Here is a 144,179-nt window from a genome sequence, read left to right on the forward strand (position 1 = left end):
AAATTTCTTCGTCGGTGTAGGCTAGACCCACCGCTGGGGACTAGTTCGAGTAGATCGGGAAGTAGCTCCAGCAAATGGTCGTCGGGGTGCCTGTGAACTGGAACTCATCCTCCCCCCAGCATCGCAGAACCGACCTCGGCACCTGTCTTCGTCGGAGTAGGAAAGATCTTCCGTCGGGGACTATTTCGAGTAGTTCATAGCGAATCGCCGGCTTGCATCGTAGGGTCACCAGTGAACAGGAGCAATCCTCCACCCGGAATCGGACAGACCTCGGCATTCTGCTGGACTGTATCGAAGCAAGAATAACGCGTCCGTCAACGGTTGCGGGAGGCATGCCTTCGTCAGGGAACTCTCCGCTGAGGTAGACTAGCTCCACCGTCGGGGACTACGCCGAGTAGTACCGAACGCGACAACCCACCAGTATAGGGTCGTCGGGGCACCAGTGAACAGGAAGCCACTTTCCAACCGAAATCGCTGGATCGACCAGCGAACTAGCACGACCAACTAGACCTGGAATCAAGCGAAGTGCATGAGCATACCTCCCCCCGAAGTAGTCATATCAAATGGAATCCGGGGAATCAGGCGAATCTCGGATACCTTGGTGGAGTTTAGAGGATTAGGGTTCAGAGTTATCTTCTCTGTTAAGAAAACCTCACTCTGGCACACGATGGACGAAATCGGTTGCATAGTCTAACAACTAAACGTGTGCTGGGTCGGCATAAAAGCTATACCACCAGGTAAAAAAAATCACACATACAGACTTTTTCCGATCTCGACGACTGGTATAAGAGACTCGGCCCAGCCGGCCACGGTTTAAAAGTCGAAATTGCGACCGATTGCATAGCCTTTTCACATGGGAAAGGCGAAAATAACGTGAAATCTTGAAATACAAGAAGGTGTGAAATAAAAATCTCTATGTTCACGGACCTGCCCCGATCTACCATACTATACAGCTCCTCACTGTGTTTCCCACAATCGAATCAAGTTACGAGAGAATATTTTCAAACTGGTATGACTTCGAACAATACCACTGTGTATGAAGGCATGCAACCATCGATATCGGAAACGCGAAAGCTGCGGGAGTTTTCCCCAATGACATTTGCGCATGAGACACGTTCGTTGCCGGCCCGCGATCTATCCGTTTTCCCATCGGATCGTGAGAAAAAGCTCGCCCGCTTCTCTTTCCGTAAGGATGTTTTATGTTATGTTGTGTGGATCTGGCCTGGCGCTGTATGTGCCATTCGGGGAGCGGCCAATAGGAGAAAAACAAAAAAAAAAATAAGCGTGATGAGACAGACGAGGTGGCCTCGACCGAAGCAAATTTGCACCCCGTCGTCAGTCTGTCGTTGTGATTCCTGCCCGATACTCGTAAAATCGTTCCGAGGCGTTGAACGCTACGGTATAGTGTTATCCGCACATCACATAGGGTATCCGTCGGTCAGCTTGCTCACGGAATCGGTTGGAGTAAGACATATTTGTTTGTGAAGCATACCAGAACTATATGTTTATCTGTGAACTTAAAATACTAAAGAATGTTTAATCGGTGTTGTGTTAATGGTATTGTTATCAGGAAAATGAATCCTGACAAAGGAGACCAAAAACCAAGGATTAGCTTTCACTGCTCGTTGTATACTGTTCAGTGTTAGGAAAGCCAAGCGGAATAATTGACAAAGGTTAGCAACTTCTTTTTGAAATGGCAGACATACTCGACACGTGCATCTGTGCCCTGTACGCTTATTTAGCTTAGCTTTAGTTAAGTATAAATTGGTCAATAGTAAATTCTTGCATCACTGTTTAGGAAGAACAGTACCCCGGTTAGGTTACGCTGAGGATGGCATTATCGAATTTATATTAGTTATATTGAAGGCAGTGCAAAAATGACTAATTGACAAGTTTTCAGAAGACATTTATAGGCGGCATGGCTACATGCTAACGAGTGTATGTTAATGGGATTCCGTAATTTGCATTTGCTACATTGACAATGACTTTATGAAACATGTGAAATTTCATGAATAAGAGCTACCAAGCCGAATAAGAAGTATCGGCAACGTTTTCAAAAGGAGAAAATTATATTGATGGATGGAAGGAGAGGCACCAAATCCTCATGGATTTGTTCGATGTTTTGTGATGGGATTCATGGCCGGATGAATGAATGGGTGGGTGAGTAGGATGGTAATTTCAAGAGAGAAAGAGAAAGAGAGAGAAAATCATGCTAGAAGTGGTGAAAGGCTCGCCTTCCACAATTTTCTCCAGACAAACGAGGAGGACTGTTTTATGTTACACAATCATTTTCTGTTTTGACTCTGGTTGAATTTTCTACTGCTTCAGAATGTATAAAATCCAAAATTTTCAATAACCTTGAAGTATTTTGTACTGTCGAATCTAGAGGCTATTAGTATTGGTTTAGATTGCAATTTCACGTTCAAATGACCTGTTATTCATCATAAAAGGATGGAAAGCTTGTGGAATCACTATCGCTGACAATAGCACGGTAGACATGAAACATGAAACGTCAGGATTGATTGAAATTTTCCAATAGTTCAAAACAGAAACCGACGAAAATTTGTCGACACAAGTGTACCGCTTAGCTTGTGGTGAAATTCGTTTGTTGTATATCGGAGGCTCCCGGTTGCAAATTGTCGGTCCATGGTCGATTTTAGGAAAAACCGTTGTGGTAGCATGGTGTGATTCATGATCTGCTGCCAAAAATTACCCCTGACCTCATGCAAAATTCAGGTTGGTCATAGGTTTGCTCTACTTTCTGCTGGCAGTCCATGCAGATAGGCTGTAGCGCTGGTGCTGTGTGGGTTGCATGTCAGTTTTACTCTTTTTCCTGCTCTTTGATACGTGGGAACCTTCGATTTTTTTCACACCGTTCCGATGTACAATGATTTGTTATTTTCTATAAAGTTAAAATATGGAAAACAACTATTATTATGTGTGTTATCTGATTCCCGATTTATTTACTCTTACTAGCCAAACATTGAATATAGAAAAAAGGAGGCTACGTATTGAAGGCGCTAGTTGATTTTATCTGTTCAGTTTAGATCGGTAAAAAATTTGTTACCGCAATTATAATCTATTTTAGAATCATAAAAAGTGGTTGGGTTCGAATGTGGTGTGAAGCAAATAATGAAATCCCGGAATGATTACAGGTGAAAGAGAGAGAAATTGGGAAGCCTAGTTTCGCTAATGTAAAATTGATTAGGGCTATATACCGTTACGTGTCACAAATCTGGTTTAGGAGAGGGCTTGTTACAATTCGTAGGAACACTCGAATATATTGCATATTTGATACAAGCTTAAAAGTTCAGAAGTGAATCTAGTTGGAACAATTATTATCTGAGTTTAAAAAATCTATAGATCAGAAGCTTTAATATTTTTATTTGTTAGGGGAAGCTTTGCCACTGCGACCACTATTCCGGTTATCTTTTGTGGCTGCCCTTGTTTGCTCTACATACTACAAATTACCCGAATCCAATGTACTTGGAAGCGAGTTGTTCGTTTGTCCACATGTGTCGTCGCAACCGGGTAGTACATTATTAATGTAGCTGAGGATCCGTTTTGGACAGGTATGCCATGCCTCGCGAGGCGTCACATAATGATCACTTTCCTTACAAAACCTCAGAATTGCATATATATTGCACTTACGGTGGTTAAAAAATTCAACATTCACGTACATAAAGTGCACTATATCTGAAAATTCATTTTCAAAAAGTATAATATAATCCTGAGACATTTATAAATTACTAACGAATCCTGGATAATCAACGACTACCATGCGTCTCCTTCAGATATATCATGAAACATACCATTTTTTCAAGGGGGAAAAGGGGGCAAAATAAGACATTCATTTCCAGAAAGTACACTAATTTTCAAGTATCATGCACTAAAAGCGATCTTTCCGAATCGTTTAAAAAACAACCCTTCTGACATAACGACTTTTATTTAATGCACGATTTATGATTTATTCTTCATGAACTAGATGAAAGGCTTGTATTAGAGATGGTCGAGTTGTAAAACCTGAAGCCGACCCGAATCCGAGAATGAAACTTTTGGAAAATCCAAAACCCATCCCGAACCCGATAACTTCAAAATTTGAAAACTCGAGCCAGAAAATTTATGATTTGAGAAATACGATCGAATTCGAGCAAAGATACCGAAGGTTTTTAATTTTAGGCACCCGAGCTGGATCCTAGACTCATCTAAGAATTATAGAATCACTCGAACCTGAAGTAGCACCATACGCGTCCAGTTATATCTGCCTACGGCAAAACGAAATACTGGCGAATGGAGCTCGCATTTATATTTACTATTATTGAACGTCGAATTTGTAATGTTCTGAGAAACTTGTAAATCGTCGACATCTTACCCGGGAAGTAGGATCGGCAGCTCACGGGAAAACAAAAAGTACTAAAAAAAGTAAATATTTATTTTTCTATCGAAAATCATTCCTGAAATATTAGTTTCATTGTATATTACATGTATATTAAACTAAAATAAAATTCGTATTCGACAGTTTACATGACGTCACCCGCGTTCCTAGTTGGTACGGTCAAACTTCGAAGAGTGCTAATCTAGATCCCCTGACGCGTTCTTGATGTCATATCATTAGCGTTAGGACGATCGTCTATGATGGGGTATATATTTTCTTTTATGCTTCAGATAGTAAGGGAGATTGGGGCTAGTTGGTGGTGTTTTCAGTTTTACTTTTTTACCGCTTTGATTTAGGTAGATTTTGCAAAATAGAACACGTTGAATAAAAGGAAAGAAGAAAGAACATCTCTGAATTTTATCAGTGTTTCTTGCATGCTCTTTGCTTTTATAGACAAAAATGTATGTCGCGTAAAACTCATCAAGTTAACCCCGGCCCCGGCGTTATGTATGGGTTGTTAGCTACACACCAGAAAATAAGCAATCAAATGAGAATTCGACGAGAACATTTCAAATGGGTCGATAAAGAAAACGTAAACAATTCCGGTTAATACATCAAATGGACACTAACAAAGCTTTATACATACCTTGAATAAGCCGATTCTGAAGCCTGGCTGTTGGCGAAATAATGGATTTGCTTATGTTCTCTTTCACTTCCCCTCAAAAATTAACAGTTCATATACACCAAACAACAAAACGGAAAAATTTGTTTATGGGCTCTTTTCTTAATGAAAAAGACTATACTTGAAAAGGGAACAAAAACGTCTCAATACCAAGAAAGGGATCAAAATAAACGTCACATAATCATTTACTGTAAACAAAAGGGCTCACCCGCACGCACTATAAGCTAACGTCTCGCCGAAAAGGGATTATGGGGGAGGGCACAAAACCAATGCGATGTTTCAAAAGGGACCAAAATATTTATCTGCATAAATCGTTCAAAATACAAATTTTTTTACTAAATCTGGCACATTATTCGGAAGAAATGGTTAATTTAACACGGCATTGAGTTGTTTGGTCCTTAAATCAAGCTCCTGTTCATAAATGGGAATATAAAGTACGAGGTAATTTTTCAGACGCCATTTTCTCAACATGAGCATATTGTAAGCCTTATGAAATGTTGACGTCGAATTCAATTTCTTCAGGGGTCCTGATGGAACGTGCTGAATGTCTTTTCAATAAAACTGTTTATTAACCGACATTTGCTATTATATTTCAGTCTGATTTTGACTTCAACGCTTACTCTATATTCAAAGCAAATTTTCAAAATTCTCCAGGTCATTAGTCGAAATAAATGCCCCCGTATTGACGAGATACACAAGAAAAAGATTCTCTTACTTTGGAGTGAATTCCAGAAATAAAATTTTGCTCAGAACAAAAGTGGGTTGAAATATTCTGTTAGTTTAGAAATGGTATACCTCATACAAAAGTGGGTCAAATAAAATTAGCGCAAAAATAGTTCGACAAAATTTTCAGGGCAAGATTGGTATAGAATATTAACCCATTTTTGCGCTAAGAAAATAATACATAGGATCATAACAAGCGATCAGAATATTTCTTATTCGTACTTGTGGATAATGAAATTTTAGTAAATTTTTCGATGCCTTAGAAATCGTGAGGTGTAGGATCCGTATATGTCGGAGACATCGGCACGTGACGATTACCGACTTTCGGTTACCACGAAATAGTGATATCCACCATCAATATGGATGTCTTTTAAAAAGAGGTGGTCAACAGATATCGGAAAGTGATGATTAACGCCATTTTGAAATCCAAGATAGCGACTTCCGGTTACCACAAAATTGTGAGAACCACCATCAATATGGATGTAAATTGAAAGGAGGTGGTGAAAATTGATGATTACCGCCATTTTGAAACCCAATATGGCGAGCTTCGGTTACCACAAAATAGTGAGAAAGACCATCAACATGGATGTCAATTGAAAGGGAGTGGTCAGCAGATACTGAAAATTTACGATTAGCGCCATTTTGAAATCCAAGGTGGCGACTTCCGGTTATCACAAAACATTGAGAAACATAATCAATATGGATGTCATTTGAAAGGGGTAGTCAGTAGACATCGAAAATTGATGATGATGATGTATCATACTCGTTACAACTATAAAACCTCATTTATGATAATAATTTTAATTAACACAGGTTAAACTCAATTTTAACAATAAAACTGACGACATTCTAAACAATAGATGTTGCGATCTGCTATACAATAGAAGTTGCCGCTTGCTAAATGATAGATACCGCAGGGTGCTGAACACAAGTTTGAACATGCCCGTTGGTCCAGTTCGCGTGGGCTGTGGCTAGTGCGTTATCGTGGGCATCATCGAAATGCGCCGCATGTTGGAAGAGCGCAGCGCTTTTCAAAAAAAATCATATCTCTGGACAGAAACTAAAAGGACAGAAACGTCTTTACAGATTATTGAAGGTTAACGTTTTCCGCGTCATTTGATGTATTTTGAGTTTTTTTGTAGCGCCGAGAACACAAACATATTTTAAATTGTTTATTAGAAATGTATGTAAAATACTGCCATTAAAACAAATAGTCCATAAATATATATTTATATGACAATGTAAACATCATCCTAAAAGTGTGCAAAATTTCATGCAATTATCTAGAGTAGTTTATGAGAAATAAGAAATTGCAAAAAAATCATTTCGATCGTTTTTTTTAATTTTAAAAGCTTAAAAGTGCCAATTTTGTTTTGTTTTATATTTTAAATTATTAAAACTAGGGGATTACATATTGATTTTTTTAATGAAACTAAGGATAATTTATAGCTATCTTATACATATACACAAGGGGGTAATTTTGTAAAGATTCGGAGAGATTAATTAGAGTTATTTTTGGTGGTAGTAGAGTTGGACATTTTCAATGAGATTATATAATATAATATTTAGAACTAGAAGAGACAGAAAGAGCTGAATGCTTCGGTAAGATATTTGGAGGAGGGGGGGGGGGCAAGAGGGTGACCCTTCTGGTTATAGGAGTCAGGGGAGGGAGGGTGGACAAAGATGGCAGGAAAGAAAGTTATTAACTTTCAGTTTCAGTTTCAGGCATCGGGAGATCAACGGCATAGGTTGCAGACTCGGGTGGCCTTCATCAAGAAGAATTATGTACTGGGACGCCGGGTGTTCCTCCTCGAGTCGGCAGGGGTTCCTCCAGACGATTTCGTAGTACGGCTCAGATGCGGATCGGAAAGAGTTCGAGTTGCGCGTATGGTTTATACGTAAGTCCCGTGTTTGTTGGCTCATTCGACAGAGATGTTTGGTGTCGCCTTGGAGTCGCATCAAACCTTCGTGGGTGTATGGAACAGGCGGAAGAGAGCACTTCTGAGAATGGTAGAAAAAAGGGGCAGTTAAATTTGTATATTGATGGTTTTTAGGAAAGTGTAGAGGAGATCACGGTTTACCAGAACGTCTCGAACCGGGACGTTGGGTGGTCTTCCTCGGGCCCGGAGGGTGTCCATGAGTCGAGACCTGGCGGAACTGTACTCGGTGCATGCCCAGACAATGTGCTCGATATCGTGATAGCCGTTTCCACAAGCGCAGAAACCACTATCCACGAGTCCAATACGCCGGAGATGTGCATCCAGCGTGTAATGATTTGCCATGAGTCGGGACATCACACGAATGAAGCCACGACCCACATCCATCCCCTTGAACCAAGGTTCGTCGATACCTTGGGCCCTTGGGGACTATCGAATGTAGCCACCTTCCTAGCTCCCCATTGCTCCAGGAGTTTTGCAAATTTTCGAGGGTTCTCTGATGCGTAATACTGAAAAATTCGCTGAAGAAAATTGGTCTTCCATAAACGTCACCTTCTAGGGTACCCACCTTAGCTAAGGAGTCCGCCTTCTCATTGCCCGGGACGGAGCAATGAGAAGGGACCCACACCGAGGTATTCTGGAAAGATTTGTCAGATAAAGCACTCAGTAGCACCCGCAATTTCCCCAAAAGATACGAGGAGTGCTTTTCATGTTTCATCGAGCGAGTAGCGTCAATAGAACTCAGACTATCCGAGTCGATGAAGTAATGGTCTGCGGGTAATGTCTCCATGATTCCAAGGGTATACTGAATAGCAGCTAGTTTTGCGGCGTAAACTGAAGCGGGGTCACTGGGTTTGTAGGAGGCGGTAAACTTTTGATTGAAAATACCGAAGTCAGTGGACCCTTCGCGGTTTGATCCGTCAGTATAAAACATCTTAGAATAGTCGACTTCTCGGAATTTATTATAAAAAATGTTTGGAACCTTTTTATAACAAGTTATCAAGTATTATAAGCTTTTATCTTCCCCTTGATTTTATCAGCTTTTGGACCCGATTTTATCAGCTTCATATGAAAATTGATAGTTGGTAGTTTGACGGGCTCCAGCAGACGAACCAAGTTGAATTCGAGTAAATCCTTCCTTGGGCATATATTTCTTATCTTAGAGATCCGAAAAATGCAAAAATAAAAATAACACTTTTTTTTAATTTTACGCTCTCACACCCTTTTAAGTGAACTTAAAGTAATTAATCAGAAAAGGCTGCGAGGCTACATCAAAGGACTAAAAAAGAATATTTTCAGAGATTAGGTTTATTAAAAAAAAACAGAAAAATATATGTCCCGATTTTATCAACGTCCCTATGTCCCAATGTTTTATCAGCTTAAAATTCGCCAAGGGGCTGAAAAAACGGGTCTTCACTGTAATACTAAGAACGGTTTCAACTTCAATGCCCACAATCCCGATCACCTTGGCTTCAAAAGAGGTTAAAACGTGATGTTTAATTCTGCGGTTGAAACATTCTGTGGGTCTTTCACCGGACAAGCATCCGTTGTGTGCGTATTATCATTACAAATCATACATTTTGAATCTAAATGACAATTTCAGTGCTGTGCCCGAAGCCTTGACATCCAAGACATTGCGCGTCAGATTTTGAATTCTGGTCTCATGTCGTCTATAATGTTTTCACTTTACTCGCACGTGGAACACAAAACATGCTTTTTTCTAATACTTTCAACTTATTAACCCCATTACTCTGAAGTCGGAGATCGTCACTGTTATCGGCAGAGAAGATGGTTGCTTCTATTCATGGGACATTACGCACAATGCGAGGAAATTTTTCGGATAAAACATCGAATGAACTGCTACAATCAATTGGATTCTTGAGTGGAGAAGTTACTCTTTTCGTTTTATTATTATTTGGCACATGGCCTTTCTGGGATGACACAGACATGTGGAAAGCAATAAATATGTTTTAGGCCGCGCATTATTCCTGAAAAACGTTTTAATCGAAAAAAGTCAGATTAAAGCTGTTCACTCACGAGACAACAGGACATACACCACAAAAAATATTCACTATGGATTTCGTTCTAGCTATTACTGTTACCACGTTGGAATAGGTAGAACAAAATCCATAGAGAATATTTTTTGTGGCGTGTGTCCTGTCGCCTCGTGTGCGTACAGCTTAAGTAGAAAATGTAGGTAGTCTTGGGAAAGATTGATTGTCAAAAAATATATGCAACCTGGTTTTTTTTCCTAAAAGAAAAAATGGTTTAACCAATTTGCGCATAAGGGCACAAGACCTAACTTTGAAAAGTTGGATTTTATTATTTCGTGTTCCACTCCAACTTTCTGCCAGTTAGACGATATATACAAACTATCACCGAATTGGGGCCAGTTAGACACGTGTGTAAACGCCCAAAGCAACTGGCTGGTACCGAGTGACGCCTCGGTTAGCCAAGCACAGAAGCTCTGGGCTGCGGACGAGTATAGGGAAACGAACTGTTTTTTGGCATGATGAGAGCCAAACGCCTGAGAGTATGTAACCTTTATTTTTTTGAAGAAAAAAAAAACGGATTAAACAATTCGCGCATAAGAGCACAAGACATAACCTGGAAATTGGATTTTAATGTTTCGTGTTCTACTCGTAAATAACTAACACCAACTTGTTCTATTCTTTTGGAAAAATATAGGTAGTCTTGAAAAAGTGGGACTCTAGGGAAATCAGGAACTATTAAGTTTAGTAGCTGGATCGAACGAAAGTTCAAGCCGTATTCTAATTTCGGTTTCTTTTTGATCCTGGTTTGCTTACAGGCGTCAGTCATTTCCCGAACACTTGAATAACGTTTGTCACGGATTTGGCAACAGTTTACGCCTTATTCTTTAAATTTACTCAATGCTGGGTCTTTGTATCAAAAACAAGTAAAATCGACCTAAATGTATTTTTTCCTAGTCCTTAATTGTTGAAGTCAGTAATTTGTAAATTGTATGACTATTTGTTGTTTTGAGTTACCTTAATTTAAATGTAAAATGTCATTGTGTATCGTAATACCCCCCCCCCATGAGCGTTTTGAATTACTTTTAAAAATGTATTATTTTCCTGTCCAGGAAAAAAATATACTGCAAACCGTTTGGACACATAAAATGTCATTTGAGTTCGGTCACTCTAGAAACAAGTCAATGAAGAAACCAAGGACGAAACTTTGCGAGGGTGGCTGGAAAGGGATGTATGTCAAGTTGGACGGCTTGTCTGAAAGATCGGTTAACGTTTCGACAAGCTTCGATATTAGCAAAAGTAGTGAGTAGACAGCAAATGTCGGTCAGCGGGCTAGCAACGGCAGTTAGGGAGGAAAAACACGAAGTTGGAGAAAATCGGGATATCGTTGTCTAGAGAAATTTTACCGTCGATTATTATTCCGTTAGAGTGGCAGCGAAATGGATCGCGAAAATTGGCATCGCTATAGGGTGAAATACTGCCGCCAAGAAGTTCTCAGCACCAGCTAGCAGATAAATAGGAACGACTAGCACCAAGAACGATAAGAAACCCGGCGAAGGTTTGTAAACAGATGTAAATCCTTATGGTTGACACCCCCGGATCGGTTCATGTACCAACAGGGTACGATATTTGCAGCAGACCTGAGCAGGTGAGATATATCGCGAAGGTTTGACAGCAAGTAAAGAAATGTAGCTATGGATAAAAACATGACGATTAACACAAAACAAAATAAGCGAGAACACAATCCTTACTAAATCAGTACTTAACGGTTGCCCCGGATGGATGAGGATTGCGGGATACAAGAGGTTTAAGTTTAGTCTGTTGGCTTAACAACTACTACAAACCAATCTGAATCCACCACGAGCCAGCAGAAAACGCACAGTGGTCGGAAATGCCAAAAACGTCATTAGAGGCCAAACCATTGAATACATTCATAGGGTATCTTTGGAGGAATTGTACGTAAGAATATTCCCCACAATCTGTTACAAATTAAACTGAGGCATGGCTTACTGTAATTGAACTAGAAAAATTAACTTTTTATACTGACGAGGTAGAAAGTTGGTGTCTTCGACAAAGTTTTAGGAATGCTCATAATGAAGAATTTTGTTCAACAACTTGAGCTTGTAGGACTTAATGTTATCGATTTATAAAGAGTTTTCTAAGGCAAACCCTCTCAAATTTAGCTTTTTAATATAGCTTTTTTCGCTGTGACTTTTCGTGCAAACGATGATCCTGACAAATGTTGAGGTATTAAAACCATATAATATTGTTGAAGACTGCATGTAAAAATATTGTTGAACACTGTATATCAAATTTTTACCTGAAATCGACGGCGCGGCGCACACCTCTTGTAAAAATATTCATTCGTTTTAGAGTTAATGAAGAATTTAAAAAAAATTTACACTAAGTTCAACTGCGTATACGAGAGAAAGGTGCAAACCAAAATGGACGAGCAGGCACTATTTTCAATGTCCGGACTGCGCATAATAAAGGTAAGAAGGTTTTAAGCTTATTTTGTAATGTTTTTTTGATTGGGTATTTTTACTTACAATCTTCAACAATATTATGTGGTTTTAATGCCTCCACATTTGTCTGGAGCACGGTTTTCACGAAAAGTCACAATGGAAAAAGTTATATTAAAAAAAAAAACTAAATTTGAGGGTGTTGCCATAGAAAACGCTTTACAAATCGATAACATTAAATCCTACAAGTTCAACTAGTTCAACAAAATTCTTTATTACGAGCATTTCTAAAACTTTGTCGAAGACACCGACTTTCTACTTCGTCAGCATAAAAAGTTAATTTTTTGAATTTGATCGTAGTAAGCCATGCCTAATTTTAATTTTTGTCAGGTTGTGGGGAATATTCTTACGAACAATTCGTCCAAAGATATCCTGTGAATATATGGTTTGAACTCTAGTGAATTAAGTTCACGTTTTTGGGGTTTCCGACCACTATGCAGCGCGCTGTCTTTTTATTTATTTTATCTTCTATAACAAACATGTACCCAATTTGTTGAGCAGAGTCGTTTGGTTCACAAGACTAGGTCCAGGCCTCTGAAAAAATCTTCAAAGTTTGAGGGTTTCTGTACGTTTCTTTCAAAATAAACTTCAAAGTTTGAGGGTTTCTGTACGTTTCTTTTAAAATAAACGTTAAAAAAATCAAAGCCCAACAACCCCCCCCCCCCCCCGCCTAGAGAATTTTCTGCGCACGGGCCTGAATAGAAGCAAAATCAGTAGCAATATAGAATTCAACGGGAAGCAAGCAGAAGGCAACAACTGCGAAACCGAAGGCCCTTGATCCCACTATCAATTTCTCGATCCATGTAACTTACAAAGCGGTGAGGGTGTTGTAAGATCCGCGAAAGTGTCGACAGCTGTGTAAATACTGTGTTGCCCAAGTTAATCATAGCTCTGATTCGCCGCAAGCTATAGGCTTTAAGAAAAACCTTCGGTAAACCGGCAATATTAAGATCCAGCGCGATCAGCAACCATCAGCGATTTTGCCAAATTTACGAGGAAGTATTTTGGATTTTCTTATGCTTCGACGCCATTTTGACAACTGAATGGCAAGAACAAAGTAGAGTTACACACATTTACGAAATGAGTAGTGCATAAGTTTTTTAAATGCACGACATAAAAACGCCAAATAGACCAAGTTTTTGTCGTTCCTCCCTTGAAATATCGCCAAAAACTCACATACGGCAATTGTGCATTGAACGGATGTATAATGATACATAGTTTCTCAAAATTTGTTCTGTCTTAAGAAAAGCGTCGAATGCTTTTGGAAGATTTGTTAACTAATTTATTCAATTTAGGATCGTTCTTATGAACGCAAATCGGAGAGATATCTTGTGACGCTCAAAGGAAAGTATGCTTCACATTAAATAAAATTGCCGAGTAATCTTTCTATAGCAATAAACATGGGCAAGGAATTTGACTCTAGAATATACTTTACAACGTCAGTGAAAATAACCCACATTCTTCAAGTCCGAAAGCAATTATTTAGCAAATGCTTCCGTACATAAATTTTCTCCTCATCCGGGCCTCCCACTGCCATTACTTCAACTTTCGGAATCGAGTGAGGTACGGCTATATAGTGACCGTCGGTTTTCACTGCATCATCGATTTTAATGTCGATGTTGGCTGTATGCTGTAAATTGCTGGCCACCACCTTCGCCAGTTAGTGTTGCAGCATACAGCTTTTTTGTTTACTGCACAGCTGAAGTAATAAAAAGCTAGAATTTACCATACGATAACCTACTTTAACGATGATTCTTTTGTCAAAGTGCTGATTTAAAAGCGTGACTAGTTGAAATTAAATAGGGATATGCATTCATTCCATCGACTTTTTGTTTTTATTTTGTTTCAAGGGGATGAATTGAAGACGAAGGATTTAATTGGTAGAACTATTTACGCAGTGTTGAATCGGTTATTCTGAGTTGGAGAAGCATTTCGAAAGTAAAATGGCACGTTGAGCACGGAGATGCGTGATATATCCTTTGAAATGGTTCGTACATTAATATGTTCTATTTGAATCTGTATCTCCATCATTCAGTCAAAACTTCTCCGTACTGAACGAAATTCGCTGAATTGCGGTGGAAATCAAATCAAATAAAAAGTACTCAAACGATACGCTATAAAAATCAATACGCTTGCATGCTGATAGTTTCAATCAACTCAATGCCACGTCCAAGCAACAAGTTTTCCGTTCGATATTTCACCGCACTGATGCAAAAGCGTTTTTTTTTCTGCATAAGTATCAATTCCCATTAGCCAGCCTTGAGCGAGAGACGAAAAATGCAACATAACTGCATACCGCATTGAATGGAATCCGACAACGCCCACGCCCATTCTGGGATATGTGCGCTGCTGTCGGCAACGTTGCAGCTCTTTATAGTCCTAGAGCTTCGTATCAGTTATTCGTTTCTGACGATTCCTTGGCGGTATGTAGCAGGCAGGCACCTTTACTCTTATTCGCTGGGTACACAATGTCACACCGATGTAATGCAGCGAAGCAAGGATCGGGCCGAGAAAGAAGATAAAAAGTACCCGCAAGGATCACTCAAAACGCTATACATATAACAGGATAGTTTAAACTATTATGAATGGAAAACCTTCAATGTACCAGGTAGACAGTTTTCCGTGGAAATCGAAGTTTAATTCTTCTTTCTATGATAATCCGATAGGCGATTCATACGGTTCTTGAAATTAGGTCACTATAGTCTTTCTCTCCAAGCGAACCAAGTACGGATTGTTCAGGATGCGGTAGATTTACTAAAATGGTTTGCTTATATTAAAAATTCAGTAAATAAATGCGACAATCTGTGCTGAAGTAGTTGTGCAGGTTGATGTACTACCAAATTGCTCGTCACTGCCATTTAGCACTTTTAATGAAAAACGATTTTTTTTAAGTTTGTCTTGGAAATTATAAATGATTGAAACATTTAGTGGAATACAGGCGATATCTCTATTTATTCTGTATTAATCTTGAAATTTGGCCTTGGGAAAATAATTGAATTAAACCAAATTGTGAATAAGCCCCAAACCAAGAGTTTGTTTCCATTCGTAACGGAGTTTTGTACCGAGTATCAAGTGCGATTTGTTATCTCCGGCACAGTTTATTTTTCTCGGCAATGCAAAGATGCTTACTTTAGCAAAGGTCATCGAATAATACTGAAAATAAATAGTCACGTGAGTGTTGTTTTACCTGCGAGGCATTTTGGCACAATTTGCTATTTCACAAAACAAAGGCGATTAGACATCATTTTGGCTGGTTGTCTCGTCGAATCGATAACAGCCAAAGCTCGTGAAGGTCACGCAGCATACACAGAGTGGACGGAGAGGAGTAATCCACCTACTTGCTCGCTTAGGATTAGGCTCATTCGACAGAGGTGATTTGTGTCGGCTTGGAGTCGCATCAAACCATCGTGGGTGTATGGTACAGGTGGAATAGGGCGCTTCTAAGAATAATAAGAAAAATAAGAAGGGGCAGTTAAATTTGTATACTGATGGTTTTTACGAAAGTGTAAACGAGGGACATATAGAGGAGATCGCGGCTTCCCAGCACATCTCAAACCGGGACGTTGGTTGGTCTTCCTCGGGCCCGCCGAGACCTGGCGGAACTGTACTCGGTGCACGCCCAGACAATGTGCTCGATGTCATGATAGCCAGCCCAATACGCCTGAGATGTGCATCCAGCGTGTAATGGTTCGCCATGAGTCGGGACATCACGCGAATGAATTCACGATCCACATCCATCCCCTTGAAGCTTGAACCAAGGTTTCGTCGATACCTTCGGGACTATCGAATGTAGCCACCTTCCTAGCTCCCCATTGCTCCACGAGTTTTGCCAACTTTTGAGAGTTCTCTGATGAGTAATATTGAAAAATTCGCTGAAGCAAATTGGTCTTTCATAAACGTCACCCGGAATGGAGCAATGAGAAGGGACCCACACCAAGGTAATCTGGAAAAATTTGTCAGATAAGGCACTCGGCAGCTCCCGTATTTTCCCCAAAAAATACGAGGAGTGCTTTCCATGTTTCACCGAGCGAATAGCATCAATGGAACTGAGGCTATCCGAAACGATGAAGTAATGGTCTGCGAGTAATGTATCAATGATTCCAAGGGTATACTGAATAGCAGCTAGTTCAGCCGCGTAAACTGAATCAGGTATAAGTAGCGTCTGGCTCAAATGGCACGTTTCCCATGTTGATCGGAGATTTGCGCCTTGCCAAGAATCGTCTTTTTATCATTTTCCTGATGGGAAGGATTGGGGAAGTGGTAAGGTTAGGGGTAAGGAAAACAACGACACAGAACAATTAAAACAGAGCATTCTACACCCCCGCAGTGATGCTGAACGATCTGCAGGTGCTACAACAGCAGGAATAAAACTTCCAACCCCCGGAGGGATTTGGAACCTCTACTCAAACAGTGAGCGGATATATCAACACCCCCGAGGGGATATTGAGATAACAGGACGAAAACACCCCCGAAGAGATATTGTCATTCAAATACAGCTAAAAAAGAATAGCTCTTTGCCACACTGGGTTAGGAACAAAAGCATATCCTTAAATTTCAGCTCTCTGTAGATAGGTTCATCTATGTATGGAGAACCAAAAAATCCGGATGCGCAATTGCATTAATACAGGGTAATTGCATATCAAATGACATGATGTTCCGTAATCGGATTCACAAAGATCACATGAATAATACTCAGCGCGCTGAATAGTAGCCTTGTGATAATTGAGTTTGCAATGTCCAGTCAGTGCCCTGACCAGAATACTGCAGTTGTGCTTGGAAAAATGCAACAAATTTCTTGACATTTTTGGATTCACATCCGGCAGAAAAGCCTTTGTTTAAACGCAAGTTTGCAAGCTACGCCAATGGTTGGCATGTTTGAATGCAGCCCAAGAGCGAATCTTGTGCTTTATCCAACTAATTGACAGTGGTAGAACTGGTTCTGGACCAACGAAATCAGTCGCAGCGCCAGCTCTAGCCAATTCGTCCGCCCATTTATTTCCAGTAATACCGGAATGACCGGATACCCATAGAAGGTAGATAGCATTTGAAATGCTAAGTTCTTCGATTTGAGTTCGACATGCGATTACTAATTTCGATCTCGAATCTGCCGAACTAAGTGCTTTCAGGGCAGCCTGACTGTCAGAGCAAAACTAGATACTTTTACCGCAAATTCCCTGTTGAAGTGCGGATTGTACGCCACACAGAATCGCAAAGATTTCTGCTTGGAATACGGTACAGTATCTACCAAGCGAATGAAATTGGTTTAATCTCATCTCATGACAATAGACACCAGCACCGGCTCGGCCCTCCAACAAAGAACCGTCCGTATAACAAACTACGTATTCTTCAAGTTGTCGCTCCATCCAGCCAGAAAGCCATTCCTCACGAAGAGGAATTCTCACATTGAAAGTTTTAGAAGGAAAACTACATGTGAGTGTAAGGTCACTGGGAGCAAGTGTATATTCATCCCAAGTAACCATTTGGGGCCACAGTCTTGTGTGGCTAGTTACACGATCTATTGGGTTACTGTTCCAGAGCCCAGTAACCTTAAGACGGTATGCACAAGCAATTGCTTCTTGTTTCAGAAACACATGTAGTGGTTTTATGTTCAAGAGTGCCTCGAGAGCAGCAGTAGGTGTTGTCGAGAACGCACCAGTCATCGCCATCAAGACCATCCTCTGAAGATGGTTTAACTTTGATTGGATTGTCATGACTTCTCCCTTCTGCCACCAAACAAGGCACCCGTATGCCAGTATTGGTCTAACAATTGTTGTGTAGATCTACTGATTGTACTTGGGTTTGAGTCCCCAAGATTTGCCGAAAGCCCGTCTACATTGGCCAAAGGCCATGCAAGCTTTCTTGATCCTGAAATCGATGTGAGCTGTCCAATTAAGTTTTGAGTCGAGAATTACCCCAACGTACTTAACTTGATCTTCGACAATAATTTCAGAGTCAAAAAACTGCAATGGACGAGCTCCGGTTGTAATCCTTCGTTGCGTGAAAAGCACCATTGATGTTTTATTTGGATTAACTGATAGTCCAACATGAAGACACCACCGCTCAACAACACATAAGGCTTGTTGCATCAAATCTAAATGTGTGTTAATGCAAATACCAGTGATCATTATATGATAATCATCGGCGAAACCATACGTCGGAAACCCAAGCTCATTTAGTTTTCTCAATAAGCTATCGGCGACAAGGTTCCATAGAAGTGGTGACAGCGCACCACCTTGAGGACATCCGCAGACACTCAATTTCCTCATCTCTACTTGTCTTAACGATGAGCACAGATGTCGGTTGCTAAGCATTGCGTGTATCCAGTTCGTGATATATGAAGGTACTCCATGATCTCGTGCTGCTTCCAAAATGGATTCGAAAGACACGTTGTCAAAAGCACCTTCAATATCGAGAAAAACTCCTAAACTTGATTGCTTTTGTGAAAAAGCTTTTTCAATGTTGTAGACAACATTGTGTAACAGGGTGGTAGTAGACTTCCCCCGCTGATATGCATGTTGCATTGCATGCAGCGGGTGCTCGCCCAAGCTACCATCCCGAATGTAATGGTCGATTAAACTTTCCACTGGTTTGAGAAGGAAGGAGGTCAGACTGATCGGTCTAAAGCTCTTTGCCTCCTCCTAAGTGACGCGGCCACCTTTGGGAATGAATTTGACAGTTATTTCCCGCCACGCTAATGGAATGTATCCTGTTGCAAGACTGCAAGTAAGAACCTTTTTCAAAATATGCTTGAAGTGTTCATATCCTTTTTGTAGTAGAACTGGAATAATTCCGTCCTTTCCCGGATACTTATACGGAGCAAAACTTTCAATCGCCCATTTGATCGATTCGGTTGTCACAATTCTACGAGCAAATGCCCAAGAATCAGAACTGCCTGAAAAGAACTCAGGGGTAGTCGTCAGTGATGGCTCCGTACAACCTGGAAAGTGTGTGTCAAAAAGACAGTTGAGTACTACATCTTCGTCAGACGAGTATTCACCATTAGCAGTTCTAATGGAACTGACATGAAAGTCTTTCGATTTCGAAAGTAACTTATTTAATCTTCTAGTCTCGTTGAGACTTGAGACATTTGTGCAGAGGCTTTTCCAACCACTTCGCTCAGAGGATCGAAGGGCATTTCTGTATGCTTTGCGAGCCAATTTAAATGCCTCCGACCCGTCCCTGCGTCTGCGATTCCAAGCTCTCCTACATAACTTTTTGAGTCGAACAGGTTCGGTATTCCACCAAGGTGTTCCTCTAGAAGCACGCATAACTCGAAGCGGACAAGCCTCTTGGTATGCTGCTACTATGAGTGAGCTTGTTTTATCCACGACCTCATCCAAATCACTTGGAGATTCAATCGTCGGAAGATACCCATGAAACCTAGTCGCCAAGCCCTCTTCGTAGAGGTCCCAGTTCGTAGATTTGGGATTACGATAGGTGACGATATCTAGCGAGACGTTTAAATGATCAAAGACGATGTACTTATGATCAGATAACGACGGTTCGAGCTCGTTTGGTACGAGCCAGTTTGTCAACTCATGCGTAATACTGTCAGAGCAGAGAGTTACATCTAACACCTCTTCTCTGCCAGCTCGTGCAAAAGTTGGGCGGTTTCCTGCATTAAGAATGTGCAGATTTGTACTACTTAAGTATTCCATCAATTCGGTGCCTCTCAAATTGATATCAGAGCTGCTGAATTCACGATCCACATCCATCCCCTTGAAGCTTGAACCAAGGTTTCGTCGATACCTTCGGGACTATCGAATGTAGCCACCTTCCTAGCTCCCCATTGCTCTACGAGTTTTGCTAACTTTTGAGGGTTCTCTGATGAGTAATATTGAAAAATTCGCTGACGCAAATTGGTCTTTCATAAACGTCACCCGGATTGGAGCAATGAGAAGGGACCCACACCAAGGTAATCTGGAAAGATTTGTCAGATAAGGCACTCAGCAGCTCCCGTATTTTCCCCAAAAAATACGAGGAGTGCTTTCCATGTTTAATCGAGCGAATAGCATCAATGGAACTGAGGCTATCCGAAACGATGAAGTAATGATCTGCGAGTAATGTGTCAATGACCCCAAAGATATACTGAATAGCAGCTAGTTCAGCGGCGTAAACTGAAGCAGGGTCACTGAGTTTGTAGGAATCGGTGAACTTTTGATTGAAAATACCGAAGACAGTGGACCCTTCGAGGTTTGATTCGTCAGTATAAAGCATCTTAGAGCAGTCGACTTCTCGAAATATTTTATAAAAAATGTTTGGAACCCCTTGTGAGCGTATGTGGTCCGGATTTTCACAAATCTCGTCTTCCATGGATGTGTCGAAGAAAACAGATTCAGAAGTATTTATGAAATGTACACGGCTGGGATTGTAAGAAGAATGATTAATATTCTGCGCCATGTAGTCAAAGTACAGGGACATGAAATGGGTCTGAGCTCAACAAGCCTTTCGAAATTTTCAATCAACACCGGGTTCAAGATATCGCATCGAATGAGCAATCGATATGAGAGTTCCCAAAATCGATTTTTTCGCGGGAGAGCGCCCGACAGGACTTCGAGACTCATCGTATGCGTCGACTGCATGCACCCTAAAGCGATGCGCAAACAACGATACTGAATTCTTTCGAGTTTGATGAAATGTATGTTCGCGGCGGAGCGAAAGCAGAAGCATCCGTACAGGCATTGTAATTCTCTCTCACTCACGCGAGAAGAAGCTTATCCGATGTCCAACTTTTCCGAGATAAGATGAGTTGCAAAATTCTCCGTCTCCACAAATAGCGTGAGAATGATTTTCCGCATAAAATTTATTTGACTTTTTCCTTCTCACCGGAGAAGGTGATAAAATTTTAATTTCGTGGAAATAAATAAAAACTTCAAAAATACACTTAATTACAAATAAAAGCGGCAAAGAAGTAAGATAGACTCGTTTTTTCGTGTTTTGGAATAACGACAGGAAAGCAGCGAGCGAAAAAACGATACCGTGATAAACTCATTCTCCGGCTGTTTTAATTATCCGGAGAAATAACACGTTGTATTTATCCGGAGAAGTTGTGTGAGTGCCAATAACTTTTCGTGTGAAAATGTGAGCTTTTATTGTCGCAGTAGCAAACTATCAAGGCGTAGTTACTCATATGAGCGATAAATGCAATGCCTGCATCCGTATTAGGGTGTCCCAAAATGACATCATGTTAAAAAAGTCATCGGACTCACTTCTTAAATGAAAGGTTAGGGTATCAGGACCACTTTCTTCTTCGGAGTGAATTTGCTAAAATGCTCCCTACTGGTGGCGAATTTCGATTTTTTGAAAAAATGGGCCGATTTTGGGTAAAATTTAATATTCATGCTTGTGAAAGTGTTTCTGAATTGTCTTAGATTTTTTTCAGCATTTTTTATTTTTTTCTGGAGATCAAAATGGAGAAGTTTAGTTAGTTAGTTTGTGCAAATTTTGAAGTATAAGGACGGCAGAGCCATTAAAACTTAGTAAAAAGTGCAATTTTTGGTACTTTTCATTAGTTTTTCTTCAAAACTGGGTATCTACAAATTTTTAAAAGTATAGAGAACACTTTAAATAGTTGAGCCGAATAAAGGGGCATAATTTTGTTGAAGAAAGTGTATAGCCACTGTAAAAGGGGTATGAGTTATATAAGTTTCTGTTATATAACCTTCGACATTTTTAGCAATTCATCAAAAATAATAATGTTCCAAAAAATAAAACAATTCAAATGTGCTTAGACCACATATTTTTTTTGGAAAATAGAAGGAAAATGATTTAAATCGGCGTTTTCTGTTTGTCTTTAGTGCGTCAGGTTTGATAGGAATTTGATGATTTTTTGTACCGTCAATTATAAAAATGATGAGAACTTTACTAATGATGCCAAGTCTCAAATTATTTTTAGAAAAGTTAATTCACCATAATTACTTTTTGGAGGCTTTTTTACCAAAATTATTGTACTAGAAGATACGCTGTATTCTGTAACTTTTTTCGAAAATACAAAGCCTTCAAAATTGACTATTTCGGAATTGTGTGATCTAAAACGTAAAGATAAGTTTTTCAACATTCACCCCACCCTTCTGCATTTTTCCTCCCTATAATGTACCTAACATGGGAATGAGGCTTCATATACAAAATCTGAATACGTTAATCGATTTGGCATACAAATATACGCCATAACTTGCCACTAACTCGACATATTTGTTTAATTTTCATGATTTTCAACCCCGCTAGGTGGTTATTAATATACTAAATAATTAAAAAAAGTTGTCAAATGCTCATAAAAACCGATTCCGATGTAGTAGAGACAAGAAGAAAACGCCATTTTTCATCATTTTCCTCCTATTTTACGAAAAACAAAATGCGGACTAAGCACACTGAAATTGTTTTATTTTGTAGAACAGTGTTATTTTTTATGAATAGCATAAAATGTCAACAGGTTGTCTAGCAAAAACTTGAATAACTCATACCCCACTAGCCGTAGCTATACACTTTCTTCAGCAAAGATACGCCACTATATTTGGCTCAACTACTTGAAGTGTTTCCAATACTTTTCAAATTTTGTAGATACCCAGTTTTGAAGAAAAACTAATGAAAAACACCAAAAATTTCACTTTTTACTAAGTTTTCAAGGCTCTGTCGCTCTTATAATTCGCAATTTGTACATACTAACTAACCAAATTTCTCCATTTGGATCTCCAGAAAAAAAAACCGGTAAAAAAACTAAGACAGTTCAGGAGCACTTAAACAAACATAAATTTGAAATTACACCCAAAATCGGCCCATTTTTCGAAAAATCAAAATTCGCCACCAGTAGGGAGCGTTTTAACAAATTCACTCCGAAGAAGAAAGTGGTCCTGATACCCTAACCTTTCATTTAAGAAGTGAGCCCGATGACTTTTTTAACATGATGTCATTTTAGGACACCCTAATCCGTATTCCATTACCGACAGTATCGTTGTTTGATACAACCTAATTAGGTCTCCTAGGTGAGCACTAGAGTGGGACATGGTTATATGAAAAAAATAAAAGTTGGCTCCGAGTAACTTTTTGGGTCCCATTTAGCTCCCAGAACAACTCTGTAAATTTTTAGCTTGATCGGTGAAACTATATTTTTGCGCCCACGGTTTAAAGTTTACATGGGATTTCGTATGGGAAAATTGTCTTTTGCAAATTAATTCTTCCAAGAGTCGCCAGTTATCTCCTAAAAATAAGTAGATATCTGATTTTTATAGGAAATTTATCAAGGAAACAAAGTCTAGAAGACTGCAAAACGATCTAATGCTTATGGAAAAAGTTATTAAGCAAAAACCGATTGATGCCCTGAAGATTGATGAAAATTTCACTTTTCATAGCATCACTGCTTCTGACAGTCTATTTGCATACAAAGTTTTTAACTTTCTCTTATTATATACAAAAAAGCCTCGATTTGTCCCTTAAACTCTTGCGAAGTGGCCAAATAGTACAGATAAACGATTTAGACACATTAAGAGAGGATTAAAACAAAATTGCGTATAATTGGACAACCAACAGCAGTGGTGCTAGAAAAAATGAATATTTTATCAATCGTCAGAGCATCAATCGGTTTCTGCTTAATAACTTTTTTCTCAAGCGCCAGACCGTTTCGTGGTTTTCGAGTCGTTGTTTCTTTATAAAATTTTCTATAAAAGCCACATAACGATTTATTTTTAGGAAGTAATGGGTGACTCCTGGACGAATTATTTTGTAAAAGTTAATTTTCCCATACAAAATCCCATGTAAACTTTAAACAGTGGGCGCAAAAATATAGTATCACCGATCGAGCTAAGAATTTGCACAGTTGTTCTAGGACCCAAATGGTAACTAAAAAGTTGCTCGGAGCTGAAATCTAATTTTTGTCCCACCCTAGTGAGCACCCCACCATGTTCTGGTTATTGTACAGAGAAACTTGATCCTTTAGTAGCATTTCTGTTTTAGATACCTAATGTGGCATCCCCAAGTACCTTTCGTGTTGAACCAGACCCCTGGATATTTAACTGTGAAAACCTGAGCTATAGTTTGACCCATTAATAGAATATCCTTCAGATTATGTTCATTCCGAGAGAAAGATCGTCATTTTAACTTGTCGCTTTTTCCAGCTTTTTGTCAATAAAGTAGCTTACATGTATACCCTCCGCGACTCATCTCAACCAACAGCGCTTATGATCAAAAATTTGTGAAATTTGTAAAAATTCTTAAATTCCTGTTACAAATATTAAAAAAATTTTGAGAGTGTCATTTATTGGGTCTGAAATTATCTAGTCACTTCATATCATTCCTACTTGTCTTGGTCGATATTGAACGAGAATTTGCAATCAGCACATTTGGTAACCCTACTGTAACACATAAACAGACAAAAACACACCAGTTAAAAACCAAACGTAGGAAAACAAGAGTTGTTAAACTTGGAACCGTTGTGATTTGATCGTATGTGTAGATATATTTTTTTTGCCAAATATGATCCTCAATCGCTTCTCAAGAGTATTTTAATCGTGAACCAACCACCTTGTATATAATCAAATTGAACACGATAGTTTAAAAAATAACACAAATTTCGCCACTCTTCAGGAACCTCGTATTATAACAGATATCGTCTGTCTGCTCAAACCCCCAAACCATCCCGACAGTTGACTTCCGCAATCCAACACTTTAATTAGGTACGTATTTCAATAACGACAGCTAACTGGAAACAAACAACAGAACGCAGTCGTTCATTTGGCAAACTTATTTCCCTATGTGGCTATTCATTTTTTTTTGCTCTAATGTGTGTATGTATAATGAAAGACATGCACGAAAGCCAGCCATTTCCGGAATTCTCGGGTACCGTCTGGAAATGTGTGAGTACATGGAATGAAGTACATCACGCGCCATTCTACGTACGTATGACTCGTACAGCTAGTCTACTTGTGGGCAACCCTCGAAACGTGGTTCCCCTCAGCTCTGGTCATGCAGTATTAGAGCTATACCATAGTTAATGAAAAACAATTATATGGAGTAATGAATAAAATATTAGTTGGCGCTGAAAACATCGCTCTCAACGGCAGTTATTATACAGTTTGATCCAAAAAACTGGCAACGAATAGTAATAAGCTGTATTGATCTAGGTGGTGTTTTCCTGTTGGCCGTTTGTAGAAAACGATGTAGGAGAATAAACTGTCACTGCTCGCAGTAGCAATGTAAATTAAGGATAACGCAATACCATGATGAGCCAGCAATTATTTGTGAATGTGAAATCGATGACCTATCTACGTGGTAAGCTGGATCTACATATGTACCTAATGAACAAGAAGTAACACAAAATAGTTTCTACTGTTTTCAATTCCAATTATTAAATACCGAAGTTTAAATGAATATTTTTGTGAGAAAAATTTTCCCATGACATTAGAAAGATTTCTAGACCAGCATGCTCTCGGTTGTAGTCGTGATTCGCTTGTTGCTCACTGGATCGTTTTTTAGTTGGATCTCCTCTAGTTGGACCATCACTCTAAAAACCTTCAACCTAATCCATAACTTTTTTTGACTAATGTAGGTAAAGCGCAGCTAGGGATTACCCTCCCCACTTATCACATCAACCTCCCCTCACCCCTCACCAAGTCACATACATTATCACATACACACAGACATGGCCGTCGAGAGCGGCGGCGGGCCCCAAGGCTAGTGTTACTGACGGGCCCTTCTCAACTTACTTATTTGAATCTTGATTAGAGGACTTGTATATATTCACTCATATATCAAACTATGTTGCTGTTGCTAAAATTGCTATGGTTACGAGTTTTTCAATTAGCGGGTTCCCGGGTACTCTTTTGCCCTGTTAAAAATGTACACAATGGTTAACAACCTTATTAGAGGTATGGAGATAATCCGTGTATTCGCACCACGTTTGTGTCATCGCCTTTATATATACAGAGGTACTGACTTCATGTTGCCACATTCAATGACATATTTAATTTTGCGCAATAAACGCTTCTACTTGATGATTAGTCTGAAAAATAATCAGTACACTATGTCCAACTATGAAATTGTAAGGTATAGACATTGATCATCTTTACCTCCATTTGCAAATTTGATATTTTTCACTTCTCCAACAGGTGATTTTAAGGGACACCTCGAAAAGTAAACAGGAATACAGTTTGACCACAGTACGGTCATTTTCCGCTTTGATCGTCATTCATTTTTATTCACGTTCGACACAGTAGGTTGAAGTAGGGGAGACCGCGGCTAGTTGCCGGGGTTTTTAGTTTTCAATTTTTATTGCCGATTTTTTTAAAGTGTTTGATGCATTGTCTCCATTTTTAGAGACAAAAATATGTGACGCGGACATACCGCCAACTTACCCCGGCCCCGGGGTAAGTTGGCGGTATGTGAGTATACGCCAAAAACTAAGCAATCAAATGGAGATTCAATTACTTCAAGGGTCCTTTTGGAACGTGCTGAATGTCTTTTCGAGAAAACTGTATATTAACCGACATTTGCTATTATATTTCAGTTTCAATATCCCGGAATTTTGACTTTGACGCGTAATCCCTATACAAAAGAAAATTTTCGAAATTTTTTATGCAATTGGCCGGAATAAATGTCTCCTACATTGGCGAGATACACAAGAAAAAGATTTTCTTACTTTGGAGTGAATTCCAGAAATAAAAATATTTCATGATTTTTTTGCACTGTAAATAGTACCACCAACTTATCCCACGTGCAGTACCGCCAACTTACCTCAACCGCATATTTTATTAAAAATTATTTAAATAATTACTTTTGTTTGTGGATAGATGTAATATCTATACGGATGCTCTTTTCACGCGCTATCGAAAAATATAATCATTCGGGAAATAGATTTAAAATCACTCTAAATAACGCAAAGCATTTAAAATTTAGAACATTTACTTGGTATGCTCGAAAACACAATATCACCCACAACTTCCACCAAACAAATCGTTTTGCAACAAAAACACATTGGATAACGGGTTTCACCTAACTTGAGGAACACAAGAAGAGCCAGCGCTATATGTCTAATTGAAACAGAGAAAAAGGGATTCCGCCAACTTACCCCAACCGCCATCTAGCCCCGGGCTCTCCTACGATATTTTGCTTCTGTGGTTTAGACAAAATGATACACGGGTAGATTTATCTGTTGGTAGCGGTGGAGCAGTTTTCAGCTTTTGTTGTTAGCAAGAATAAGGTAGCAAATTCAGCTCGTAATTCTCGTTTAACCCTACAACGGTTTCGTGACTTTTTTTATACGTAAACGGTTTTGTGGGGTACATTAGTACCCCAGAACTAAAACCGCTCTAATATGCCTAGTTTTTATTGAATTTATAATTAAATTAGATAGTTTTATTCAAAAATAAGCCAATCAAAGCAGTCTTTTCAAAAATAATCGTGCTTTGCAAATTTTTTATGCAATATTTCATTTTTAAAAAACTTTTCCTAAAAATACGTCAACATCCCTTTTTAATCTTAATGTTGTTATAACTTCGGAAGCTTCTAACCGATTTTTACTATCTATACGGCGTTGTAAATATTATTAAATTGCCTTTTGAACAAATAGTAAATAATTCAAAAACCGACCAAAAAGTGCATTTATTCCGATGCTTGTTTGAACACCAAATACAAATACAATACAAATAGTAAATATACAGCAATATGCAGTAACGAAGTTAAAATAGGCGATGAAGGAACAGGCCAGTGCATTGTACGTTCCAGAACTTGGGCTACAGAAGATGAGGAACTGAGTGGTCCGTAGTACATATTATATACAAATCATATTTTGACATCAAAACCAAAAAATACGATTACGATCCAAGCGCCTTTTCTAGTTACTTTGCTATAGTAGCATTATTAAATCAAATAACAGATTTAATTGTTCAGCAGTGTTGAAGCCTATACAATTTCACGCAAGTTACTATGTATCGATATTTTGCTTATAAAAAAGATATAATAAATTTTCCGAATTATATACACATGACAAAACACTAACGTAAACGGTTTTGTGGGGTACATTTGTACCCCAGACAAACTTTAAGCAGGCACTGTTAGGTTAGTTAAGTGAAACAAATAGGTTGCACCTGTTTGGAAGTTTAATAATCAAATTGATTTATGATAAAGTTTGCTTGCAGTTAAAATAAACCGTAACGGAATAACAGGGATTGCAAATAGCTCTGGGGTACATATGTACCCCACAAAACCGTTGTAGGATTAAAAATATAGAACTACCGAGAAAATTTTCTAATCATAGCTTTTATGAAGGTTTTTTTGGAAAGGAATGTGACGTTTTAATGTAGAAGTCGGTTTTAATACGCTGTTGGAATATGCAGTAATAGACAAAAAATGACACAGAACGCTGTAATAAGGAATTAAACGCAAATAAAACAACTGCGAGTACAGCGGGTAAACGACTGCTAGTACTGGTGACTGAATTGAACTGATTTGATTTCCTTATTTGGCACATAGCAATTGGCTTCTTATGGATATCACAAACATCTCTAGCGACGCCCAAAATTAGTGTTCCATCTTAACATAAAGCATTTTTGGCGAAAAATTATTTTAACGTGCTACAAAAATACAAATATACAAATAAAAATTTATTTCAATTACCGGTTAATTAAGGTCAGTCTACCTTCTCATCCCTCCCGGAGTCCAAGCTAAAATCGTTCCGCCATAGATCCCAGGTAAAAAGTAGCCCCACTGTGGATAAATTGTATTGCTATTGTTTTTTTGGAAATGTTCTTTGAGACCAGCTATTCGAGAAGTGAAACAATTACTAAAAGTGAAGAAGGTGCTCAATGTGGCAGGAGCTAATATCCTACAATTGCACCATATCAAACATTAACCACAGTCATTCGTTACGCAAAACAACATACAACACGCCAACGAATGCGGCAACGTTAACTAAAGCATCCCCGTATATATATAGACAACGGCTCTAGACAGGTGCGCTTACACGATTTATCTCTGCCCACTTCTGACATGGCGATAAAAAAAAGTTTATAGCAAGGTACGGAGAAATGGATTTAATAACTTTGAGGAACATTTTACAGGGTGATTCTAATCCTTTTCCTGTGGTGAGAATGCTTGTGAACAAACTAATTCCTTTTTACAAAACCTTTTTATGCATATTAACGAACATGGAACATCTCATCAGACAACACCGGTTATGCACCCAGGGCAGATTCCTATGCGAAAATTCTCCAAAAAAACACTGAACCACCTAAAACATTATACAGAAGTAGCTAAGAAAAGTCCGCCTACTATAACCGCAAACAGCACATCGTTATCTTATGCCAAACCACAAAAAAGCTTCAAAACCAAGATTTATGGGTCTTACAGAAACAAATATTCACTCAATATAATACTCCCAGTGTCTCCAAACCAACAACCGGTACCACCAGTAAAGAAACGAACGCAGAAGAGGACGGATTCGTCCGTGTGCTTGCATTCCTGTTTGGCGCTGTTCTCTTCGAAAATACATTGAATTGGCTTCTGAACGTTTTGTAGAGTATTCTGTCAATTCAAACAACAAACTCGGTTTTGTTGACCTAGTACATAAAGTAGACAACTCCTCTAAGAACGTTTGTTTTAACAAATGTTAAATATATCGTCGGTTGTCACTGTAAAGATGGACACGTCTATCGATACCAGGACACATGTTAGTGAACTCGGGTGATTCGTAGTTATACTGCCTAAGCTCGACCCTCATTAACAGAAGACAAAGATTAAGCCCGTGCAATATTAAGCCTGTTCTAATGACCCTGCCACTTCTAGTTTTCCGATCTGTTTACTTCACATCCTTGCTCTCACTTGAGTACTATGGCTCTAATTTTCATAACTTTCCCTACCCAGTAATCTCTAGCTAATTGAATGTCGTTAAAATGTAAAAAAGAAAATGTGACTAACATAGTCGAAATAAAAAAGGAAAAAAGTTAAATATAAAATAAAGCTCTGGTATCCACAATAGGAGCTCGAATTCTCAAGTTATTAAATTAAAATGTCTTTCAAATTTTTCTCCGCTTTCATCGTATGACAATTTAATAGGGTGAATAATTACAAAGAAATTACAATTCTTATTTTTCTTGCTCTTCTATGAATACCAGACGTTTTCACCCATCCTCCGGATAAAAATGCGGGCCCCCAAACGCGACCCGGGCCCCAGGGCAATTGCCCCGGCTGACCTCCCCTCTCATCGGGCCTGCACACAGACATATACACATGGGGGCATCTGTGACAGGAGTGACAGTCTAGAGGCTTTACGAACCCAACCCCCTGATAAACTTCTAAAAAAAAACCATAACTCCGAAAGTAGCTCCGACGAAACGAGTCTGTGCCGCCTCTTTTAAGATCCTAAGATTCCAGTAATCTAAGATCTGGCAGGTCTCCAGGTACGTTCAAAACTCGTCGCCATTTAGTTGGTGGTACTAGGTACGGCTGAAGCATTCCAGATTTTACGCCGATCCGGCTCTGAACACTACTCCCCGTAAAGAATAATGACAACCCTAGCATGACCTCACTGCTCGCATAGATAATCATGGGATCACAAGAGGCGACTATGCACAACGAGTGGAGATAGCGGCCCGGAGTCGGGACCCAATAAAATGGAGCAAAACAAAGAAACTCACACATACGGAGCATGCGCGGCGAGTCCAGAGGTGGTTTGGTTAGGTCACCTCCACCAGCAGCAGCTGAAATCATTCAGAAAGACCAGGAGGAGGGAAGGGAGCAGCAACAGCAGCAGTAGCAGCGGCAACAACAGCCAGAGCAGAGCGGATTAGTTATACCCCACAGAAGCCAAAAGTAGTGACAGCGAAGTACTTGGTGAAGAAGCTCCACAAGTTTGTTGACGCGAGAAACAATGTCCATAAGAACATTGAGGAGATGGTTCTCAGAATCCGAAAGGCAGTAGCGTGAAGAGTATGACACGGCAACGTGGAGGGATGATGTAGCTGAGCAAGCATTATTGTCGGCTAAGGCAACTATATTTTTTAAACCCTCCCCCACCCCCAGGAAGGGGGAGGAGAAGCAGATTGGAGGGGAGAAGACGCGAGTTTCCGTGACTCCAATGAGAACAAGATTCTCGTAAGGAAACGGAAGCCCAGGCGGGCCAAAGAAGCAGACCCTCGAGGACGCTGTTGTTGCCGTAAGCAAGGACGTCACCCAACATGGAGTAAGCTGGAGTACCGTTGTAGGTCGGAAGGAAAAACACTGGAAACAGCAAAAACAAAAGGAAGAGCGAAACGGGGAGCTGAAGAGGAAAGGAAAACCCTCGGCTCGTCAGAAAGCGCCAAAGGGAGAAGCCGTGCTCGTTAAAGCTAATGACGCGATGACGTATGAAGCGCTGCCCAAGAAGGTCAGAGAGGACTCGGAGCTAAAGGATTTAAGGGAAAACATGATAAGAGTCAGGCGTACCCAAAAAGGCGAGATGCTCCTCGAGTTGAAGAAGAATCTCACGAATGGCAGCTCAACTGGGCGAAGCCTTAAACTCAGAGATGGTGAATGTGTGCAAGGACCTTGATGAAATCACGACGGAAGATGAGCTGACGGGTGCACTGAAGCAGCAGTGTAACCTGGGCGAGGTGCACATGACGATCCGGTTAAATAAGGGAAACGGAGGAACTCTGACAGCGACGATTCGTGTACCGGTAACCGCTGCAGACAAGGCAAAGTTACGATTGAATGGTCGAGATGTTCATTTAGAGCCGCCCCACGAGTAAATAAATAGGCGGAGAAATGCTTCAACTGCTTGGGGTTGGGACATTTAGCAGGGGCTAGCAAAGGCCCGGTTTGATCCGGGATGTACTGAAAATGCAGGAAGACGGGCCATCTTTCGAGAGACTGCACGCAGAGGCCGAAGTGCTTTGCACCCCAGCGGACGGAAACGAGCATTAGACGGGTGGCTTTAAATCCCCTGCCTATAAGAACTCGATTGCAGGCCAACGGCAATGGAGATAACCCAGATAAATCGGAATCACTGTGACACCGCACAGCAATTGTTGTGGCAGTCTACGACAGAAACAATTTGTGATGTCGCTTTGATTGCAGAGTCGTATGAAGTCCCCTCTGATAATGGTAACTGGGTGGCGGGTAGAGCGGGAACAGCAGCGATACAGGTTATGACCAGATTCCCTATTCAAGAAGTGATAGAACACTCATACGATGGCTTCGTGATCGCCAAAATCAACAGCGTCTTCGTGTGCAGCTGTTACGCTCCTCCAAGATGGACAGTAGTGCAGTTTAGCCTAATGCTGGAGCAGTTAACCGAGCAGTTGATCGGCCGGAAGCCGGTAGTCATTGGTGGTGACTTCAACGCCTGGGCTGTAGAGTGGAGCAGTAGAGTAACCAACACAAGAGGGTGTATCCTGCAGGAAGCTATAGCGAAGATAGACGTCCGATTGTGCAACGAAGGTTCTCTTAGCATATTTCGGAGAGACAGGAGGGAGTCCATCATCGACGTCACATTCTGTAGTCCTTCACTGACGGCGAACATGTATTGGAGAGTATGCGAAACGTATACGCATAGTGACCACCAGGCGATTCACTACCGTATCGATTAACGGAACCCTACTGCAGTACGGAGAAGGATGACCGGTGAGTGAAAATGAAAGACGGAAGTCTTCAACAAAGACCTCTTCGTTGAGGCACTTTGGCCGAACGGCGGGACCGAGAACTTGGATGCGGCTGACCTAACAAGAAGGATTGTGGCGGCTTGTGACGCCACAATGCCGCGAAACCTGGAACCACGCTATAAACTGTGTCCAGCTTCCTGGTGCAACGAGACGCTTAGTACGCTTCGCGCTCCTTGTATCAGAGCAACAAGGCGGGCTTAGAGAGCAATATCGGAGCCAGGTAGAGAAGAGCCCAAGGGAGTGTTTCGGAAAGCTAGGGCCGCTTTAAAACGGGAGATCAGACTTAGCAAATCAGATTGTAACAAGGGGCTATGTCGAGAAGTAGACGCCAATCCCTGGGTGACGCGTACCGAGTCGTGATGGCGAAAATGAAGGGATCGACGACGCCAGCCGAAATGTGCCCGAGTAAGCTGAAGATAATCGTCGAATATCTTTTCTCGAAGTACTATGCAACTATCTGGCAACCAACACCGTACGGCGAAGAAGAAGGGGCAAACATGGACGATCGGCAAGTGACTAACGACGAGTTCGCAGAAACATCGAAGCGCCTGAAATCACAGAAAGCCCCTGGTCCGGATGGAATACCAAGCGTGGTGCTGAAAGCTGCGATCCTGGCATATCCGGAAATGTGGAAGGTCCAGAATCTGGTGTTGCTGCCGAAGCCAGAGAAGCCACTTGGCGATCCGGCCTCGTAGACACCCATATGTCTGCTGGATACACTCGGAAAACTTCTGGAAAGGATCATCCTTACCAGGTTGACGAAATTCACGGACGGTGAGCGCGGACTGTCCAAGATGCAGTTCGAATTCCGTAAAGGAGCATCGACAGTAGATGCAATTCGAACAGTGCTCGAGATTGTTGAGAAGGCATCTAAATAGAAGCGAAGAGGAAGAGGTCGATACTGCGCTGTGGTCACAATAGATGTGAAGAATGCATTTAACAGCGCCAGATGGGAAGCGAGGGTTCAGAGTTACCGACAACCTATGCGAGATCTTGAAGAGCTACTTCCAGAGCAGAGTGCTACTGTACGAGACAAGCGAAGGGCAGAAGTCAATGCGAGTCACAGCGGGCGTTCCTCAGGGCTCCATTCTCGGTCCAACTCTTTGGAACGTGATGTACGATGGAGTCTTAAAGCTGCAGGAAAGTGAAAATCGTGGGTTTCGCGGACGATCACTAACGATGATGTGTGAGACACTTGAAGAAGTGGAGGTGTCGCTGACGGTGACAATAGACGCGATCGAGAGCTGTATGAACGATGTCAAGGTGCAAATAGCACAGCACAAGACGGAGGTGTCGTTGGTCAGAACTGCAAAGCGGTTCAGAGGATGCAGATCGACGTCGGAGGGCACGTGATTGTATAGAAGCGTGCACTGAAGCAATTAAGAGTGATAATCGACGATCGATTGAGCTTCAACAACCGCGTTGACTACGCCTGTGAAAAGTCGGCGAAGGCAAAGAACGTAATAGCAAAAAAACATGACATACGTCGGCGGCCTGAGAAGCAGCACGAGACGTCTGCTATCTACTGTTTTGTTATCGATACTCCTATATGGGGTTCCTGCTTGGGGTGAGGAGTTGAAAACCAAGCGGAACCGTGAAAAGCTGAACAGAACATTCCGGCTGATGGCCGTTCGAGTCGCGAGTTCTTACAGAACAATATCGTCCGAGGCAGTATGCGTTATCGCCGGGATGATCCCCAACTGCATCACTCTGGCTGAGGACGTAGATTGCTACCAGCGAAGAAATGCACGTAATGCAAGGAGCCTGGTCCGAGCGGAATCGTTGGCTAAATGGGAAGGTGGACCCACCAACTCATCCCAAATGTGCCGGCTTGGGTACATAGGAAGCATGAAGAGGTGAACTGCCATTTGACGTAGTTTTTGTTCAGGTACGGATGCTTCCGGAAGTACCTGCATCGATTTGGACATGCTTCGTCACCCCTTTGCCTGGAGTGTGTGGACGTGCAAGAGAAATCGGAACTCGTGGTGTTTGAATGCCTTAGGTTCGAAGAAGTTCGAAGGGGTATGCCTGGTGTGACAGTGGATAACATCATTAAAAAGATATGCCACGACCTGGGACTCTGCCAATAGAGCGGTTACAAGTATACTCTACGAGCTGCAGAGGAAGTGGCGAAGGAACCAACAAGAAGCCACAAATCGGGTTTCGAGGGAAATTCCGCCGCTGGGGAACTCTCCGACGGTGTAGACTAGGTCCACCGCCGGGGATCAGTTGAGTAGTATGCGACGTAGCATGGGGTTTGGGTCGTCGGGGCACCAGTGAACCGGACGCTCAGCTTCACCGGAATCGCTGGACCGACCTCGACACTCTACTGGGTAGCTCGTGAGTAGGCTAGATCTACCACCGGGGATTAGACCGAGTAGACCACGTCAAATAGCTAGCAGTGGGTCGCTGGGGCGCCAGTGAACCGGAAGCAACGCTCCACCCGGAATCGCTGGACAGTGCTCAGCACCTACTGGCGAGCCCGTTGAGTAGGCTAGGTCCACTGACGGGAACTAGATCGACTAGATCGGGACGAAGCGGGGGAACAAAATGGCTCACGGAAACGCACATCGGTATCAGGAGAAATCTACCGCCAGGAAATTCACGATATGGTAGATTCGCCGCCGTGGAGTACCAGATAGAATCGTGACAAAAAGGGGACCTAATGGGCTCACGAAACAAACACCGGTACAGAGAGAAATTCCGTTGCCGGGGAACCCTCAGTTGGAGTAGGATAATGAAGCCGATTTTGATAAAGCTGGGAGCTAAATGGCTCAAGGAACTAGGTTTCGGAGTCGGGAGAAATTCCTCCTTTTGGGGAACTATCGGTTGGAGTAGGATGAGTTCACTATCCGAGTAGATCATGATAAGGCCGGGAGCTGTATGACTCACGGAAACATGAGCTTAATGGCGAAATAATATATGCACACAAGAAGCAATAGAAGAGTCGAGTTAAATCAAAGCTCAAAGGTCGAGCCATTTCATAAACCGTGTGAGGCTCCAAGATAGAGCAGAAGAAAGAGGTGCGCCGGAAGCGCAACGAGGCCCCCCACGAAGTATAACCTTGATGCAGTTCCGAAGGGAAGAAGGGCGAAATAAGAGTAAGGAGTGTTTTAGGCCAGGATTTTGAAGGTTTTCAAAGCTTACTATAAAAAAGCGGAGGTATACGGGAAACGCTCTAGACGTCAAGCAAACGTACATATGCACTAAGTTAGTGTTGGATTTTGATAAGAGGAAGTCGAAGCATAAATTCCATAACTAGCTTTTGTTTAATATTGATTCTAACAGAAAACTTCATAGTACAGATAGTACAGTTGATAAAAAATTTCAGTTTATTTCAAGAATCTATGAACTTGAACTTTGTGACGCTAACAAGATGAAACTCATTCGCGAGCATATTGTCGATCATGTTGAGTTGTGTTTCCAAGTGCTACTTTGCGATTATAAAAATTATTAAATTTTTTATTCATTAAAATTCCAAATTAACGTGCCAAAAATAAACATGAACCGGCGAATTGTTTTATCACGAATTGCTCAATTAGATAAGTTCCATAATTGTCGAGCGTTCAGGGCTTAATTGAAAACAATTGAGATTGATTTATTTCATTATACGTATGAAAACAATTTTGAAAGCTTACTATAATTAATTAACCCTTAATTAATCCAAATCTCAATGTGTGTGACATAATACATAGAAATTCAATGTGTTTCTGTGAGATAAATTCAGGTCACAGCTGCTACAAAAATTTAAAAAGCCAATACATTTGTCCCAATTCAATATGTACGAAATATACCGCATTGAAATTACCCCGAGAAGATTATATTAAAACATACCAATTACGATTGCATATTGAATACAATTATCGTTATTGAAGTTCTGTCTTCGGGAATCATCCTTCACAACATGTTCTCACATGAGTAATTGAAAACATACCGTGTACAGTGGAACAGCAACTATTCATCAATAAATCACGTTACTCATTAAAACCTAGATAACACGCAATTATGCGTGAATACGCGAACAAGGTACGGCTGTCGTTGATTTTACAGAATGAAAAATGGGCCCGTCGGGCTGCCTATTTTTCACGAGTTAAATTGGATATGATGAATGAATCAATTATGGAACACAATGAAACCAAACTCCCTGGAGGACATTCGTTCGACCACCGAGCTGCACGCACGCGGGTGCTGGGTATATTTTAGCAGCTACACATACATATTTGACTTCACATGGGAAGCCATCTAGCCACTGACAATGCAATGGCATGTCCATGAGCAAAAATCAATGCTCTTAATTTAGCATTTATTTTCGTCCTGGTCACAGCAATGCACGCAAATGGAACTGGAACGAGATTGACGGGAAATTTGATGTGTGCTTTTGGGTTTACGATCGGCTGATTTGCGATTTTGTCCCTTGGGCAGAACGCTCCTGATTTGAGTAGATTCAATGAGCGGCTGCCAGAAGTTATAAATGAACAATTAGTATCTTTTTTTTTTGGATGGTGTGTGACGAAAACGGTCATGTGCTAATTGGAAAATGAATGATGAAAATCCATATGGCACCTCAATCTGCAAATTCGATTGACAGTTCTAGGAGCGCACTATTACCCCCGTTCGGAACGACAAACTTGCCCAACGGGTAATTAAAACACAATCATGTTTGTTTGTACAGTGCCACCGTATGTGTATTCGTTTCATAATTGATTGATAAAGCACTTCAATTTGTTTGCTGCTAAGCTGATTCGTTTACTGCAGATGATGCGATTTTCGTGTTTATTTTGCATCACACCTATACTACCACCTATAATCGCTAGTCAGTCCAATTTATGAAGGGATAGAATATGGGACCAATTGGCGACAATGGGCAGTATGTATAGCACGCTTTAAACAAATTCAGTGAAAGTCGTACCGAATAGTGGAAAGGTTATTTGAACGTGATTATGCATACCGACAAATTCGATTTTCATAGCTATCTGATTATTTTATTTTTCTATATTGACATTTGAGGTTAGTTGCTAGTTATAGATAATCAATGAACCGGATGTTTTACGGACTTGGATTATTTCCAGATTAATATAATGCAAAACTAACCTTCCAGGTAATCACTATTTTCGCATTGTATATTGAGCTCCAGCCTATATTCTAGATAGGGGCCATTTATATACCACGTGAACAATTTAGGGGAGGGGAGGGGTCACGAGGAAGTCCACATTTGTCCATGGGGAAGGGGTGGAGGTATAGGAAAAGTCCACGTGGACTTTTCATTAGATTTTTATCAGTTTTAAGAAAATGTAAAAACAAATTTTTCAAGATTTTGAAATAATATAATAGTATAGTGTGTGAGTGGGCAGCATTAGACCGGCAACAATTTTGACTTTTTTTTCTGAGCACTGCTAATTCAAATGGTCATTGGATGCACAGATCATATGCTAAATATGAGCTTTTACCAATAGCTCTAGTTTACCCACATGGGGTTTCTATAGTGATATGGAAACTCGGAGATAAAAACTTAACATTCAATAAAACATTCCACAGTAGCTCTGCATACCTCAAAACTTATGGTCGCGTAGCTTATTTCATAACGAACAGTTTTTTTGAAGACTGCATATTGGTTGGAAGATCCCCTATAAAGTTTTTTAACTTTGAAGGCCAACCTATTTTTTTTGAAAATTCCGGCAATGTTGATCCTTAAGCTATATATCTGCAGATTTTGGGATGCACAAGATGACACTGGTATTTTGTTTTGAATTTATTATTTCTATTGCCTTTTTTCATATATTTTCACATACAAACTTCAAAACTCTTGTGAGTGAACTAGAGTTTTTGGAAAAAGCTCATATTTGATAAATACTATGTGAAGTCAATTACCGTTTGATTTAGTAGTGCACCGAAAAAAAGTCAAAATTGGTGCCGGTCTAGTGGGCATGCAAGTGTGAAAATTGAAGACATCGATGACAACTATTATCAAAAAAATCAGAGGAAATGTTACGAAACCAAACAAAAATATCTGTCTGTATCAGTTAAGTCAATCTTCTGTACCTTGATCACATTCCACTTATTTTGGAATTGGAAGCTTGTGGTCGAAATTATGAGCAAATTCAAGAATCAATAGGTTACTTAAATCTTGTGTTATTATGATGAATCTTTAAAACGTAAATATAAAAAATCATAATATCATTTAGAAATGAGATATTTCCGTGGAAATTTCACAAAAGAGTAAGAAGTTTGAATGACATTTTGTAGTTGAAGTTTGAACGTTTGAAGTTTCAGTCCTTCTGCATCATAGTAGTCTTACTCATTGGAAAATTTTCTAAAAACCCATTTTTATGAAATCACCCGATTTTTTTGGGAAGTCCACGTGGACATCGTATGGATGGGGGTAGGGGTACAAGAATTGTCCACGCTTGTCCACGGAGGGGGAGGAGGGGGTCAAAAATGAAGTTTTTTTTGTCCACGTGGTATATTAATGGCCCCATAGAGCAATTGTACAACATCAAATTCGTTGTTGTATGTTATGTTGTCTGAACTGCTCATACTGCGCCATCCTAAAGTTCTTCAGTAATTTCTTTTGAAGACTTACACAGTAAAATGAAATTGTTACGAGCATTTCAGCAATTAGGTAGTTTAAAAAATTGCGCAAGATTTTTCATTTATTTATTTATTTATAATTAATATCAACAGACACAGTGATAATTTCTTAATCTATCTAAAAAGGCAAATTGTAATCTGCTACGTGGAATGTGAAGATCAAACTCGGATGACACTCTATTGAAGGTCCGCTGCAAACCAATGATGGCACCGTTAACTCCATAGTTAGTCCGGCGAAGAGGTAATCGGAGGAATAAATTATTGCGAAGGGCGCGAGGGCGAACGTTCATATTTATCGCACTGAGAAGCTCGGGGCAGTCAATTCGATCTTGCAAAATATCCGAAATCGTCATAGCACGGAATAGATCACGCCGCACTTGCAATGTATCGAGTCTAATAAGCAAACCCGGCTTTCGTAACTTGGCGGCTGGTGAGGGTTGCTCCAAGGAAATCGACGAAGGGCAAACCGAACAAATCTGCTCTGTACTGTCTCAATTCGATGGACACCGTTGAGATAATGAGGGTTCCCCACAACTGAACAATATTCCAGTGTTGATCGAACGAGTGAGCAGTAGAGAGATTTCAAGCAGTAAATATCTGAAAAGTGCTTAGATATTCTCATTATGAACCCCAAACAGCGTGATGTCTTTGCGACAATATAGCTGATATACTGTTTAAACGTCAGTTGTTCATCGAGAAAAACTCCGAGATCTTTGACACAATTCGCTCTGTCAATCGTGGATTCAGCTAGACAGTAATGGATCGAATTGGCGTTTTTTTCCTCGAGAACGTAATGACCGTACATTTCTTGGGGTTTAGGGTCATTTGGTTGATCTCGCACCATTCCGCAAAGGTTACCGGTTGGCGTTGAAGGAAAGCTACAGTATTCCGGATTCTGTGGTATAACTTGAGGTAGTCAGGGAAAGACAACCGTGGTCTTTCTAAACAAAAGTTGACGTCGTTAAAATACAGAAGAAAAATCAATGGACCGAGAAGGCTGCCTTGAGGAATACCAGATGAAGCAAAGAACTCTTCGGATACAGTTTTTCAGTAACATTCGAATAATTTTTTGTAACCTATTTTTCACTGAATTTCGATACATTAATAGTAAAATACTGACTGATTGTTCGGCAAGAAACGAAACAACATTACCGAACTTCGACAAAAATTTACAAAACAAGTACGGCGAATCATTTGTCAAGTTGCCATTGCCAGAGAGAAAACGCTTTTAATCCACCTAACAGTGTGATGAGACATTTCTTATAACTCTTATCACTCTCTTCGGATATTATATCGTTTGAGAACATTTAGAACTTGATGCTTCGCGATGTTTTTGATAACACATACTACATGGGATAGTGGCAGGACTCAGAGAATCGCTCAAATCAGCATAGGACAACATCAGTGCTAGAAATCTCAAACCAAATCAATGGGAAAAAATTTGGGAAATGGGAAATAAATTCCTCAATCAATGCATTGTGGTGGGAAAACTGAATTTTCCTAAAGGGGTTATGTATATTGTACTGAGCCAAAAAAATCGAATTTTTTTTTTGAATCGATTTGAAGTTTATACTTTACTCAAATTTCCAACGCGACGGAGAACTAAGAAATCAACGCTTTTTCTTGAAAAAAGCGATACTAGCATTGACACCATTCAAAGAAAATAAACAGTGAATATTTTCAGACTTGGTTTTATTTCCTATTTAAGAACTATTGTGTTTTTTACATCCTAGATTGCATGATTCAGTGATCGAAACCCAAAACTTCATGAAGAATTTGAAATTATTAAATTAAAATTTGTGTTTGCTATTGAAATTGACAAAATGATAGTATATAGTCGCTTTGGCGATTGTTTACTTTTTCGGGCCCACCTATCAGCATTGAAGTATCGCCCTTACGTTTTTTTTACAATACCAATTTTACAATTGGTGGGGGTTTGGTGAAAATCGATCTTACTGTCCAAACGGCATAATTCCGAAACCGTAATTTTTGAAGTTTTAAAATTATGCAGAATTAATTTTTCAGAAAATAGTAACAGAGTTCGTGTCTTTAGCGAATTTGTTGGGACTTTATTGTAGTCATGAATATTAACCTGAGAAAATTCACCATAAATACTTCTTGGACGATATACCGTCAAAATTATTTTATCAAATGATGCGCTGTTTAACGTTTGTAAAACTCATCGAAGATACTAAACTAATTATAAATTACTGTTTTTGAACATTTGACCTATACATAGAATTGGTCATATAACAAAAATCAAATTCTCATCAAAATCGATCAGGACCTGCTAGAGTCGAATGGAAATCGTCATTTTTCATAAATTTCTCTCTACATTCGGAAAGTGTTATCCTCGTTATAATTCATATTACGTTTTCGTCTCAACTCGACGCATTCCCAAAATAAAAACCTGTTTTAATCCACCTAGTGGTGCAATTGTGCTTTTCTCATTTGTCCAGACTACGATTCCATGGCTGGTTATGTTCAATACAATGGTGGAAATGAATATTACATGTTCAGTACGATTTGCACATACGTACAATGGATCGACAGCCACGATCTTGAGATACTATGCGATACTGAAACATCGCTTGACTGCCGCTGGTTTCAAGCGATGTTTCAGTATTACATAGTAAGATCCGGGAGGTCCGGGTCCTGCCGAAAATTTTCAACTTGTTAAGAAATTTTAAACTAGTTTTAATTTTAAAGTAGCAACCCCTCACTGCATACTTCCTCCGGGCCGGTATGATTGACGATTTTTAGAGTGATTGCATAACCTTTCTATATGAGAAAGGCAAAAATGTACCAAAGTCCAAAAAAAATCAATTTTTGTCAAACATTATTTTTTTCGAGTTTACATCAAATCTCAATGTTTCATGCATTATAAAGTCATTTGGCATCAAAAATACAAATTTCATTTTGAAAATTTTTCATTTCAATTTATATGGGAATTTGCTGTGTGATTGCACTCTTCAACTCGTAACTCCGAAACCGGAAGTCCAATCCATTAAAAAATCAATTGCAGCCGATGGAAAGGTTGTACCTTTCATGTAAGACTAACTTTGTGCAAATCGATCCAGCCATCTCTGATTAACAGAGGTCACATTTTTTTCCACATACACACAGACATTTTCCGATCTCGACAAACTGAGTCGATTGGCATATGACACTCGGCCCTCCCGCTCGGGATTAGATTGACGAATTTTAGAGTGACTGAGAAAGGCAAAAACATTTTTAGCAAATGTTGAAATTTATGCATTTTTTTGGTGAGCAGTTCTATGTTTCATAGACATTAAAAACCCTTATTACAGTACATCTCTACAAAAGCGAGATCAATTTGAAAAGAAATCTGAGGATTATGATTGAATACAGAACTCTGGAATTTTCTATTGGAATGTTTTCAGGCAGGAATTTGATATTGATGCTAATAGACAACTGTGAAATCAAGGCCAATAGATCAGTTACATATCAGGACCCCATTCCGACAATTTATCAAAAGTCCTCATGATGTTTACAACAACAGGTTATCAATGTACGGATTTATTGTAATATTGAATTAAATCAGTCAGCATCAATGAATTTTCAACTTCAAACCAATATTTTTTTTGGGTGTGGAGGGGGGAGGGGGGGTTGTATTGTGCTAAACCCCAAAACCTTCTCTTGGCTACGCCGTTGCTTGGAGTTATTTATTTCGCTTTTCATTCTCCGATATGTTTCAGATCGTTAGAAAAATTGCAGTCAGAAGGTTCGCACAAATGAACATTTTTGCACTGATAGGTTATCAAGTTCCTTCCAGACAACTTGGAAGTGTTCGGTGATTATTTCTAGCGGTTGTAGATAGAAAAATGAAATACAAAATTCGTTTTATCGTAATTATGTTTGGCTTATTTCAATGGATTATTACAATATTGAACAATAAATAGGCGACAAAAGGTAATCCACAAACAACAAGCCATAACTTTTAAAGTATTCAAAATAGATATTTGAAGTCTTCAGTAAAGTTATTCGCAAAAGTAAGAGCTACAAATTTGCTGAAGGCATCATTTCGATATAATCACTTCCAAGAAATTTTGTGAAAATATCTCTTTTGATAATAGTCCGATTTCAACAAGCTATAGCTTGTTCGAAAGGTATTCGTATAAGCTGCCTAAAAATATATAAATTGGTTGTTATCAATTTCGGCAGATAATTCAAAAAAACTGCAAAAAACGCCATTTTTACACATTCAAACATTCATATCTTGGAAACTAAACATCACAATCAAAAACAAATTAATTGCGTTCTTACTGTTTGATAGTTCTTTCATTTAAAATTGGTTTGGATAAGATCGGTTCAGCCATTGCTGAGAAACACGAATGAGAGTTTGTCCGTTACATACACACACAGACACACAGACACTGTCCCAAATCGTCGAGCTGAGTCGATTGGTATATAAGACTCGGCCCTCTGGGCTTTGGAAAAAATCTTGAAAGTTTGAGCGAATTCTATAATTGTATATTTCTTTTATAAGAAATGTAATAAAAAATTACGGAACATGTTTGCACATTACGAATTATTTTATGCCTTCCGTCGAATTATTTGAATTTTCATCAGAACTCAGTGAAAGCAGTAATGGTGAGATTTTCCTGATCGTTATGGTGTTTGAGGTGCCTTTATTGGTCGATTGAGGGGTTCAGGCACGTAGCCAGAGGGGGGGCTAGAGGGCTAAAGCCCCTCCCGAAATTTTTCAAAAATAAATTTGAGAAACAACATGTTTTTCGGTGACTCGCAAAAAATTGTATCTTGTTTGGTTTGAACAAATTAATAGGAGAATGGTGAGGAAGATTGCTATATCGAACCACCGAAGACAACGTTCACGATATCTACTGAGTATGCTGAGTGTGATAAAATAGTTTCTTTCATATTGCGTGACTCGTCGGAAGAACAAAATAAACTGTTATTTTAATTCTTTCTGAGGTGACCCGTCGGATGATTGAGTCGCAGAAGCAAGAAGTGATGCTTCAGCCAAATACGGAGGCAATTGATTTGATGAATATTCATAAAAACTTGTAACACGTGGTGGTTGATCCTCATATATATGGACGATGAGAAAATGTTCGGCTACAAGATCTGATACCATTTACTTCCCAGCAAACCACAAATCGTATATCAATGTAGAAAAAGACTCGAAAATTTGTCTACAAAAAATCAAAATCGTTTAGTTAGTCTATTTCAGATAGAAATTGGAATTTTATTAGAAGAAACGTGATTTTATAACGACAGTTTGGTCAGTATCGCATTGATGTATAAATTGCATTGTGTTTGATCGGAAATGGTCGTATAGCACTGAAAACTTACACTCATATAGCTACAATCATTCAAATCCACCAAAATCATATTTTCATTCACATTCAATCGAATTGTAGTTCAAACTGTGTCGGATTTAAAGCTTCTCAAAGTTGATTCTATATGTTCATTATACAACACAAACTTATGTACGACTTCGATATACATCACAACGGCTTCAAAAAGTTAGATACGATTTAACATATCATCCCAAATATGAACACGGATTTTCCGAAGTCTTTTACGACTTCCCTCATATGTTTCAATTCACAGTGCTGCATATATGGCGAAGATTTATCGGATTAACGTTTCTTTACTTACAGATGAATTATGATTACGAAATATTGCCAAGTTTCTCATGATTGAAACAGATCAACAAAATTAGTAATATAGTCGTTTTTGTGCTACAACTTAGATGTCGCAAGTTTGAATCCGACTTTAAGATGTGCAAAATATCGAAATGTGTTTCTAAACAATTCTGGCAGCGGCCACAGTGTATATTAACAGGAGTTTCTTTCAATGTATTCACTCATTTTTGGCGTATTTAAGTTAGAGATGATTGATGTACCTTATTGCAGTTCTTATATGTTGACCTTCTTTATCGACAAAATATAGTTAATCGTATATAGTGTTCCGGAATCGTATACGAGTTATTGACATCGCATAAATTGTGAGATTGTGTCGATTATTCATCTGTAAATATTTTCTCTAGAAACGTTTTAATACGAGAAGTAATCGTATTCAATGTGTATATTGTTGACAGGTATCGTCAATTTCAGCAGCTATGTGCGTATAATGCCTCCAGTTTGGTACGCATATGACGTTTTTCTGCATTTAGTGCGACTCTTTTGGGGGTATATGAACACTTATTATTCAGTTGCAATTTGAATATACCATCAAAAAGGCTGGCTGGGGCACCGTGGCCACTAACAGATTCCTGAGACATTTGGAAAAATGGTATTCATTATAAAGGACACATCTAGGAAATAATTTTCACTATATTACATGGTGTTTTTGTGATGCGAATCTTGGTGGAATCCTGGTCGTCCTAGTTGACCCTAGGATTATATAGAATTATATAGAAAACCGAGTACTGTGAGAATTTATCGCTAGTGATTGCGCCTAACAAAACTAAGATTTTATGCTAGATATTGACCAGAATAAAGTGATTTAAATCACACGCAAATTCAATTTCGGCAATATATTAGTACGCTTAGTATAAACATCAGGCATCTCACTTACGTGTGCTAGACACAAACATTTCAATTAGCTTATGACAATATAGCCGAGAAGACAGTTTTGTTTTCGCGTAATTTTAATGCAATAGTATTTCTATTGGCACAACATTTCATTTTATGCGGGGAATACGTTCCGTTTAAAACACGAACAATAAGCAAGGAAAACCGTGAAAAAGTAAACTAGCCCAGAAGCGGTAAAACAGTGATTTTCTTGAGGTATTCATCAATCCACTAATTATATACGCTTGTATATTACTAATTTTGTTGACATACAGAAACGTACACAGTAGCGGTGGGACGAACTGTCGTGATTTTACCCTTACTTTCCATCGGATGTCAATTGATGCTAAACCACATATTAGTCAATCAATCATAATAAACTTAATGTTGCAACTAGCACCAGCATTTTAGCCGCTTTCGATGGTTTCCAATTAATGTCTATGTAAGTTTGAAAACGACGTAACGATACAGTAAACAGACATCAGTAGGCTATCACGGAGAGCGGCTAAAATGTTGTAACTAGTTGAGCCTATAAGTCAATCAGGGATTATTGTTTCGGTTTTATGTTTTCAGTATGACAGTCTTTCGTTTTATTTTTGTCGTAATGGAAAATAATGAGAGATATGATCAGAGATCACGTTGAAAAAGAGAGCAAAAAGGAATCAATAAATTGAAGTCGACTCAAGAGCAGCTCTTCTATATTTTCTATACACTCAACTCGGTTGCTTTCGGTATTGCGCTCTAATCTTTTCATCTTCGAAAGACCCTTATGTCTTCGTTATGCGTAGGGATTTGGTGCGTTTGGTCAACAGCTTCAATTGAAACTATTTCTCAAATTGTGGTAAATGAACCTGTAATAAAATAGACATTACAGCTTTGTTCAAAAAGTCGAACATCTTCCAATCTTTATGGTAATTGTGGAAAAAAATTTAGCGAATTATTTTTGTAAAAAAAAGATAAATCGTCTTAGAAAGTGTAACCGAAATCATTATAGAAAGTTGGCCTTACACCTACTCTTCGGCAATGGGGAAGCAAGTGCGAAATATTCCCCTTCTATGTGTCGGAATCAAGAGATTGATGAAATGAAAGATGAAATTATTGAGCTTGTTCATATTTATAGTTTTTAGTTACATTGGTGGTTTCAGCAATGATACATTTAACAAATTTTACATAAATTAGAAGATATTAGTATCCGTGTTAAGTTATTTTCATTCGATTAGTGGACCAACTTTCTTTGACAGATTAAATTCTGGTCAGTTTTCTTTACTTGATTAAATAATTGAAATATACATATTTTGTTTCTATTGATCACCAAAAATTCTTCCTAACTAGGGACAGGCCAAGGTCAGTTATGAAAATAGTTTCATTTAAATAGAGTCTATCAAAAAATTGTGTTAGCATGATGCCTTAGAACTGGTAGTAGTTGCAGGAAGCCAGATCAAGAAAATAGATGTTGAACCGTTTCTGCGCATCTACAATTCGTTTTCTAAATCAGAAGATTTTTTTTGGAAATTTCGACATTCTCTATGTTCGAAAATTTGATGGATTTTTTTTTCTACTCATTTTTATTTAGCATCTTCTACACCTTTTAAACGTGTAGCTCAGAACACGTTACGTTTTCCAGCACCGTGTAGGATTGCAATATTCCGTTAGCGCATAAATACTGAGAACTCTAGAATATCCATTGTTGTAACGAGAGTAAATTGTAGCTTGTAAATAAATATTATAAATCAAATTCAACGTCAATAATTCGTTGATGTACTACAGCCTTTCTTGTGATAAAGAACATGTTTTTAGAATTGTCTTAAATTTGGAATTGTTTTCGTTGAGAACGTTTCAAAATTTCATTTAGTTTCTAGAGACTATATCAAGACGGCATCAGAACTAAAAGCTTTAAGCAATAATTTTTTAAGCCCCTCCCGAAATAAAATCCTGGCTACGGGCCTGGAGGGGTTCCATACCTTTTCATTTTTAAATGAATCGATTTTTTTATTACTTTATGTGAAAACACAACTCCTTGAAAATATTTTCACAAACGAGATTCATTGAAAAATAAATTACTCCTTTCGTCTTTCAAATTTCTGTACAGCTAGTAAAAAACTGTCAATTCGTCAAATTCAACTATAAAATTACTGCACAGGTCAGTAATCCTCAGTAAAAATATACCATCAACTATTAGAAAATTTTGCTAACTGAACAGTATTTTTTGATGGTTTGGTAGAAAGGGAATATTGCGGAGAGTCATTTTACTGAATTAATTACCGAACGGTTTGCTGATGAAAAATTTAGTAAAATTTCTGTAATTTACAATAAGTTTGTAGAATTTAGAGACTAACTGGCCCCATTTTAGTTTCAGTTAAATACTGGCTAGATGAATTCGAAACCCCGAAATACAAATTGAATAAAATTTATAAAATACGTAGAATGCATAAAATGCACAAAATGCATAAAATGCATAAAATGCATAAAATGCATAAAATGCATAAAATGCATAAAATGCATAAAATGCATAAAATGCATGAAATGAACGAAATGTATATAATAAATATAATGAATGCAATGAATAAAATGAATAAATTATAACCTCCAGGCTCACAGTGGAACCTATTTGAATCCTATTTGAAGCCTTAGTTGTCATTTTACAGCTAGCATTTATTCGTAGGATATGTTCACAATAATATTGTGCAGCTTTGTAAACAAACACTTATTTGATGAGACTAAGAAAGAGCACCCGAGGAAAAAAATATTTTATTTTGTTTTTTTTTAATATAAATAAGAATATTAGTGTTGGTGCCATTGGCACAGTTACAAAAAAAAAATTATATAACTTCATCGAAGTTACCATAGACATTAGATCCAATAATTGAGGCGAAATTATGAAAATATGACCTAAAAATCAGTTTTTCGACTTCTATTAAATAAATAAATTTAATATTAATAACGGATATTATTATATAATTTATTAAGGCTTTAACCACTGAGGGTCATTCGCCTAGAAAAGAAAGGGAGTCGTTACATTGCATTTTACAAAGTTATTGAATTCTTCGATTAGATATTGCATGTGGGTGATCTTCGTGTGTCCTACCCGTAGGCGCGATTATTCCCTGCGGTTTTCGCGTCCACTTCGCGAGATCTCTTTTTGCCTTCTGTGGGAAGTATCGTAGGTTACTCCAGATAAAGTGCTCGGAAACTTTCGCCTTGAATGTCCTAATAACGGCAGATGATGGTGCCTCTTTGGAAAACAGAGCGCGTGAATGGCGACCGAGTGCGGTCAGACGGTCAGCCTCCTCGTTATTGCGAATTCCACTGTGCCCGGGAACCCAGCATATGGTAGTAAACGGATCGCAGGATTGCTCTACGGCTTGAACGTAGGTGTTCTTGAACTTCGCCGATTCCAGTGCTGTGAAGACCGAGAGGGAATCGGAGAAAATAACAACCGAAGTATCTTCAGGTTTCTTGGCGATGGCAATGGCGGCTGCTTCTGCGGAGAACACTGATCAAACAGAGGGTAGAGGACGGGCGAGGCCCTCTCCAATTCCGCTCACACCCGCTCCCACTCCCTCGCTAAGTTTCGAACCGTCAGTGTAAATGTGCACATGATTAGGGTATTTGCGTTCAACCATTTGGAGGAATTTAGTTCTGACAGTACTGGGAGGTCACCTGTTCTGGCGGATACAGCCAGGCTGCTGTCTAAGTTTAAGCCACGCTCGTGCCATGCGCGATTGCGGACCCGATGCAGCTGTGCTATTGTAGGGAGAGGGGTAAATGTGGTATGTCCATGGCTGTCTGTAGAAGGTAACATTCATCACCAGATGTTTTCTCCAAGAAGCCAACGGCTCGTTTAAGGACAGTTATTGGCTTCGGCGGGGGTGCTGGGCAGTAGATTCGAAGCCAGTCTGACTGCTCCGTGATACAACGGTGGCAAGATATCTACTAATCCCTCCCAATTGCGACTGGTTATCTCGAGGCCGTAGAACAGGCGACTATGGATGAGGGCCTGGCTGATATTGAATGCGGTTCGCCTATTCCGCCTTCGGATGACGCGAGCTGATGGTGCGAATAAGTCGTTTTCTACTTTCGCAGTCCTATTTCACCTGTCGGAAGCGCGGGAGAAAAGTCATCTTCCGGTTGATAGTCACACCAAGAATTTTAGGTTCCTTCCGAAAAGGAATTACGGTTCCAGCAAGTTTGACTGGCCTGCCGGTGGCTACATGATGGCAATTGTAACAGTGCGCAATAGCGCATTTTGGGGCTGAGATACTGAAACCGTCTGAGTCAGCCCACTGGCCGACAGCATTCACGGCTGCCTGTAGCTTGAGTCTTGTGCGACCAATTTTTTTTTCCAATAGCTATAAGTATTAGATCGTCGGTGTAGACAAACACGTATATACCTTTCGGAAGCGTGGCAAATAGGGAATTCATGCTGACCAAGAATAATGTGACTGCCAAGGGCGACCCTTGGGGGACCCATTAGCTTCCCGAAACAGGTTCGACTGCTTACCTCCAATGCCCACACTGAAACTTCGGTCACAGCGGTACTGCTTGAGGAAGCAGCTAACGTTTCCGCTAACACCCCATTGATGCAGCTGGCGAAGTACTCCTTCACGCCGTGTTGTAATGTAGGCCTTGGCAAAATTTAGGATGGCGATGTCTGCATGCAAGTCGTTGGCTATGTCGTCACTTACTATTTCATCGAGGCAGCCTAGATGAATTCCTGTGCCGAGTCTCTTACGGAATGCGAACTGTCGATGATCGAGAAGCTCTTGTGCCTCGAGGCAGGTCATCAGGCGTCTGTTTACCATTTTTTCCATCGTCTTCTCCATACAGGGGAGAAGGCTGATGGGTCGGAAGTCATTCGGGCTCCTGGTTCCCTCGCATTTTATTGGAATGGGAATCGTGAGAGCGGTTCTCCAGCTGTCTGGGAAGGACCCGCGTTGCCATATCCTGTTGAATCCGTTTAGGAGTGCTCGCTTGCCAACCGGGGATAAAAGCCTTAACAGGAGATAACCAACGTTGTCGAGTCCCGCTGAGTTGCCTTTTGCAGTACTCAGTGCAGTGGCCAGTTGTACTCCTGAGAAAGGTTTGTTGTAATCCTGCCTAGTGTCTGGACTGAAAGTTGTAGGGTTTGTTTCTATTGCCCTCTTCGTTCTCAGGAAGGCAGGTGAGAGGGAGGACTGCCCAGAAAGAAGCGCGAAGTGTTGATCGATTGCATTAGCAATTTCAGAGGGCTCTACTGTAGTGGTAGTGCGAAGCTGTTTTGTATTCTTTTGCCGCTTAGGGCATTGACCCTTCTTCACAGTATTGGCGAGTATTGGCTGAAAAGATTAGGGGGCAGTCGGTTGTTGACTGTTGCATTTAGTCTGGAGGTACTTGCCTGGGTAAAACCCGGGCCCGCGCCGATAGCCGCCGGGTTGTATCGGGAGAACCCGGAACGTCCCCGGCCAGGGTCGACGCGGGACGATTGTTTGTTTGGTTTCTACTATTGAATGTTGTTGCTATTGTTGTTTTCTGACTGCTGGGTTAAGTGTTGTTAGACGGCGCCGATGGTTGGGTATTAAGCGTGACCGCCACCCACCCCAGTTGGTCTGGGTTCAATCCCAGTCGAGGTCGGTGAGATTTTTCAGAGGTGAGAAAAATCTGAGGTCACGGCTTCCTTCGGAAGGGAAGTTAAAGCCGTTGGTTCCCGGTCCATGAGTTGATGAGTCGATATCCAGTCCAGATAGTGGGAGTGTGTCGTCACCTCTCTGGCAGTAGCCAGAATAGGCCGGCGGAAATAGGCCGACGGAAAATAAACAGAATTGGAAGAAGAAGAAGTGTTGTTAGGTTTATTCAGAGATGAGGTTGGAGTAGTCGTGGTAGTCAGTGATCAATACACATCAAGCATTTTTGTTATACGTCGAACATTCGTAACCCCCTGAGCCTTGAGCTCTTCCAGGAGTCGAGCTTCTTCGACATCTTTGGTGTCAGGGTAGTAGATGACGCCCTGTACTAAGTCGAGGGTTGGATGGGAGATAACCTCCACTTTTTGGCCGCCTACAAGCTGGCCAGTTTCTTAAGGAACATGAAGACTTTCTTAGATCTGGTTCTAAGCACATATCTGAATCCCCTTGTCTCCTTCGCTGCGCTCAGTCTTGGGTCGATTCCTAGCACTACCTGTACCGATTTAATAATGAGGAAAGGATCAGTTGGGAGGCGTTGTTCCTCTTTTCGTGGTTCGTTGACGGCACGCAGTAATAGCGTCTGCTGGTCTCTTACCTCTCCGGAATTCAGATAGCCGGGAAGAGATCGGCTAAGAGGAAGTTCCCCGCCCCAATCAGGGAGGGGGCGTAGCATTTTGCTTGACAGACGAAGGGTTCGTCACGACACTCTCCTATTAGTCACTTCACACGCGCAGACCGTTTCGACTATGGGGCTCGCTGCTTCACATGCGTACAAATCGCCGACGGTCGGCAATTCAATGGAGGCGCAAGTTTTTCACAAGGTTTGAAAATTCGACTTGAGTAGACGCAAGTTTTCCACTTAATTTGAACATTGGAGTAGGTGTAGGTGCGGTCATGTTTAACGGTTTGAAAATAAAGTTTTGCTGAAGGCGCGAGTTGTTTACCTACTTATGAGTCTTAGCCCCTGTTAACTGTTACGATTTTAGATGTCCAATCTTTTCACGGAAAAGCCTTAGTATGCTTAGTATGTCGCTGGTTTAGGTTGGGGCGGCCCTTTGGCGTCTCCGTTGTCCCTCGGGATGATGCAGACCCGCGGGGAAGCGAGATTCGACGCACTTGATTTTCGAACTATAGATCTGGTTAATAAATCTACAGTATGTATATGGTATTTTCAACAAAAATGTTAGAAATTTATTTTCTACAACTTTACTGAAGACCTCAACCATCTAGAAAAATAGAAATTGTAGAATTATATTGAGAATATTTTTCCAATGACACCTAGATACTATAACGCTAACTAAGGCCTCACGTTTATGAATTTGTAAATCTAACCTTATTGGTTAAACTAAAGTATAATCCCCAGTTTGGTCTAAATTCAAACTTTATTTAATTGGTTGAGGTTTTCATTAAGGCTGCCAAATAGTGTATTTGGAACAATTTTATTGAAAATGACAGTATAGTGAAGAATTGTTCAATGACATAAACAGAGTGAAGAATTTTTGAAGTTCTTTGGCAGTTTAACCTCAAAATTATATGTTTCAACCTTTCCTTATTGTAACCATAATTGATCAACTCAATATGTTCTACATGTAGGAGCGCGTAAAAAATTGTGTTTATAGCTGATAGTGTATTTAAATTAAAAAATATTGAAATATAAACACATTTTAAGTTTCGAACCGTCATACATAAATGGTAACCCAAACAATTGGTCCCACTATATCCTGGTCTTATATAATATTATAATTTAATTTATTCTTGAAATAATAGGGTATCGGAATAGGTAAAGTTTGGCTGTCACAAAGTGCCTCTGAAAACAGAAATCTTTGATGGCAATTGTGCAGATTAATATAGAAAATAGTTTTAGAAGTTAAAACATTGATTTCACAGTATTGGTTCCTTCAACAAAAAGTTGTATTTTAGTGATACCTGCAAGTTTGTAGAAGATATTAAAACTAGGGTTTTAACAGGAAAGATTGAAAACTGCTATTTAGATCATATTTCCAAAAAATACAAGAATTTCGCCTCGGAAATGAAGTCGGATGTCTGTGATATCTTCGACGAAGTTATTCAAAACAAAATATTGTACAACTCTGCCGCAGACATCTACACTCTCAAAAAATATTCGGAATGTTTTTTTTGCCGGGTACTCTAATCAAAAATCTTTTTATTTACAAAGTTGCAGAATAATATTGTGAACCTTGTCCTACGAAGAAATGCGGGCTCTAAAATGATATCTAAGGGCTCAAATAGGTTTTGTCCCAGCTTTTCCCATGTAGGTCTCACTGTGTGGCTGTCCGTGCGAAAAGTATTGTCGTGCCTTCATCGCATAGCATGTCGTCCATTCTGGCACAGATTACGGTTAGTTCTGCGATAAGAGAACTTAACATGGACTTATTCATTATACGATATATTAAACTTTATTAAATAAAAACTACGACCTCTTTCGATACAAATAATGTCAGAGTTCGATCTCACTAGAGTCGATTTATGGTTTCTTTATATATAATCTCACTATGGATCACGATGTAGTCCTACATATAAATCTGACGAAATAGTGGTCTTAATTCCTACGCCTAAAATTCTGAACAAACCGTTCAGGATTCTGACGGAGTTCTACTTAGAATTTCGATGTAACCCTCTCAGGATTTTGATGGTAGTCTGCTATTTTAATGATAACTTGCTTCATCTGAATTATAATAAAGATGGCATCAGATTTTTAGCAAGATTGTATGAGTTAGATAACATCAAAATTCTGAGCGGAGATCCATCATAATATTGGAGGGCAAGAGCAGGATTTCGTTAAAATACTGCGCCGAATTTTGCCAGAACTCTGAGCAGGATTTTCATCAGAATATTAATTAACAAGATTTACTTCAAAAACCTGTGAAGGATGCTTCCAGAATCCATCGGAATCCTGAGTAGGATTTCATCAGAATCTTGGAATGCGTGACCGAACTCGAAGAGTCAAAACGGTTCATACTATTTTTTTCTGATTAGAGATACATTGTCAAAACTAGTTAAGGTTTGTGGATTAGACTTTCCTCTTCCTTGCAAACGGGCCTCGTTTAAAGTAATGTGATCTCGAAACGAATCTTTCCACAGAAATCACAACCCAACTAGCAGAATCTTGCTCACTTTCTTCTCTCAATATACCCCCTTAATGAGTACAAATCTTATTACTTATTTACAGGCACACCCCCATTTCCGAATCTGGTTTGGTCTTTGACACGGAAAATATGTGCGTTGCACTGCACCGGCAGCAGACCAAAACCAGCAGATCCGATTAGTGTACGGCGAGCCGAACGAACAGCAGCAACTATCTGGCAGGACAATATGTGTGCCACGGTCAACAACGGGCCTGCCGTCCTGCGTGGCTTCCCGAGAGCTGCGATAAAGGCAGCCAGAAAATAATAAGACGAAAAAAAATCATCCGTTTCCCTGTCGTTCGGTATACAAACAGCTTCGGCGAGCTTTTCCCTAGGAGCAGTGTGTAGCTAGCAGTTTGGAAGTTATTTGTGGCGTGCTTCTGCTGGCGAAAAGAAGGAAAACAATATTGTTGGTTCTCGGATTCCCAACCACAAAAGTGAAGTGAAAAAGTGCTTGTGCTTTGCCCTCACTCGAGAGAATATCATAAAATCAATAAAATAATCATAAAAGTAAGGCTGTATACACAGCTGTTTCTGTGCAAGAAATAACATAAGTGGAAATCGGCGGTGGTGGTTCTTCTAACTGGTCGCGAAGCTGGCAATTCGACCGACCGGCCATTTAAGAGCGTTGATAAGTGTTGAGTAAATGCTCATTTTTTGTGGAAGGATTACTGCATCGTGATAGTAGGTGTGTATTAAAAGCATTGGTATTTAGGTAAAGAAGAACAGGAAATACACACGAAAAAATATGGTCAAAGATTGTGAGATTTGCAAATAATACACGCGCGTTCGTTATTCACCGGAAACAGACTGACACTAGAACTACATCCGAACAATCATTAGTACCCACGATAACGAAATCGATTTGATTATTCTCCAGAACCACCAGTTGTCGTGGGCTCTGGGGTAGTCGGTGCGGACAATATAATCAACTGACTGAACTCAGAATTGAATTAAAAAATAGCCTGCGGGGTCTTATCGTATTCTGGTCAGACTCGTCTGAAGGGAAACCAACGAACGCTCGCTCGGTGAGCAGTAGACAGAACATAGAATGCTCTATCGTTGCCGTTTCGCTTCGTACATTGTGAGATCGAGCTAGACTAGGAGAATAGTGACAGTAAAGTGTGACGGGGGTAACAAAAAGTGTCACAAGAGATATCCTTGCCGTAATAAAATCAAACGTTAATTGTGCTAATTAGGTGAGAAAGGGGTGTATTTTATTGTTCAGTGCGTTTGTTTAATGCGAAAATGCGGGAGGTGGTTTACGGTCGAATGTAGCTCAAGTTGTCTGGAACGAGAACTTGGTTAGTATTTTTAAATGGTGTATTTTTCGAATGCTAGGTAAAAGAGGGGAAAGATTATTTTCGAGGTGAACTCATAAACATCACAAACATCGATCTTATCCCATATTTGGGTCGATTAAAATTATTCGTGGCTTCTGGGTACAAGTGACTAGTATCAGGGCCGGCGGAACACTATTTTCCCAAGTGGGTACTAAGATTCGGAGCGATTTCTACCAGTAATGTGAAGGTAGATTCCCGGATAATATATGGTGGCTATTCGGAAACACCCTTTGTTAACGGACTATGGCCGACGGCTTAGCGAAAATGTGTTCGTTGATTGCTGATACTTCAAATGTTCCACAGCTAACTACCAATTACTCCATTCTTGTAAATTTCGATGGATTAATTTTCCGTTCCCACCGATAAAACCTTTCACAGGTACTGAAGCCTACATGATAGTGTTGGCTAACTGCAAGGTATCTCCAACGTCCAACATCCCCTTTGGCTCAATGGAGGTCGATTTGGATATTTCTGCGGTGGCAAAAATAATGCCGATAAGTCCACTTTTCGATACAAATTACATCCTTGTAATACAACTTGCACCAGGAATGTCTTCTTCTGGAACACATATAAACCATTTAACATCATCGATATATGCGGGATCTAACTAAGCACTCGGCCATATACGAAGAAGTCTTGTCTATGTACCCGCCTGGGAAGTAGAGCTTGATGGGGTAGTCTCCTACGGGGGCCCTAATTGCAAAGTATAAAGTTGAATTCTTCAAGAACCCTTTGCTTTAGTCAGTGAAAATTCTGGTTTGCAAGTAATTGCGTTCGGTAAAAATCGAGGAATGTAAGAAAACCACTAATTTTCCATCAGCCTCATATCGAGCCTTTCGCAAAGTCTGCTCTTCTACACATTGTTTTTTTGAATGGGGCTCGTCTACCTGTTCATCTTTTTGTGCCGCGAGGCATGAACTGCCCTCGTCGCAAACCATTGGGCCTACAGCTACCTATTGTAGAAGCAAGGCACGGCGTGGAAAATGCGGAGGGAACTATGAAAAGTTTTCCTACTGTGGAGAGACTCCGCGCGATCTCTCAACATATTTCACATAATTATTATTTGGGGAAAAATAGAAGCACTCTTTCGAAGAGCGCTTCGAGAAGAATTGCTAAACAGGGCTACGCTACCGGCCATGATTAATTTATACACTTCCTCGTTGCATTGTGTAAAACCTGGTTAACTTTCAATGTAGATCTTCCACAATTTTAACATTATGCACCAAGGCCAGGAAAACACTTTTGGTGATCAAAATATGCTGTTCTTTCAATCGGATTAACCTTTGCTCGGTACAAGGTATTGAAGTTGTCGCTTGTCAAGTCCGACCCAAAGGCAAAGACTTATTGGTATTGTTTCCATGTACATCACAACTCAGCTGGTTTTAGAAGACTTCAATTCTCACGGTATGCCATGGGATTGTCTTCACGATGATAACCGATCTATCTAACTGCGTGATATTTGGGACAATTTTAATATGACCATTTTGAATACGGTGGAAATAACAAAAATTCCTACTCCACCACGGCCAAACGCTTTAGATTAATTATTGTACTCGACCTCGCTATAAATAGTGAGCCCATTGATTGAAAGAGCTACGCGTCCACTGTATCCGAAACAATCGAATCAAAACAAGAAATTCTTGCGGTGGAAGCGTACAAGGTTTGGACTGGTTTGATTCTATACACTGCAATTAAATGTCAGACGAAACGAGTACCCGATGCGACCAACAGTTGACGGTCTCCCACTCCGCGGTGACCAGAGAGCGTTCATAATTGTACCCGAAAAGGTCTTATAAGGACTTCTTGGAAGTCGAATCGCTCGAATTATTCCGAATATACGTGACGTTAGAAACACAAATGAAAAACTTGACGAAAGCTGAAAAACGCGGTTATTGGCATCGGTTCGTCGACGGATTAGCGAGAGAAAAATGTTTCAACTTTGCTTGACCCTACGTTGTGTATTCGATTCAACCTTTGATCAAAATACACGCAACCAATAATCTATCTAGATCCACATTCAAATCGACGTTTCACGATTAAATGATAATGCTGTATATAAACGAAATGATTATTTTTTAAACACATATTTTTATTTGACAGCATAAATGCTCGCGCTAAGCATTGCAGTGCGCATATTACCGTAAGGTTCATCAGAAGATAACAGCTATGCATAGCTTCTATGCTATTTATTATGACAGTTGTTGAGTGGCGAAGGCGACGACATCGTTACAGTTTCTGGGGAAAATATGAGAGTTCCTGAGTGCTTTATCTGAAAAATCTTGCCAGATTACCAGATACAAATATTAGTTTGAGTTCCTTCGCACTGCTCTATTGCGGGCAATAAGAAGGCGGACACTTAGACATTAGAATGTCATATTTATGACAGATCGCGTAATTTTAACGAGTTTTTCAATATTTTTTGTCAGAGGACGCTAGAAAATTGGCAAATTTCATGAAACCATGAAATTTTAGAGATTCCAAATGTATCAACAAACCTTGGTTAAAGGGGATTGATTAGGGTCTTGCCTTTTTTGAGTGATATTACGGGTCATTTCCAATAATTATACGTTGAATGCGCTTCTCCGGGATATTGGGGTCGTAGAGAGAGGTTTTCACGACATTAAATATGTTGTCTGGTCGTGCGCCTAGTGTTCTAGCGTCAGATCTATGCTAACCGAATACATTCAGCCTCATTCCACTGCAAGATGTGCTAGATATCCTCGATCTTCCCGATATGTCATATTGTTAACCAGCATAGATATACAAATTTAGTTATCTCTTCTCTCTTGGTAGTTATGTTAACATCTACCTGGTAACAGATACCAAAAGAGTTCCCAGCGGATCCAAGGAGGTCAGTCGGCGATCCGGTTCATGATGTCCTGGCAGTGATCTTCCGTTTGCCAAAAAGCTGCAAGGTAGATTTCTTCTTTTCCCTGTCATAATTGTCCGCCCTCTCTTCACTTCCCCTGACACGGTCTCTGCTACTCTGATGTTGAAACCAATCCCTCTTGTGTATGTATTTTGCCTTCCTTATAAAAATGTTTCTCTTTGTTTCAATTTTTAATCAAATAATAATTCTTTTTGAAAAATTGCGAATTATATATGTAGTTTTTTAACATGTTTCTAAGTGCATCCTTTATTCTGAATAAAATCGCGTTAATATTTTTGTGAATCTATCAGTATTATAATTTCAAATTTCAATCGAATCCTGATTAATATCCCACATTTTGAAGAAATCGAAATTGAATTGAATTAAAATATAAACTTGTTGTACATCGAGAGTTTCGGACGCAGTCATTTTGTGCGCGAGACTTTCGAGTGGGTAATTCCCCCCTCGGTTATTTTCGAGTGGGTAGTACTACCCATACTACCCACGTATTCCGCCAGCCCTGACTAGTATTAAACGCTTAGTGCAAGCTCACGACACACATCCTGCTAATTTCAGATAGTAAATATAGCTATTGTTTTCACTTTGCTGTTAAACTGCGATTCAAATTTATCTTAAACTGTCAGTTGTAGTGTACACCCAAAACGCGAGCTGTATCATTTACATGCAAATAAGTATGATTCTAATGCGAAATATGCAATATAACTGGTACAATGCACATAAAGCGTCATTGGCCCGAGACTAAAATGCATTATACTGCTATTACACGGTAGAAACTTACACAATCTCACAATTGAAAATGGTATTAAAATAACACATGCACTCAAACTTAAATGTAACAACGATTCGTAGCTTATAAATTTGAACGGAAGGTTATATAGATTACCAGATTTGGATCATTAGATCAATAGCATAGCAACTCTGTGCAAAATAGCAATATTTAATATGGTTGTGCAGGTGGTCAAGTGCATTGGCTTTGCTGTTTCGAGCAGAATTGTCATGTGATCGTGTTGTTTGGTTCCAGTGCACTCCACCGTCCTGTTGAATAGCCATCGAAAATCAATTCAAGCACCGGAGTACAAACCATGTGTTTTCACGCTTTGCACGTAAATTTTTATCGTGCTGGAGTATTCATTTCCTGTAACTCGTTCCCAGATAGTTTTTCTGTATAAAATACGGCAATTGAACATTACTTTCTGAAAATGCTGCTTTCAAAAACTTCTACGCCCTTTTAAGAAGATTGCTCTTGAGTCAAGTGATCCCATTGACGGTCAAGATTTTAAAGATTTTCAGACGGATCTTCGTGGAATTCCCCACTAGTAAACTTATTCGTCAGTAGAACGATTTCTTTTTCGTTTATCGAAAGAAATTTTTCGTATTTTTGCATATCATTTTTTCATTCTCTCTTTTCAGCTCGATGTTTGATAACATTGATTTTTTTTATTGAAAACGTTCTAGCAAAATCAATTTTATTTGTGCTACCCACAATTGTGTAATAGAATGATTGTGGTATTTCTTATTCGTGATATTTACGATAAATATTTACGTGGATGCATTTTTTGTGAATATATATATTGTGGCGATTCTATAAAAAACTTGTGTTGATCCAGTGGTGCGATTGTGCTTTTCTCATTTATCCTAACTGGTTATGTGCAATATAGTTGTGGAAACTTTTACTGCATTCTTATTATACTTAGCACGTATCCCACGACTACCACGAACGTCGACGCTGACTCACTAAACAAAAAAGTATAATATTTAATCAGATTAATCAGCAAGAGTTCAATGTTATTTTTATGCGATCATATTTTGAAATGCTGTGGGAATGGATTTGGAAAGGGAGGGGTGGAGGGTTAGCAGAGTGAGAGTAGAGGATGCGTCAGAAATCCTTCATCTTATTTCGGGTGGATGAAGGGAATGCGGATGTGAGGGTGGTCCAAGGGGGGATGGTGGAGGTGATGAAGGATGTAGGTGTAAGAGCATAAGGAGAGGGGGTGGCGACGAAATACTCAACTGCATATTTTGCGTTTCATTTGAGACTTGGTTTAAGAAAATCAGTTCTGTCATCACCGAAGAACTGATGTGACTTTAATTGTGGAATATGCCCGGAATCTGGGACTTCCGGAATCGTCGATAGTGAACAATATACTGAAAGAATGTTTGATTGGCAGTCAATGATCTAGATATGCGATTAGAAGTAATTTGGTGATCATTTCAATAGTTTTTAGCCTCTGAGAGTAACGGTTTATATGGGAAACTCCAGTACAATTTTAATAACCAACCTGTAACTCCGGAACCAAGAGTCAAAACCGAATGAAATTCATCAACAGTCAATGGAATTACTGTATCTTTAATTTGAAATTATGTTTGTAAAAATCGGTCAAGAATTCGCTGGGGAATAGCTTAGGAACTTTGTGAGTTCCCCGGACGCACCATGAACCGTCAAAGGGTGCCAATGTGGTCAAAGCTACACAGCAAAAAAAATCATGTAACTTTACGTCTTGCCAGATGCACATAAAAGGAGCGTCCCAATTCACATAAATTTACATTTTATTACATGTAAAAATGTGAGATGTTCGGCTTTTTCTAGGTCATTCAGTCTGAGTTTTACATCTAAAGAGTCACAATATCCAATTTTACGTTTCATAGCATGTAAAATTCTATTATCGGATAGAAAAATACGTCGCTGCGTTATTTACGTCAAATGTAATTTTCATTTTTTCCAAGAGTGTACTTTGATTGATCACTAGTGACCTAGACCCGTAAATTAAAGTAATATTTCACCCATTTTAATATGTTTTACATCATTTGGACATTATGGTGGTACCAGTTTATAAGGAAGTTTGCAGTGTGACCGCACTCTTAAACCTGTAACTCTGGAACCGGAAGTCGGATCAACTAAAAATTCAATAGCTTCTTATAGGAGCGTTATACCTTTCAGATGGAATAGGCTATTTGCTAGTTTCGAATAGCCCTATAATAAATAAAATATAAAATTATAACAGGAATGAAATTAATAAAATATATGGAAAACATAATAAAAACTACGTAAAATGTCGCTGCGATGGAGAATGAAACGAAAAAAAATGAATAAAATGTACAAAATGAGCAAAATGAAAAAAAAGAGTAAGTTGAATATAGTGAAAAAATAAATAAAATAAAAATGCATAAGGCTAATACAAAGAAAAAATCGAAAAAATGAATCAATAGAATAAAATAAATAAAGTAATAAAAATAAATAAAAAGAAAATGAATTAAGGTTACAAAATAGTATAATGCATAAAATAAATGTAGTTAACAAAATGAAAGAGAGCAAAATTGATAAGATTAATGAAAAGAACAGAGCTTATAGAAAGAAAATAAATAAAATGAATAAAGTAGTTGGTAAATCGAATGCCTTTTAGGCAGCTCACCTGAGTTCATTTCTCAACCCCGCACATAGGGTTAGAGATTTATCTAAGGAGTATTCTCTAAACCGAAAAAGAGGCGAATGACCATAAGGTTAAAACTTCTATAATAAAAAAAAATTCAGTGAATAAACGAACAAAATAAAAAAAATAAAGAGCAAAATGAATAAACCGATTAAAGTAAAAAAATGACTAAAATGAGTGAAATTAATAAATTGAATAATGATTGAATGAATGCCCGAAATGGATATAATTAATAGAATAAAAGTACAAATAAAAATAAAATAAAATGAATGAATAAAATTAATTAAATGAGCAAACTGAATTAAGGACATTATACATGCGAGCCACAACATAGTTGCTACGCCGCACACACCCCTCTCCCCTGCCTAACCATGTATCTGACATGAGCAAATATAAAAATACGTTTTTCAACACACTAACCTTGCTGGTGTGCCACGAAACTGCTACTTAAGGAAGCTAGAACATTTTCCTATACAATCAATCCGAGTTTATGACGGAATGCCATCTGTAGCTCCTATTTTGTGCGAAAATATCACCCCTCTTCACTTGGGGTTTCTTTTCGAAACACTCTTATTTTTCTTCTTCTCGTTTTCATTGCACTTTTTCAAATGCACTTTATTCACACATCACTGCAAAAACACTCGCGAAACTTTAATCGATTACTAACAAATCTTCAAATTTTCTGCCAATGTGCAGATGACCAAAGGAAAATGTTTGGAAACTCTCATTTGTGCGTTTGAATTTTCACTTCAGATTTCAGTTTTCCTCAATGTAAACAAGCGGCCGGTGCCTAGCAACGTGGCTTCCACATATCTTCACCTTAAAAGAAATAAAATAAATGCAATGAATACAATAAATAAAATCAATAAATTGATTTAATGAGTGAATTGAATAATATGCGTACAGTGAACTAGCTAATGCACGTCGCGCGTTGCTGCGACTTTCAACGAAATAGGAGTACAACACAAATTGGTCCGAAGCGCCATCTGGCGGACAAATAACCCGTAACCAAGGACACACAAACACACTCCATAACAAATGACTACAATGTATACATTTCTACGGCAATCGGTTAAGCCGTTTGGGAGTCCATAAATCATATACATACAAACTTTGACTTTTTTATATGTAGAAGATAGATGGAATGAATAATATAAATAAGATGAATAAAAGCAATAATATGAACAAAATAAATAAAATGAATAATAAAAATAAGATGAATGAAATGATAAAAACGAATCAAAGGAATATAATGAATAACATGAATTCAATGAATAAAGTGAAAAAATGAATAAATAGATTAAACACTGAGAACTGACCAGTTTTCAATGTGTGTAAGAAATAAAACCGTTGTTCTGAGATGCCACCAGCAAGTAGCAACTTGGCACTAGCCGGCGCTACTATCGGCCAGCAAACGCTATACGAACGTTGCGTGCAAACTTGGATACAATGGTGATTCATGCATGCGAACCAGTATGCGATGGTTATATTTAACGTATTTTCACTTAAATGTTTACACAAGTTTTACGGGAAAGTTTGTTCTAGCTTATATGTCTGTTCTCTGTGGATTAAGTATAATGAATCAAAACAATTAAATGAATGAAACAAATAAAACAATAAAATGAATTAAATAAAAAAAATGTAAACAAAATATAAAAAGGAATGAAATGCATAAGAGTAATAAAATGAATAAAATGTATAAAAAGTAGAAAATAAATAAAATAAAAAAATAAAATGATTCCAGTGAATAAACGAATAAAATAAATAAAATGAGTAAAAGAATACAGTGAAAATAATGAAAAATAAAATAAAATGAAAACATTGACGAAAATGAATACAATTAATGAAACGAATAAAATGAATATAATAAATAATATAAATAAAATGAATACAATGAATGAAATGAATAAGGTGAATGAAATGAATGAAACATTGAAATTAATTTCCTTTTTTATTTCGACTGTGTTAGTCATATTTTCTTTTTTACATTTTAACGACATTCAATTAACTAGAGATTACTTGGTAAAGTTATGAAAATTAGAGCCATAGTAGGGGAGAGTGAGGACACTTGATTCTTAGGGATAATCGATTTCCTGGTCATATCTCATAATCTATACGCATAAAGTTATCACAATATTAAAAGAAAATGAAATATTTGGTCGTTTATGATGTTTAAAAAACAATCTGATGTATTATATATGGTTTGGAAAATACAATATTTTAGACAATATGTGTTCAAATCCATCTCCCCTACTCAAGTGAGAGCAAGAATGGTAAGTAAACAGATCGGAAAACTAAAAGTGGCAGGGTCATTAGAACAGGCTTAATATCGGGCTTAATTTTTGTCTTCTGCTAATGAGAGTCGAGCTTAGGCAGCATAACTGAACTCGGGTGATTCGTAGTTATGCTGCCTAAGTTCGACTTTCATTAGCAGAAGACAAAAATTTAGCCAGTACGATATTAAGCCTGTTCTAATGACCCTGCCACTTCTAGTTTTCCGATCTGTTTACTTCACATCCTTGCTCCCACTTGAGTACTATGGCTCTAATTTTCATAACCTTCTCTACCCAGTAATCTCTAGCTAATCGAATGTCGTTAAAATGTAAAAAATTTAAAATTATAGTAATAATAAAGTACGTAGAACTAATACAACAAAGGTGGTAAGCAGAATACAAAATGAACACGTAGGATAAAACTATCAATTATAAAATGTATGAATTAAATAAAAATAAAATGATTTAAAAGGATATGTGAGTAAAATGATTCAAATGAATGAAATGAATAAAAGTGATACAAAGAACAAAATGTATGAAATGATTCAAACGAACAAAATAAATAATCCGACTAAACAGAATAAAACAAAAAAATATTCAAATGAATAAAAATGATTACAATGAAGAAAGTAATTAAAATGATTAAAATTAATGAAATGGGTAAAATTGATGAAATTTATAAAAAATAAAATGATTTAAATGAATAAAATAAATAAAATAATTTAAGTGAATAAATTGATTACAATGAATAAAATAAACAAAATATATAGATAAAATAAAATATAGCATAAAATACGTGTAAGGTATTCACTTTCCTTATACGTAGTATAAGGTAAACAAAATTAATAAAACAAATTATATAAATAAAATAATAAAGTAAATAGAGTGAATATAACAAATAGAATAAATGGAATAAATAAAATAAAATAAATAAAATGGATAAAAAATAGAATAAAATGAATAAAAATCAATAAAACGAATAAAAGGTACATAAAATAAATTAAGCATGCAATTTGAGCAACATGAGTAAATGTAAATTATATGAATAAAATGACCAAAGCGACTAAAATGGATAATATTGACAAAATGAATAAAATAGATGAAATGAGATGAAAACTATAAAATGAAATAAATGAATAAAACGAATTAATGAATTAAACAAATAAAATGAACGAAAAATGTTAAGTGAATAAAATGAAGAATTACATTGAAAAAAAGATAAGTAAAATGAAAAAAATACAATATATGAATCGAGTACAATGAATGAAACGAATAAAATGAATAAAATAAATAAATTTGATGAAATAATTAAATTGAAAAAAATGATTAAAATAATTCGATTGAAAAAAATGATTAAATTAAAATGATTAAAATGAATAACAAAAATCAATAAAATGAATGAAAAGAATAAAAGTGAAATGATAAAAATGAGTAAGCAAAATGAATAAAACGAATGAGACGAATAAGATTAATAAAAGTCAATAGCACGGTTAAAATGAAAATGAACGAAATGAGCAAAATGCTCAAAACTAATAAAATAAACAAAATGAATGAAATGAATCAAATAATTAAAATGAATAATATGAATAAAAGGAACCAAATTAATAAATCGAATGAAATACACAAAATGTGTTAAATGAATGAAATTTTCAAAACGAATCAAACGAATACAAAATTAAACCAATTATATGAACCAAATGAATTTATGGATATGTTTATATTTCAGTATACAGTTGAGATTCGCTGGTTGGACACTTTTTAATTAGACTGCTTTCAACGTCGCTGATTGGATGACTGTCCAACTAAAAAGAAACTGAATGCCATAATCTCATGTCAAATTTATTTTGACAATTGATTTGACAACAGTTTGATATGTGACACGATGTATTTACACTGCTAACGTCTGCTTTGAATAGTTATTTACCAATAACCCAATTGCCAATTGTTTTTCGTTCCTACTAGTGAATCAAGTTCGTTAGTAAGACAGTGCTGGTGGCCAGCGAATCACGACTGTATATCAAAAGACATTGATTTTGACTAGCATATTATGCAAAGAGTTATGCAGCAAGTGAAAAAGCGGTCGAGTTCTTGAAGGAAGAGAAAGTAAACAAAATGAGGCTATCATTTGCACTATGGACCTTTTGCTATGTTTGTCTAGAATTAAGGGGTTATATGGAAAGTTGAGGAGAGAAAAGTGAGCTAAGTTCGGAATTTTCTTTAAAAGTTTTATGAAAATTTTACTTGAAAAGAAGAATGTTTTATTAAAAAATGGGTGGAGTTATGACCCCTTCCCAAAGCGTAAACACAACTGAAATCAGCAAAGTAAAAAAAAGTAGAAGAAAAATGTATGTGGTGTACTTGAACGTTCTATTATCTAATTATTGACCTTTCATGAAATACCAAATTTGATTAATTATGATAAAAGAATGTTGTTAGGGAGAAAATGCTCTAAAGTATGGGTTCAAAATTAAAGCTGTTCATCGATATACTCACCTGGTTTTTTCTAGTCTTACCAATATCGGAATAATCTTTTTATCCCACCTATACTTCTGTGGTTTGAATGTTATGAGAGTTAGTTTTGACTGGATTTAGCATTCCCGTGCAGCATTAAACGATACCGTAGCAAACGATAAGGGGGCACGACTTATTGGAAAAATGTGTTTCATTGAATATTTATTATTTATTGATTATTTAGAAAATCATATTTTAAATCTTGAAAACGCATTGCCCGATTTGCGTGGAGTGTGGCGAAGAATTTGCCAAATCAAACACAGAAATTATTTAATATGTTTTTAAGGAAGCCACTTTCTGGTTGAATAGGAGGGGGCACGTTCCGTGCCTTCCCCTTGAACCGCCAGTGTAGAAAATATATCCAACAATTAAAAAAATGAAAATAAAAAAACATGCAAAATTAGATTCGACAGATAGATAAAAACGACAACTGACAAAAAGTATTCCAGATACGATCAAAAAGTCGTGGATTTCAATGTTGTTTATTTAGAATCGCTTACAATTAAGCCTGATGTTTTTCGAGTCAGAAAATAAGCTTTTCCTTCCAGACAATCTTTGCTACCGTGAAACACCAATGTGCTTGTAAATGGGAAAACACCTTCAATACCTTGCTCTTGTCCCCTTTTCCGCATATTTCGCTCCTTAAATCACACGTCGCCGACTGATTTGTCTGGAAAACTCACACACGTGTAGTAAAATGAATGTGAAACGAAAATCGAGCATGTAAGTCTCAGTTAGAAAATCTTCTCAACTGAGAATTAAGCAATTGTTCTTTGAGAGAAAACTTGAGAGAACGAATAATTAAGTGAGAGCCCAATTTGATTGTATAATTTTCTGTTTCTTCCTTCCTTGTTTAGTGAGCAAAATCAACAGGACGACAAAAGCTTTCTCTCGCAAAGCTTTCCACTAGTGTAGCTACGGTCATCGCCAGTGTTGGTGTTAGTGCCCTGTCAGGCGAGGTGGGTGATCACTCCCACCCACCCATCCTGTGGTGTATAGCAGGCAGTCGAAACCCAAGAAAATAGAAGATGCACGGTAAGGAAATCGTCCAGCTTTCGCTTTGACACACATAGCAAGTACCTGCTGAGAAGAGCATAAAAAGCGAACCGCAGGAAAAGGATGGGGCCTGCACTTTGCGAAACAATTGTGCTCTGTTAAAATTTTAAAACACATTTGATGTTGAAAGTGTGACTTTTCCTTCGGATTGGGTTTCGGATAAAAGGACCACATTCATTGCTCTATAAAAAGAAGGTTAATGCTTTGCATACATTTAAAATAACGCCCCAGAAGTGAACATAAGTGAATGGCAATCTGAGTGTTTTGTGTGAGCCAATCGGAGGCAGATATAGTGAACTTGGATTGGGATGAGGTGGTCCACCGTCCTATCCGTTGTCGTCGTCGTTGTTGTTTTTGTTGTCGCAAAGCAGTATTCAGGTAGCGCCAGCATAGTGGTAGAAACCAGGTGCAACTTGCTGAGTGGCTGCTGTACCAACAATGAGGAGTGATAGCTCGGAGCTTCTGCTCGAGCAACAAGCAGAAGAGGTACGCAAGAAGAAGTTGCTAGAGCTAGCGGCTGCCAAAAAGGCGAAAAGTGGTCCTCCACCGAAACGAACGCTGCGCGAAAATGCCAGCTTCTACACTACTTCCAGTTTGGCGTTCCTCTCGGTGACGGCAGGAGCGTCGTTACTGTTTCTGGTTCCTCTGTATGTCGATCCGGCTATATCAACGCTGGTCGGCGACTTCGTTGAGCAACCTACGATGTGTGTTACGACGCGGCGTGAAGATATGACCGGGTTGTTCAACTGCTCGTGGAGCTCGTGCCGCGAAGGTTGCACCTCGGATGTGTTCAAGTGCACTCATATTTATGTGACGTTCATCGACGATCTAAACTTTACGTTTCCTTTCAATGCGACGCCCTCGGAGCTGTTCAATCTGACCGATATCGAGCGGTCGGACGAAGCGATACTGCTGGTGAACATTAAGGGTTGCGGCTATCCGCCCGCGATTAAGTGCAAAAACTTCACCGATCTGTACGGCTTCGAGGGCGCAGTTTTTCCGTGCTACTACTCGAAACAGAACAAAACGGTCGTGATGACCTTCTACAACCGGGAGGACCAGGTGCAAACGATCATCCATTTTTTCGTGGTTCCATTCATCGTCACGGTGATCTCGTCGGTGCTTCTCTGCTTAATGCACTGTGATTGTAGATGTAAGAAGGAGCGACGACGCCGGCATCGGCACCGGAGGCCTAGGATAGAGAATCTCAGGTGAGTGTGTTTCTTACTTAGTGTGTTTCTTATTCATGTTTACTCCTACGAAAGTTTCTTCTTCAATAATTCTTCAAGTTGATATTCATACTTCTCGCAACTAAGAAAGGCAATATTAGTAATGAATTTTCTAAACACCAACCATGGTCAACTGTGGCTTGATTGAAAGCTAAGAAAGTGGATTTCTGTAGTTGACAAATCCATTATACGGCTATGTTTCGATTCATATCCTTTCTTTTCCCATTGCAAATGCCCGCAACTTTGCCTTGGTCACTTCCATCAGTCATTTCCTCGTGGTCAGTTGGTGATAGTTGGCGGAATTCTTTTTCTCCGGTCGTATTAGGCTGGTGCTGCCGTTCGGTGTGTATTTCAGGATATGTGAAATACGATATTCAGAGCCAGGATTTTGTTTCGGATTAAAAATTATTGCATAAATGTATTAATTCTGATGACTTGAGATAGTCACTGGAAATTGAAAGTAATTATGAAATGTTTTCAGTGAAAACAGCTCCAATAAGACAATAAACACTAAAACATGTTATCTGTTACAAGAAAGGCTATAGTGCACCGACGAATACAAAAATAAATATTCAAGAGTTCAAAGTATTACTTGAAAGTGCAACGTATTCTAGACTACACGTTTACAAGGTATGTGTGTTAACCATCCTATCTCCCACTAGTCGGTAATGATTCACAAAAAAGATGTATTTAAACATATTCTTGCTAATAATTTAGTGGAAGGATTTAGATAGGTGTTAGCTTAATCGACTTTTCGATGACCCATTTCGTGTACAGCGCCAGACATGTCGTTAGCCGAGGTCATCGTTTCATCAACCAGCCCCGTTTTAATGTAATGTTTGAATCAATTGGATTTCAAGATTGCAGTAAAACTTTCGATTTCTTACATACAGACAGGAAGAAATCGACGCGTATTTAGTGTATTGGTTTGATTTTTACTGCCCATAAAAGCACAAGAGTCCCTTATTGAAAAACAGCAAACCGAGAAAGCCGCTGTTCTAGATTTACATTTTCATTGAGACTTATGAGTGGGACAACCATGTTTTGGTATTTTTTTTCGATATTTTCTGAACAAACCTGGTAATCTTATTTGTGCATAGTGATTCAGTGGTGATACAGAATACAATCCAGCAGATAACAAAAATCCATATGGGACTCTTGTGCTTTTATGGGCAGTGTAAATATATATAATTTTACTTATGTATACTAGAAAACTTACCAGTTTTTAATACCTTGTACGTTTTTCCTATACCATATTTACGTCTAATTCAATCCGTAACCTGGGGCCGCTGAGAGGGGGATGGGGACTGGGGTGTTTCCCCCTGGTCCCGGAGTGCTGAAGGGGGCCCGGATTTTTAACAGAAACTGAAATTTTGACAAATAATTTTCGACAAAAATTTATTTGAGAATGCAATTAAAAATTCCATATCTTGTGTATGAGGTAACTAGAATAGCGAAAATTCTAAACTACTGCATATTTGATATCAACTATGTTTATACCAACCTAATTCTCGCATCGAAACAAGATCAGACTCGAGCGGGCATAGCGGTATTTGTACATTGAATGTCATGTTCGCAGCTCACCTGGTTCGAATCCCAACCCCGCACACAGGAATAGAGATTTTTTATAGGAAAATTTCTAACCTTAATGAAGAAGCGAATGACCTTAAGGTTAAAATGTCTATAATCGAAAATAAAATATGATCAGACTTGTAAGGGTTAAACAATTAAATGGTTTGATTAGAAGTCATGAGGTTGTCTTCAAATTTCGCCAATATGAAATCGATTTTTTTTGTTTATTGAATTTCCATGCTTCGCTGGATTAGTATCGAAAGTAATTATTGAAAGAAAAAAAACCCTGCTTAGGGTTGCCACATCCGTTTTTGGAGGCGAATTCCGTTCAGGTAAATCCGAATTCGCCCGGAAGAATCCATTGGATTATTTTGCAATTTTGCGTTGCCCTTTTCTTTACCAGGAATCGTCCAGCACACAGTCCTCATAAACATCATCCTCGGGTTGCAGGCCCTAATTGTTAAGGAGGGCCCCTCTTGGCGTTGACAAATATTATTTTAAAAGTGCCATTTGAGTTTACTTTACCCCATTGAACCTTCGCTTAATGGATCATTGTTCCTCACAAAGATTCTCGAAAGAAACTGAAGTGTGATTTCACCTCCCCCCCGTTTTTGTTTACTGAGGAGCAGAGCAAAGCTCGCTCGGGTTATCCGTCACAGCGAAGGTGGCTGGTGCTTTTAGATTCTTTGTAGGAAGGAAGGATAGCGTAGTACTACACCCAAATACATACATCGACAAAACTGTTAACAAATGCAAAAACATACAACTAAATGTGAACGGCACAGAAAGGTGGAGTGCTTTAGCAAAACATTACACTCTACGGTGAATGTAAAGAAAATAAGATATTTTCCTTCCTAGTGCTACGAGCTGCATAAGAAATAAAACAGTGCCTATTTATTTGTTTATATGTTTTATACAATAACAAGCAATGGAAGCGCTCTAAACTTCTGTCGAGTGATCACTTTAATTCGAAATTGTAATTGATGTCCATGTGTCTCTTGAAGTCTATCCCCTGCTCAGTAAAACTCTGCTGGTGAAAGTACCACTAGAGGCGGTCATCAAAAACTCTTGATATACCTAAATAATTCGACGTTAATCCAAAAATTTAAAATTTAATATATTTGGTTTTGAATTTTATGTGTCATGGAGCATGAAGAGAAGATCTCTCAGTTCACAATCTTGCAGCTGCCAATGATTCTAAATTGTGTTTGACTGATTTCGAGGAGAAAATTTAACTCTGCTACCAAACTAAATCAACTAGTTAGCAAGATTAGCTAACTAATGTAGCAAGTTAAATCCGCATACAAAATCTGTTCATTTTGGAGGAGTGTGCGTGAGATTTTGAATGTCGCTTCCTGAACGTAACGATTTTATTTTTATTTTTGAACTATTTACTAGAAATCAGTTACACCATTCTTGTAAATTATTTTAAGGTGTGCTAACACACCAACACAAATAAAGAATAAATCGTGTTTTTATAGGATTATGAATGTTTTCGAAACCATCATAGCGTAAAATCCAACCCCAACCCTTATTTGAAATTTGATCCATGTTTCTCATTTTTTTCTCTTCATTTTTACATGGATTTTTTTTTATTTTGTTAAAATTTCATTTACCTATTTCTGTGGATTGTATTTGTATTTCTACGATTTTAAGATTCTGCTTTTTAATCTATTTCCACATTTTTATTTTATCCATCTTTTTACGTTCCTTACTTTTGCTTTTTTCTATTGCTATCCATATCACTTACTTTAATTTATAGTTTTTTCTCGGTTATTTCATTTTATTCGCAATTTTTCGAGAAATTTCTGCTTTCTTTATTTTATAGAATTTGTCTATTTAGTATATTTATTCTTCTTTTTTCTATTTCCGTTTTTTCATATTTTTTTGCATTTCCATGAGCAATTTTACTTATTCAAATTCATTCCAATTTGTCTTATTGTTTAATTTTTGCCTTTCTCCTATTTTCTTCCTTATGTTTTAAGCTTTCCGTTTTTCGTAGTTTTATTTTTTCCCATTGATCGTTTAATATAACTTTATTTATTTCTTATACCTTTTTCTTAAGATTTTATTCGTTTTTGTTATTTCTTTATTGTTTCCATTTAACCTATTTTGAAATTACTTTTTCTGGTGATTATTTTCTTGTACGTGTACATTGAATTTTTTTCCTAAAAAACATTTGATTTTTTTCAGCACTATGCGCACTTTTTCTTAATTTTACATTTAGTACGTTGTTTGAATTTATTTCAAATTTCATTTCTAGTGTTCTTCTATTCTTTAAATACTTTAATCCATTTTATTCATTTTCTTCGTGTTAATTTCTCCATTTTTTGTGTTTCTATAGTATACCATGTTGGCTTTTTCCTACTATTTTTGTTTTCCATTTTGTCTGTTTGCTCCGTTTTTGTTCATTATCCAATTTTCTTTATTTTTTCGTCTTTTCATCATTCAACTTTACCAGTTTTTCAAAATTTTCCGGTTCGTCCACTTATTTTAATTTCTCTATGGTTATTTTATTCTTGTCTTTTATACATACTCCTCTAATTATATGCATTCTAAACGTTTTATTTACTTTTTCAATTGCTTTAAATATGTCTTGCTTTAAATTATAAATAAATTTTATTATTCTTGATTTATCGAGTTTTTCAGTTTTATGCATTTTTTATATTAATGTTTGTATTCTTTTTAGTAGTTTTCTTTCATTTTCATTGATTCTTAAAATTTTTCCTACTTTCTTATCGATTTTTCATTATTTTCAACATTTGTTCAATAATGTTCGAATATGTTTTTCTAATTTCCTATTTTCTTTTATCAATTTTTTATAGTTTTTGTTTTGGTTTTTCTCGATTAAACATTTTTTAACAATTGACATTAATTTGTTTATTTGGTTAATTTTGTTGTTTTTAGCTCTTTTTTACATTCTTTTAATATTTAGTTTTCCTATTGTTTTACATTTCTTACAAAAGAAATGTATAGGATTCGCTCAAACTTTGAAAATCTTTTCCGAGGCCCGGAGGGCCGAGTCTCATATACCAATCGACTCAGCTCGACAAATTGAGACAATGTCTGTATGTGTGTGTGTGTGTATGTATGTATGTACAAAATGTCATGTAATTATTTCAGCAATGGCTGAACCGATCTCAATGAAATTAGTTTCAAATGAAAGGCCTAACGTTGCCATTTGACACTATTATTTTTGATTTTCGATATGTTGTTTACTTTCTGAGATATGGGCGATTTTGTCAAAACACGGCAGGTTTTTTGCAAATAACTTTCGAACAAAACAATATCGTCCCACAAACTGCACATAAATAGAAAGCTTGTAAAAATACCTTTCTAACAAGCTATAGATTGTCCAAATCCGTGCACGAGTGGCGGAAATATTAAACATTTTGTATTTCTAGTCCTCGCATACCAATTTCCACTAATTAAAAATGAGATTCTTTCATACAGAGTATTCCTTTACTGGTGTTTTAGGGGCAAAACTAAACCGATTTTGAATATCGGGGTATGAAAACACATCTACGTGATTCAAGGAATTCGATGTTGGGAACATTTTGTGAATTACCTTTATAATAAATGAACTATTTCTCAAAAATCAATATATAAGTTCACTTCAAAGACAAAATAATGTGTTGATAAAGAAACAGTGAGTTCTAGTATTTATTCCTTGAATTAGGCATTGCGTTCAATCATGAGGTAAATGTTGGATGGTATATCAATACACAGATCAACAAGTAATTCATCTAGTAGTGAGATAAAAGATTTCTAATATAATTATAGTTGTCGCGTCAACTAAAGCGAGTATATGTTTGAAGCCCAAAAATCTAGCGAAAATTTAGCTCTTTTGCAAGATTTAGGTTATACTGGTTATGGCGCAAAAATTACTACTTACATTATTTATGATAAGAATGTAAGAATCAATATATCATAATAATATACCTACAAAAATAATGTCACTGCATTAACCATCATTTGCCATTCCTCACAAGCCCCCCCTCCATCTCTCTCTCTCTATCTCTCTCTCTCTTTCTCTCTATCTCTCTCTCTCTTTCTCTCTCTTCTATCGCATCTATCTAGCTATTTCTGTATCCATTTCTAAGTTGTGTGATAAGATCTTCTGCCAATCTGAAATATTTATTCATTGTAATTGCGAAGGTTTGAGAAAACAAAATAATTTTTTGTTGTATTTTTTGTATTTGGGCTCACTGGTAACCGACGACAATGATAACAGCAGAGAAATTCAGAGACGGATCTTTGCGGGAAATCGTGCCTACTTTGCCGCACGAAGTTGATTATCTTCAAGACGCTGATTAGATCGGTGGTCCTCTACGGCCACGAAACCTGGACTGTGCTCGTGGAGGACCAACGCGTCCTTGGAGTTTTCGAACGAAAGGTGTTGCGTACCATTTATGGTGGCGTGCAGATGGAAGACGGAACGTTGCGCAGGCGAATGAACCATGAGTTGTATCAGTTGCACATTCGTTGTATTGGTACGAACTTTCATGAAAAATAACGGATCAAAAACCAAAAATACCCACAAATTAGATCCAGGAAAAGAAGTCTCCCAAAGTACCCACTATCGATGGGGGATGCAACTACAATGTGTCTTCTAACTTATCGTCGTCCATATTTGGATATACTGAGTAGTTTGAACCATTTCTTTTTCACAGTATTGGTCTGTATATGACTTATTTATCCATATTTCCTGCACGAGAATTCCGAACGAAACAATATGAAAGCTATAAGGATGAATGGAAAGAGACTGCATTGCAATCAACTGAATGCACGGCTTTTATGCTACCGACATAGTCTAGACATTTCACACTATTTACTTCAATGCAAATAAAAACTTTGAAATATTTACCTGTCTCATTCATAAATCGCATTCTCCCTGTCGTTCTCTGTTCAAGGGGCTTGAAAGCACAAGTGACCTTGTCTCACTTTAATATATTCAATTGCGCGTAAAAATACTGGACCAGTAAATTCTATTCTGTACATAAATCTTTTTTTCGGGAATATGTGACCAAAAAGTAAACTTCGAATTCCAAAGCAAATTGAACGTTCCAGATTCCTGATAATTAATTAAGGTCCAACAATAAAGTAGAAACACCAGATAATCTTAAAACGACGCCGTCAAGTAAAGAAGCATGAAAACAAAAAGAAAAAAACCAAAAAAGATGGAAGCCCTAGAAAGTCTATTGCATATTTATTAGCCTTTTCTCAGAAGATGGGATTTTCAAAAACATTTCAAAACTTTCTGATGCAATGGTTCTCAAATTCGTACAATCCGGTTTATTCATTTTCTTTATCCAAAAATGTTTTTAGATTCAAATATATGACCGTTACATTTTAATTAATTATTTCATTCCGCATCTTTTTATTCGTTTTGTTCATCTGCGTTCATTTTACTTATTTTATTCGTTTCATTCTTTGGATTCACTCTGATCAGTTTATTCTTTTTGTGCATTTTACTCATATCATTCATTTAACTTATTTTATTCATTGTTTTCATTGTATGCATTTTATTCATTTTTTCCAGTTTATTCATTTTGTTCAGTTTCTTCATATTAATAATCTGACTACTTTTTCAGTTTTAATCATTTATACAAATAATTTATTTGATGCAATTTATTTCTTTATATTAATTTTTAACCTTTTACCATTGTTCAATTTTTCATTTTAACCAATGCATTTAATTCTGCTCATTTTCTTCTTTTTATCCATTTTATCACTTCAGCTCATTTTGTTTATTTGATTCGTTTGTTTTATTTATGCATTTCATTTATTTTTTACTATATTCATTTTGTTAATCCATTCTTTTTATTCATTTGATCCATTTCATTAATTTGATTCATTGTATTCACTGGATGAATTAAATCAATTTGATTCATTTAATTCATTTGATTAATTTGATTAATTTGATTCATGTGATTCATCTGATTCATATGATTCATTTGATTCATTTGATTCATATGACTCATTTGATTCATTTGATTCATTTGATTCATTTGATTCATTTGATTCATTTGATTTATTTGATTCATTTGATTTATTTGATTCATTTGATTCATTTGATTCATTTGATTCATTTGATTCATTTGATTCATTTGATTCATTTGATTCATTTGATTCATTTGATTCATTTGATTCATTTGATTCATTTGATTCATTTGATTCATTTGATTCATTTGATTCATTTGATTCATTTGATTCATTTAATTCATTTGATTCATTTGATTCTCTTGATTCATTTGATTGTGTGATTCATTTGATTCATTTTATTCATATCTTTAATTTTATGCATTTCATGTTCAGTCATTCGTTTTATTTCATTCAATTTGTTAGTTTGAGTCAATTTATTGTATTAGTCTTATAACTATTTCTAAATATAATCTTAATTTTTACGTAATAACCTAATCTAATTTGATTCGTGTATATTATAATTTTGATTTACATTAATTTTTCTACTCATTTTATGAATTTAAAAACCTATTGTTTCATTTTTTGCTTTACTTTTTTATTTCGGTCGTTTTGTTGATTTCTTTAATTTATTCAGTTTATTCGAGATTTTATTCGTGCAAGACTAGACACTGTTTTCATCCCACCTCTAGTTGAGTGCCTACTTCTCGTGAGTTCTGCAAACTAATTCAATAGTGAAATGTGTTAGAAATGTCTCATTTCACTGCTAGGTGGATTAAATCGGTTTTTTTTATCTTTTGCCGTTGATCGCCGTTTAGATATGTTTAATTTTTGTAATTACTACATTTTTAATCCTTCCATTTCCGTACTTTTATAAATACTATTGACAAAAATACGCTTTTCAAAGTCACCAAAACTGTCGAAAAGGTATTAAAAAAAACTTCTAAAGTATAAAAAGCTCTACGTTTTTTCTTCATTGGCATCACTGACAACTAGAGAAAAAAACTGGTACATAAATATGAAATTTCAGTGTACTATACATAATATCAGTGAACTCCAATGGATTTCAAACATTAAATTTTTTGTACTCAGGCAATACACAGTGGTGGTGCCCGTACGTTGGACCCCCCTGGCCCGTATTTTCTCTCTGCGGCCCTGGTAGTACCCATATTTCCTGGAGATTACCAAAGGAGCTGTAATTGGAGAAAGAGCTGACGCTATCTAGAAGTATCAATTTTTCTCAATAATATGTGATACGTGTATATATAACCCTTTTATGTCCAACTGTTTTCTAGTGCATGTAGGGTTTCAAAACTTTTTTTCCTTGAAAGCTGCGGGATCAAGAAACACGAAAACCTTTTTTGATAAAGATAGATGCTTCCCTCGCAGTGCTAGAAGTTGGTCTATTTTTACCTTCCAATGCTCAATGCAATTTTCCTAGAATATTTACAATAGTTTAATTGCGTCGAAAACGTAGCCAAACACAGTTGCCATGCGATGTTCACACTACAGAGTTAAAAAATGTTATAATAATTAGCAACAAGAAAAATGTCATCAAGATAGCGTTAAAACACGTTTTAACTCGTAGTGTGAACGTAGTAGGGGAACCCGGGGCTATTAAGACAGTGGGGGTAATTCTGACCCCCTCAATTTCTCAGAAAGTCGTAAGAGACCTCCGTCCAACTAACAAATTTGATTCGTTAGTTGGACCGACTGATATATGTCAAAAACTCTCCAAAGGAGACGTTAGGAGTGTAATTGCATCTATTCACATCTCTAATAATTGTCAGATTGATTGTCAAATTAAATTTGACATAAGATTTTGACATTCAGATGCTTTTTAGTTGGACAATGGTCCAACTAGCGGAGGTCCAACTAAAAAGCGGTCCAGTTAAAAAATTCCAATCAGCGAATCTCGCTTGTATTGAATTTTTAGTTGATACGACTTCCAGTTCCGGAGTTACGAGTTTAAAAGTGTGACCGCGCAGAATTTTTTGCCTGTCTCATATAGAAATCACTCTGAATATCGTCAATCTAATCCCGGCCTAATATGTCAGTCCAATAGCGTTTGTGCATTTTAACAGGGTCGTAGCTAGGGGTGTACAGAGAGGGGTTACACCTCCTCTCCCTCACTGGTCATTACCCCTTGCAATTCCCCTTAAATCACCCCTCAATGCACCCCCCCTGCCCTTCAATGTCAGTTTCTTTCTCCGAACAGCCTAGATAAGCCGTGTAGTGTCGGTAGTGGTTGTTTCAACCGGCTAAGAATTACACTGCGGACTACCTTTTCCGGTGCTAAAAACCCACCAAACAGGGAACCTCCATTCCATAGTGTTATGCGACCCGTGCTATGGGTAAAATTGTTAAGGGGGTTTAAAATATACCCAATAGCGAACGGAGCCTGGGAAGCAGCGATGCCAGATTTACAGACATGTCTGTATTTTACAGACTTTTGATGGTCTCCTACAGACGTAATCAGAAATCTACAGACTTTTAAAAGATTAACAGTGTTTAACAAAATTGCACTAGAATAATTTGATCCGAATACGAGTGATTCCTTCAGAACAGTTCACTAATTTCAAGCTACTTTTAAAGTTATAACCTTGTGTAAATGGGATTTACACAACCATGTACAGACTTTTACAGACATTTTAATTATTCTTCTACAGACATTCCACAAAAACATGTGGCATCGCTGCTGGGAAGAGCTGGGCGAACTCCCCAGTATGCTGCATTACGCAGCGGAACGTTCACTCTACGCACCGAAGTTTTTTCGCCGATGATCCGCTTAATTTTTTCGAATTTTTGTTGGCTGGGGGTTTGCTGAGACTCTCGGCTGGTGGTAGTTCGGTGAAGTTTTGCTGGGGTTCGATTATCAAATTTCGATGTGTACAGACGAACCTGCCCAGAGGCCGTGTGGTGTTCGGCCAAGAATTGAAGCACTGGGTTCCTGCTCCTATATCGTAGGAGGCGACTGAAAGTAGGAGTCTCTATGTCAAGATGTGCCTAGGACTTAATGACTGGAGGGTCTAAAAATGCTAGTCGCGCGGAGCATTTTGGTTTTTGTGTTATGCGAATCCCTAACACAGTGGACCATTATTTTCTTCGCAAATCGTGGGAATCAAATGATCGTGTTCCATTTAAACCTGATATGGATCGCTATATGCGTTAACATCCCAACTTGCTTGGTGTCCACTAGTTGTTGTGCAATATATGTTGGAAATGAAATGTATAGTTCTCAAGTCAACAATGGTTAGAATAGCACAAATCAATCTACAGCATAAATGTACAGCAACTATGAATTTATCTCTACTCCTGCAGGAAGGTAAAGCTTCCATAGCATTGGTCCAAGAACCATATTTCCATAAAGGAAACTTCTATTTTGGAAAGTTACTTAACACTGCCTTCATTGCTTACAACAAGACAAACAAAAATATATATATTGTTCAGCATATCTACCGCATAACGAGTCATCTCCTTCTGATGATTTCAAAAGCGTTGTATCATATTATAGCAGAAATGGGCTTCCGCTCATTGCCGGCAGTGATGCGAATGCTCATCACATCATTTGGGGCAGCTCAGACTTCAATCTGAGAGGCCCTAAACTGATGGAGTACATAAGTAGTACAAATCTTCAAATTCTGAATGTGGGAAACCGACCAACTTTTGCGAGGTCTGGGAGAGAGGAGGTGTTAGACGCTTTGCTCTGATAGAATTTTGCATGAGCTGGGAAATTGGCAGGTTCAAAATGAAACTGAACCGTCTCTATCCGATCATAAATATTTTTTTTTTTGATCATTTTGATGTCGTCTTCAATGTGGTAACATATCGTAATCCCAACTCTACAAACTGCGACCTCTTTTTGGAAAAGTGGGCGACTAAATTTCTTGGACATTTTCCAACAATTAGTCTACTTGACGACTTAGATGACGTAGTGGATACGACAAACTCATTCATAGTAGCATCCTACGAAGAAGCTTGTCTACTTCGTATTGTTAAAACGATTAGGGGAACCCCTTGGTGGAGGGCTGAGATTGAAAGAATGAAGAAGGATATGAGAAGAGCTTAGAACCGGCGTCAGGTCAGCACGTAGTGCATATAAGAAATGTCTTAGATCTGCAAAGTAGGCTGACTGGCAAAACCTTTCCACTAATGTCTCCAGTCTGATGGAGGCTAGCAGATTAAATAAAATTATCTAAAAATCGAAAGATAAAATTCCTTAAAAACCAGAGATGGTGTTTATGTGATGAACGAAAAAGATGTTCTTAATTGTCTCTTCGACGCACACTGGATGAATGTATCGATCCGGAGCTGAACAATGTTCACAGATCTCATTCTGGTGATTCGGACTCGTGGACGTTAGCACGCACATTGGTTACCACTGAATCGGTCAAGTGGGCAGTTGACAGCTTTGCTCCATACAAATCACTCGGAGAAGATGGAATACTTCCCGTGCTACTGCAAAAGGGATTTGATATTCTCAAACATCTCTTGAAAAAGATTACGCTTGCCAGTCTTGCTACCGAGTATATCCCGAAAGCATGGCAAGAAATAACTGCTAGATTTATTCCCAAAGGGTGGCGCTCAAGCTATGAAGAAGCCAAGAGTCTTAGGCTTAAGTTTTTTTCTTCTGAATGCTTTGGAACGGATAATCGATCATCACATCAGGAACGTTGGTTTAGTTGAATATCCGCTGAACAAAATGCAATATGCATGTCAGTGTGGGAACTCCACGATCACTCTGCTTCACTATGTTGTTTACAACATTGAGCAAGCCTTCTCGCTCAAGCAATCTAGCTTGGATGTATTCCTAGATATTGAGGGTGCTTTTGACAATGTGTCCTTCCAGTCTATTCTGGAAGCGACGCACGGTCATGGGATATCTGCATGTATCTCGGGTTGGATAAACGCAATGCTTAGTAACCGCATTCTTTGCTTTTCACTGCGACAGGCTGAGATACGGAAGTTGAGTATTTGCGGTTGTCCTCAGGGCGGCGTTCTGTCACCTTTGTTATGGAACTTGGTAGCCGACGGCTTGTTGAAGAAACTCAATGAGCTTGGATTTGCAACCTACGGGTTTGCTGATGATTACCAAATACTAATTACTGGACTTTGCATCGGAACAATCTTTGACTTAATGCAACAAGAATTAAGAGCTGTCGAATAGTGGTGTTGACAAGTTAAATTATCAGTTAACCCAAGCAAAACTTCAATGGCTCTTTTCACGAAGAAGCGAATAACAACCGGGGTTCGTCCCTTGCAGTTCTTTGATTCTGAGCTACTGTGTGCAGATCAAGTCAAATTCGTTGGAGTTATATTGGATTCCAAACTGAATTGGTCTGCTCACATTGAGTTCAGGCCTTTGGGCAGTGTAGGCGAACTTTTGGAAAGACCTGGGGTCTCAGACCTAAATACATCTGTTGTATTTACACGACAATTGTACGTCCAATACTGTCATACGGATGCCTTGTGTGGTGGCAGAGGGGACAGCAGTGATGACAGTCTAGTCAAAGCTAAACCATCTGCAAAGAATGGCGTTCATGGCGTTGACTGGTGCTTTCACCACAACTCCGACTGTCGCTCTTGAGTCACTTCTAAATATCAAACCATTACACATACACCTTAAACAAGAAGCCCTATCATGTGCATACATACTGCAGGTTACTGGGCTTTGGAACAGTAACCATGTTGATCTCGTTACCAGGCATACAGGTCACAAATGGTTGCATGGGGTAAAGATATTCTTGCACCCAGCGATATTACACTCACATGTAGTTTTCCTTACAGGACATTCCATATGAAGATTCCCTCTCGAGAGGATTGGTTGTCTGGCTATATGGAAAGACGACAACAAACGCAAGTGTTTTATTACACTTACGGTTCTCTGATGGAGGGACGTGCTGGTGCTGGTGTTTACACACCAAATTTTTTTTTCGCTGAAGGCCAGCAAAATTTTCATCAGCTGAAAGTTTCTGCAATGCAAGATGCCGAAAAGCCGGCAATTTGAATTGAACCTGTTTGACAGAATCGATTTGCTGAAAATTCAGTTATTCAAATTGTCAAATTGACAGCACAATTGCCGGATTCTCAGCATTCCGGGCTGGATTGCTGTAATTCCGGTAATTGCGCTATTAATTTGACAATTTGACTTACTGAATTTTCAGCAAAGCGAATCTGTTAAACAGGTTCAATTCAAATTGCCGATTTTTCGGCATCTTGCATTGCTGAAACTTTCAGCTGATGAAAATTCAGCAAAATTTTGCTGAAATCGATATCCAAATTTTGGTCAAAGCTATAAACTTCTGCTCCGATAGTCAGGCCCTTAGCTCAGACAAATCACGGTCCAAGCTAGTGATCGCGTGCCGAACCCAAATCGAAGAAATAAGCATTGTCAACACTATCTACCTTGGGTGCCCGGACATTCCGGCATTACTGGAAAGGAATGGGCTGATGAATTAGCCAGGTTAGGTTCAGCGATTGACTTCGTTGGTCCTGAGCCCGCACTGCCAATTTCGACAAGTTGGATAAGGGAAAAACACGGTTCTGGGCTTCGTCCGAGCACCGTATTTATTGTAGAAATCTACAAACGTGTCGCGAAACAAAGGCGTTTCTAAAACAGCCATGCCCAGTGATTTCGAAAAATCATTCATTTTTCGAAGCTCCACTGTGGCATGGTGACCAGGGCTTTAACCGGCCACTGCAAATTCAATTATCACATGGCAACTATTCAGCGCGCTGAGTATTTCTCATGTAATCTTTGTGAATCCGTCTACGAAACCTCATATCCTCTGATAAGCAACTGCAGTAGCGCACTTGCGATATAAAATATAAAATACTTTATTTTAAAGGTAAATACAAATAGCCTAAAATATTTTGATACCCTAACCACATGGAGCTCTCATGTCTTCAACGAAGAGGTTTGTAATATCACTTTCGAAAACTTTGCTGAAGACTTTAAGTCTTGAACTAAATTAGTTTGAACTGTAAACTCTTCATAACTACTTCTAGGAGAATTGATTACCAAAATTATTTCATCAGATGATGTGCTGTTTTGCGTTGTAAAATTCTTCGAAGATAAGACTATACCTCCGAAATTGGCTGTTTCGAAGTAATGTGCCCTTGAGCTGAGTCGATTGGTATATAAGATTCAGCTTTCCGGGCCTCGGAAAAAAGTTTGAGCGAATTCTATGCATTTCTTTTATAAGCAATGTAAAACGGCATGTTTTTTACTCGCCTGCTTTGTACGTGTTAATCTAACGAACACTGTAAGATCGATGTGTACCCCCGCGGTGATGTGCAACATCGCAGCCATTACCATTTTAATAGCCACTCTAAATTTCGATCGTTTAATCTATATCAGGATTTTAAATATTTACGCCCGATAGCAAGGGTAATATTCGTCCCTGCTTCCATTTTGCATCACGTGCCTCCCAAATCATCCACAGAGAGAATTTCACAAAAGATTTTCCCCCTAACGAGAGGTCCATTATCATATTTCTCGCCATCTACACTGTCGGTGGTACTTCCTCGCTGGTTATCAGCACGAGCAGAGTACTGATGATGGTGCAGACTACTGGCAAAGGTATCGGGGCAAACAAGGCAAAAAGACATTCTTGCCTTGCCACGATAACTCTTCACTCGTAAAATTGATGACAGAAGATTTATCTACGTTAGTTAAAAATCGAACACGAAAAACTGCCGGAAAGTGTTCAACGTCGTCGCCAATATTGTTAACTGCTGTAATGTGGTTTATTGGGCATACATAAAAAACAACATAAAAGCAATAAGGTTGATATTAAAGAAGTTTGAACCTAAAGTAGTGGAATATAGTGTCTGGAATAAATTAAAGGAAGATAGCTTATGGAATGAATAAAGGAATGTATTATTATATGCAACCTAATCTGGGTTTCCTGGAAGTGCGATATGCTAATAAAGGCACAGTTTTTCCGATTAACTTATTCCTTGTAATAAGAAATGACTGCGTCGGTATATCGACTATGAAATGTGCTAAAATTTACGAACGATTTTCTTGTAATTCATGATACAGATTCAATAAGATATGTTAATGCAACGAAAATATTGTGGATATAAAATGAAACGGGAAAGCAATGTGGTATTCGCCATACGCTATCAACATATTTTTTGCGTGACAATTTTAGATAATGCATATTCATGCCCAGCACAGTGTCATGAGATCCATACATGTAATCCATCCATAACCACCACTTGTGCACGAAACTCCCCAACTACTCAGCGTGGTTAACCTAACAACAAATATTCACACCTTGCCGTCACTTTATAGCAACCTTCAAAAGTTTACTCACTCTAACGACGCATATTTCTCAATCCACTTACCAAGGCGAAAGTGTAGTAGGAAAATGAAGAAACATTATGCACTACCATGCCATGATTTCTTTTTCCTTCTCCTCGGAAGTGAGCCCCTGAGCCAAGCTAAAGGTTAGTAGTACCTACTGGTGAATAGGAACGAACCTGGCCTGCATAAATAGTCTGCACGCGAAAAGGCTAGAGAAACGAGCTCAATCTTGACCCGGAAACCTTCTATCGCGTCAACCACCGCGCTGTGAAGAATCTATAAAATTATGTGCTAGAGGGAAGGGAACATGCTCCATTACTTCCGCATTTGGTAAGCGACTCTACTAGGGGTGAACCGTCAATAGTGAGGCTCTACTTTATTCAAGTAGTTTGAAATAGCTTGAAATATGTGAAATATGTGTGTTATAATATTGATCAATTATGCGGTAACATAAAACTTATCAATTTGGTGGAACCCTCATAATTTTGTTTGGGAAATAATGGATTCTCCGGTCGTCAGATAATTTTTCCAGTTGGCCTCGAGAACTGAATAAACTATATAAAGAAACTACACCACTGACCGGTCGCATCACAATAATCGTTTTCTCATCGCCTGTTGATATACAATGTTCCGAAAAGCGACAACATCCGTCGCGTTCGAGCAGCCGCCTTCGTCTGATTTCACAGCTATTCAGTTCAAGATTTGCGGTTGGATGCATTAATAGAGCGATAAACAATTACAAGCGAGCCTCAGTGAAATGGAATAAATAAGTTTTTGTAAAAATAAAGATTTTTGCTAAAAAATTAAATCACAAATAATTTTTTGTTTTATGTCAACCAAAGCCTTAAGGGGGGCGTCTGGTGAACATAATGAATGTATAAATAAATCTTCACATTACACAAGAGATCCATTGTTGTCTTGCCTTCAAAATCGTAAAACAAAATTACTTTCGAGTTGAGAACTTTACGCTCCCCTTAAAGGAATGGAGACATTTTCAATATCATTGCATCATGAAAAAAACTATCACCGAAAAAAAAATTTTAACAATAATTTTAAACATGATTGTCAATTTCAAACTAATTGATAGACAAAATTATAATTTAATTATAGAAAATGCTTCCAAAGGTCATTTATAATAAAGATAATGTTCACTAAAATCCTTCAAAATGTGATAGTTTTCGAGATATTTGAAATACTGTTTCAACAAAAACAATTAATTAGTGAAATTACGCCCTTTTTATAATTGATCCACATTTCTCCGTTAACAATAGGGCATTTCATTTTTTTTTTTTAATTTTTAAGGTCTCCCCCTTTCGTATTGTGTCAAATTTCAAAGTAAGATCAGATGCCAAATTTCACATCATTTGGACAATTTTAGACCCTCGCCTATTTCGCTTGATGTTTTTGACATTGGTACTATGGGAAAATAAGGAGGAAAAATATATCAATTGTTATAACTTTTAAAGCAGTACTGTTTTTAAAGAAAATAACCTTATTTATTGAAGGTATCCTCGTTTCTCGAAAAATACGGGAAAGTGGGGTACTGGGTCATTTTGTCCCTCAAATTTTTAATATTTTTCTCCTCTGTGCTGCAAATCATGCATATTTTGCAGTTTTTCTAATGTAAAAAAAATCTCAGAAATCGAACGAAACCTTTGCGACCTTCATCCGAATACGAGAAGTGGGAGTTATAGGGCCTTTTGCCATTTATGTTAATTTTATTCATTTTCTCGCGCATATACTTATCTCTATTTTTCTTCAATCAATTTTCCTAAAATGTAGTGGACGGTGGGGAGTTGTGAACGTAGTTTTGTTTTCGGGGCATAACTATTATAAATATTGGTCGATTTTTATTGTTAGACCTGGTATTTGTTAAGGGCAGCTTAATACATCCGCAGGCTGAAGCAATTCAAAATAATCATTGTCTTGTTTGAGTTATGACAAAATGCGTGAAAATGCGGCATTTTTTAGTTTGGTGGGGAGTTGTGAACCATCGCATAAAATAGAAGAGATGGAATATTTTTGTGATCTATTTTTATTAGGGCTATAGAAGATAAAATTTAAGATATCTATAAACTAAAGATGAGATGGAGAAGTGATCTGAATCGCTATGAATCGGTGACAACATGATTCGCGCCAAGCCACCTGAATTCGCGGTTGTAGCACGGGGAAATTAAAATTGTCTCAGAATCCTATTCTTCGCGTAAAATGGAACATTTTTATATTATAATATGTATGATTTATTCATTGATTTTCGAATTATCATACTGTTCTTTAAAAAAAACTAACCCACTGAAATGTATGGTACACAACTCCCCACTTTACATATCTTCGAAAAATACGCATCCCCGTCGACAAACTAAATGTTCATCCAAGTTTTTTTGTCGATGAAAGCCAATTTCCTAAGGAATGTTTTTCACTAATTTACTTTGAAATCAGCTACATAAAGGGACTCCACATACAACAAATACAATTAAGAAAAAAAACTTTTTGTTTCGTATATTTAGTCGCTAGTTACCTGAACATGAAGAACATGAGTTAATGCAATATTTGCTAATGAGAAAGTCACGTCATGACAGTAGAAACATTTAACAGTAGTTACCACATTTTTATCAACAATAACTTAGCGGGAATTGACGATGTTCACAACTCCCCACCGTCCCCTATTCGTTGCACATGTAAAATTCTCAGGAACAAGATAGAAATAGATTCCTTACGGGTAATATTCAAGTGTTCCTGAATTTTTTTGACATTTGGTCTCGATTCCATATTTTTATCATTAAATTGCACATATCTACTCCATTTGAAAATAAATTATTAGTAAATTTACTACTTCTAGTGTAAGATACGCTAAAAGATCACATGAGAAAAGTTTCGTTTCCGGTAGAATACGGAAAGTTGGGGCGTTAGGGCATTTTATTAAAATAAGTGGCTTGTCGACTAAATGTCACAACATCTGTTGTATTTAAATTATGCCGGTAACGAATTTATTTTTATTTTGTTCCTGAGAATCTCCTACGTTTAACAAGGTACATTATATGAAAATTAATTGAATATTAATGAAGATACATGCACGAGAAAATGAAGAAGTTAAATATGAATGGCAAAAGGCCCTGTAACCCAAACTTCTCGTATTCGGACAAAGGTCGCAAGGGTTCCGTTCGATTTCTGAGATTTTTGTGGTTAGAAAAACTGCAAAATATATAGATTAGCAGTACTGAGTAGAACAATTATTAAAAATAGGGGATTTTGGGAACAAAATGACCCAGTACCCTACTTTTTTAAATTTTTCGCGATTCAAAGATATCTCCATTCAAATACTACTACTTATTTCCTTTTAAAAGAGGTATGACTTGTAATTTTCCGAGTACTACTTCAAAAGTTATAGCATTTAATATATTTTCCCTCCATATTTTCCCATTGTAACAATGTCAAAAACTTCAAGCGAAAGGGCGCCCCCTCTTAAATTGTCCAAATGACGTGAAATTTGTGTTGATTATTGCTATTAAGAACTCCAAGATGGCGACTTCCGGTTACCAGAAAATAAAAAGATGTGGATTCAATATGGGTGTCATGAGTTACCGATGTCTGCTGGTAACCCCCTTCAAATGGCATTCATATTGATGATTGTTCTTTCTATTATCTTCTAAGGGATCACCCATAAATGACTTAGCATTTTTTGAGTGATTTTTAACATCCCCCGCCCCCATCGTAGCATTTCGTCACAAACCTCTAAATAAACCCCCCCCCCTTAACTACGTAGCTTGACGGTAACTCTCCCTCCCTCCTTGTCCACGTAAATTTAAAAAAAATTAAAGGCGATGTTAGTTAGATGAAACGGGTAAGGTTGTCGTGACGTCAGGTCAACCCCTATTCCTCTTTGAAAAAGCTATGTAGCATGACATGACCGCCTACCCCCCTTTCGTCACACATTATCACAAAATACAAAACTCCCCCTCCCTCATATAATGCTACGTCATTTATGGATGCTCTCTAACCGGAAGTCACCATTTTCGATTTAAAAATGGTGGTAATCATCGATTACCGATATCTGGTGAGCATTCCCTTTCAAATGACACTCTTATTAACGATTGTTTTCACTGTTTTGCGGTATCCGGAAGTAGCCATCTAGGATTTCTAAATGACGTCAACCCTCCAGAACTCGCGCAAATGGCCCACTGAATGAGCAGCCGCTGCACAGTGGTCGGAAACAACTTTTTATCCTGACGAGGTAGAAAGTTGGTGTCTTCGACAAAGTTTTAGAAATGCTCATAGTGAAGAATTTTGTTGAATAACTTGAGCTTGTAGGACTACAGGTTATCGATTTATAAGGCGTTTTCTATGGCAACCCCCTTAAATTTTTTTTTGTTTTTAAATAACTGTTTTCCTTGTGATTTTTCGTGCAAATTATGTTCTAGACAAATGTGTAGCTATTAAAACTACATAATATTGCCGTAGACTGCATGTAAAAATACTCATTCCTTTAAAAGTTATTGAAGAATTTTACATTTTTTTACACCAACTTCAACTATGTATAAGAAAGAAAGGAACTAAAATGCACGAACAGGCACTTTTTTCACTGTCTAAACTATGCACAATAAAGTTAAGAAGGTTTGGTGCGTGGCACTCTAGAACCCTATGAATAGGGTAAGTTTACTTTATCTTGTTTTTTGACCTTTTCCATACAAAAATCAGCAAACACTTTGTGGTAACCGAAAGTCGCCATCTTGGATTTCACAATTCCGTAGAATCATCAGTTACTCACATCTACTGACCACCCCGTTGCAGATGACACCCATAGTGCTGATGGCTTTCAGTGTTTTGTGCTAAAATTGCGTTAACCATCAATCGCTGTGATGTCTACTGACCACCCCATTCCAAATGCTACCCATATTGACGATTTGTTTCACTATTTTGTACTTACCGGAAGTCACCATATTGGATTTCACAATAGCGTTAATCATGAATTTCTAGCGCCTATTGAGCAGCCCTTTTCAAATAACACTCATATTGATGATGGTTCACTATTTTTGTAGCTCCTGGAAATCGCTATAATGGATTTCCAAATTATTAATCTCCGATGTCTACTTACCATTTCTTTTCAAATGACACATATATTGATGATGATTTTCTCTGTTTTGTGGTAACCGGAAGTAGGCACCTTGCATTTTGAAACGGTATTAATCATCAATTTTCGTTGTCTACTGACCACCCCTTTTCAAATGACACCCATATTGACGAGGGTTCTCTCTATATTCTGGTAACCGGAAGTAACCATCATGGATTTCAAAATAGCATTAAACATCAATTTTCGATATGTATTGACCACCGCCTTTCAAATGGTATTGATGATGGTTTTTACTGATTTCTGAAATCATGCTTAGGTTTTTGCTCGGAGTTTATTTACAACCAATCCTTGCTCTCAGATTCTCAATATAGTTCAATGATATATGCATTGTTTTCTCATAGCCTGCAAATATGACCCAATATCGTCTTGATGTCAAAGGGACATTTTCTGCGCATTTTTAATACCTATTTTTCTTGATGGAGAAACTAGAATATCTTATGAAAAGTTCGTAATAACATCAATTAACTGTTTTTTGGCGAAAGAAAATTAAAAAAAAAATTGAAAATAACTACATTTAAAAAAATTTGTTGTAAGAATGTTGGTTTAAAATGGTATTTAGAATTATATACTATGAAATAAATGGTATTGTTGACTGTTATTTAGTGACTGATTTAGTGTTCCCGCAAGACGTGTGACTTTTTGGAATTTAGTGTCTAACTAGTGCTAATTTGGGTACTAGTTCAGATACATAGTCTAACTGGACACCCAGATGGTGCTAGTTACTGACGAGGAGAATCCGAAACACTAAAACAAAAAAACCATACTTTATTTGATTGTTTATAGTTCATGATGAGAAACGCAAATAACTTATAAACAAGACAAAATTTCACGAATTAATTGTTTTTGTTGAAACAGAATCCCAAATATCTCGAAAACTATCACATTTTGGAAGCTTTTAGATAAAAGGATTTTGATCTGAAATGACACTAAGAATCATAATTCTATTGGTGAAATGTTTCAACTGTTGAAATTTATTAGCGCCAAATAGCTTTTTCTTTTGTAGTTTGTACGTTGAATGCCTCCCGGTAGGTAATTCGTAGTTCGTCTAATAAATGTAGTTTGTCTCATACCGTCGCATCGATCAATGGGTTTTTTTGCAATTTAATTTTTTGACATTCATTTTTGTTTTTGCGTTGCGTTGCGTTGCACAAGCTCGGTATACTTCGTAGATTACAGACTGCTGACTCTCATTTCCAGCCAGACTACTTGAAGAGCATTGTTTGGGAATAACAATTGATCCAGTCCAAGCGAGATTTTCGCCTGAGAGCCACCATTGCGGGCCACGACCATCTTTACCGTAACTTGCGATAAGAAAGGAATTGTTGATGCGGTACTTACTTAACGGAAGACCCCGACTCAGTGACACTCCCATAAGTACCATGGATTGGGTAGTGGGTGGGTTGTTAGTCAGGATTCGCTTCAAGCAAGCGATGCGACTGAGAATATATTTTAGAGCATGTTTGAATAGTTTATTGACTGTAGGATACGTAAATCTTCTATGCGTTTAAACTCTGGCTAATCGTTTATCGAGATTATTTCATTGAAAACAACTTGAACTCCGGACAGCCGGCTATCGGGAGTGTTGTCGACAATGTAAAATGGACCGTAAACAATGAGTTTAAAAGTGGTATGGTGGAACATTCATAAATTATGTCATACAAAGATTATCCAATACTAACTCTCATATTACCACGTTATTTTCCCCCTTGGTCTAATACGAATCAAATTCTTTCAGCTTTTCCTTCATTTTGTAGTGGCACTTTTATGTCGCTACTCGCAAAAGTGTTTATGTTTTATGGAATTTTCTATATACATGGCGCAATCGCGCGTAAAACGGCCGATGGTGTCAAAGCACATGACGTGCTCCCCTCCCATTTATGTCAAAATTAGTCATATCTCTTCCTCCTAATAGCGTGGCAGAATTTATAAATGGTCCTTATTGGTATAATCACAAGCATATTGAGATCCCGTAACTTGAAATTTTTCACCTCGTACGAGTAGACGTTCCGATATTACAATGAAGACGCGAAACAGAAAATAATATAAATGCTGCGTTCCTAAACGATATTAACATCAAGCACGAATCAAACACCCCCCGTTTCCAAATAGTACGTACATTTTCTTAGCTCAGTATAATTGACTGATGAGTTAATGGACTAAAAGTAAAGCATTAAATATGACCATAAAACATTTTTCCTCGTGCTGAAATGATTGCCGCGAATTGGTAATTGGATTTGAATTGATCTGCGAATTGTCAATTCTCCACCTTAATCCATAATTCAAAAGTCATTCACTCAGACAAGACCATGCGTATTTCCCACACGCATTAAAGACCCAGTGGAGTCGTTTCCTGGTTGGTCAAATAAACACTAAACAAACGAATAAATTAGTTTGCTCAGTCTAAAGAAATGTCAGCTCGATTGGCATCAACCGGCAGATACGTGTTCCCTTATAATGCCATCAAATGAAAGTACATTTAAAATTACATACGAAGATTGCTTAATTAGTTGCATTTAAAAAAAGATCGGAACAAATAGTTGCATAACCAAGGTGGTTCATTTTCAAAGATAGCACTGATGAATCACTGTATAAAAATTGGTGATAACGGACGCGGACGAAAATAGCTGACTACCGCCTTTATGACATTGATTTTTGTTTTTGTTGAAAAAGTCATAACTTTCATTCGGTTTATATTGTTTCGCGCAGAAATATCCATTCCCTGTATTTCTTTCTCACATAGTTTTGTTGTACGTAATTGAACTTTTTTTTAAAATGCTGCATTGAAAAGCTTCGGCGTCATGTTAAAACAATATTTCTTGTGTCAAAGTGAAGTGATTGACCATTGAAAATGTTTAGTCTCACATGCCGGGGAGTTTAAAGTTTTATCCCAATCGGATAAAGTGGATTTTAACCATAGAACGTTGCACTTGTGTTTTCCACCCTAGAACGTTGCACTGGGGTATAAATGTACCCCACGCGTTTGATCGCAATTTTCGCAGGTAAAATGCAAACAAAAGAAATGTATAATATATCATTTTCTTCGTTCTCCAATTGTAAAAGCAGCTGTGTATGTTAAAGTACGGAATTTATTGAATCAATGATCAATAAATTGGATTAAACAAAAAAAATGAAAAAATCGCAGATTTGACTTTTTTAACGAAAATTACTGTAACTTTGCAAATTTTCAGCCGATTTGAAAAAAATCAAATGATTCTAAAAGTTGAAAGAATGGCCTAGAAATGATATAAAATGTAATTCTGATATTTTTGAAAAAGTGTAATTATTTGGAAGAGTGAACGTTCAAAAATTGGGTTTTGGAAAATATCACGAAATGGGGTGGAAACTGAAATGAAAAAAAAATATTTCTGACCAGTAATACATTGATAACAAGCAACGTTATTGTTTCAGCAGTTATTGTGCGCAAATTATACTTGCGGGCCATTCTTTTTTCCCACTTCAAAATTAAACTAAATTAATTGATTAAATGATTAAAGCCGATTATATAATACTTATTGTTACTTACGTAGTAAAACAACTAGTATTTAAACTGGTATTGTCACATTTACACTGACAGCACGCAACCTGACGAAACGCTAACGGCAACCGTACACTGGTGTACACATGTACCCCACACCAACTTTGATACCTGCTTCCACGTAGGCTGTAAGCAAACTTGCTATACACCTTTTCCTACTCTTACTGAGAACTCTAATTTGAATTATGGTTGGGGTCCCAGGTCGGTAAATGACGAATTCTCGCCTTCACGCGGCTCCAAAGAAGGCATGGGGTACATTTGTACCCCAGCGCAACGTTCTAGGGTTAAAGATTTCGGACGTATCTTGGTAAAAATGCTCTATTTATGCAAATTATATATGCTTCAACGTTTAATACAAGATTGCTCAAGATTTTTCAGATCAAAGAGTGAAGAAATTGATTAATTCCATTCCAGTTCATTTACAGTACATATAAACGTTAGAAAGCCAATACTCCTGTTTTTTTTCAAGATAGGCTCCCCTATATTGTAAGTCGTTGTCACGACTAAATTGTTTTGTTTAGTGCAACGTTTTCCTTCTGCAATTATCTATTTTCAGATGAAAATTAAACTTTTTGTGTATTTGGAATTTGAATATTAAAAATTAATACGTATTCAACTTTGGTCCCTTTTTGTGACTTAGGGTTTCGGTAGATGTGTCCAATACCCAATTGTTTACGTGTTCGAAAACAAATTATTGTAACCATTCTATCGATTTTTTTCAGAGCATATCTAGGCATATATCAGACGCGGTGGTTAGTCAATAGTGAAAGTATTGATTTCCAACATGAAGCCCCATACTAAACGTATACACTTACCATAGTACCAGCGCATCAAAGCAAAAACTACCTGATGCTAATTTAGGTCCACCATAATCATTACAATGCCCTACCTGGAATGGCAGTGTCATTTCCCACGTCAGAATTTATCTACCTTAGCTCACTTTGCGTGACTGTAGTCAATAAGCTTCCACAAATGAACAAAGCACAGTAGTTTGAAGTGACATATTATCCGAAGACAGCGTTCTGTGCCAAATTATTCGATTACGCTTTTTGACTTGTTCGTTGAAATGAACTATGAAATCGTGTACCAGTATTGCAGTGGTGTTTTGCGCAATAATGTATTCAACTATAATTGTACATTTGACATGTTCCAAGTCGTGTTATTAGAAGCTTCGGCTCTTATTTTACTAATAACTGTAGAAAAATAAATATTAGCGCAGTCGCTCGGCCAAAAAAATGTTCCCGTTTTCTTGTAATTGAAGGTAGCATTTCTGTCCAGTACATTCAACCTAGTGTGCAATAAAGGAAGCATTCGATTATAGTCTTTTGTGTACATTTTGTTTTGATGGCAGGTGTTCGTTTTTGAATAATGAAGTGTATAATGTTTTATCATCAATTAAGGTAGATGATTCCTTATTCATCTCATAGGTAAGGATGTCAAACTATTTTATTATTTACTCACTATTTATACCACGATGCTACATACTTTTCATATGACCTAGGGTAGGTTATAGACCTCTTCAAATACACCATACAATAATGTGAATGTTCTGAAAATCTTGAAAAATGATAGAGATATTATGTTTTTACTTTTTAACGACATTTAATTAATTAGACATTACTAAATAGGGAAAGTGATGAAACTTCAGCAAAATGTTTCACGGTAAAGACAAAGAGCCATGAGAATTGAGAACCGGCAATCTCTGTCACTTCTAGTTTGCGGGTCTGTATATTTATTTTTTTATTTATATCGTACAGTGTGAGCAGTTTTTACAACATTCTTTTAGTGATAAAACTAAACACAGTCGACACCCTATTTCAGAGTAGGAGAGACCGGGGCTAGTTGACGGTGTTTTCAGTTTTCATTTTTTACCGCTTTGATTTTGGTAGATCTTGCAAAATAGAACACGTTGCATGAAAGGGCAGACTGTTGGCAACATCTGTGAATTTTATGAAAATGTTTCATACGTTGTCTTTATTTCTAGAGAAAAAACCTGTTTTAATCCACCTAGCGGTGCAATTGTGCCTTTCTCATTTCTCTAAACTATGGCACGGAGGCTTTTTATGTTCAACATAATTGTGGAAATGTCCATTACATTCTTAGTAAACTTTTCACTTATACACAATGGCATGCCAGCCACGAACTTGATGAGCTACGTGTCGACGGTGAAACACTTGAAACAAAAAAATATCATACTCCATTAGCCTAATCAGCATTAGATCAATGTTATCTGCTTGCTAACTCATTTTGTCATGCGGGGATGGGTATGTGAGGAGGACGAAAGTCCCATGAACGAACGACTCCCCAGCTTAAATTGGTATGCTTTGTAATATAGTGGTGGTTTAAAGATGATGGGGTTGAAAGGGAGGGGTATGAGGTGGTGGTCTGAGGGGTGATTTAAGGAGATTTTTAAAGGAGGGGAGTGAACAGTAGAGGGGGGGTGTAACCCCTCTCCATAAACCATCAACTACGCCCCTGTTAAAATCCAGAAACCTTATGCGAGTCGAAAAATTAGCCGGGATTAGGTTGACGTTTTTCAGAGTGATTGCATAACCTTTCTATATGAGAAAGGCAAAAATGTGCAAAATCCAAAAAAGTGAATCTTCGTCAATTTTTTTTCGTGTTTGCATCAAATCTCGACGTTTTATGCACCTTGAATACATTTAGCATCAAAAATAAAAATTCTATTTTTAATTTTTCCTATAGTTTATATGAGAAATTTCTGTGTGGCCGCACTCTGAAACCCGTAATTCCGGAACCAGAATTCCGATCGATCCAAAATTCAATAGCAGCCGATGGGAAGGTTGCACCTTTCATTTGAGACTAAGTTTGGGCAAATCGGTCCAGCCATCTCTGAGAAAAATGAGTGACATTATTTGACACATACACACATACATACACACACACATACACACACATACACACACATACATACACACACATACATACACACATACAGACTTTTTCCGATCTCGACGAACTGAGTCGAATGGGATATGACACTCGGCCCTCCGGGCCGGGATTAGGTTGACGTTTTTCAGAGTGATTGCATAACCTTTCTATATGAGAAAGGCAAAAAATGTGACGCGGAAAAGCCGCCAACTTACCCCAGCCCCGAGGTAAGTTGGTGGTATGTGTGGGGTAAGATGGCGGAATGCCAAAAAATAAGCAATCAAATGGAAATTCGATTACATCAGTGGTCCTTATGAAATGTGCCGATTGTCTTCAATAAAACTGTATATTATTCGACACTTTTTATTATATTTCAGTCTCAATACCCTGTAATTTTCACTTCGACGCGTACTCCATATTCAAAAGCAAATTTTCGAAATTCTTCAGGCAATTGGTCGAAATAATTGTCCCCTGCATTGACGAGACACACAAGAAAAAGTTTCTCTTACTTTGGAGTGAATTCGAGAAATGAAAATATTTGATGACTATTTTTGCACTGTATTATTTACCGCCAACTTGCCCCGTGTGCGTCACCGCCAACTTACTCCAACCGCACTTTTTATAAAAAAAGGATTAACAAATTACTTTTGTGTATGGATAGGTGTAATATCTATACGGATACTGAAAGCTCTTTTCACGCACTATCGAAAAATATAATCATTCGGGGAATATATTGAAAACCACCTTAAATAACACAAAATGTTTAAAATTAAAAAAATTACAAACTATGCTCACCCACAGCTTCTACAAAACAAAATGTTTAACAACAAAACACATTGGATAATGCGTTTCACATTACTTGAAGTTCACAACGAGAGAGAGAGCGCTTTATGTCTAATAGAAACGGAGAAAACTTACCCCAACCGCCAACCAGCCCCGGGCTCCCCTACACCATATTTTTTCTACCAATATATATTCCACTAACAAATAATCGAGTCTTTTGAGCAGGGAAATTCCTTTGAGGTTTACCAATTCGTGATTTTCGCGTTCTTTGCAGAAGGAATATAAAGAACAGTTCTAGAGAAAATTTTCAATAGGACGTAAGTAACATTGAGAGCCTCTCTTTGTTTACTTTCTCTATCGTTTATTCCGACGTCATTACAACACTTTGTACTAATTTTCCAGTACATATCGAAAGCCGACGGTTTTTACTACAATATTATGCAAAGAGTAGAGTAGTAAATGTTGAAATGGCCGAGTAATGAACAGAAGAGAAAGACCTCAAAGAGAATCTCTCATTGTTACTTACGTCCTATTGAAAATTTTCTCTAGAGTTCTTTGTTATATAATATCTTGTTGTTGCGGTAGGGCTTTTGTTAAACCATAGTTGGAACCTGTGTACATTTTTCGCGACCTGTCAAGTCACCCGTACATTCACGCTCTGCTGAAAATGTTTCATGTCTCAAACAGGTTAGCTTCCAAGCCTGGATGTAGAAAAAATGTGTTTCACTGTTACCCCCTCTCCCCTACTCTAGTGATCTGTTTACTTCACATCCTTGCTCTCACTTGAGTACTATGGCTCTAATTTTCATAACTTTCCCTACCCAGTTATCTCTAGCTAATAGAATGTCGTTAAAATATAAAAAAGATAGTCGAAATAAAAAAGGAAAAATGAGCAGCTGTAGACACAGCCATTGTCTTACACAATGTAGCAAACCCGCTACGACTGTAAGCACAGTGACAATAGTCTAATAAAAATCTATCCCGGCATTCGAAAGGCCTTTCTTGTATATCGGGGTGATGACCCCTTCCTTCCACTCCTCCGGTAGCTGTTCCCTGTCCCAGATTCTTTCGATTATTCGGTGCATGAATTCCGTTAGTTTCTCCGGACCCACCTTGAAGAGTTGCGCTCCTAGACCATCCTTACCAGCTGCCTTGTTGTTCTTGAGCTGTTGAATAGTCTCGTTAATCTCATTCATAGTGGGCGCCGGTACATCTCCGTCTGCTGTGAAACTGACATAATCGTCCTCCTCGAACGCCCGATTGTCGGCCTGCGCACCATTCAGATGTTCATTGTAGTACTGCCTCCACCTTTCGACCACCTCACGTTCGTCCGTCAAGATGCCACCTTTACTTGTCTCTACACATTTCGGCCCGCGGCACAAAACCGTTGCGAGAGTAATTCAGTTTCTTGAAGAACGCCCGCGTTTCCTGAGAGCGATACAGCAGCTCCATCTCCTCTCTCTCAGATTCTTCCAGGCGGCGCTTTTTGTCCTGAAAAAGACGAGTCTGCTGTTTTCACTTCCGTCGATATGACTCCACGCTCTGACGAGTGGCTTGAAACAACATCGCTGCGCGTGCTGCATTCTTCTCGTCCAATATCTCTCGGCACTCGCCATCGAACCAATCATTCCGTCGACTCCTCTGTATGTATCCCAGGACGCTCTCCGCAGTGCTGCTTATCGCTGCTTTAGTCCTGGTCCAGCATTCCTCAAGGGGAGCATCGATGAGCTCCCCCTCCGGTGGCAGCGCTGCTTCAAGATGCTACGCGCACGTTGTCGCGACGTTGGTTTCCCTCAGTCGGTCCAGGTTATACCGCGGCGGGCGCCGGTATCTTACACTGTTCACTACGGATAGTTTTGGACGCAGTTTAAGCATTACCAGATAGTGGTCCGAGTCGATGTTAGCGCCCCGATAGGTCCTTACATCAATAATGTCCGAGAAGTGCCGTCCATCAATCAGAACATGATCAATTTGCGTCTCTGTTTATTGCGGTGATCTCCAGGTGTATCGGTGCAGGAGGCGGTGCTGGGAGAAGGTACTCCTTATGGCCATGCTCTTGGAGGTGGCGAAATCGATTAGTCTTAGGCCGTTCTCGTTCGTCTGCTGGTGGGCGCCGAACCTTCCAATTACCGGTCTGTATTCCACCTCCTAGCCAACCTGAGCATTAAGGTCACCGATGACGATCTTGACATCATGTCCTGGACAGCGATCGTATTCACGCTCCAGCTGCGCGTAGAATTCCTCGAACAAATGCAGCATACCCTGTACCTTCAAGCAGTCAGATAGAAGAATAATTTAAGAATTTTCGTATCATCCACCTAAAAGAAACGACAATCCGACGGGAGCAGCAAAGAGAGATCGTTAATAAATAACGAGAACAGTAACGGGCCGAGGTTACTACTTTGTGGAACTCCGGACCGGTTTGAGAACATTTCCGATGTTGTCGAACCTATTTGAACCTGTACACAGCGGTTCGTCAAGTACGACTTGAACCAAGCTACGACCATTGCTGAGAAGCCAAGTAATTCCAATTTTTTAAGAAGAATTCCATGATGCACCCGGTCGAATGCTGCCTTGAGATCCATATATGCGGCATCGATTTGCCATCCGGAATCCATGTTTCGTATGCAGTTCGTGGTAAACTGCATAAGATTAGTCGTTACGGAGCGTTTTGGAAAAAAGCCATGCTGTTCACTGTCTATGTAACTCTTGCAGCAGGCGAACAGAGTGTCGTTTACGATTATTTCAAAAAGCTTTGAGCAGGCACATAGAGAAGTAATTCCTCGATAATTGGAAACATTACGTTTATCCCTCTTTTTTAAAAACTGGGAACATGTGGGAAAACTTCCAGCGTGCAGGGAACTCACTTTGTTGAACCGAGAGGTTAAACAGCCTAGCCAGCGGGCTACAAAGAGCAACTGCATAGCGCTTCAGCACAGACGACAGAATACCGTCAGAGCCAGCAGCAAACGATAGTTTCAATTTTTGCAGCTACTACCATGTCATCTGTTATACGGAGTGGCGGAACGATCATGGAATACTTGGGGACAGTTGGATTGTTTGCGGAGTTACCGTGCGGTTCAAAGGCATCTTTGTTTCCATATGGACTACAATATCCTGCCTGAAGATTGGGAATGGAAAAAATTACACAAAAGCGTTATATCCAATAAGATTATTATAAAAGTCATTTACTCAATACACATTTAGGTCAAATATGGAATCGGCGCGGGTTTAAAAAAAGGCGATCGGCGACCATTTTTTCCTGAAATCGGTGGCGTGTAAAAATCATCGGCGGCGTGGCGCGGTGGCGCACACCTCTAATTTCGACAAAATGGAAATTTTTCCAACTTTTCACACATAAAATTTATTTGTTATTGCGAGTTACGAGGAGTTAAAAATAAATAGCTTTAGACATTTTAAACGTTCATTGGGAAGTAAATGCGGCAAAATTAATATTGATTGTTCTTGTTAGTTACGAGGAGTTAAAAATCAGTAGTTTTGGACATTCTAGACGCACATTGGGAAGTAAATGCGTCAAAATCGAAAAATTTATTTTTTTCATATGAGGCTGATAAAATCGGGTCAACAAACTTTAATTTAAACTCGTAACTCGCAATACTATCCCACATTTATCTGTGGAAAGTTGAAAAAATTTCATTTAGTTGCATTTGCATCACCATGTGCGTTTGGAATATCTAAAATTATTGATTGACTCGCAATAACAAACAATATTTATCTGTGAAATGTTGGAAGATGTTCCATTTTGACGTATTTACTTCCCAGTGTGCGTTTAAAATGTTTAAAACTATTGATTTTCAACTCCACGTAATTCGCAATAACAAACAATATTTATCTGTAAAAAGTTGACAATTTTTCGATGTTGACGCATTTACTTTCCAGTGTACGTTTAAAATATCTAAAACTATTGATTTTCAACTGCTCGTACAGATAGTCGACAGAAATAGTATTCGACTATATATTTATTTTTTTATCTATTTTGTTCTATTCTTTTATTTCTATTCTATTTAAATTGCATATTATTTTCAAAAAGGCGAAAGTTCTTCGTGGTTAAAGCCCTAATAAATAAATAACAAATAACAATTTATCACAATATGAAGGGACTTTGAGAACTAAATAAAAATGGTTTTATGAAAAGACCTCGTGTAAAGTAAAAAGTAGCGGTATTAAAAATTAAGTGTGTATGACACTAATAGCGGTAAGCATAAAGCTAGTTGGTACCGCCGCACGGTACTACCTTTGATTTTAGGCCTGAGTTTAGTCCGGTCTAAGACGTTAGTACCTGTCATCGCAGAAATGGCTGCATCCTGAAGCCAAATGAAAACAGTGTAAAGAGGCGCCATGTTCCTCTTGCATACATCTCAATAATTTGAATCAACTTTTCGACCTTTATGTGCAATATTATGGACCATGTTGCACACAAACCATATGAGGGCAAGTAAGCAAGTTTTATCCCGTACGAACAACAGGTACAATCGAGTTTTAAATGTGATCTTTTTGATATTCTTTATCAGCCTATCTATAAGGTGTTGCACGCTCATTTGAAAATGCCATGTCAAAGAGTTATATTGCAGGTTAGCAGAAGTCGAATTATTTTGAAACAAACCGTAGAACGAAACTTTATAATTGGATACAGATCTGCATTAAATAAAAATTGTTTTCGTTTGTTAGTTTACTTATGGCTATCAAAATGAGTGAAGCTGTTTAATTTACCCACAATTTTTTAGTTAGTTTAACAAGAGGAAAAGAAAAAAAATATAACCACAATTTGTACCCTTTTCTAGTTATATCTTCTCACAAAAAACACAATAAGCAAATGGAAGTTTTCTTATATTTTACTGATTTCGAAAGAATCCAAACTAAGATTAAATAAAAAATTGTAAATAAAGCCAGGCCATACACCCTAAGTAATACTATGACGGCGAATAGTCTGCTACAAATATTCTCATTTTGATCATTATTTAAATGATATAGAAGCTTGAGTTGTGAAAGTTGAGACTGGACAGATGACTTGGCAAAATGTCGCAAAAAATTGAATACGGAAAATCGTCTAAATCGTGTCGGAACTTAAGGGGGGTTGTGTAAGCTATTATCGACAAAAGGAAGATTCACTGTCTGCATCCAGTGTCAGGTTCAATTTGTAGTTATAATTGTCAATTCATTATCAGACAGATCGCAGACTATAGGAAGTAATTAACTGTAATTTATTATTTGGTAACCGGGATTTGACGCTCTCACAATTTTTGCATGACATCAGCAAAATTTCGTTGAACTGAACGTGTTGGAAATCCATAATGTTGATAGCTCAGCAATTTGGATTTAACCCGTTTGACAGATTTACTTCGTTGAAAATCAGCTTTTGAAATTGTCAAATTCTCAGTTCAATTACTGAACTTTTGGTATTTCAAGCTTGATTAGGTAATCGTGCTGTAATTTGAATTAACAAAGTAGGTCTGTCAAATTTTATATGCATGGTTAGTGGAGTAGTTGGGTAGGATGATATAATAAGCCCCACCAGGCTAAAATGTCAGATTTCTATTCCAAAGACCACATAATTATTTGAAGCAAATAAATAATTGTATTTGGCATTTTTGATGTGTTGCAGAGCAGCAACTGATACAAATATTTCAAAAGATGTAAATTTCCACTCTTTTTCTATAAGCATTTGATTTAATTTGAAACAGTCAGATTTGGCTATACTGTCTGACTAATAAGTGTAATGTTACAAAAGATCTCTCGGTCCTTGGAATGGCTAGCGCCTAACAATGCGACTCTGTAACCTTCTCGATAGTATGCACCACTATTAGCAAAATAACGTTCAGCCAATTATGGACCTTAAATAATAAATTGTTTAAGCGGTTACACCACTGTAGAATTTTAAACCAATTCATTTTCTATTTATTAGTTATTAATTGTGCTTTAGGTAGTTAAAAATGATATCCCAAAACATGGAAGAGGAAAACAATTCATAAATATACACATTTTCAATTCTGCCGCAACGTCTCTTATGTATATCCCATGTGTACTGAAAACTGCGTTTTTCTCGAAACCACTTTTTTGAGCTGAACGGAAATGTAACTCGAGCGAATGATTTTTAATCGCTTTGAAATTTTTACAGTATATTCAAAATTGATTTCTTCAGCGACGTACGCAGAATAATTTTTTTTTTCATTGCTTACCTTTTTATTAATTAACGATTTTGTGTAGATTTTTATGACATTTTCGACGTTTTTTCACTCAAAAGGGTGGCATTTCGCGTAAAATCAAAATATCGAAAAAATCCTACGTACGTCGCTATTGACATTAGGAATCAGAAAAACTTTAGTTTTTGGCACTAGGTCAAAAATCACGGGAGATAGATTTCCGGCCGGGGGAAGGGGACCCTTCAAAAAAACGCGCATGTGGTGAAAATGCTGCACAGCCGTTATCTTGTGAAGAAATATCTCGAAGAAATTATTTTGTTTGATTCAATACTTATGATATAAATCCCATTCAACAAGATGTTGATTCACCTTTTTATTGAGCCATAAAAATTTTTGAAGTACGCTTATTTTTTCGTGCTCTACAGTGGTGTAACCCCTTAAGCTAAATAAAGGATTTCAAAATTGTTTTAAAAACATAAATACATCAGATTATTAAATGGCATGAAGAGTGAATTTTAAATTAACTTAATTGTACAGTTTTTTAACGTTGCCGTGTATTGCCGATCAGAACGCAGCAATGCAGCATTGAAATGGCAGCATCATGTTGTCATACTTCTCTTGCGCACATTTCGTTATTTTCAATCCCCTCTTCGGCTTTCTTCTGAATTACTATGGCTCTCTTTGCTCGCAATAAAGATAGCAAAAATTAACCAATTTTATCAGGTAGGAAAGACAAGCATTGTCGAATTATATCTAGCCGTATTTTCGAATTCCTCGTTCTTTCCTTCTCTCTACACGCTTCATTCCAATTGCACATCAAATGGTTACAGTAGAACACGTTTGAATAAATTGAATCGGTGTTTTTGCGAATAAAAAACTGCAATAATAATTGTTTTGATTCTTTTTTTTTTTGTTTATCACTATGAAAATAAGTGGGACCATTTAATTCGTTATTATAAATCAACAACTCACATCAAAGAAGGTAAATAACGTAAGAAAATTATTTTTTTAGGGGATAGATCCAAATAAATGATAAACAGATATAGATCGTAAAATGCAATATTTTATGAATGTTTACATTCGTGGTTAACAAATTGAATTAGAATGTTAACAGCTTAGAAATTAGCCCCACAAATACCCTAAGCTAAGATTAAATAATTGATTTAAATATGCACATTGTTCCAAAAAGAATTAAAAAAAAACGAAAATATGAATTATAACCATTGTAACTCTAAAATAATCATTCTGTCCAAGTTTAATGGTTTGTTTGACATTTGTTTACTTTTTATTTAACACTCGCAGACCTTTATTTACATTGATATTTATTCCAAACTTGTGAAAATTCGCTTGAAACGAATATAACTGTTGTCCCTCACGTCGATAGGTATCATGTTCAATTAGAATGACATTCACAGTTCATTTTGAGTTCAAATTGAAACATTTTAACCAAAGTGTTAATCAAAGTTTGAAATCTCGACAAACATATGATTACAGCTTAAAAGTCAACAGTCAAAATTCTCTTTGAAAGGAAATTCCGGACAAACCGTTACTCGCCAATCACAGATGTTGGTAGAAAACAAAAGAGAGAAGTTTTCTCTTCCATTAGCTGCTATGAACTGTGTTTAGCCAGTAACGGTTTGTCCGGAATTTCCTTTCAAAGAGAATTTTGACAGTTGGCTTTTAAGCCGTAATCATATGTTTGTCGAGAAATAACTATCATGACACCAAATACAACCAATGGTTCAACCACCTCAAACTCGACGAGCGTGTATTCAAACTGAATGAAAACATGCATATGTACACCAATTTATTTGTTTTGGGCATTGAAGATTATGTCACTACAAAATGCTGTACATCACTGGCCAACTATCAACGATCCAGCAAGTTAAAGTTCTGAGTTCAGAAACATATCGGCTACAAGTTGACCAAGTTGTTTTCACACGCTATGGAATGAGATAATTGACGAAGAAAAGCTATTTTACTGCACGAAAATATCGGAATGCAAAACAATTCACGATGTTGTCTAATTTACTCATTTTCTTTAACTTGAATTTGTTGTTTTTTAACATTGTCGTGTAACGCAGATCAGAACGCAGCCATATAAATGACAGTATCGTTTGATTAAAGCTTACCAAATATTTTAGGCCGGTTTAAAAGTTAGTCCAGTTTAAAAACTGGTGGTACGGCTTTGCGCTTACGGCTATAAGTTCATTAAAATTTTCCAGTTAAATGAGGTATTGCTAATTAATGAAATTTGAACGAGATTTGTAATATAGTTGAATAGATATTTGAATATTAGTTCGATGGCGTCACTCTGACACACCGTTTCCACTTATAAAAATCAAAGAAAATCGCCGTTTTCTGAAATTTCATTGGTACATTGTTCTAATCTCTATCTGCTGAGTATTATGATAACTGGTAATATAATGCTTGAGACGTATCACTTAAATTTAGATGAGCCTAAAACTATTTTACCTACTTCCTACATTAATATACAGAACCACAATGGAGGTATATTCAGTTGTATACGGAACTGTTTAATTACAATGCTTATTAAACGATTGTATTTTTTGTTTCTCTCTTCCACAGTGATTCATCGATATCGACCCGGGTGGACATGCTGACACCCGCAATCGAAGTATACAAACCACCTCTCTGACACAAGGATGACACCCTGGAGAGCAACCTCGGCAATCCGTCGACCAGTAGCGATCTATGACGAGGTGCACTGTCGCTGACGGTACGCTTCTTCCTCGTGCAGGCTGACATTGCTTCAGTCTATCTGGTCACCGGATAGTTGGTGATGGGAAATTACCAAGCGGTGATGCTATAGAACAGATAACCGTACACATCCCAGCCAACGCAACGTGATATGCCCACCGAAGCTGCTGTTTCGTCCTGCTTTGCCGGGCTGTGTGAGTTACTTCGAAACGATAACCACTTGTCGCTTGCAGACGTGGGTTGTGTGTTTGCTATTACTATAACCACTTGCTAGCTACAAGCATCAACCACCGCCGGAGAAGGATTCCATGCGGACGCACACGTAAGTGTCATAACTATGCTGTCGGGTTGAGCAATCAAGGCGTAGTATGTCTTTAATATATGTAAGAAAGTTCAGATGAGTCCGCAGGAAACTTGCGATGACGGGTGAGGGGATGGGGGGACTCATTGCAGGACGATAATGCCACTGGTTTTCCATCTCACGTTGCATGAGTAACGGTAATGACAATGGATGTTGATGCTGGATGAAAGCTGCATAGACAAAGCCGGTGCTGTGGTGCATGACGGAATACACGTGGCAGCCCTTGAGCTTAGATTACTGAGGTAATGAATATAAATATAAATATGTTTGAATATGCAATATGCATATGAAGGTTGTTCGAAGGAGAATCAACAGACCCAACCGACGCTATTTGCTCCACTTCGTTGAAGTGCATAATGAGTCCATGCTTATTGCCATGTGTCTCAAAGAACTTGATAAAATATTCCTTCTCGATTGCATAATTTGCTCGTATTAATCAGGCTAAATTTTCTCAAGGTTTTAAATGTACGAACGAGTTTGTTTGTTGAATTACTATATGTATAGGTATTGTAATCCGATTTTATCTGGTTTATCATAAACATTTGCCAGCTACATATAAAAGATAAATTAAGACACCATCCATGATAGTATGGTTCACTCGTTCGCCCTATTTTGAGTTATCGGCAAAAGTGGCCCTAACAGCAAAAACCTCAATCAAGCGTACAGAAATAATAAATGTCACATTCATGGCCATTTGATAGAAATAAAAACAATGAAGAGTTTACATTTGTACACGTATCCATGGATTGTATTATCGATTGTCAGCCATTCCTGTTGGCAATCGTTCTCATTGACAACGTCATTGTTACTGCCGTTGGCGTAATCCACATATCGGCTAAATAGCAGAGTTGTTGATGGCAAATCAAAAGACCGGAAGTAAACAGCACCTGGCGGGAGGTACTAGCTTTGTGGGTGTTAGTATACATCACTTGGTGTGTTGATGTATCCATGTAGATAGGGGCGATCAAGTGGAAGAAACTCAAGCGCGGCGGCAACGGTGTCTTCGGTGGCAGCACTATACAAACTGAGGAACTAGTCTCTTTTGGGTGTCAAAATAAGCGATCTATACTAGGATAACAACCAATGAACTAGATCAAAACCATCTAATTATAGGAACATAAAAACCGTTATGAAAATCTATACACACCGACTGTGTCGTATAAAAGGCGTAAAGATTAACCTGTAGTAAACAATCTAGAAGACTAAGGACAAGTTTAGCTTAAGTAGGATTAAACAAGGTAAACTAGCATGTAAGAAATAAAGGACTACCAAATATTTAGTGTATTTGCAATGAATAAAACCCCATTAGTAAGGCTAAGTTTTCTTTTGTCGTAAAAGGCGATGAGAATTTTGCAGCATTATAGAACAAATTAAACACATTAGGAGCAATCGAAAAGTAATGAAAATCATGGCAAGGGTATCAAAATTGAAGACAGCAATAATCGGCTAGAAATGGACATTTCGTGAGACTTGGTAATAATCGATAGGATACATTCTCAGTTTCTATCATATTAGGTTCTAGCGGTTGTAGGTTTTAGTTCAGTTGGACGTCAAATTGCTGGAAAACACACTCAACATATGTATTAGCTGGTAGACGATGCATGTAAGAGCCGTGTGTTAGAAGACATTGTTGTTTTACGTTTGCTTCCGCGATATCGATGAAATTAAAAGCCTTCAACTAGTAACTGCCAAAGCCATTAAAATGCAAAACACATAAAATCCATACATAAATAGAAACACTATCGCTCACCGGACGAAAGGTCAACGTGTCAAACAAGCCTACGAGAGTATATAAATTGATTGTTGTGTTTTTTGTTAACTTTCTAATAAAACCGATCTGTCAATGTGAATGGTGCTAGCTGACATTATAGGTGTGTTATAGAGTTTCGTTTTAAATGTTAATTCGATGAAACGTTTAAATATTATTACTTAGTTGATATTTTTTTCTATTAAAATGTGGCATTGTGGCAAAGCTAGAAACACTACTGGGAAAATGGGACACCGTGTTAAGACGGAACGATTTCCGAACGAGATAGTGTCATATACACCCAAAATCCGGCGGGTACGTTTCTATTACTTTTGGGTAAAATTCTATTGCCTTTTGGAAACCAGACTACGCAATTGCGCATTGCGGTATTAAACCCGTACTATAAATTTCGGTGGCTGTACAGTGTACGTGTGTGTGCATCACACAACCAAACACTTTTTCAGTATGTGTCAAGCTCGGCTCTGTGCGTATGTAGGATAATTCAGTCAATTTCTATGATAGTACTAGTATCGAGTCAAACCAACCGGAGTTCTGGAGGATATCTGCCGGAATTCAAGCTGCAATCTGTCCCAATATTTACTGAAACCTGCAGGAATTACGGATTTTTCCTGGGTAGGTTGAATAGTGAAATAAAAAAAAATTAAATTCAATATGATGCTTTGTACCGGTTCGGATCTAGCTACAGACCCAGACTACAGATTCAGACCAGTCCAAATATTCGAACTAGTTCAGTCGCACCAGTTCCAGGATCCGAACTAGTCCCCGGATCTGAACCAGTTCCAGGATCCGGACCAGTTCCCGGATCCGGGCCAGTTCCCGGATCAGAACCACTTCTCGGATCTAGCCTATCCCCTTTTTCCCCTTACCAGGTCCGGACTTGAACCAGGCCCAGGCTTGGTGCTTTGATGTAGATCCAGACAAGTGTCTGGATCCGGAGCCTCGGTTCGGATACGTGGATCCAAACCATAGTACTGGAAGGACAGTTAGTGTTTTGTGCTGTCGCCACCTTGCTGTTGACGTTCGGGATAGAAAAGAAATTTCAATTTAACACCGACCGGAATACCCCCCACTATTCTGAGTCGGGTTATTCTAACTGAGCCGATCCTCAAACATAAAATGTGTCGTGTAGAGAAAACCAAAGCCCGTCTCTATACACATTGTGTTCGCTTTGCTACATGCGCAAAAAATGACAAGCGAATGGTACACACTTCTAGACAATCCGACGTGTTTATATTTATTGTATAGAGTTCTACGCAAATCATTTCACACACACAAATTGGGGCGGTTTGTTTTCCTCCAGCTATCATATATAAAACTCTCAACCAATTTAAACGTTTGAAATAGCTCGACTACAGTATTTATAATGGTGTTGAAATGCTCTATCTCGCCGTAAAACTTAATCCGTCAGGTTCCATCATGAAAATAATCCGACCGAAAAGCTATTTGTTGAACACACTAATACAGCTACAGATTATCAAGTACTCTATAATTGGATTGGAATGTGTTGATATTGTCATTTAGGGAATTTTTGGCTGGGACCGTTTTAGTATTAACCGTCTTGCTACTAGAGCATTTTTGCTTATTACCGTAAAGGTAATACGTTCTACTTTACTTAATTAAGGAGAGCGTCTGGTGTAAAGTGCTCAAAACGAAAGTTATTTTGTTTTACCATTTTGAAGACAAGGCAGCAATAGATCTTTTATGTAATGTTAGGATCGCTTTATACATTCATTGTGTACGAACAAAAAATGATTTCAGTCACACAGTGCCACACATACGAGCATTCCAAGAGTAGACGTCCAACTATTTCCAAGTCGAGGAGTGCCGCGACGAACACGAAAACTTTTGATAAAATTTTCTGATACGGGAAATTCAATAAGTTTTGTAAAGCTTAGGCTTCTAGTTAGTCGATGAACCACAAAAAATAGAAAAAAGTTCGAGTTTCGGAAAATGGCTTCAGGAAATCGCAAAATCTCATATTTTACTGTTAAATTCGCACATTTTTCTTCAAAATAACAGGAAAAAAATTAATTCAGTTTTCTGTGGATCATCGACGGGCTACACATATTGGGCATCCTCATAAAATAATCAAGTCAATTCGTTGATTAGTTTTTGAGTTATCGTGTTCACCAAATTGAAAAACGCGGTTTCGAGAAAAACGCTATTAAAGGATGTCCCACATCAAATTGCATCATGGAAAAAACGCTGTAGAAAATAACCCATTAGGTATTTTCTCTTGAAAATTTGAGTATAAGTAGTTTAGAGTGTATTATTTACACTGTATTTTTATCGCTGTCAGTTTTTTGAAAAATGTTACCGGTAGATTGAAATCTGCGTGTGTTATAGCAAATGCGCGTGGAATGCATAGCTGTTTAAAAAAACAAAAGAAGTTCAGCGTGGTCACCGAGATTGCAGGAGACTTTTCTAGAGGTTCAATATTAACAATTAAGCGGATAAAAAAGAAGTCGATTATTTTCGCCCTCTACACCAGATGCCCACCACACCGATGATGGCCCATTTCATCGACTCAAAGCATGATTGAGAATGACGTATGCAATGCATACAAGAGCAACAAGTGATTTTTGATGTATTAGGTTTAGCATCAACCCTCTTAGCATCAAACCAACATAACCTCATAATAAGAGCCGGATGTATATGGGAGTGACGTAGGGTGACCATTAGACTGGTTCAATTTTTGACTTTTAGCTCCACCAGGCTTTTCTGATTCCTTTCATGGTCCTTAGTAATTGTGCAAGTTTTGGTACCTAATAGCTACATTGTTATACCAGTGTAAACTAGACTTTCCACCCACCGCTCGCGTATGGCAGATACAGCTATTCAAACAGGGTTGCTATGATTAATAATAAAATCCACTTGTTTTGAAGTCATGCTGCTTCTTTAGTTAATAACTTTTCTCAGAGAATTTTCATAAACTTTTAATGTTCCACGAATGTGTTTAGTAGAAGATTATCTTTAGAAATATATAGTGTTCTGATTAATTGATTGATAAAGTGATATTTTAAGATTTTTTTCAATGTTAACCGATTTTCCATACAAACTTCCATATAAACTTTGAAATTTTTGGAGGGTCCGTAGACACAACCAATCGGTACCAAAATTTGCACAATTACTAAGGACAATGAAAGGAATCAGAAAAGCATGTTCCGACCAGAGTTTCAACTCATTACAAAACTGGTTGGGGTTAGGTTGGGTACTGGCAACGTTTTGGTATTGTAGAATGCCTCCCGTCCAATGTTACAACAACCAAATCTGTACACGGCAAAAAAATCGTTTATGATTTCATGAAAAAAGATCACGATTTCGTAAACTGAACGATTACGAAAACCATGATCAAGTGACCTGAAATTATGAATAAAAAATCTCGTATTCATAAAACTATTAGTGTTTCCAAAAAAAATAGTTCGCTTTGACTTGCGAATGTTAGGTGAGGTTACTGTTGTTGTTCCCTGGACATGTTTAGTTTTTGTTATGATTCTTCTTTATAATTTGGGAATACACAGCCATGATGTTCATGGTGCTTATTCGCGATTTTTGTGATTTCTCATCGCGTTACCGTGGTATTTTATTCTTGAGTTTACTATTGGATTTTTCTGTTAGACTAGCGGAATTTATGATCAGGATTTCAGGATCTTGGTCGCGGTTTTAGTAATTTCTATTCACGTTATCATAATATTTTAGTCATGAGCAGAGTGATTCATATTCATGATTACAGGATCTTTCACGATTTTTGTTGTTTTAATCACGAGTAATGTGATTTATTTTCATGGTTTCAGGAACTTTGTCATGACGTTCATAATCTCTATTGACGTTGTCGTGATATTTTTATCACGAGTAGAAATTTATGTTGATTTATGTTCATTATCTCAGGATCTTAGTCACAATTTTCGTAATTTCTGTTCACGTTATCGTGATGTTTTATTATAGAGCTTCGAATGTGACACGTGGAGTAATATGACTCATAACCATGATATCAGCAGTTTTATCATGATATTCGTAATTTCTCGTCGCTTTGTCGCGATAAGGAATATTTGTTCCTTGTGCTGAAATGACTGCCCAAAACTGGCATTCTGAATTCTTATTGCGAATTGTTGATTCTCAACCCTCATAAATGACTTAAAAGTCATCATTCACTCAGACAAGATCATGCGTATTCTCCAAGTTTAAATAATTTTCTCCTTAATGGAGAAAAAATAGTTTTTACCAAAATTGTTCTCCACTAAGGAGAAATATAGCATAGTGCATCTTGCATTGGCTTGCTAAGCCAAACCAATTGTTTTGATTTCATTAGTTCTCATCAGCTTAAAATGAGATCCTTTTCTTGTGGGCTATCACGCTTGAAAGGGGTTCGTTACATGAATACAAATTGCGTCTCCGTTTTTTGGAGCTAGCTTCAAACCGGCGCTAGCTTAGTCTTGTCGCTAAGTTAGTGTCGGATTTTGATGAAATGAAGTCAAACGCAAATTTCCACAACTAATTTACTTATCAAATGAATAACGATGTTTTAAGTCCATGTTATTCGGAATTGTTTATAGAAATTTGAGCAATGTTTCTATTTTACATTCCATTGGGAAACTGCTTCGTGTAACTTTGCAGTCTTGATGTGCAAAACAATATCTGGGCTAGTGCTACGATCCTACCGACCGTTGTTAATACTGGCCTGCTGAGATTTACACTCTAAACTGCCAGATGAGGACAAGCTCAGGCTTTTTAAATTATATTAATACTTAAAAATTGGCTAAAAAGGATTGAGGTTCGTCGGCGTAAGAATAACTAAACTAAAATAATTACTCCAGAAAAAATGGCTTTTTGCTCGGGATTTTACGTCGAAGGTTCCTTTGAACTACTCTTTCACTCTTCAAGTTTATATCCGATTTTTACAGTCTAGGTTGAATCCAATAATGACGTGGCATTTTAACACCCCACTCCTCCAGTGCCGTCTTTACGTATGGGCACGCTAGACCGGGGTCCACTGTTGGAGCCATGAAAATTTCAAAAGAAAAGAGCGGCTCAATCTCTATTTGTTCGGAAAAACATTTTGAGTGGCATTCTTGGATTAATGTACAGATCACAAGTAGAACATTCTTGAGCTGCTGATTTCAGTTTTGGTTAAAGCGGATTAATGTCAAACGTAAAGATAAATTATGAGTCACGGCGACAGACACTCAACCAAGAAGGTTTGAAAATGAACCATCCTGATTCTAATTATTTCAAGGGAATTCGCTAACACAATATTGATTGATTTCAAACCAAGTGGAATTTTTATTGTAAAACAAAATGTGGTTTTCCTGAAGTCACATTGTGTCCAGTTCCATCACATCAGAAACGCGGTACTGCTCTCGTGCAATATGTTAGGAATAACACTTTTGTTAGCCCCATAATTTAAAAATGAAGATAATTGTTTGTTAATTACATTCGTTCAAAGACATCTTCGTATTGAAATCTGATTTTTTTGACATATTTTTACTTGGTTTTCATGGATTGTCATAGTGTTAGGTCAGCCTTATTATAATACTTGGTCAAATGGAACGTACAAACGAACAGCGTGCACATGCACCTCTGATTTCAATTAGCTCAGTTCGATGTAAAACACTTCAAACTGACTGCTATTGAAGTAGTATATATCATGTGTACTTCTAGTATATTAGATATTTTTTAGCTTTAGAACTAAAGGCTGTCCATCAAACTATTGCACTACGTAGAAACCATGCCCAAAAGTTGGCGACGTTTTTGAAGTACGATCCCTGCCTCGGTTCATAATTTCGGTTGTGACATAAATCTGGCTTCGTTTGCCGTAACTGTAGATTGCTTGCCAGACAAAAGAAATCCTGGCCAATTTCGAATTATTGTATTTTTCGGCGATATTAAATTTATCTCTGACGGTAAATATCAGGTACTCTCGAACAGAGTTAAAAATAATCGAAGCTCTCTTTTGACGGCTGAAAATGAACCTGACGCGACTCGCGGTGAATAGAAAAAATATTCATTCAAATATCCATCCTTATTCATTCAGTTGAATATCGTACAATATATTCATTTCACTAATTATCTAGGAAAATGATTTCAAATGCAGGTAAAGCATATGAGACAACAATCATCATCGCTTACATTGTGCCAGGGCTTACTTTGATGCGTTTGATCCGTTCCTGCACGGTCGCTTCGTGTAATAATCGGAGCGAATGAAAATGTGCATGGATGAATGGGCGGTTTGTTCGTTTGACGTTTTCAGCTGTGTCACCGAATATTGAAAATGAATGCGGCTGAATATGATCAATTTTCATTCAATGAATTTGAATATTTTTAACTCTGCTCTCGAAACCGTTTCTAAGTTTGCGATAGGATAATTTGGATATTTTCGAATTCTTGCGATGTGTGTGCTGAATTTTCTTACGTTTGATTGGCTGAATTTTTTGGTTATGTTAATTGTAAGAAAGACATCTATTCAAATTTACCAAACTGTACAAGGAAATTTCACCAAATTTACAGAATATGAACATAACAAGTTAAACCGTATTTTAACAAAATTTGATTATTATGTAAAATTCGGAGAAGACTTGTGGTTTAATCTGGATAGCATTGAGAGTGAGAAACCCAGAAAGTTTGATGAAGGATGAAACAAAAAAAAATCTAAATGGACAATTATGAATTTTTCCCATATTTTATCCGTTGTTTCAAAACTAGCAATATTTTCCCATCTATATCTTGAAAGTTTCATGAAGTGCGAAGAATTCTTCGCTGACCTGGATAATGGAGTTCGAATGGTGAATTTGCTGTAAATCTGTCCTACTCCAATAGTCCAATATTCCTCCTTCTTGACCAAGAGGCTCTCTATCCTCAAACAATGCAATGTAATGTAACTAAGAAGGTCAATTTACTATTGTTAATTCTGTTAACTGCGTATTCAATTATACGGTCACTATAAAGTGAAACACTACGCAAATTTCTAGACTTCAATTGTTTTCTTATCTTTTCAAACGCCATCACAAAATATCCCATTTTGGAACCCCTGAAGTAAACTACGATATGCTGATTTCCACTATGTGATTATATTCATATTATATTACATATTCATCGAACGCAGTGGCGTAGCCAGAAATTTGGTTTGGAGGGGGTTTTGATGAAAATCGCAATTTTTTTGAAAAAATGCTAAAATTTAATATGAGTTTGATAAATTATTGAAAACTCAAAAACATAAGTAGTCTAACAGATGTCATTCTAGTCTACAAACAAGAAGGATCAACATGGAACAGTTTTCAAACCTCTATAGATTATTTTCTTGTATAATATGTCAATGAAGTCAAAAATTGCGATCTTTTAAAGTGGGATAAATGATCTAAAAAATTTTCAACGTTCAAGATCACCTAATATAATAATCCTTGACTTTGAAAGTTTGACAACTTTGGGAAGTTATCAACATAAAACAGCGTCTGCTTTGATATAGAAATTTTAGTGATTAACTCTCATAGAGGTAATTATGGTGAATAATTTTTCAAAAATATTAAGAGACATGGTGCCTTCAGTAAAGTTTTTGATAATGTCATTTCAAACAATTTTGTTGAAAATATTGTTGAAGGCTACATGAATTCAACATATAGGGATTTAAATGGACTGTGCCTGCTATATTTCTTCTTAGTGAAGAAAAATTTAGGTGAAACGAAAAGTGAAAAAAGATACGGCAATAAGAAAAATTAGCATATTCAAATAATTGGCGTTTCACCAGCGACTAGCGACTACCAGGTGTCGCCCCAAAATTCTTCGCCCGAAAAATAGGTGGCAAACCAGCCAGTCGGTGCTCAGCTAATTTCGTCCGCGTCCCTTGTCACCTATTTTTATTGGGTGTTTCATAGGCGTCATTCATCTTTGGAGCAGCCTTGGATATTCAACTGTTTTTTTTTTACTTTCTGATTTTTTTGCGAATGAGTAGAGGTTTGGATTCTTTAATATTCGGGATTGCAGATATTTTGTCGCATGTAAATTTTGGGTGACGTTGACGCACTGACAATGATGACTTCAATCATGTATGAGGTTTGAGAATTGACAATTCGCGAGAGGAATCGGGGACCGGTAAGCAATTACCTTCAGTTATGTCAGCACGAGGAATAAGTGTTTTGCTGTCATGTTCATTGGTTAGCTTTCAATTCTATCTCATGCCTCAACGCGAGTCTAAGTTTATTAATGGCATTTGGTCCTTAGACCGGCGACGACTGGGTGCTATCAGCCTTCTGCCAATAGTAGCAGAATGAGAGGGTGCGAACAGATCTAGCGGAGAAAACAATACCGTAAAAATGAATAGTTGTTGGGAAATCAGCTCCAATAAGACTTCAATTTGACTAGTATCGATGATCGCGGGTCAATACGCACTGAAAATTCGCCGCGTCTGTTTTAATGAATCTAATTTCAAGTTCCGTTATTGGTGGCAAGCCCGTGCATCAGGTTAACGATCCTCTGTATTTCCCTTTAATGTTCGATATAATCGTTCGTATACGTGTATTTCGCAAACAATCCGATATTAGAAATAGGAAATACTTTCGTTAATTTATAACATCTCGAGCTATCATAACTCTTTGTGTGTATAACGTGTTATCACTCGGTAGTTTGCAACCCAAAAAATATATTGTGGAGAAGGTATAGCAAAATTAGTCTAAATAATGTCGCAATAAATAGTGATCCGGCCTATTATGCAGATAAGATTAGCTTTTCTAGGCAATACTCCCACGATAGGTTGTGTGGAGTTGAAATTGCTTTTGTTTAGAAAAAAATAGGATACTCTCGGTAGCCGGCTACCCAGAGTTTAAAAAGAACCAAAAACTAAACAAGATCTTTTTCGAGCGATCGTGTTCTCGAAAACTTACTAAACTACTACCTAATAAACTATGTACAGGTCGCATCGCTTGCATGGAGCGAATCCTAGAACACCAACTTCGCGACACCTATGGAAGAGTCTGATGAACCTTCTGTATAAGATTCCTCATTTTATTCAAACGATCGCCGGGTAAAATCAGCACCGACACAATAGAAACCACGAAAAAATTCGTCGCGTGATTGAATATTATTAAGAAATATAAGCAGTGCTCCTTATAGCCGGCTTTTCGGAGTTCAAGTTGCTTATTTTGCTAATCGTATTAATACAACAAATGATAAATTTCCCAAATTCTCGGCAGCCGGCTGCCCAGAGCAATTATTACATGATAACGCAATTGGCACACTTACTAACAACTCTCCTATTCCCGTGATACATGTGGAGATGCAGAGGATTCCTCGGTCTCTAGTAGCAACATGTATCGGACTAACATTCCTTCCTTTCCCAGAAGATCTGCATTCGGACGTGGCCGGCGTCGGTATTGATCAGCATGTAGGGATCAGAATAGATTGTACAATGTGGCTCATCATGTTATTCCCAAACATGTTGTTCCAATGAACATTTTGCAACCTAATTTGGTTCTGGTCAATAACGGAGTAGCAACTACGGGCGATCTCTTATGCTTATGCTTATGCTTATGCTTAGTGAAGAAAAATTTAGGTGAAAACTATTTTTTTCTGCGCTACGGATAAAATTGTTTGAAACAATCATTGCGAATTGAGAACACAAAACCTATAACTAAATTATGGATGGATGGAACTGAAACTTGCGTTTCGACTTCATCTCATCAGAATCCGACACTAACTTGGTGGGCGGACTAAGCTTGCGCCGAATTGATGCTAGCTCCTGAAAATGGAATCACTCTTTGTGTTTTTGAGTCCTTTTAATATCTGGAAATTATTTGTTTTATATCCAGTTCCCTTATTTTTTTTGTAAGCTTCAAAGGCACCTTGAACGCAATGTGAATTTATTATTTAATTACCGCAGAAGAGATTTATCAAAACAGTAATTTCAGAATAGCTTGTTGTAAAGGTTTTCTACTACTATATTTCGATACTCTGAATATGTGGGATATTTATGTCTTTGACAAAGTTGTTTGAAATAGCACTTTCGAAAACTTTGCTGGAGACATTAAGTCTCGACCCAAATTTGGTTGAAGACTAATTCTTGTCTATAATTACTTCTAGGAGGATTCACCGTCAAAATTATTCTATCAGCGGATGAACAGTTTTACGTTTTGAAATTCTTTAATGTTACTTAACATCGAAATTTGGCAGTTTCGAATGAATGTGATCGTGACCGTTAAAAATTTATCGAGCATTAATTTTACTTTTCTTCATTAGTCAACCTCACAACTTGCAGTACTAGTATGTAGCACACAAAATTTTAGTTCGCCATTCATTGCATCCTGCTAAGAGGCTATTCATATAGTTGATAATACAACAAAAATCCAATGCTCATAAAACCGATCCTGACCTGCTAGAGACAAAATTACATCAGCTTTCAACTAGTTTCTGAAATGTTATTCTTGTTGTTAACCATATTGAATTGTTGTCTAAACTCTACACAATCTAAAAAAATACATTTTCAGCAAATGTTGAAATGTATGTAAGTTTTCGGTAAACAAGCTTATGTTTTATATGCAATCAACCTATTCAAATTTAGATTCCCATTCGTAAAATTGTCTCTAATCCATATTTTGAAGCATCTTTCCAAAAATGAGCTCATAATAATTCAGACAGTTATTTTATTTTACATTGAAGTAATTTGACAACCAAGGGGTTTTTGGCTAAGAGATAAGTTACAAGATCCCCTTCCCCCAATTTTCAAAAAGTTCTCATGACGCTTTAAACACAGTTCTCAATGTAGTGATCAGAGAATATTTTTCCAAAAATATTTTGTGAAATATTAAATTAAATTCGTCAGCATCAATTTTTTTTTTCAATCCAATTAATTTTGGTTTGGGGGGGGGGGGTTTGGATCTAACCCGGCGCTTGCTTAGCCTTGGATCTAAGTTAATGCCGGATTCTGACGAGACGAAATCGAAACGCATATTCCATAACTAATTATATTCTCGTTGCTTTTCCAAGCTACGAAACATCATTTTTCAAGCTATTTTTAACGCTTTTCTATCAGTAACGCATTTCTACATTCTACTGGTACTTGACCAACATTGACCCTTCATTCTACATTATCTACACATTTTCGGAGTAGTTCGTCCATCCCACATATTTATTTTTCAACAGGATTCACGATTAAATCCAAAGCAAATACAAATTTGATTTGTAGTTTTAATATGCTGATGCCGATGACACCGGACAAATTACAGAATGCTTGCAATACCATGAACGAGTCATTCACAACCTGCTACCCTACTGGGGCACCCAGGGCCGTCGAGAGCCGCGCCGGGCCCCGGGGCTTAAATTACTGACGGGCCCTACTCTAGACGACTTCTTATTTGAATGGGACTTATTTGTGTTAGGTATAGTTTCTTAATATAATCCACAAACTAACGGACTTATCACCGTGACATAGGGTTATGAGTCTATTTATCTATATATTTAAACGGGCTATATGTATCTGAATTTCGGTTACTTCGGTTTATTCTTTAAAGTGTCAGGTACTAACTTTCGTGATGTCAATTTTGGGGTAAAAACAAAAATTTCAACGAATTAATGCTATCTTCAAAATGAAGCATTCAAGGATAAATCTATATCTAAGTGTATAAGTTTATTATACGGAGAAACCGCATAAAACAAAGATATCTAAACTACCCATGATCGCATAGTTGTCCCGTTTTCTATGGGATTTCCTATCTTTATGGGACTAGTATGCGATCATGGGCAGTAAACTCATCATGCAAGAATAAACGTTCTTTAAAAATGCATACAAGACAAAAATTACTGTTTTTGTCGTTCGCTTTACGCTGGCTCGAGTCTACGCAGAAAATAGACTGAGAAGCGTTGTCTTTGTTGGAAAGAAATAGACTGTATAGCGAACCTTGTTGGGTCAGTTCGCTTTAAATCTTGGTGAAGCCCAAGTCTTGTTTAGTGAATCAAAAATTATGCGAATTCAAGTTGAAGTTTGAACTTCTCTAATAAAACCATAAACTAACCAGTTTCCTATTTGCTACATAGCTGCACATCTTAGTTTAATCTGAAACTTTATCTTCGTCTATTAAATGGTTTATGCAGATTCATTCTTGATTATATCTACCAGGGACATCACCAAGCTCAATCGCAATGTATAAACATTTACATTGCGTTGCATAAAGTTTAATTTTAAGTAGGTTTCTTCGTCCAAATACACTCATTGGAATTCGTCGTAACACAATCGTAACGAAGCCTTGGACACTTTTTGACCACTAAATTCTTCTTCAAGTGCCGGTTTCGATGTTTACAGGCACTGTAGTTGGTGTCGTGCATTTTGGCCATATCATCGATGGATTGGATGTAACTCCTTTCTTCTCGGTATCTAGTCCAGGGTTCTTGAACATCCGTGGGCGCAATTCTACGCTTAGGTCCTCCTACTACGTTCTATTGATTTCAGTGAATTCAGTATTTTGGCTCAGAACTTGGAGCAGGACCATTTACAATTAGTGTATACTGCAAGACGAGATATTATCTTTATGAATATTGCACCTGTTATTATTCGTACATTCAAAACAAACCCGGAAAGAATCACTTGCATTACTGTAAGGATCGTTAGCTTAAATTGCAAGCGTTCTGGTAATGTGCAAAAATTGCAAGAAGCTTCCTTGCATACATTGCAAGAACAGCAAAAACGAATTTTGCCTATGTATTAGCGATATATGTGTATTGGTGACCAACACGCGTTAGGCAAAAAGACTGCTGGCATTGAAAAGCTGACCACACAGGCAGATTAATAACAAATACTTTATCCATCCAACCATGCTATCAGATAATATTACTGGATGAAATATATAAACACTTGGACAATTTCACGATTAATGTAAAAGCAGCGGACACACCAACATTTGAACTCATGCTCCTGCACCTCGCACCATTGAATATTAGCGCTGTTCTGTTCTTGCACATGAGAACAAAGCGGTAAAACTCATACTATCAGCACATCCGCAATTCGAACTGCTCATGTGTAATAAATGAGCCTTGTGGCCTTGCGTTTAATGGTGTTGGTGAGGAGCGAATAAAAGCCGACAGTGAATAAAAACTCACCGTGCGTTGATATAAAACAAGCATAGGCTTGTGAATGTGGTGGCAATCCTTTGACAGTTGTGTTGAAAAACGTATTTAGGAATAGCAAGAGATGAAGTGTTTTTGTATGCTTGCAAAAATTGCAACTGGCTTTAACTGCAAAATTTCAAGCGATGCTAACATTATATGCAAGTGATTGTAGCTTGCAATTATTGCAAGAGACTTTTATTTCGGGTGTAAAGATTAAACAATTTGCTGTCAAAAGATTTCAGTTCACAGGCACACTTTTAATCTGGCTTTCTCGCAACAGGTAATAGCGAAAAAATGTTATGAAAAATACTTTTTTATGTTCATTTTGCAGTTTACGATAATAATAATTTCATAGATTTATCTTTCATTCTTTCAACCTAACAATGTCAGTCCTTTTGAAGTAGCGAGTGGAAAGTTTTTGCTATACTTACAGATTTGTTTGGAATGAAAAATAATTATGTCGTTTTTCGAAAAGCTCAGATACAGAACATGCCAAATTGATTCAATGGATATTTTGGTTGACCAATCTAGTTTTGCATGTTATTTGAATATAATAGTTTTGTTGATTAAACGTAATTTATTTATTTCTGATATTTCAACATTTTCTACTATATAGTAACAAAATATATTCTGTTGCTATGTTTGTAAAGATTCAATCTGGTTTAATTGTGCACACCGCAAAATTCTTTTTGGGGAAGAGGAATTAAAACCTTCAATTCATCGAAAGATATTTTTTTAAAAATATTCACTATAATAGTTCATATTTCGGGATTTTTTCCAATACGCTTCTGTCACCACCTTGGGTATAATTAATATAAGAATATTGCAATTAATGTTTGTCTCACATGATTCTTTTTAAATTTTCTACACTCTTCATCCAGTTTTATTTAGAGGAAAAATTGCGGGCCCCCAAGATAGACCCGGGCCCCAGGGAAGTTGCCCTGCCTGACCCCCCCTCTCGTCGGGCCTGGGGGCACCAAAACAATAAACACTTAGCAGCACTGCTTGCTGCAACAAAGAAAAGCTCATCGCGTACCGTCAGGTTCGTGCATATACCACTTAAAAAGAATAACAAACCCCAACCAGTTGGCTTCGGTGTGAACATGAATCTCACTCTTCACTTCAAAGGAAATCGTGCTGGAAATCGTCTTTTCGTCAGCATGATAATTAGCCTATATAGGCATTCGTTGAGCTGGAGCTTTGAGATTTGCTATTAGCATGAACTTGCTGGTTCGGTTGAGTACCGCTCATTTCTCTCCGTTTCGCTTTTATTGGCGAAGATCTGTAAATACGTTTGTAGATTTTCAAATTGTACGATTTGGATCTGGTGCAGGTTTTACAAATTTTTGTTTTTGTGGTTCGGGTCGTGTTTGGATTCTTCAAGTTTTACTTTCTTGTGTTCGGCATCGAAAAAAAGTGAAACCTGACGATCTTTAGCTTACATTTTTTATTGTTGCAGAGAATTTGAAACGATCAGTTACAACTCAATGACACTAAAAAATTGCGATAATCCCCAGAACTTTCGAGAATACTTAGAAATTTTGCAATTACCCTTCAATTTCATGGACTCAACTTTCTATTGTGTGCGGAGACCTTCTTTCGCGGCCTGAGAACATCTGTTTGCCCGCCTACTGTATCTTGGGGCCATTTACTTTTCTCTTATCGTTCAAGTCAATATCATCATCGTTAATGCAGTCTTGGTTTTCACTGTCAGATGTTCTTCCTTGCTTATAGCACTTATGGGTCACAATTGTAAGCATGCCTTCATTGGCTGTAACTTGATTTATTGGCTCGGTACCGAAGTACAGGTACTGAAAATTTTCAGTCAATAATTTACATCTCATATTTTTTTACGTGAAATGTAGAGTATTTTTTGCCAGAAAGCCGTGCTCCCCACATTTTCCCAAAACTTATAAAACTTGTTCACCTCATAAGTGAATTTTAAATGTGTGGAATGTCTAATCTGACCTGACTGATTTCTATGCGAATATAGTTTTATCATAGTTTTTTTTAACATTATTGAAATGTCAAACGACTGACTATAGTTCGTTCGGAAATGGGCCACAATTCAGTTAAAAACTATCGAAAATTCGTGACAACATAGCTGGCAGTCTCGAAACGGTGCGATTATCACTGGACCGGAAACCAAACAGGAAATAATAATAAATTCCTATTCTGGCGTAACAATTCATACAGAGTTTCCCCAACTGCTAACCGGTCATCCCTTCCTCCCCAGTAGTGAATCGGAAGCCCCACAGCCACTAAATTGAAAATTAAATAGCAAATAAAAGCACACGGTCACGTTTTTGCTATAATGATTTCATGTGGTGGAAAGGAAAGACCCCACGTCGAATAAGTTACGGTTTTCGGTTTTCTAGCCAAAAGAAATAAATAATTTGTGCATGACAATATTGAAATCAAATACTAACGGTAGGTAATAAATTTAAAAATACTAAATACTATAAACACACAATTAAATAGTCCGAGAGCGATTTATAGGGCGTGAGCCGGGAATCAACAGACCGCGCGATATGAAGCGGATGCGAAAAAGCATATCGGCACTCCGGTGTCGAAGTATTGGATAGTACTATTAATTATTTATTAGTTTTGCAACCATTGCCGTAACGGTACGGATAGGTCACATTGCAACACCACAGCTCAAGCCAGATTTACGTAGTGTTGTTGCTGTATCGCTAGTCCCTATAAATAAGAAACAATTAAATATTGGAAATAAAATTTTTTGGTTTTAGTATTCTTATAAAATAGTTTGTTAGATATTTTCTTAACATTTAACCAGAATAATTCTGTTAGATTTTCATTGCTAATATAACGGGTTTCAGAACATTATTAGGTAAAGATGCATTTAAAAATATATTTTGATCAGTTTGTTTTTGGAATATAAAAAATTAAAAGAAGTAAAAATCCTACAAACTAGTAATTTGCCTGCTTATACTTTAACAGCCAATAAAATAGTCTTTACGTCGTAGACGAATTATGTATCTGTTCAGAAAAAAATATATTAGTTTGTCGTGGCAAAGAAACAAATTATAATAAAAATTATGTGAAATTGAAAGCAAATCAATTATCTCCTAAGTAGCTAATCAAAATGAATTATTTTACTTTCAAGCCCATTATTACTTTCACTTCTTTGTATCGTCTTACTGAGGCTAGCAAGAACGTTTAAGATCTGCTTTTTCTCTCTACAGCTTATTCTATATAAATTTGCTTTATTCGCGTGTATCAAAACCAAAACTAAAATTAGATATCAATTTATTTACCCTAGACAACACAATCATTGGCCTATCTGACAGCCACCAAACTCTGTGAATTGATCGAACAGAGTATACAGTATGGATGGTTTTAATTTGCCTATTGTAAATAGCAATCACAATTATTTCGTCCTAGTATTTATTTTCCATTAGCAGCATGGGTAACAACATAGTTCTAGTCTGAATAGTCAATCGAGTCAATTCGTACCGCACCATGTAGCTATCGGAATGAACACATCAATATTAAAACATGTAACAAACTGGTGGAGACGCGTGGTACTTCGCTGCACATAATTCTGATCTGATTGAACTTTATGGCGGACGCGTTCCACCAAAAAGCGAAACACAGGTGACCCGATAACACACACCTTGTCAGCAAATAGAAGTAAAACAGCTGCTAAATATTCGTTGGAGCCGGGGGCGGATCCAGAAAAAAATTCGGGAGGGATCTGAAATGTTGATTTTTGAATGAACATTGTGCGTCAAAACCTCATATAATGAAAATCAGTTCGATGATCAAATTTAGTTTGAAATGATTTTAAGTTTGAAACTAATATAAAATTAAAACGAATTTAAAATTTCTCAGTAAGTTGAAAATTTTCGAAGGGTGTCCGGACTTCCAGGACCCTACCCCTGGATCCACCACTGGTTGGAACGGAACGTGAGAGCGAAATACACCGACAAATACCGTGAAAATTACTGCCGCCTTCCCCGAATGCTTCGCTGATTTACGACTTCAATCGTCAATAATTCTAACGGTATTCGTTGGCAAATAGTATCGAACATTTGACAAAGTGACACGCGCGGAATTGAAATTCGTCGACGGATGATTGAAGTGTGACGTTGAATTATCTTCCAATCATTGCACAATTCTGCGATCGTGGTTGGCAACAGCGTGTTGAGGTTGAAAATAATCACAGAATGAATAGTGATAAATCTGCTTCGGTGTAAAGAATATGCTTTGGTACGATTTTTTCTTGAATATTCCATGGTGAAATATGTTTGTATCAGACAATTCACCGCGTGTGTGGACGTGAACAGTCGTACATGTGAAAAGGATAGCTATTCGCGAGAAATGTACAGGAATTTAGCCGGTTGTGGGCCGAGTTACCTATTTCAGCCATAACATTTGACTAAGCTAGTATTTATGCAGCAATAAGTATCAATGGGGAGCTAGAGCCCTTTGCTAACTACTGCTGAGAGATGGTGATTTAATCAAAAACAAAAAAGATATGATTTTTTTATAATTTGGTCAATTTTGACTAACAATTTTTTGGACTGGTTTTGAAAAATCCCTTGAAAATGAGAAAAAATTGAATAACACATCACTACACGAAAAAAAATTATTCCCGAAATCATGAATAAAATGTCATTAATTCTGGAACAATTACGTTTTTACGTTACGAAAACAGGACCATGAACAAAAATCATGTTTTATAATTATGTTCAGTTGCCCTTCAGTAACATCAGCATATTAATATCAACGAAAAACGACTGAAATGTTGAATCGCCACTACAAGTCGGCTCTGTAGAAAAAGTAGTAGGTGTTGTTGAACTTTCTTGATGGTCCTTCTTGCTGAGTAAACAGCACACTTCAACCAGTATAGTAAAACAATTCTAATATAAATTAATCATATTTGGCCCGCAAACGTAACGTACCTTTTTTCGGCGATTTTTGACCCCTCCCTCCCCGCGCGTAGCATTTGGTCACAAAATTCTAACTTCCCCTTGTAGATAACGTAGCAGTTATCTACCGCCCCCTCCTGTGCAACGTGGCCGGAGAATGAAAAAATACATATATTTTTCAATTCTTTTAAATATATGTCCTTACAAAATGGCTGACGACTTCTATCAACATTTACATTATAACCGCAAATTGGGTACAAAATGAGCCCATTCCATGACAAATATAGTGCTGATAGTTTTGTTTTGAATTTTATATGTCATGGAGCATGAAGAAAAGTTCCCTCAATTCACAATCCTGCACCTGCCAATGATTATAAGAAGCATACGCTCATCTAAATTATTAGATTTTTTTCTAGCATGGTATTAAATTTTGTTTGGTTGAATTCGAAAAGAAAATTTTATTCAGCTGCCAAACTAAGTCTGCTAGTTAGCGACATTAGCTAACTAATGTAGCAAGTTAAATCCGCATACAAAATCTTTTCGTTTTTTCGCGAGCTTGCAATTCCGCGAATCGTACAACTTACCACATGAAAAATAGCATGAAAAGTAACGTGTGCGCATTTAAATGTATTTCTCTTGGGAATTGAGGAACATTAAATTGTTTTCTCTAATCAATGGGTCTTGATGCTCGTCAAAAAAAAAAATTTAAACTTGGTGCTACGTCTTCACAACTTCTGACCCAATTCTCCCAATCGTCACACTTCATCGCAAATTTGGCACTGTTAACCATAGCACTCAACTGTTACGACATTGCACAATCTTGTCAAAGTTTTCGAGAATGCTGTCTACGAATCGATTCGACGTGCGGCTGAATCATAGATATCAAATAGATTGCTTAAATGTTTTGTTTCCGGACTTGGGCAGATTTTAACCAGGAGAACCACTAGAGGCTGTCCTCAAGGAGGAACGCTGTCACCCCTACTGTGGTCTCTGGTAGTAGACGTATTTCTGAGTGAATTGAAAGGTCTGCGAACCAAAGAAACGGGTTACTGAGACGATATTGTCATGACTTTTAGCGGTAACGATGAATCTACGATTTCGGACCGTATTCAAACTACTCCGAACAGGCCCTGGTGTAGAGGGAAATTCTTAGCATAAAAATCCCAGAAGATAAAAAACCGCAAATCCATTTACAAGGAAAAGGAAAGTGTAGTGGTGTAGTGGTTCTTCTTAGAGTAACGCCAATTTACACGTTCTGCAACCTACTATAAACTATTGAAAAAGGTAGAGAAATTTAACTGGTTGTGGTGTGGGAATCCCCCCCGTTGAATATCTGCTAACCGTCAATAGATACAGCTAATCTGACGATCGTAGTTTGTGTGTAATGTCAGCACTATGTTTTGGTGCTATTGTGCCGAAGCAAACAGGGCGTAAGCGTAGAAGCTAAACATCTTTTCATCTGTGAAAATCAACTTTGATCTAATTTTTAATTGGTTTCAAAGTGCGATAAATTGAAGTTAAGTTTGATGCGGGAAATTCAATATATTCTTTGATTTTATATTAGATAACTCAAAAGGTTCGCAAACAAAATAATTGCTGGTCATTTTATGACAGGTCTAAATTTCTCGGTTGTGGGCCTCCATATTTTGCCAGTTATATGCACCTAATTATTTTCTCTTAAGGCCGGCGTTTGGCTGACAAACTGTCAAATATCATTGTTTACGTTAACATAACCTCCCTGCCGAAGCCCAAAGGCGAAGCCTAGGTGAGAGTTCGAGGGAGGGGGTGGTTTGACTTCAATGGCACGTACACATCAATTAAAATTGTTAATAATGCCATCTGGAATTTTCAATGGCTTTTTGCAGTGCTTAGTGGATTATTGGACTAGTTTATTAAATCCCAATGTTTTGATACCTTGTTCGTGCCTTCTTCAGGGGAGAACCATTTCCCCTGAAGAAGGCGCAAACAAGCCGTCGAAATGTTGGGATATGAAAACAAGCAAGTCGTTTTATTCCACCACGGACTACAAAAAGCCGCTGAAAATTCTAGATTACAATAATCCAGTCGAAAGATCAAAAAATTACATCCAATAAATAATGCCTACGCGCGATTTTTTTTCCCGTTTTTTGCCTATTTTTTAAAAGAGAGTCTCAGAATCTTCTCGTTTAAACAGAAGCTAATTTAAGAAAATCTAAAGTTGAACTTTTAAACGTTTTAAGATAGAGCTTAACGGTCTTCAATGAAGTTGTAGAAAAACACATTTTGGACAAATTTATTTAAGACATGTGAGCTGTATTGTTCATACTTTCCATTGCAGGAGAAATTCAAATGTAAATTTTATGCTGATCCTTAAAGTACGATTTTATTTGTATAACTGTTGTAGTTTCTAATTTACACTAAAGTTATCTTTAGATAACTTGAAGATTGTTTTAGGACGCATAATTTGTTCATATTGGCCCACTATCAAACTATTTTCGCTTCAAAGTTATGAGAATTTTTATATGAAAAATATTACTTTTTTAAATATAATTATTTTCGGTCAGGCTACTTAACAATAAATGCCGCTTCTGCTATATGAAACGTCATATTTTGTAGTAACATCACGATAAAATGGCATGCCCGATATATTTATTTTTCTTCATATGTATCTTGGAATATTTAAGTTTTTATAAATTTCTAGCGAAAGAAAGTAGCGATTCAGTACATCGAATCGAACTGTTTTCCTTAAAAATCTGAACGAAAAATTAAAACTGCAAAAGTTATCTAAATAAAACCATTTTTTTAATCATCCATTTTTTGTTAAAAATTGTTTGTAAAATGGAAAATATGCCAGATAGAGCTTACATGCCTTCGCAAACTTTTCTATAATTTTTCGCTCTACAATTTTACTGACAGTGGTATGGCGCTACCTAGAATTATTAAAAAGTTTGTTAAGAACAATTAGTAAAATTAGAACCACCCTAACTGTTGCTTCAACAAAACAGATGGGGCTCTCTAACTACGAAAACTTTTCCAAAGGCATAATAAGGCTAAGTTGTTTAGTTTTAGTAAAAACTAATTTCCTGCTAAATTTGCATTCTGGTCCATTGTGCAATGCAAAAAAAGCTCCTCGTTATCATCATCTGGTTATGATAACAGGGATCAACATTTTTTGCATCATTTGTAAAAGCCATTGCCTATTCGCTTGGCCACCTAGAACACTATATATACGGAAAAAAAATCCGTTAATAAATTCATGAGCAAAAGATCAAGATTTCGTGAACTGAACGATTGACGAAAATCGTGACCAAGTTCCTGAAATTTTGAATACTAAACATCGTATTCATGAAACTATTTGTGTTTCCAAAAAAACTGTTCGTATATATACGGCGTTACATTCGAATATTTGGTTGGGTTACTGTCGTTGTTCCCAGGACATGTTTAGTTTTTGTCATGATTCTTGTTCATAATTTGGGAATACACAGCCGCCAGTCACATGATGTTCAAGATTTCAGGAGCTTATTCGCTATTTTTCTGATTTCTCATCACTTTACCTTGCTATTTTATTCGTGAGTGTACTATTGGATTTTAATGTGAGACTGGCGGGATTCATGATCATGATTTCAGGATCTTAGTCGCGAATTTCGTAATTTCCATTCACGTTATCGTCATATTTTAGTCATGAGTAGAGTGATTAATGTTCATGATTTTAGGATCTTAGTCGCGATTTTTGACAATTTAAACTCGCGTAATGTGATTTATGTTCATGGTTTCAGGGCCTTTGTCATGATTTTCGTAATTTCTATTCACGTCATCGTCATATTTTAGTCAGTTTTTTTGATTCATGTTCATGATTGATTCATGTTCATGATTTCAGGATCATAGTCACGATTTTTGATCTTTTTTCACGAGTTGTGTCATTCATGTTTTTTGTAATTTCTGTTCAAGTTATCAGGATATTTTATTCTAGAGCTTGCTTTCGAATTTGACAGGTGAAGTAATGGATCCATGTTCATGATATCAGCAGCTTTTTTCTGTGAAATATATCATGAACACGATTTATGGTACTCAAAGCAGTTTTCGTTTTCTGTCCAGACGTCACACTGAACCTTATCAAATGACTAACGATTTTCGAGGTGCTAATAGCTTTGACATATCTACCGCTCGTACTTATTACTGGTCACGAGTAGTTGGACATTTCATGAAAAAGTGAATGAAACAAAAATGATTCCAAATTTTGTGAAATAGTTCACGTGAAAATTTCCTTACCATGTTGCATGAAATTGAAAATATTTATAAATATATTCTAAATATTGTAAGCACACAAAATAGATCGTAATCATGTGCTAGGAATCATGAACTAGTTCACGAATCCATGAATGGAATCATGAACTAGCTCATGAGTACGAATGTTCAGACGTGACTATTGTACCAGGGATCATGAACCAGTTCACGAATACATGAATAGTATTTTATGATTTCGTGAACCATTTCATGATCACGAATGGTAAATCGTGGCAATTATACTACGTATCATGAACCAGTTCACGAATACATTAAAAATATTTTATGATTTTGTGAACTAGTTCACGTATACTTGAACAATATTTTATAATTTTGTGATTTATTTCACGGGCAAGCCTGGTTGTGACTATTGTACTAGAAATCAAACCAGCTCACGAATTCATGAATAATATTCCATGATTTTATGAACTATTTCACGAGCATGCATATCGGATCGTGACTAATATATAAGAAATTATGAATAAGTTCACGAGGATTGAATGTACCATGAATCAAATTCCAAGTTTCGTGAAATAATTCACGAGAAAGTATCCAAAATATTTTGATTTTGTGAATTAATGTTAATGAATAACATGAAGAATCAACCTTTGGTTTTATGAATAATGTTCATAAAGTTGTGAACTAGTTCACGTACAGAAAATCAATTTGGGGCAGAAACTGTGACTGAAGTTCACAAACAAAAACCAATATTCTTTTAATTGCGCTAGGCTGTCAAATGCCAATGGACCTAGCGGTTTAGAGGGTAAGCCGCTGTTCTCAGAAGCACTTCGACGGGCGCGATGCATCGATGGTTGGGTGGTAAGCGTGACCACCACTTACCCCAGTTGGTCGAAGTTCCAATCCCAGTCGAGGTCGTTGCGATTTTTCTGAGGGGCCGTACACAAATGACGTAGCTTTTTTCGCCGTTTTGTGACCCCGCCCTCCCCCCTCGTAGCATTTGGTCACAAAATTCTAACCTCCCACCTCGTAAATAACGTATCATTTACCTACCCCCTCCCCCTAGTCCCATGCAAAGCGGCCGGGGATAAAAATAAGTTACACATGTTTTTCAATTATTTTAAATGCATGTTTTTTCAAAATGTTTGACGACTTTTATCAACATTTTCATTATAACAGCAAATTGCGTGCAAAATAAGCCCATTTCATGACAAATATAGTGTTGATAGTTTTGTTTTGAATTTTATATGTCAAGGGGAGCATGAAGAGAAGTTCTCTCAGTTCACAATCCTGCAGCTGCCAATGATTCTAAAAAGCATACGTTCATCTAAATTACTAAATTTTGTTTGGTTGAATCTGAAGTGAAAATTTAATTCAGTTTCCAAACTAAGTCTACTAGTTAGCAACATTAGCTAACTAATGTGGCAAGTTAAATCCGCATACAAAATCTTTTCGTATTTTTGCGAACTTGTAATTCCGTGAATCGTAAAATTTACCTCATGAAAAAGCGCATCAAAAGTAACTTGTTTGAATTTAAATTCATTTCTCTTTGGAATGGAGGATCATTAAATTGTTTTATCTAAACAATGGGTTTTAAACTTAATTATACGTCGCACAACTTCTGACCCTACCCTCCCTCTCGTCACACTTCGTCACAAATTTGGTATACCCTCCCTACCCCCCAAAATGCGTCATTTATGCATGGCCCTTGAGTTGAGAAAAACCTGAGGTCACGCCTTCCTTTGGAAGGGAAGATGAGCCGTTGGTCCCCGGTCCATGAGTTGATGGGTCGACATCTAGTCCAGATAGTGGGAGTCATCAGTCATCACCTCTCTGGCGTCGGTATTTGGCCTCGTAGCTGAAATAGGCCGGCGGAAAATAACCAGAACTAGAAGAAGAAGAAGCAACTCATCGTGGTATGTATGTCCGAGCCTCAGCGTAGAAGAATTCTTAGTGGTCAGTAAGACTATTGCAATTGAAGACTTATTACGCATTTGAAGGGAAATCATAAAGGTGACCGAGTAATTCGCGGAAGAGAAAGTAAACAAAGAAGAGGGGCTCTCTTTTCAGGTTGGACCAATTGGAAAAAAAATCTTCAATTGTTTTGCACACCAATATTTGGTTGCAAAGTCGGTCGCAACATAGGGTCAAGTGCCACATCGGAATTTAGTACCAAAACTTTGCTAATCAATGTGGGTACCGAATTTGTTTTTACTTTTGCAATTTTTTTCTGCGTAGCAGCCATTTTTTTGCTTCACGCATTGTAAATTTGCAATTTGTAATTTTATTGAGCACGACAACCTGTTAGTACAGACTTTGAATCATGTCAAGGAAGTTGTAAATGTAGAACGGCCCCTTGTCAGATGAGAAGGAAAAGAGTAGGTCACCAGCATTCTCACGATACGTCACAACGTCGTTGAAAATATCTTGGAAACAGTTTCTCCTAGCAGTATTCTTAGCGCATTCCACTTCTTTGTAATTCGACATAGTTTTTGATGATCTCAGTGCGTGGTGCAAAATCGTGTATACGATTTTTTGACAGCCAAACATACAGGGATCTTGTTTCTAATCTTGTTGTATTTGAAAGCGTCTTGCATGTTGTTCTTCGTAATGAAGTTTTCTGCCTCGGCTAAATCTACGGCTGAACGTTATCACTACTAATTTAGGTGTTGTGCCCTTTATGCACAAATGGCATTATTTAATTTGTTTATCTTTTGGTAGTAAATTTGACATAGTTATCAGTACACAATTACATACGTGATGCTGTTGTGTATGAACCACATCCGTAAAGTTAAACTGTTCACCTTTAGTTACTGTGCCACCTCGCGATCTGTTGGTATAACACAAGTTTGCTTAAAGCAAGCAGCAATGGTAATTTCATGGCTCAGATATTTTACTTCACAGTTAAGGCTATACTATTTTGTTTATGCAGTGGATAAACAACAAGCGCGTAAAAAATCATTAAAATAAAATAGTTTTTGCTCTGGACGTGTTGAGAAGGTAGGCAGAAACAATCTCTTAAACTCTGTATAATTTAGAATATGTGGCTCCTTTAGTTGTCTTAGCGAGTGTCTCATGAAAGCGTTTTTTGTCGGGATGAATTATTTATTCAGCGGTTTAAAATTCGTCAGGATTCATAAACACGTTGATAAATTATCGAAGATGGAACAATTGGAGAAGTGGAACATATGACCGGAAGTACAAAAGAACTCTGTGCAAAGGAATTAGAGTCCAATAATCATTTAAATAAGTCTGCAATAATCTGTAGATGTGGCTACACTGGTCTCATCAGGAAGCAAAACCCGATTGCCTAAAACCGTGCAAGGAAGCTGTACAATTAATTTCTGCCCCAGTATACCGAATGTATTTTGATGAGCAATGAAACTTACGTAAAAACAGCTATTGGACAAGTAAAGTGAGATTTGGAATGATATGTACATATTTGGACCGACCCTCCAAGGAAAATTCAGGCTACACCATTGGTTCTGTATATAGGGGAATTATGGTTAAAACCGACACCTTAAGCTTAACACTTTTTCTAAGTTGCCACAAAACCAATAAAATTATAATTTTTATGCAGAATTCTTCTTCAGAAAATTCTTAACAAGACTTAATTTTTTCAGCACTTCAAAAAATTAATTTCATTAAGAAATATTGGTTGTAAAACTTAGAAAACAAAGTGACTTTTTGTAAGCACTGCGGGTAAAACCGACACCCCATAGGGGTAAGATCGACACCCCCTTTAATTTATTTTCTCTCCACTTTATTAAAATCTTTATCTTTATTAAACATGAGATATATGCTTGATTAATAAAGTGTGAGTATGTATGATGCAAATATGTGCTTTTTATTGCTTCATCATGTAGTGAGGGGAAGAAAGTTCGAAAGCGTAGTACTATAAATAAGAGTATTTTATGCTATAGGATTATTTATTGATATGAGTATTTCCAAATAATCCTTGCGCACATCATTGCAACCTCCAGTGTCATTTTATTTCATAAGAGAAGATTTTCAAGCGTTCTACGTTCTGCTAATTGGATTCATTCACTTGTAAGTGACACACACACTTCTTAGTAAAACTATCTTTTTCAGATTTGATTTTTCAGACTCTGATCATCAACGATCTATTGGAGTATACATAATATCATTGTCTCATTGTGATAAAATTCGTCTATGACAAACCAAGAGAACATTATAAATTCGGTTTGATGACCTTTTTGCAGAAATAGCAAAAGCTTCGTTAGAATCAGATAAGCAAAAATTCCAATTTTTGATTTTTAAAGAGACTTACAAGAAATAAACACAATAAAAGTATTTTTTTTTTATTCAAATCGTTTATTTGATAAGGCACGTTGCGTTAGCTTAAAGGTGCCAATTTTGTTTTGTTTTACATTTTAAATTGCTTAAAACTAGGGGATTACATATTGATTTTTTTTAAAATGAAACTAATGCGATTTTATAGCTATCTTATATATCTACACAAGGGGATAATATTGTTTTCGTAAGATTAGGGGGGTCATTTAGTTTTTGTGGCAATATGGTTTGACATTTTTATCAGTGAGATTATTGGAGCAAATAATGTTTAATTAAGGGGGACAATTTTTTACGACTAACTTAAAACTAGGCATAACTAGAGGGCATGATTGAATTTTGTAAAGATTCGTAATTATAGTTATTTTTGTGGGTAGTAGAGTTGGGCAATTTCAACGAGATTATATAATATAATAGTTAAAACTAGAAGAGACAAGAAGAGCTAAATGCTTCGTGATGATATTGGGGTGGGGGGGGGGGGGGGGTAGGGGTGTTACTTCTGGGTATAAGAGTCAGGGGAGGGAGGGTAGACAAAGATGGCAGGGAGAGAAAATTATTTCAGTTTCAGGCATCGTGAGATCAACGGATGGATTACAAACTCGGGTGGCCTTCATCAGGGGAATCATGTACTGGGACGCCGGGTGGTCCTCCTCAAGATGGCAGGGGTTTTTCCAGACGATTTCGTAGTACGGCTCAGATGTGGATCGGCTACATTTCGAGTTAAGCGTGTTATGTTCGTGCCGTAGGTCCCGTGTTTGTTGGCTCATTCGATACAGATGGTTTGATACAGGTGGAAGAGCGTTCTGAGAATGATAAGGAGATAACAAGGGGCAGTTAGACTTGTATATTGATGGTTTTCACAAAGGTGTATATAAGGGACATATAGAGAACATCGCGGCTTGCCAGCACATCTCGAACCGGGACGTTGGTTGGTCTTCCTCGGGCCCGCAGGGTATCCATTAGCCGAGACCTAGCGGAACTGTACTCGGTGCACGCCCAGACAATGTGCTCGATGTCGTGATAGCCGTCGCCACAAGCGCAGATACCACTATCCACGAGCCCAATACGCCGGAGATGTGCATCCAGCGTGTAATGGTTTGCCATGAGTCGGGACATCACACGAATGAAGTCACGACCCACATCCATCCCCTTGAACCAAGGTTTCGTCGATACCTTAGGGATTATCGAATGTAGCCACCTTCCCAGCTCTCCACTGCTCCACGAAGTTTGCCAACTTTCGAGGGTTCTCTGATGAGTAATACTGAAAAATTCGCTGAAGCAAATTGGTCTTTCGTAAACGTCTCCTTCTAAGGCACCCACCTTAGCTAAGGAGTCTGCCTTCTCATTGCCCGGAATGGAGCAATGAGAAGGGACCCATACCAAGGTAATCTGGAAAGAGTTGTCAGATAAAGCACTCAGTAGCTCCCGTATTTTCCCCAAAAAATACGAGGAGTGCTTGCCTTGTTTCATCGAGCGAATAGCGTCAATGGAACTGAGGCTATCCGAAACGATGAAGTAATGGTCTGCGGGTAATGTTTCAATGACTCCAAGGGTATACTGAATGGCAGCTAGTTCTGCGGCGTAAACTGAAGCAGGGTCACTGAGTTTGTAGGAGGCGGTGAACTTTTGATTGAAAATACCGAAGCCAGTGGATCCTTCGAGGTTTGATCCGTCAGTATAAAACATCTTAGAACAGTCGACTTCTCGGAATTTATTATAAAAAATGTTTGGAACCACTTGTGGGCGTATGTGGTCCGGAATTCCACTAATCTCGTCTTTCATGGATGTGTCGAAGAAAACAGTAGATTCAGAAGTATTTATGAAATGCACACGGTTGGGATTGTAAGAAGAAGGGTTAATATTCTGCGCCATGTAGTCAAAGTACAGGGACATGAAACGGGTCTGAGAATTGAGCTCAACAAGCCTTTCGAAATTTTCAATCACGACCGGGTTCAAGATATCGCATCGAATGAGCAATCGATATGAGAGTTCCCAAAATCGATTTTTCAACGGGAGAACGCCCGACAGCACTTCGAGACTCATCGTATGGGTCGACTGCATGCACCCTAAGGCGATACGCAAACAACGATACTGAATTCTTTCGAGTTTGATGAAATGTATGTTCGCGGCGGAGCGAAAGCAGAAGCATCCGTATTCCATTACCGACAGTATCGTTGTTTGATACAACCTAATTAGGTCTCCTGGGTGGGCACCCCACCATGTTCCGGTTATTGTACGAAGAAAGTTGATCCTTTGTTGGCATTTCTGTTTCAGATACCGAACATGGCATCCCCAAGTACCTTTCGAGTCGAACCAGACCCCTAGATATTTTACTGTGAAGACCTGAGCGATAGTTTGACCCATTAATAGAAGCTGTAGTTGTGCTGGTTCACGCTTCCTTGAAAATACAACTAGCTCAGTTTTCTCCGTGGAGAATTCGATACCCAGCTTAATAGCCCAAGCAGACAAATTGTCCAGGGTATTCTGTAATGGTCCTTGTAGATCGACAGCTTTGGGTCCCGTAACAGACACCACGCCATCGTCTGCAAGTTGCCTTAACGTGCAGGAATTGTCAAGACATTCATCAATGTCGTTGACATAGAAATTGTATAAAAGGGGGCTTAGACATGAGCCCTGGGGAAGGCCCATGTAGCTAAATCGTGATGTCGATAAGTCACCATGCGAAAAATGCATGTGCTTTTCCGACAACAAGTTTAGTAAAAAGTTGTTTAAAGTCGCTGAAAGACCATGCTGGTGCAGCTTCTCTGAAAGAATGTTGATCGAAACTGAATCAAAAGCCTCCTTAATATCTAGGAACACTGATGCCATCTGCTCTTTGCTAGCATAGGCCATTTGAATTTCAGTTGAGAGCAACGCAAGACAATCGTTCGTCCCTTTGCCTTTGCGAAAGCCAAATTGTGTATCTGACAGTAAGCCATTTGCTTCGACCCAATTGTCGAGGCGGGATAGGATCATTTTCTCGAACAACTTCCGGATACAGGACAGCATTGCGATCGGACGGTACGAATTGTGGTCGGAGGCTGGTTTTCCTGGTTTTTGGATGGCGATGACCTTCACTTGTCTCCAATCGAGTGGGACAATGTTAGCCTCGAGAAACTTATTAAATAAGTTCAACAAGCGTCTCTTGGCAGAGTCAGGCAGATTCTTCAACAAGTTGAATTTGATTCTGTCTGGCCCCGGAGCTTTATTGTTACACGACAAGAGAGCAAGTGAGAACTCCACCATCGAAAAAGGTGTTTCGTTCGCGCTATCGTGAGGAGACGCGGCGCGGTAAATCTTCTGTGCCGGGGCGGAATCCGGACAAACCTTCTTGGCGAAATCGAATATCCAACGGTTTGAATATTCCACGCTTTCATTAGTACTGTTTCGATTTCGCATACGTCGGGCTGTTCCCCAAAGAGTGCTCATCGATGTTTCTCTCGTTAATCCGTCGACGAACCGGCGCCAATAATCGCGTTTTTTGGCTTTCATCAAACTCTTCATTCGCTTGTCTAACGTCGCGTACTGTCGAAAACTGGCGGGTAACCCGTCGTTCCGGAAGGTCTTAAACGCGGCGGCCTTCTCTGCGTACACGTCTGAGCACTCTTTATCCCACCAGGGATTGGGAGAACGTTTTTGTATGTTCGCGCCGGGTACTGGCCTAGTCTGAGCTTGATTCGCGCTGTCGAGAATCAAGCCAGCCAAAAAGCTGTACTCTTCCTCCGGAGGAAGTTCTTGGGTAGATTCGATGTTGTCGGATATCGCGGCAGCATAGCTCTTCCAATCGATATTTCGTGTGAGGTCATACGAAATATTGATTGATTTCAATGGCCTTGAACCGTTATTGATTGAGACTACAATCGGCAGATGGTCGCTGCCGTGGGGATCAGGAATTACCTTCCACGTGCAATTTAACCGCAGCGATGTTGAGCAAAGGGACAAGTCTAAGGCGCTCGGGCGCGCTGGAGGAGCAGGAATCCGTGTCATTTCACCCGTGTTTAAAATTGTCAAATTGAAGTTATCGCAAAGATCCTGAATTAAGGAAGACCGGTTATCATCATAGAGGCAACCCCATGCTGTACCGTGAGAGTTAAAGTCTCCTAAAACTAGTCGCGGTGCTGGCAGGGATTCTAAGATGTCTTGTAGCCGTCGGTGCCCAACCGCGGTGTTGGGGGGAATATATATGGAAGCTATGCAAAGGCTTTTGCCTTTGGTTGTTACTTGACAAGCGACAACTTCAATACCTGTTATCGAGGGAAGGTTAATTCTGTAGAAGGAATAGCACTTTTTGATCCCCAAAAGCACTCCTCCATAGGGGGTGTCTCGATCCAGGCGAATAATATTAAAGTCGTGGAAGTTGAGTTCTATGTCGGAAGTTAACCAAGTTTCACATAATGCAAATGCATCGCAACTCAAATTATTTATTAAAATTTTGAAGGAATCGATTTTCGGGATGATACTTCTGCAATTCCACTGTAGAACAGTGATCAAATCCGTGACCTCGTTCGATGAGTTAGCCATCGAAGGATACAATCGCTGAGAGGAGGGGCCATTTAGCAGTCAACTGCTTCAAAAATGTTCTCACTGTAGGGAGAAAAGCTAACATAAGACTTTTAATAGGATCAGTAATATTGAAAGTTTTTATTATCCAGTCCACTATGTCCGAGAGTTTTATAATTCCAGTGCTGTGATTACTCTCGAATTGAAACAAAGGAACACTTGGGATTTTTGATGTTCCTGGAAGTGCTGGGAACTCCTTCTCTGAGCTTAATCCTCCGAGACCAGGAGCTAATTGCTTCGGTTTGGTTGCAACACTTCCAATAGATGTGACTTTCGGAGCCCCCTCAAGGGACACCTTCTGGCCTTTACAAGGAACTTTACGAGAGGAAGTGTTCCTCCTCTTCCTATAAATTCTAGGCACCCTAGTAGATGTTCCCTCTTGTGGGTTACCAGCCTCGCCCTCGTCAGGAGGCAAGTGAGTATAGATGTTTGCTGAGGATGGTGGCGTAGCATTCTTTAACATTTCTGCGAAAGAATGTTTGGATCGTCCCGCAAGGGAACGTTTCAGTTTATCCCCGCGTAGTTTGTACGCGGGACATGCCGAGATATCATGCAGACTCTCCGCACAGTAAGGACACTTTTCGGCTTGCCTACTGCACGAATCATCTAGATGATTCTCCCCGCATTTTCCACAGCGGGCCTTGTTGCTACAATGGGTGGCTGTGTGACCCAGTTGTTTACACTTTGTGCAATTCATGACCCGCGGCACAAACAGACGCACAGGCAGACGAACCTTGTGCAAGAGGACGAAATTTGGCAAAGCGGTACCAGCGAAGGTCACCCGATAAGAGTTTGATTGGGGGTACGTTTTTGACCCATCCCCCGCAACTACTACTGAGTGCAAACGTTTGCACTCAAGTATTTTAACTGGCTGAAGTAAGCGGTCTCTGAATCGGCCAACCCCGTACTTCAGCAGATCCTCGCACGTCAAACTCTCATCGGTTACGACGCCTTCGGATTGTACTCTTACAGCCGGAATATACACGTTATAATCCCGCGTAAAGTGCTCACAGCAAGCAATATCGTTTGCCTGCTTTGAGTTGGCTAGCAACACCCTTATCTTGTCCGAGCGGACCTTTGAAATTTCGGTCACAGCCGAGAACCGTTCCGTCAGGTCTCTAGAAATCTGAAGAAGATTCAGTGATTTAGTCTTGGGCCGAAAGAAGACCACAAATGGACCAGTTGAGAGTTCTGGATAGCATTTGGGCCGGGGGGGAGCCTTAGAAGTTGAACCCGATTCAACTTCCATTTGACCATCCGGAGAGGGAACCATAGAAAACGTCAACGCACGGGGTCAGCGCCCGCGCAGACGGAAGAAAGCAATAAATGTGTTACAAAAGACAAAAACCACTTAGCTTTAAACTGGTGTCCAACGACGAACCGATCCAGCTTATACAGCTGGCTATTGTTTAATCCTCACACGCGAACAAAAGACTGAGGACCGAACCGAACTGGCAAAATAACCTTGAATGCGGATTAAAACTATTCTTTATCGCCTCACACAGCACTACGGACTAGAAAAAACAACCTCTGTCTCGATGGAGAGCTCGAAAACGAATGAGTAAAAGTATTTCTGTGTGTTTCTGCTAATACTATAGTGTTCTAATAGGCTAATTGAAGTGTCACAAAGATCCCCAGTATTTTGAAATGAATCGCAACTATACACAACCATCTTAACAGGGTGTCGGTTTTACCCTAACCATAGGGTGTCGGTTTTACCCCAACAGCGCACATTTTTTTATAAAAGCAATTAAAAATATTGAATTTTTCAAACTCGTCTTCAATGCACCTAGTTGATCATAGGACAGGCCGATAATAATAGGTACTGAAAAATGGGGTGATTTGAAAAGCTTTCGTTCGGTTAAAACCTTAAAATCTACCAACGAAATTTTACATCCAGACGAGTATGAACGCTGCTGTCGAATGTTTTGTTAATTTTTATGACATTCGGTGCACTAACGTAAATCCAATTTTTCTTCAAATGCTCTAAATAAACGTACTAATAATATTGTATCATTATGAAATGAATAAAAATTTGATTTCTAGGAAAAGTTGTGGGGTGTCGGTTTTACCTACAGTGTCGGTTTTTCCCACAATTCCCCTACAAATTATTCCAAATTACCACAAAGTTTACTGCGATGGCAACTCCTTGCACATTAAGCACTGGCGCTCTACCCATTTCACTAGTACGTAGGTACTTAAAATGACATTTGTTTAAATTTTACATAAGTGTCTACTACACACGCGACCCAACCGGACAGTTCGAACAATATGGTGCCTCTGTCTGCAAAACCAATTTAGAGAATAATTGAGGCTTCTGCGAGAGGAAGGTTGAAACTGTATTTTCTTTCGGTCTTCTTGCGCTATCGCTAACCATTCGAGTACCAGCTAGTTTTCGTGTCGATTTGAATTCACCACTCCGTGTGTACATTACATTACGACAATCAGAGGACACCGCCATCATTGGGGTGAACCACTTTTAGTTCCCATTTACTTGTCGTTCGAATGGTTTTACTTTCAACTAATTTCGAAAGGTAATTTTTCTTTCCTTCACTTTGGCTAGTTATCGTTTGCGGGCCGAATGTGATTAATTTATATTAGAATTGTTGTATTTACTATACTGGTTGAAGTGTGTTGTTTACTCAGCAAGAAGGACCATCAAGAAAGTTCAACAATACCTACTACTTTTTCGAAGGAATCCAATTTGTGGTGGCGGTTCAACATTTTAGCCGGTTTTCGTTGATATAACTTATTTTAATTGCGCTGCGCTCTCAAATGCCAATAGACCTGGTGGTTTAGAGTGTAAGGCGCTGTTCTCAGAAGTCACTCATCGTGGTATATATGTCCGAGCCTCGGCGTAGAAGGATTCTTAGTGGTCAGTAAGACTATTGCAATTGAAGTCTTATTACGCATTTGACGGGAAATCATAAAGGTGACCGAGTAATTCGCGGAAGAAAAAGTAAACAAAGAGAGGCTCTCTTTTGCAGATTGGACCTATTGGAAAAAAATCTTCAATTGTCTTATACACCAATATTCGGTTGAAAAGTCGGTCGCAACATAGGGTTAAGTGCCACATCGGAATGTAGTACCAAAACTTTGCTACTCAATGTGGGTACCGTTCAGTAGGTGGGCAATTACATCCTACACACTGCGTTTGAATTTGTTTTTACTTTTGCAATTTTTTTTCTGCGGAGCATCATTTTTTTTTTGCTTCACGCATTGTAAATGTAGAAAAAAAACCCATGCCTCAGTTAAGCTAGCGCGTGTCGTGTTAAAGAAACAATTTTAAAAAAGAGATACTTTTTAAAGCGGCGTCCTTCTAAGCCGAATTTCAACGTCCCCTAAAAATAAACCAAAAAGGGCTTCCGTTAATCCATTGTTGGTCGCCGTTCAATTAATCGTTCAACAAACATCCAGTAAGGGACTCATCCATTTGAGACATTTTTTTTCTTTGCGGGTAATTATAACTATGTACCGTAAAAGCACCATACTCCGCGATGCTTAGGGATATTTCTTATAATTCCGTCCTAGTGCTTAATTTCTCATTAGAAACCTGAATTATTTACGTAAATGTATATTTATATTTTTTGTAGGTGTTTACATAGCAATCAGGATAAAAACATCACTAAGGACCGCGAACGTACATAAACGATATTTTGGTATCCATATCATTGTACCCCGGTAATCGTTTTTAGTCGTATTTGAATTTTCCGACCGTATTGAATCAATTCGTGAAGTATATCTCCCGTAAACATATTGATCCGTGGAGGAGATTGTCTCGTTGACCATTTCGATTGTACGTACGTACATACACGTAAGTAGGGGGAGGTGGTGGTGGCGTCTACACTCCTGGCAACCACAAACGAGCTGTGGCTTTCCTTTCTAAATAACATTGGAAAATTATTACCGACCTAGTTCTATTTACAACACAACTTACGGTGAGGAAGATGACTATTTCGAGCAACAGTACCCCCCAACTCCATGTTTGGTGCTGAGCCGGGATAAATATAGGTGCAATCAGGAATCGATTTGCTACTTTTATATATGTAGGCGAATGTCCCCGGTGCCTATACTGTAATGATCATAAGCATCGCGTTTTTCTCGTCGAGTTAGAAATTTCTATGAGACAGTATCCGTGAGGATTACCGACTTTTGGGGGATATGTCTCATTAACTCGATTTGATTACAGGAAGTGGGTTGAGTTGTATATTGCACCACCACTAGATTTTTTCGCTAAAACGTCGTAGTGTTTGTATACGAATAATGACGCGTACAAATTACATTAACATGTTTCGTTTTTTACACTCGTATATACATTTCTTTTCTATCAAGTGATGTGATTTTCGATGGATCATTGATCCTTGATTCGAATGAAGATGGATCTGTGACTCCCTGTTATACATATATATTT

The 144,179-nt window shown here is 38.0% G+C and overlaps 1 protein-coding gene across 1 annotated transcript; it reads left to right on the top strand.

Moving 5' to 3' along the window:
* Positions 1–1,360: 1,360 nt before the first annotated feature.
* LOC131684842 (protein tipE) lies at positions 1,361–119,542 on the top strand. Its single transcript, XM_058968055.1, has 5 exons — positions 1,361–1,673; positions 54,856–55,499; positions 68,114–69,523; positions 106,438–116,364; positions 118,237–119,542. The coding sequence occupies exons 3-4, from the start codon at positions 68,751–68,753 to the stop codon at positions 106,505–106,507; spliced, it is 843 nt and encodes a 280-aa protein (XP_058824038.1). The 5' UTR covers positions 1,361–1,673; positions 54,856–55,499; positions 68,114–68,750; the 3' UTR covers positions 106,508–116,364; positions 118,237–119,542.
* Positions 119,543–144,179: the final 24,637 nt, after the last annotated feature.

Source organism: Topomyia yanbarensis, chromosome 2, assembly GCF_030247195.1.
Source record: "Topomyia yanbarensis strain Yona2022 chromosome 2, ASM3024719v1, whole genome shotgun sequence".
NCBI classification, from domain to species: domain Eukaryota; kingdom Metazoa; phylum Arthropoda; class Insecta; order Diptera; family Culicidae; genus Topomyia; species Topomyia yanbarensis.

What these genes read in the sequence shown, in the direction of transcription:
- LOC131684842 (XM_058968055.1), top strand. Translation starts at nt 68,751, where the DNA reads ATGAGGAGTGATAGCTCGGAGCTTCTGCTCGAGCAACAAGCAGAAGAG. An exon ending in CCTAGGATAGAGAATCTCAG is followed by an intron (nt 69,524 to 106,437) that starts GTGAGTGTGTTT and finishes TCTCTTCCACAG; the next exon opens with TGATTCATCGATATCGACCC.